General features: G+C 57.1%; 8 protein-coding genes across 9 annotated transcripts; 1 reads left to right on the top strand and 7 right to left on the bottom strand.

The window, feature by feature from the left end:
* Positions 1-27,468: 27,468 nt before the first annotated feature.
* TCIM (transcriptional and immune response regulator) lies at positions 27,469-27,880 on the bottom strand. Its single transcript, XM_079328850.1, has one exon. The coding sequence runs from the start codon at positions 27,873-27,875 to the stop codon at positions 27,588-27,590; it is 288 nt and encodes a 95-aa protein (XP_079184976.1). The 5' UTR covers positions 27,876-27,880; the 3' UTR covers positions 27,469-27,587.
* A 12,898-nt stretch (positions 27,881-40,778) lies between these two features.
* LOC306813409 (indoleamine 2,3-dioxygenase 2-like) lies at positions 40,779-47,466 on the bottom strand. The gene is made up of 10 exons (XM_079328832.1): positions 47,153-47,466; positions 46,269-46,364; positions 45,632-45,751; positions 45,361-45,479; positions 45,057-45,071; positions 44,581-44,680; positions 44,340-44,457; positions 44,212-44,263; positions 42,403-42,551; positions 40,779-41,306 (listed from the first exon to the last, which is right to left on the bottom strand). Exons 1-10 carry the CDS (start codon positions 47,249-47,251, stop codon positions 40,936-40,938), a joined length of 1,239 nt encoding a protein of 412 aa, XP_079184958.1. The 5' UTR covers positions 47,252-47,466; the 3' UTR covers positions 40,779-40,935.
* A 578-nt stretch (positions 47,467-48,044) lies between these two features.
* Positions 48,045-54,676, bottom strand: LOC306813490 (disintegrin and metalloproteinase domain-containing protein 18-like; the record flags this gene model as incomplete). The annotated part of the gene is made up of 17 exons (XM_079328956.1): positions 48,045-48,309; positions 48,461-48,611; positions 48,784-48,880; positions 49,003-49,083; positions 49,405-49,588; positions 49,845-49,953; positions 50,327-50,525; positions 50,713-50,802; positions 51,268-51,451; positions 51,821-51,957; positions 52,116-52,197; positions 52,574-52,740; positions 53,230-53,301; positions 53,529-53,594; positions 54,249-54,327; positions 54,455-54,547; positions 54,660-54,676. Coding segments are annotated over 17 exons (2,073 nt in total), but the record flags the coding sequence as incomplete, so codon positions are not given.
* A 2,846-nt stretch (positions 54,677-57,522) lies between these two features.
* On the bottom strand, positions 57,523-76,921 carry ADAM9 (ADAM metallopeptidase domain 9; the record flags this gene model as incomplete). Its single annotated transcript, XM_079328851.1, is given in 23 exon segments — positions 57,523-57,634; positions 58,554-58,681; positions 59,205-59,319; positions 59,761-59,899; positions 61,022-61,127; positions 61,592-61,672; positions 62,314-62,497; positions 62,895-63,000; positions 63,491-63,686; positions 63,886-63,978; positions 64,081-64,252; positions 64,460-64,593; positions 65,328-65,409; positions 66,042-66,211; positions 66,753-66,824; positions 67,226-67,291; positions 68,043-68,232; positions 68,834-68,910; positions 70,057-70,135; positions 71,166-71,230; positions 71,686-71,783; positions 76,715-76,721; positions 76,724-76,921. Coding segments are annotated over 23 exon segments (2,568 nt in total). The 5' UTR covers positions 76,820-76,921.
* Positions 76,922-78,274: 1,353 nt separating this feature from the next.
* On the top strand, positions 78,275-79,464 carry TM2D2 (TM2 domain containing 2). The gene is made up of 4 exons (XM_079328845.1): positions 78,275-78,544; positions 78,615-78,702; positions 78,780-78,895; positions 79,015-79,464. Exons 1-4 carry the CDS (start codon positions 78,357-78,359, stop codon positions 79,226-79,228), a joined length of 606 nt encoding a protein of 201 aa, XP_079184971.1. The 5' UTR covers positions 78,275-78,356; the 3' UTR covers positions 79,229-79,464.
* Positions 79,465-82,463: 2,999 nt separating this feature from the next.
* On the bottom strand, positions 82,464-94,324 carry PLEKHA2 (pleckstrin homology domain containing A2). Its single transcript, XM_079328831.1, is given in 14 exon segments — positions 82,464-82,479; positions 82,599-82,932; positions 83,037-83,114; positions 83,362-83,425; positions 83,957-84,027; positions 84,110-84,178; positions 84,317-84,454; positions 86,876-86,914; positions 86,916-87,023; positions 89,298-89,395; positions 89,507-89,555; positions 90,957-91,013; positions 91,349-91,512; positions 94,162-94,324. Coding segments are annotated over 12 exon segments (1,245 nt in total). The 5' UTR covers positions 91,490-91,512; positions 94,162-94,324; the 3' UTR covers positions 82,464-82,479; position 82,599.
* A 1,767-nt stretch (positions 94,325-96,091) lies between these two features.
* On the bottom strand, positions 96,092-99,151 carry LOC306813418 (uncharacterized protein). 2 transcript variants are annotated; one of them, XM_079328844.1, is made up of 3 exons: positions 98,650-99,151; positions 97,460-97,573; positions 96,092-96,944 (listed from the first exon to the last, which is right to left on the bottom strand). In XM_079328844.1, exons 1-3 carry the CDS (start codon positions 98,705-98,707, stop codon positions 96,739-96,741), a joined length of 378 nt encoding a protein of 125 aa, XP_079184970.1. In that variant the 5' UTR covers positions 98,708-99,151; the 3' UTR covers positions 96,092-96,738. The 2 variants fall into 2 exon arrangements, with proteins under 2 accessions (XP_079184970.1, XP_079184969.1); XM_079328843.1 differs by lacking the exon at positions 98,650-99,151 and having other exon boundaries at positions 97,460-98,305.
* A 1,861-nt stretch (positions 99,152-101,012) lies between these two features.
* On the bottom strand, positions 101,013-119,978 carry TACC1 (transforming acidic coiled-coil containing protein 1). Its single transcript, XM_079328809.1, has 14 exons — positions 119,707-119,978; positions 119,142-119,254; positions 113,025-113,940; positions 111,788-111,823; positions 109,771-109,828; positions 109,390-109,588; positions 107,126-107,181; positions 105,126-105,248; positions 104,809-104,885; positions 104,396-104,439; positions 104,135-104,295; positions 103,800-103,906; positions 102,524-102,644; positions 101,013-102,108 (listed from the first exon to the last, which is right to left on the bottom strand). Exons 1-14 carry the CDS (start codon positions 119,880-119,882, stop codon positions 102,040-102,042), a joined length of 2,256 nt encoding a protein of 751 aa, XP_079184935.1. The 5' UTR covers positions 119,883-119,978; the 3' UTR covers positions 101,013-102,039.
* Positions 119,979-125,963: the final 5,985 nt, after the last annotated feature.

Here is a 125,963-nt window from a genome sequence, read left to right as displayed (position 1 = left end):
AGGCTGAGCCCATCCAGGTGAGGCTGAGCCCATCCAGGTGAGGCTGAGCCCTGCCCAGGTGAGGCTGAGCCTGTCCCAGGTGAGGCTGAGCCCATCCAGGTGAGGCTGAGCCCTGCCCAGGTGAGGCTGAGCCCTGCCCAGGTGAGGCTGAGCCCATCCAGGTGAGGCTGAGCCCTGCCCAGGTGAGGCTGAGCCTCCTGTGCTGGGTGGGGCAGGTGGGAGCTGCAGCATCCCCTCCCTCCCTCCCTCCGTGGGGACTCTGAGCCTGCAGGAGCTCTGTGTGATTAATTTGTGCTCCTGCATCGATGCCTTTCATGTGTGGAGGAGAATGGGTTTTTCACAGATGAGTAAACATCTCCTTGGGTTTCATAGCTGTGGGGCAGCTCCATTTATTGTGTTTTGGGTAATAACACAAGCTGCAGTGTTCTGGGGCTGAGCTGCCTCTTTACAGAGAGAATGATTGACACAAATAGGGCACATCAGTCATCTGGGTTCAGGCCTGACTTTCCCCATGCTCCTTTCCCCATGGAACCCTCCCCAAGCAGCACCAAGGTGCTGCAGAGGCCCTTTTGTCAGGAGACAAACCCAAAATCTGTGTGCTCTAGTAATCACAAGGAGCTAATTGCAGCAAATTAATCTCAGCACAAACACAGTTTCCTTCCCCAGGCAGGTGTGGCACTGGCTCTGCAGTGAGCCCTGCTGCTGCCATCCCCCCTGCCCAGGTGAGTGGCAGCCAGGTGAGCTGCCCATCCCACCCCTGCCCCTCCAGCTCCTGCTGGACCCACAGAGCAGCACAATATTCCCAATATTGTCCAGTCAATCAGGCTTTGTCCCTAAATCCTTTTAATCTCTCGCTTTTCCTAAGTTCATTAGGCTTTCAAAGCAAGGCATAAAAAGACAAATCTGCTCATGGTAAGTCAGTGATCCCTGCAGAAGTGCTGCCAGATCTCTGGTGTCAAGCTGGGCCCAATGGCTGCAATGTGTGAGAGGGTGTATTGGAGAGCTTTGGAAATGGTTCAGTGCAGCCACTGCCTCCCCCGGGTTACTTTAAACTGAAGGGTGAAAACATTTCTGGATCTTTTCTTCATTAAAAAAATCATGAACACACTCAGCATTTTTCATGTAGAACATCTATATGTAACAATTTGATTTTGTCTGTTCTGGGCAAATGTTTTACTGGTTTAAAATTCTGTGCAAGATAATGTGTAAAGTGATTAGTCATCAGTGTGGTTGGGCTCTCCCCAGCCTCGCTGGGCAGTCAGTGGTACCTGGAGTGCAGGTGCACTGGGACAGCTGCAGATGTGGCTGCAGCTGGGGCTGGGATGGTTTGCTGTGTTCCAGTGGGGTTTGCAGCCCAGACTGGTGCAGTCTCCAGGTGCTGCTGCAGGTGCTCAGGTGTTCCAGGGCAGGACACTGATTGCAGTGCTGTTTATGCTCAGGCACAGCTCAATACAGGAAACACCTGGTTTTATCTGACTCTGTGCAGACACCAGGCTGCTGAGACACTCAGCCTCATGCAGGGATTGATCCCTCAGAGGAATGATCCTGCTGCAGAACTGCTGCTTCCTTCACTGAGCTCCCATTGCATCAGCCCCATTAGCCAGTCCTGACCTCTAGAACCACCTTCCATAACCCTCATGGTGAGAGTGCAGGTCTGGACCTTGGCCAGAGACCTGAGCAGCTGCAGCAGGAGCCTGTGCAGCCCCAGGGCTGGAGACAGGCAGGGCCTGGGGCTGGACCCTCCCTGAGGGAGCTCTGAGGACTGGAGACAGAGAGAAAATGTCCATGACCCTGCACTCCTGCTGAAGTTACTGCACCGGGCTCAAGAGTGAGGCTGAAAATGTTCTGTGGGCCACTGCTCCCTAACTGAGCCCTGTCACCCACTGCAGTCTCTGACAAAAGCCTTTGTCTAACACGTTTTTAATCAGTGTGTGCATTTCAATTTGCATATTAATAGCGAGGAGCTGTTATTTCAGCTGCCGTTGATGAGATGGTGTCAAGCCCATCTTCCCATCTGAGCAAAGAAAGGAACTCATCTATTATGTGAAGAATGACATTGGCAGAAAACACGTCTGAGGATCGTCCATTCTTTGTCTCTATCTTCCTTTATCTCTGCCTTTATTTTGCTCTTAATGGCTCATATGGATGCATTCATTAAACTTCTTTTTTCCCCTTCAAACAAGGATCATTTAACAAGAGATTGGGACAGGATTTTGTGCCTGTTGTGACAGCTCCAAGTTAAATACAACACTGTTGTTCAGTGCTTTTGACTTGAGAAGTGGCAAAAGGTGGCCCTGCTCTGGGAGCCACTTTTTGCAGCTGACCCAGAAGAGTAATTAACGTGCTGTAATTAATGAGCCATGGCTCTGCTCTGCAGGCTCCCCCAGCTCCAGAGTGGCCCTGGTGCTGCACAGGAGGAGGAACGTGGCTGCTGCTCCTCAGAGGCTGCACAGGGGCAATGGGACAGAAAAACCCTGACAGAGAACCATGGATATAGAAAATGCAGTGGGACAGGGGAGAGGAAAACCCTGACAGAGAACCATGGAAACAGAAAATGCAATGGGACAGGGGACAGAAAAACCCTGACAGAGAACCATGGAAACAGAAAATGCAATGGGACAGGGGAGAGAAAAGCCCTGATAGAGGAGAGCCATGGAAATAGAAAATGCAATGGGACAAGGGAGAGCTCATGGAATGGGCAAACCCTGATAGAGGAGAGCCATGGAAACAGAAAATGCAGTGGGACAGGGGAGAGATCAAACCCTGATAGAGGAGAGCCATGGAATAGAAAATGCAGTGGGACAAGGGAGAGCTCATGGAATGTCTCAGAGCAAACCCTGATAGAGGAGAACCATGGAAATAGAAAATACAGTGGGAAAATCTGAGCAGAAAGCAGTGCCCTCCAGCCCAGCTCACTGGCTGTCAGTGCAGTACCAGTGAGGATCCAAGGCTTTAGGATAATAAGGTTTATAGTGAAATCAGAGTATTCCATAGAGACCAGACAGGCTTTAGGGCAACAGATCCTTCTTTGGATCTGGAATAGGAACAGCAAGCTTCCACTAGATCTAGACTGGAAAAGAATTCAGCTTCAATTTAATGTTATTATGGCAACAAATTAGACAGTGTGGGGGAAAAGGGACAAAGTCCCTGTAAAATTAAGTAGTGTAAACCTAATTTGTTATTTCAAGTTTGGGAGGTTCAAATAGTGTTACAATCATCACCTAATTTCACAGGGGTTGAAATGAATGTGTTGCTTTGCATTGGACAGAAAGCTGGAGCTGCCAGTTGCCAGCTGTGATTGCACATGCTGAGGGTTGTGTCTGGGGCTGGTTCAACCTTCTGCTGCCATTCAGCATCATGCACTTGTTTGTGAAAATGCCCAACGTGGTGATTTCTGTTCTGGGAACAGGATATTTGTGTCTGTGCCAGTTCTAAAGCAAGCACAAACACAGACGTGCGTTGCAAAAGGAATGTTAAAAATAAAATATTTTAAACCGTGCTGTACAGTTGGATTAATTTGGGTTTTTGGGGATTTATTTCAGTTGTCTTTTCCCCCAGCCAAGCCCTGTTCACCTGGGGAGGCTCTGGCACTGCAGGATGCTTTGTTAGGTTACACCAGTCCTTCTCCCAGCTGCTCCCTGAGGTTTCCTTAGAGCAGGAGCCCAAATCCTCTGCCAGCCTGGGGTGGGAGTGTGGCTGTGCCCAGGGCATGGGGACAGTGCTGGGAACTGCAGAGGCAGCTCAGGAAATCATCCATCACCCGCTGAGAACTGAGAGCCCTGTGCTGACAGCACACATGGCCCTGCCTTCCTCCTTGCTCTCTATATTCATGGTGATGAGTAATAAAGTAATATTTTAAATTCAAACCCAATGGTTCAGACCCATTTCTCTGCATAGCAACACCAGGCTCTGTCCCAGGAGGAGCATTTGGAAAGGCCTCAGAGACATTTAGCAGAATTTTCTCTTGCAAGTCAATCTAGAGAACAGCTCTGGAGCCATTCCCTGTTGGTGGGCTTCAATGTGTGTGTTTTAAATAGTCAGCTGCTGTGTGAGTTTAATATAACCCACCAGTATTGTATTTAATTAAGCTGCAGCTGCAGAGGGCAAGCTCCAGTGCCCCTCTGTGTGTCACAGGGCACTGTGTCCCCTCCAGCAGTGCCAGGGGCTGATGCTGGTCCCCAGAGCAGCCCCCTCCCCTCTCCTGGGAGGGTCCCAAGGCTTGTGGGGTCCTTGGGGCCCTGGGGGGGTTTATTCCTATGCAGGGCAGGGCAGTCTGAGCTGCTCCCTCTGCTCTGCCCTGCCCCAGCCTGGGGCACTGAACCCCTCCTGGGGCTTCTCCCCACAGATTCCCCTCATTTCCCAGCCTCCTGCATGAGCTGGGGTGCCTCGTGCAGGGGAACCATTGGCCAGAGAACGAGTCCAGAGTGCAGAACGTGCTGTTTGTGACGTGCTGTCTGTGCTGCTGTTTGACCTGCTCACCCAAAAGTGGCAGCCTGGGGACAGTCAGTGTTCTGCTCACCCATCCCTGTGTCCAGCAGTTCCTGCCAGGGGCAGGGGCAGAGCAGGCTCCTGTCCTGCCCTGGGGCTTGCCTTGCCCTGCATCCCTGCACTGGGACTGCACCAGGGACATCCCAAAGCACAAGTGCTGCAGCCTCATGCACAAACCATCGTGTGAGCCCCCAGCAGCTCCTGCTTTAGAACTGTCAATGGCATTCTGCATGTTCAACACTGCACAGGAGTCCAGCCCTAAAGCACAGGAATCCAGCCCAAAGCACAGGAATCCTGCCCCAAAGCACAGCACAGGACAGGAATCCAGCCCCAAAAGCACCAGAATCCACCCCCAAAGCACAGCACAGGACAGGAATGCAGCCCAAAACACAGGAATCCAGCCCAAAGCACAGGAATCCAGCCCCAAATCACAGGAATCCAGCCCCAAAGCACAGCACAGGACAGGAATGCAGCCCAAAACACAGGAATCCAGCCCCAAATCACAGGAATCCAGCCCAAAGCACAGGAATCCAGCCCTAAAGCACGGGAATGCAGCCCAAAGCACAGGAATGCAGCCCAAAGCACAGGAATCCAGCCCCAAAGCACAGGAATCCAGCCCCAAAGCACAGGAATGCAGCCCTAAAGCACAGGAATCCAGCCCAAAGCACAGGAATCCAGCCCTAAAGCACGGGAATGCAGCCCAAAGCACAGGAATGCAGCCCAAAGCACAGGAATCCAGCCCCAAAGCACAGGAATCCAGCCCAAAGCACAGGAATCCAGCCCTAAAGCACAGGAATGCAGCCCCAAAGCACAGGAATGCAGCCCTAAAGCACAGGAATCCAGCCCCAAAGCACAGGAATGCAGCCCAAAGCACAGGAATGCAGCCCCAGAAAGTCTCCTAAAACTATGAATTGAATTCTTTCCAGCTCATGGTTTTTAGCATTGCATCTCAGAATTTCAGGTGAAACAGATCAATCTGTGAGCTCTGTCATAAACTGTGGTTCTCGTTTTGCCTCCAGCAACAGTGTGACCTCATTCTGAAAGGTCTGAATAACTTGCATTTGGCCCCTGGATATGACACAGAATCCTACTCCTTCCTCTTTATTATACCTGTGGCAATAATTATTCTTCCTCTTCAAACAGCATTTTCCTCTTCAAAAGGGCTTTTTCTCATTCTTGTTTCTGTCCTGGAAGTGCTGGTTTCTGTTCTATTTTTAATGAAAAGGCTGGAGGGCAAATGCAATTAAACCACAGTGCATGAACTGTAACTTGAAATAGATTTTTTTTAAAAAACCCAAACATTGCCTTGTCACTGGCAGAGGACTGGCTTTCTAATCTGGGCTCCAAGTCCAGATTTCAGAGCGAGTGAGACCAGACCAGAGGATTTGGGGCAGAGTGAATTGATGTGTTAATGGAGGATTTGGGGCTCAGGTACCCCAGGGCTGGAGCTGGATGCCAGGGCAGCTCTGGGATCGCTTCTGGGCTCTCTCAGGTGTCTGGTGTCCCTCACCTGCCCAGCTCTGGGATCACTTTGGGCTCTCTCAGGTGTCAGGTTTGCCTCACCTGCCCAGCTCTGGGATCCCTTCTGGGCTCTCTCAGGTGTCAGGTGTGTCTCACCTGCCCAGCTCTGGGATCACTTTGGGCTCCCTCAGGTGTCAGGTGTCCCTCACCTGCCCAGCTCCCGGCGGTGTCAGGTGCAGGTGAGAGGGTGTGTGCTCAGCAGTGCTGCTGCCTTGCTGCCGTGCAGGTGCCAGGCAGAGCTGCAGGCAGGTGATGGAGTGCCCCGTTTAGCACCCCGTTAAACAGCGATTTGAAGCTCGGCTTGGCACTCAGGGGCAGGAAACAAGGAGCAAAGGGACAGAAAACAAGGAGCAAAGGGGCAGGAAACAAGCAGCAAAGGGGCAGGAAACAAGGAGCAAAGGGGCAGAAAACCAGGAGCAAAGGGGCAGGAAACCAGGAGCAAAGGGGCAGAAAACAAGGAGCAAAGGGGCAGAAAACCAGGAGCAAAGGGACAGGAAACAAGGAGCAAAGGGGCAGAAAACAAGGAGCAAAGGGGCAGAAAACCAGGAGCAAAGGGACAGGAAACAAGGAGCAAAGGGTCAGAAAACCAGGAGCAAAGGCAGCCTGAGCAGCTGCTCCCGGCCACCCTGCAGTTGCTCACGGGTGCAGGGATGCTGATCTCCAGAACGTGGTTCCATCTGCCTGCAGCAGCTCCCTGTGCATGTTTTTCTAATGTTTGTGAGATGTTCCTGTTTGACTTAAAATTCACAGCATTTAAATAATGTGTTTGAGCAGATTAAAAATAACATGAGATGCCACCTCTCTCCAGGCTGTGGGAAAGACTCCAACTAACAGGAAAATCTCCCTCCACCCTGCTGATGCCAGACTCCCCTCCTGCTGTACTTCATGCCACTTCATTTTTTAAATTGGCAGCTTATTGAAATTAAATTATTGTGTTTGTGTATGTTGTCAGTAGTGTTTAAACCGTTCACTCCTTGGAAATCTGCTACTTCTCCATGGGGCAAGCACAGGGATAAATTCCAAATAATAGGGTAGTGAAATCGTTCCAAGAAACCTGCTTTAAAGGTAAAAAAACCCCTTAAAAGTCATCCAGAGCAGCTATGAAAACCTTAAGGGACCCACACTTATCCTGCCAGGTGGAGGAATAAATAATAGTCTCTAACTGGCAGAGCAGTTCCCCTGCAGTGTCTAATAAATGACTTCTCATTGTGGGATGCCAGTCTGTCGTTCACCATCAGAAAAATCCGGATTTGTCCCTGGCATTTCCTGTGTGCCCTCCTGAATGCACAGGAGGAGCTGTTAAAAATAAACCTCCCAGCACTGTGCAGTGCAGCCTCCTTGGGGTGTGTGCAGGGCAAGCAGCCCCACAGCCAGGGCTGTGTGTGCTGGCAGGAGGGTATTTAAAATAAACAAAAAGGGCAGGTCAGAGGCAGGGGAACCTTTTCAGTTCCATCCTGCTGTGTCCCTGCAGAGGGAGTTGGTGGGGGATGTGATGATTGTGTGACTCCAAAAGAGCCAGAGCAGGAGCAGGAGCTGCAGCTGTGGGTGTGTGAGGAGGGTCTGTGCAGGCAGAGCACCTGGGGTGGCTCAGCTCTGTGCCCTGCTGCCTCAGCATTTCTGTGAAATGTGGGGTTCAGTGTGCAGACTGCTCCAGTGGCAGCCCTGCTCACTGCTCCCTGTGAAATGTGCTTTGCACCCACTTACTCAGCTTTTATTCAGTAAGTGCCTGATGTGTTTGTGCAGGGAAACAAAGCATGAGTAGCACTCTGCTCTGCCCTTACAGAAATGAAATATGTGAGAGCTCATTGGTAACAAACTGCAGGAAATGCTAGGTGTGTGTGAGCCAGAGAGCTGCAGATCCTGCAGGCACAGCCAGGCTGGCCCAGTGTCTCCAGCACTGCTGCCCAAGGCCTTGCCTGGGATACAAACTGAGGGAGCCCTGCCCTAAGCTCAGCTTAAAGCAGCCCCAAAGCTCAGTGTCTGGCAGGGGGTGCTGACCTGGGGGGTCTCTGGGTTTTGGGGGGCTGTGTGCTGTCCCAGGCTGAACCCTGAGCTCCTGGGTTCCAGCCAGGGCTGGTGAGCTGGGACTGGGGAGGGAGCTGACCCTGTGCACGGGGCTCATTCATCCTCCAGCCCCCTCAGCCTCCCTGATGAGCCCTTCCCTCACTATCAGCCTTTCCTGCCTTGCATTATGGGCTGCAATTGGTGTCTCCTGCTGCTGCAGCTTTGCTGGAAGGGGGTCTGGGGGCTCCTCAGGGTCAGAGCTCAGCTGGGAAAAGGCTTGGAGCAAAGGATATGCTGGAAAGCACCTCACACTGTCAGGTTTGCAGTCAAACAGAATAAAACTGATATCTTCTAAAAATTAATGTTGTGTTAATGCACTCAGTCAAGTGTAATTAAATGTCAAGACTCAATGGATTCATACAAACACTCTGTGGGAGCCTGTCAATCCTCCAGGGAGACGAACCCCCAACAATCCAACAGCCCTCCAATATCCCGAGCTGTGCCTGTCCCAGGAGCAGAGCTGGGGCTCTGGAGAGGTGTCCAGGGGCATTTCAGGGGAGGTGCTGTGCCTGAGGGACAGATCCTCAGCCCTGCTGCTGTCACACCCTGTGCTGCAGCACAGACCCCAAACCATGATCAGAACCAGCTGGCAAAGCTGTGCCCCCTGTGCCCCTGTTCCCCCTGTGCCCTGTCCCTGTGCCCCTGTGCCCTGTGCCCTGTGCCCTGTGCCCTGTCCCCTGTCCCTGTCCCCTGTGCCCTGTTCCCTGTTCCCTGTTCCCTGTCCCTGTCCCCTGTCCCCTGTCCCCTGTCCCCTGTCCCCTGTCCCCTGTGCCCTGTCCCCTGTCCCTGTCCCCTGTTCCCTGTCCCTGTCCCCTGTCCCCTGTGCCCTGTCCCCTGTGCCCTGTCCCCTGTTCCCTGTTCCCTGTTCCCTGTTCCCTGTCCCTGTCCCTGTCCCCTGTCCCTGTCCCTGTGCCCAGGGCTGCTCTGCACCCTCTGCTTCCTGCACATGAACCAGGCACCTCTGCAGGTGTTTGTCCTAAACCTCATCCTGGGAATTCCTCTGTGGTCTTGAGCGGAATTGTGAAAATCATCTACAGCAAAGTGGGAAAGGGAGGATAACACAATGCTGAGATAATATTTTCCTATGTGTAAGGATTTTTTTCTCTTTCATTTTCTCAGTTGAATTCTCACCTTCTCAAAACAGTTGTTGTATATCACTGTAAACTTCATTTAATCCTTTTGTGAAGTTAAAGTAAATATGACTGAAAGACAAAATGCATGCTGTACTTGATGGAAGGCTGATGACACGTCCCCAATTATGTTGAGTGGTGAAATAGCTGTAATCAATTCAGAGAGCAGCTGTGCTGCCCAGCAGTGCTGCAGGGCTGCAGTGAGCTGGGGATGCTGCCCGTGGGATGTGGGCAGGCTCTGGCACCCTGTCCCTGCTGGGCTGCCCTGCCCTTTCCTGGAAGAGCAGGGGTTTCCTCTGTGGGCTTCACACTCAGCCGCGCACCTGAGCTGCTGTGATTTTTAATTTTTATCTTTAGCACAAAGAGTTGTTTGAGTGGGGGACCCATTTCAGCTGTTTTCCCAGGTCCCTGCAGCCCTGCTGGCCTGGCCTCAGCAGGGAACTCCCAAAACCTTCTGTGGTCTCTTGGGTTCTCACAGTGTCTAATAGAGCTGCTCAAAATAATTGCTGCAGAGGGAAAATGTGCAAATCACAGGGAGCAGCACATGGACAATGGGAGCGTTTCAGAGAGTATTTTTAGGACAGGAAAAAATCAGTCTAAATCTTCTGCTTTTTCACCATATGCCTTGAGCAGTGAAAGGGTCGAAAGGATCAGCAGTTGTGCTGGTTGGATGGGCATGGCCTGGGGCCAGCAGGGCTCAGGGCAGGAGCTGCTCTGGCTCTGCCTCTCCTTGCTGCCCTCTTGGGAAAGTCAAATGTTTATGTGTAACCTAAAAGAAAAGCTGTTCTGCTGCTGTGAGCTATTGGGCAATAAAACCAGGAAAGGCACTGCAGTCAATAAAAGTAAATTAATAACTAGAGACAGCAAACCCTGCTTCTCTGACTGGCATAAAGCAATCCTGTGCTGAAGGAAGAAAAATGTCACAGTTTATGAGGAGGCAGGTCAAGCCCAAGAGAAATGGCCACAGCACTTGGTGGGATATTTGTGATCAGGACTTTTTCTTCCTAAACCCGTGGGGTGATTTGCAGCTCAGAGCAGAGTAGAACCCCAGCCCAAGGCGTGGTGGGTGCTCCCACACCTGCCCTTGTGCTTGTGCTGCTCGTGCAGCACAAACTAGGAGGCTTAATTATTTCAATAGAGGTTAATTACATTAGTCACTACAGCAAATCTCCCGTTCACGCCATGCTTTCCACTTCATTAATTCATTACCCCTGTGACAGTAGATTTGTGCACAGAACTGCTTCTCACAGCCCATGTCCCTTCCAAGCACCATCCTCCACACTTTGTTTTTGCTCTTCTTCCCCTCAGTGTTCCTGGGCACAGACACAGGGGGTTGGGGAGAGCAGCCTGGGACGTGCTGTGCCCCAGGGCAAAGGGGTGGGAAGAGCATCACCCCTTTTTCTGCATGTACATCACACGTTTTTCTGTGTTCATCACCCCATTCTCTGTGTTCATCACCCCTTTTTCTATGTGTTCATCCCCCTTTTTCTGTGTTCATCACCCCATTCTCTGTGTTCATCACCCCTTTTTCTATGTGTTCATCCCCCTTTCTGTGTTCATCACCCCATTCTCTGTGTTCATCACCCCTTTTTCTATGTGTTCATCCCCCTTTTTCTGTGTTCATCACCCCATTCTCTGTGTTCATCACCCCTTTTTCTGTGTTCACCACCCCTTCCCTCACTGCATCCTTGCCCACAGGCAGCATTTGCAGATCTGTGTCCTCTCCCCTGCCAGGCCATGCTGTGCTGGTGCTGTCCCTGCTCCCTGCTGACTGCCCTGGTACCAGACTGCCCCTCATGGGAAAATCCAGCTGGTTGTGCACCCCTTGCAGTGATTCTGGCAGAGCCATTCCTCATCCTTTAATGTGTTTCTGTAAATGGCAGAGTAAAGTTCTTGGGTGGCATTTAATTAGTTTTACTGTGCCTTCCCTGCTCAGCAGAGATGTATCATAATAGCTGAAGGATTCATTAAAAAACATGTTTTAATCAGAAATTCAAATGAAAACCAAGACAGAACAACAAAGATCTGAAAATAAAAGCAGAATTTTTAAAACTGCCCAGATGAGACTCGGTGCCACAGGCAGTGATCTGCTCCCAGGCAGGCTGGGGCACAGCCACCCCTCTGGCCATGGGGAATTTGGGCAGGGCACTGGCCAGGCTGCTCCAAGGGCTCTCAGGAAAAGCTGCCCCAAACTGGGATGGGCTTGGTGCAAATTGCCATTTGTGTCCTCCTGGGCTGTGACCCTGCCAGGGTGAGTGGGTCACAGAGAGGGGCTTTGCCTCTGCAGCCCCCCAAACCCAGAGCCCTGTGCCTGCCCTGCTCCAGCCTGGGCTCATTGCTGCTGCCCCAGACCTGCACACAGCCTGGGGGAGGCTCTGCAGCCCCAGTGCCCAAACTGAGCCTGCAGGGGGGAGATGAGACATTTCCCACCTGCTCAGCACACTGCAGCTTGCTGGGGTAGCTCCTATTTTTAACTGGAGCTGCAGTTAAGGGAATGAACTTGTGAAGTCAAACATAAGGTAACAACCAAAGGAAGTAGTTCTTGAGCTGCAGATCTGTCTGGTTTGGTACCTGGTGAACATTTTCTTCAGCATAATGGTTTTTCTTAGGGTGCATGATAAAAACCTGCAGTAATCAACAGACTATTCTCAGCTTTCAGTCTCATCATTAGCATTTTGCTATCATTAACCTGAGCATGATAAATTGCTTATAAAACAGATATTTCTTTGTTGGGCATTAGCAGGTCTAATTGTGAGGAGAGATGTGGAATTTGGTCCACAGATTTTTGCATCATGAATATGAACTGTGTGTGGTTCTGACACTGCAGGTCAGGCCAGTGCAAATCAAGGAAATGTTTCCAGATTTTAATCTGAATTGCAATTTAGGGATTTAAAGATATTTAAACTCCCAGCCAGGTGTTTCCTTGGGCTGGGAAACAATCATCCTTGTCTGCGGGTGGAGGGTCCTTCACAGAGGTGGAAGCTGCTCTGGCTGTTGCAGGTAAGACTCTGCCCTCTCTCCTTTCTGACATTTGCTCAGGGTTTTGGTGATGCTCCCTGTGCACTTTTGGCCAGGTGTGGCTCTGGCACCCTGCTCAGAGTCTGCAGAGCCAGGACCCAGCCAGATCCTGCCTGGGATGCCAGGGGCACGCAGAGCACTTCACTGCCAGAAAATTAGACTCATTTATTTGGGAATCTGCTGTACACAAAGCACTTTAATAACCACATTCATCTAAAGGCCACATCAGGAGAAGCAGAACTGCCTGTTCCCTCTGGATGCCAGTTTGTGGGAATGCTGCTGCTAACATTTAGCAGGAGCTCCAGGTCACCTTGATACAATCCAGCTAAGACACGTTTTAATGGCTCTTTAATTAGATTTACCATGGGAAGGTGCCAGGGAAGAGGGCTGCATTTCTGCTTCCAGTGCTGGTTTAAATAAAAAATGCAGATAAGACTGTGAGTGATAAAGATGAGGAGTTTTGCACCCCTGTTCAATATAATTTTTTACCTTGAGTGACGTGTCTGCTCTTTCCCTGCACTTGCAGGGCTGGAAAATCTCACACCCCCACAGACTGATGCTGTTTTCTGCCTGCCACAAAAATTTAGCCTCTCCTCAATGTGTGATTTTCTTTTAGGTGACCTGGACTTTCAGCAGCTCACTGTAAGGCTCCCACACTCCTCAGAAGCTGCCCCTGTGTTTTAACAGGACTGAAGCAGAAGGGAAGGAATCCATCTGATTTCCAGTGGCAATATCTGAATCTCATGGCAAGCTGGTCCTTGTGTCATGGAGCAAATATCTCATGTTCATCTCACACAGTTTGGATTCCTCCAAGAGGCTGTTGGAGACCCCAAGGAGCATTTTGTGAAGTGGCCAGTGGTTCCTCCAGGAAATAAAACATTGAATCATATTGCTCTAAAGGATCTGACATCTCTCCCACTGGATTTATTAAGAAGACCGTGAGAGTAAAGAGTTATAAAACCTGACCCAGCCAGCAGCTCAAGCTGTGTAATTGATGTCCATTATTTCCACTGACTGCTCTGCAGGACTTTGCTCCCTGTAGCATCAACAGGCTCTTCCTCTGAGCTGCTGGGGCTTGGCAGAGAGCAAAGCAACAGCAAACCTGGAGTGTGACCCCAGGAGAGAGACAATTCCTCAATTTCTTCCATAAATGCACACCTTTGTCTTAATCTGCAGCTTCTCAGTCGCTGCCTTGGCACAGGGCAAGGCAGATCTGCTGTGGCTGTGCTGGAGCAGAGGCTGGGCTCTGGCTGGGTTCCACAGTGACACCATTTCTTCTCACCTGCTTCATTTCAGGCAGTTTCAGTCCCTCACAGAAATGGGGTCATGGTAAAGCATTTGCTGAAGCAAAGCAGGCAGGAAAGGGCCATCCCACCAATGCAGGTTTCTCCACACCAGGGTCAGCCCATGGGTGTGTCTATCTGTCTGTCTGTCCCCAGCGTGTGTCTGTCAGCTGCCAGGAGCAGCTCTTTGCTCCCCTGGGCTCCCTTGGGTGCTTTCAGTGTTTGCTGTGTTCAGGTGGGTTCGGAGCAGTCAGGAGGAGCTGGGATGTGCTGCAGCAGGTGCCCAGCACTGCAGGACCCCAGGAGCACCAGGCAGAGCCCCCTGCCCAGCTCAGCCCCATCCAGCCCCTTCCCCTGGCACCCAGAGCTGTCCAGGCCACTGACCCCTGCCCCTGCTCCTGCAACTCATTTGCTTTTCCAGAGGATTTGCTATTAACTTGCACTATTTCTTTATGTCTTTTTTTTCCTTTCTCCTTATCTTACCTCAAGAAGGAGAGGGATTACCTCATTTCCACTGCCTCAGAAATAAATCCTCATTATGGATTTGTACGTGGGGAGGAAGAAGCTGATTTCCACTCCCAGCCAGTTCTGGAGAGAGATTTGAAGGTAATTGTTCAGTCCAGGGACATCTCATTGTCTAAGAACCATAAAGAGCACTTTTATTGGAGCTGGGCTTGGGGTTGGGACCATTGAGGAGATATTTATGGGGCAGATACCATTTCAGAAAACTAGAATATGGAGATCAAATGTATGTTTTTACTTTAAGGTGGAGCAAAGACCTCACATGCAATGAATGTCTGGGTGCTGCTGGGGGCTCGTCCCCAGGCCAGGGGGCTGCACTGCCCTGCCAGGGGTGCAGCTGCCTCACTGGATTGCTCAGATTTCCTCAAATCACCCTCTAAGGTGGCTCAAGCCAGCAGCAGCTTTCCCTCAGGCTGCAGCTGTGGAGGCTGATGTGAGCTGGCAGGATCAGTGGTGTTTTCACTCAGCACCCACAAGGTGTGTGCAGGCTCTGCCCCCAGACTGGCTGGAGCACGAGGCTGAGATGTGTCTGCAGCCCCTGTCCTGGCTCATTGCTGCAGATGGAGCAAGGGCCACAGCAAAAGGTGGTTCTGTGCTGGATGCTGCTCTGCCAGCTGCCAGGCTGTCACACACTGGCTGTGGCAGATTTTGGGGGCTCCAGCTCGGGGCAGAACTCATTTCTCTGGACTCTGAGAGAGCTGGGGCTGAGCCCCTGGCACAGGATCAGCAGGGATGGGGTGCACACAGATGAGCAGAACTCTGAAAAGGAGGAACCAGCCCAGGAGGACTCTGAAGAGGAGGAATCTCTTGGTTCAGTTGGCAGAGTCACCCCAGGACACACCCAGGGTGGCACAGGTGTGCCCACAGGTGGTGCAGCCTGGCTCTGGCAGGGTCCTGTGGCTGTGCCCTGCCCAGCTGGGGCTGCAGGGACCCCCAGCCACTGTCAGAGCTCCCAGTGACTGTTGGATGGGTCCCAGTGGCACAGCTGGGTGCTGGGAGCTCAGGACAGGGAGTGCCCACAGCACAAGCTCTGAGCCCACCCTGGCAGACACAGGGGTTTGCTTGTGCAGCTCCTGGTCCCAGGGAAGTGGAGCAGGTGTAAATCCCACTCAGGTGCCAAGCCAAGGGCTGGAGGAGCCCTGGCCATGCTGGAGCACCCAGCAGCTGGAGACCCCGGGCTCCAGCCCTGAGAAACCCTTTCCAAGCTGAGAGCCAGGCTGGGCAGGCAGCAGCCCTGCTAATTAGCTGCTGTCTCACATGATTGATTTCAGCAGCTCTTTTCTCCTGCTGCCCGTCTTGTTGAACATTTTCTGCTCCTGCCTGATAGTCCTGGCCCAAGCAGTGATTAATGACCTGCCTGGGAGGAGCCTGAGCTGGGCTCAGGGCATCTGCAGGGTGGGCACTGCAGCTGGGCACTGTCCAGCAGAGGAGATGCAGCCACAGCAGGGCAGGAGGGGCTGCCCCTGCTCACCCAGAGCCTGCCCAGCTCCCTGTGCCTGGGGCTGGGCTCCAGCCTCTCCTCTGAACCCCTTCGAGTGGAACATGGGGTAAGAGAACAGATTCCCTCATGTTAAATCACCCCTCTAGGTCCTGCTGCCATTGGCAGCCTGAGGGATATTTCTCAGAGATGCTAAAACACATCATAAATTAGAAAAACAAGAGAGAAACCAAAGCAAAACACCATATTGTGTAAGATCACATCTATTGATACCAGAAAAGCTTCTCAGAATGAAGCACCTCCTTCATGTTTACTCTTGTTTGTTTGGGTTTTCCTTTGAGGAAATGACAAAGGTGTCATTTCTGTTTTTCCACAAATAGCTGTTGTCACTGGGGTCACCTTGCTGGCTGCCTGCAGATCAGCAGAGCTGGAGCCCTATTGCAGGTGAGCAGCCTGCTCCCTCCAAGGCCAGGGAAAGAGAAACACTTATGATCCTTAACTTGTGAAATGCAAAACTTGAGAAGTCTCACGCTGAAATCTCAGCAGCCACGGGTTAGTTTTCTTCAGGCAGCTTTGTTATTTCTCTGCTAGTTAAGGAGGGATGAATGCAGCCCATAATTACTGAATCCCAGCCTATAATTCCCTCAGGAAGCAGCAGCAGTTCCCTGGAGAGCACTCAGACTCACACTGAAGGAGAGAATTGCAGGTGTTTGCCCTTTTGGAACTGGTACAGGGGCAGGTGGGGGCTGCAGCCTCCCCAGAAAACCTGCAGGGAAACAAGGGGACATCAGCTGTGACATTGAGCACTCGGCCTGTGGAGAGCAATCAGGGGAAGGAGAACAGAGCAAAGTACAGAGAGACTCCTGGCTGTACTGATGTGCTGAAAGGAGAATAGGGAGACACAATCAGGTTTATCCAATTTCATCAGTTTTATACAAAACATCAAGGACAGGGGGGAGTGACTGTTCCTGGGCAAGGCCAGCACAGGAGAGCAGCAGCCAGGGAAGCCAGCAAAGCCAGCAGGAGCATCCAGAGTCCTGAGCAGAGCTGGAGCCTGGCTGGGGGCTGGATCCAGGCAAGGGAAAGGCTGCACCAAGCACAGACAGACACTGGGACCCCTGCAGGTCCCTGCACTCTCTGCCTGCCACTAAAGGCCACTCCTGCTGAGACCTCATTAATGGAAAAATGGCTGAGGCAAATTATAAAATTGTAAAAAATAGCGTGAGGGTACAATTAAAAGCAGCATCTCTGAGCTGGGACAGCTTTGCCATGAGCTGAACATGCCTAAACCCACTCATGGCTGAGCAGAGCTATTGCACTCAGCTTTGCATAAACCAAACACAAGAGTGCCCAGAATCTGATTTAATTTGAAAGAACACAAAATTATATTTCTGTGCTGATTTTCCATGTGGCAGGATCTGATACAGAGATTTTAGTTTTTCACCACTTTCTTTTAACTCAATTTGACAGAAATGGCTCTTGGTACAAGGCTGAATTTGCTGGGTGCTGCAGTGGGGATAATGGAAATGTTAGAGACATGGCAAAGCACAGCTGGGGCAGATGTGTCAGTTTGGGGTGCTGGCCTGGGTGAGGCAGGGGAAGGGATTTTTGTATGGCTGGAACAGGCAGGACGGGGTCAGGGGAAGGAGGGGGTGGCAGAGGCTGCAGCCACAGGGACACCCTGGAAGGAGAGGAGCAGGAGAGGAGCAGGGGCAGGAGCAGGGGCAGGGGCAGGGGCAGGGGCAGGGGCAGGGGCAGGAGCAGGGGCAGGGGCAGGGGCAGGGGCAGGGGCAGGGGCAGGAGAGGAGCAGGGGCAGGAGCAGGAGCAGGGGCAGGGGCAGGAGAGGAGCAGGAGAGGAGCAGGGGCAGGGGCAGGGGCAGGGGCAGGGGCAGGAGCAGGAGCAGGGGCAGGAGCAGGGGCAGGGGCAGGGGCAGGGGCAGGAGCAGGAGCAGGGGCAGGGGCAGGAGAGGAGCAGGAGAGGAGCAGGGGCAGGGGCAGGAGCAGGGGCAGGGGCAGGAGCAGGGGCAGGGGCAGGAGAGGAGCAGGAGAGGAGCAGGGGCAGGGGCAGGAGCAGGGGCAGGGGCAGGGGCAGGGGCAGGAGCAGGGGCAGGAGCAGGGGCAGGGGCAGGGGCAGGGGCAGGGGCAGGGGCAGGAGCAGGAGCAGGAGCAGGAATTGCCCTTCCTCGGGCTGTGCTGACTGAGGAGCTCCTTTCCTCGGCAGGTTGAGCTGGAATTCAAACATTGCTGGGCACACACTTGGGCAGGAGCACAGCTTGTTCCCAGCTGTCTCAGCACTTTGCTGTTTGCAGTTCCACCTCCAGAGCCCAGAGATGCTCCCTGAGGGCAGCAGGGGTCTGCTGGCAGTCACTGCATGAGCCCCTCTGTGTCCTGCAGCAGGGACAGGCAGGCTGGTCACTGCCACTGTCCCCTCCAGCCATTCTGCAGGCTCTAGGGAAATGGATAATAGAAAATGCCCTGTGACTTAGCAGGCAGCGTGCTTGTGACAGGCAGGTTTCTAATGACTCCTCAAACTGAGATTTTATCCCTGTAGATGCAGCTGGGTCTCAGTGTCCCCGATTAGTTTCTTGTGACAAATTCCATCTGTCTGCCTGGGAAGAGCTAAGACCTAAAAAACCTGAGCAGCAGCCATGCAGCCAACTGCTCCCGTGCTGGGCTTTGTCTGGCAGGAAATCACTTACAGGAAACTCTTCCTTGTTCCACTCAATTTCTGGGGACTATTTGCCATGAAATGTCACCTTCTCAGATGAAGGGATGGGATTTATCACAATTAAGAGAGGCTTTGACATATCCCTTTAAGTGAATTAAGGGTGTTTTAGTTCTGAGCTCACCCAGGGCTCTGTTGGTGCAGCAGCAGCAGCCCCTGCAGTTTGGGGCACTCAGAACTGTGCAGATGGGGCAGTTGTTGCTGTGGTTGTGGGTGCCAGGGCAGTTGTTTGTGGGTGCCAGGGCAGCTGTGTGTTTGTGGGGTGCCAGGGCAGTTTGGGGCAGTTGTTGCTGTAGTTGTTGGTGTGTTTCTGGGGGTGCCAGGGCAGCTGTGTGTTTGTGGGGTGCCAGGGCAGTTTGGGGCAGTTGTTGCTGTGGTTGTGGGGTACCAGGGCAGTTGTTGGGGTGTTTCTGGGGGTACCAGGCCAGCTGTGTGTTTGGGGGTGCCGAGGCCGGTGCACCCTGTCCCAGGGGCTCGTTGTCCCAGCGCTGGCTCTGGAGGTGCCCAGCAGTGCAGGCAGGATCCCCCATGGGGCTGATGGAGCAGGTTCCTGCTGTGTTTGGGGTTTAGAGGCACAGTGACTGTGTCACCCCGCTGGCTCTGTTCAGGTCCGGAGGAGCCGGAGCCAGGCGGGCTGTGCAGAGCCCGCAGCCCCCACTGGGACCCGCTGGGACCCGCTGGGACCCACTGGGACCCACTGGGACCCACTGGGAGTCGGTGGGACCCGCTGGGACCCACTGGGACCCACTGAGACCCACTGGGACCCGCTGGGACCCGCTGGGACCCACTGGGATCCACTGGGACCCACTGGGACCCGCTGGGACCCGCTGGGACCCGCTGGGACCCGCCGCTGTGTCCGGGCTGCTCGGGGCTCCTCTGCTGCTGCTGGATGCTGTCCCCTGGGGCTCCCTGACATTCCATCGGATTTCAAGCTGGTTTTGTTCCAGGAGAGCCACAGGAGGGCGGCACAGCCCGAGCTGCCAAAGGGCTGGTTACAGCTTGGCTTTGTTAGGAAAAGAAAACAAATATATTGGCACGCACATATATGCGTATGTATATTACAAAAGAAAAGATAAATCTGTTTAACAGGAAGGAAGGGGGTGCCTCCACCATTGCCCAGCCCTGCTGAGCCCTTGTGGGAATCAGCTGGAAATAGTTTTCACTTTTCAAAGCAAGATTCACCCATAAATAATTTTTTGAGTATCAAAAGAAGGTTAGACCCCCATGAAGTGATCTAGCAGAAGCACCTGGTTTCCTCTCAGAGCTGGAAACCAGCAGGACTTTTCTGGACCCTTTCCATGGTCTGAATGGGTTGCAACACTTGGACAGTGCCATAATGCACTATTCATTCACAAATCATTTACCATTTCAAATATCTGTCTTTAAAGGGCAAATATTTAATTTGGTGGCTGTTTTGATTGTGTTTGCAGTGGCTTGGGAAATAACTAAAAGAGAGGATGAGTGGAGTGCTGAGGTGGAAGGCTGAGCCCATCTCAGCAGTGGGTCTGTCTGTGGGTCTGTCTGGGCACAGCCTTTGTGGGGTCAGAAGGTTCAGGGGTGCCTGGAGCCACAGGGATGTGCTTAAAGCTCCTGCTCAGTCTCCTGCTTTACTGAACAGGGGAAAAGTTAAATAAATGATGTTGAAATGTGGAATTGCTGGAAATTCTCTGCCGTGCTGTGCAGCTCTCAGCACTGGGCTGATGTTTAACCTGAAATCCTGCTCAGGTCAATGGGATTTGTCTGTCTGGGGGGTGTGTGAGGCTAAGGCCAGGCCAGGCCAGCTGCAGATGGAGATAATTTCTGCAGCAGGGTAAGGGCATTGCCCTCCCAATGTCTGTTTGGGTGGCTGAAGTGAGATGTTTCTGAGAAAGATCCCTGCAACCACTCAAGGCTGAACAAAGAGACAAGGGACAGTGACCCAACACCTGAACCAGCCAAAGCCCAAAAAGAGAGTCCAAGATGGAATTCCTGTATTAGCTTTTCCCTGGCACTGACACCTGCAGGTTTGATGTGCAGCTGTGTGGGAGGAGCTCACACTGCCAATGCCATTCCCATCAGGTGGGACTTTGAGGGGTCAGTGTTTGAACCCGTGCTGGAGAAGGACCCAAACATGCTGACTCAACAATTGCAGAGCTCGTGTTGCAACAGACAACACGATTAGAGACCTTTGAGGAGCACTTGATCTGAAAAACAATGATTGTTTCAATGTTCTAGAAGGGAAAACCTTCTCAACACAGATGGAAGCAGGAAGGGAGGTGAGCCCAGCCTCCAGCTGGCGTGATGCAATCCAGCATTGCTAAAATATATTGGGCACTACCTCAGGGTCTGGCTGAGCTTAGTATTTTATAAAAATTAGGTTACATTATTCAAAATGAAAGGGTTTCAGAGCCACAGCAAAGCTGAATTTCACTCTGTAGCAGCCTCAGGCCATTGCTGAGTTTTGTGCCAGACCAAGGCAGGTTCTGTGAGGAGACTCTGAACTCTGCACTGCCCTGAGATGGGTGTGTGGCTACAGGAAAAGAGCAATAATTGCCCCCTAAAGGCAGGAGCAGCTTCCTCCTGTCCCCCAGCAGGGCCTGGGCTCAGGCTGGAGCGGGGGAAGGTTCCCCAGCCTGTCCACACTGCTGAGGATTAATGGGGCTCTTCATTTTGCTCAATTACTGGGTATCCACCTGTGAAACTGTAAAGGGTAGCACAGTAAATCTTACAATCAAATATTAAATTATAGCTAATTTATTTGCTTATGGTGCACTGTGAGCTCTGCAATCAAGTGTGTAAGGTTGTGGCAAGCTCTCCTGGGAGCCAGGGGACGTGCCTGGAGCCCTGGGGACACCAAGCCTGCTCCCTGCCTTTGGTAAATGTCTCTCCAGCCACATCATATGTTTTTCATGCTTTTATTGTAGCTAAAACATTCAGTGTTTAGGAAGAAGTTTATTGTTTGAACTAGGATAAAGCCAGCATGTGTTTGGCAGCACTTGCTGCATAATATATGAAAGGTTTTTTTATAAAATCCTTCAAGTCACCTAGAATTTTTCCATGGACTGCACTCTGCTCAAGGTTTCAATTTGCCTTAGAGTTGTTCATTTGTCCTTGTCCTCTCTGGCAGTGTGTGCTGCCATCCTGCAAACTGGCTCAGAAAATGGTGCCAGGGTGCAAATCAGAGCCTCCCAGGAAGTCTGGTGGAAGGAAAGGGTCTGATGGCTCCCAAGCAGATTTCTGTATGAAAAACTGTGCCTTGTACCATTCAGGAAGAGGGGGAGAAAACACCGTGTCTGGATTGGAATATTTTCAGCATTTGGGATGGCAGGTGAATTTTAAACAGAGCCCAGCTGGAATACAGCCAGTCTGGGAAGCTCAGTATGGCAGTTTTCTCTTCCCTTTCCATTATGGTCCAAGAGAAACAACAGCAGGTGGAGAAAGTACTTTTAGTCAGATTTTCCCTAATTCCTTGAGGCAATAAAGCATCTCTGCTTTGCAAAGACAAAGGAAATCCACGTTTTCATGTGCATGGGTGTTTTCAAACGGGAATTTTCTGATGATGAGGGACAGCATCAGCTTTCACCTGGGAATTCCTTGCCCGGAGGGCTTGCCAGGGCCAGTTGAGCTCTGGGTGATGGGCAGGACTGGGGGAGGCAGGGAGCAGGCAGAGAGCAGGCAGGGAACAGGCAGGGAGCAGGCAGAGAGCAGGCAGGGAACAGGCAGGGAACAGGCAGGGAGCAGTCAGAGAGCAGGCAGGGAGCAGGCAGGTAACAGGCAGGGAACAGGCAGAGAGCAGGCAGGGAGCAGGCAGGGAGCAGGCAGAGAGCAGGCAGGTAACAGGCAGAGAGCAGGCAGAGAGCAGGCAGAGAGCAGGCAGAGAGCAGGCAGGGAGCAGGCAGGGAGCAGGCAGGTAACAGGCAGAGAGCAGGCAGGGAGCAGGCAGAGAGCAGGCAGAGAGCAGGCAGGGAGCAGGCAGAGAGCAGGCAGGGAGCAGGCAGGGAGCAGGCAGGGGCTGCCTGAGCGCTGTTCCCAGGCGGATTTTGGGAAATGACAGCTGTGCAGTGAGTCAGCGGCCGGGCCGGGCCAGGGCAGCGCTCGGCGCTTTCCGCGGGGGCGGGCGCGGAGCCCGGGGCTGCCGGCGCTCACCGGGTGAGTGTCAGGAGCGTCCCATGAGTGTCATCAGCGTCCCATGAGTGTTTCATGATTGTTTCATGAGTGTCCCGGTGATGCTCTGGTGTTCTCCTACTGATGCTCTGGTGATCTCCCGCTGATCACCCCGAGCTCTCCCGGTTCTCTCCCGGTGCTCTCCCGGTGCTCTCCCGGTTCTCTCCCGGTTCTCTCCCGGTTCTCTCCCGGTGCTCTCCCGGTGCTCTCCCGGTTCTCTCCCGGTGCTCTCCCGGTGCTCTCCCTTTCTGGGCGCGCACGGAGGAGCCGCGCCCGGGAGGTGCCGCTGCCTGAGCCCTGATTCACTGCCCGGGCCCCGGCTGGGAGCCGTGAGCCCCAAATGTCACAGCTTCCCAGGGCAGAGGGTGCCCGAGCCGTGCCGTGCCGCCAGTGCAGCGGCAATAAGGGCTTCTCTCAGGGCTGTGTGTTAGGATTCTGGTCACGGCCCAACTTTTGGGTTTTAGCAAAGATAAATGGTAACTGTGCCATCTCCTATTGCCTGCAGTATTTTAGAGGCTTTTCTTCTCGTAAACAGCCCTGTCTGTCCCTTCAAAGTGACACTGGAGCATCATTGTGCTGCACGGGAGGCATCCGAGCCTTGGAACCCCAGACCAGCTCTTTTCTGTGGAAACCACGCTAACACATCCACAAAGCTCACACTTTACAGCTTGTCACTCACATTTATCTGCTTTAGAGCAGAGGTTTCCCTCGGCAGCTGCAGATGAAATATGTTCATCTGTGCCTGTTCCACAAGCCCGAGGCTCCCCGTGCCGGGGGCTCCAGGCTGCTGTGCTGGTTTGCAGAGCAGTCTGTCCCTCGGGGTGAAGCGCAGCAGAATCCCGGCTCGGGTTAATCTTTAACTGGCTGTTGCTTCATGGTGTGGAGGGGAGGCAGCCAGGGAGGTGTTGCTGTTGACTGGGGCGCTCTGTCTCCCCACACACAAACACGGGTGAGGGCTGGCCCGGCTCGGCTTTGGACTCTGCTCGTGCTTCGTGTGCTGGATTTCACCAGAAACTGAAGGTCATGGTACTGGGTGTTCAGGCTCTGGGACGATCTTCATCTCCTCCTGAACATTGTGATCAGGCTGAGCCGGACTCTTGGCTTGTTCCAACCCCGTATTTTCACGGACGGGATGGTTGCAAAAGCAACCCTGCAGTTTTTTGAGAGATGGGGATGTGTGTTTGATGACGGGACAGAGGGTAGGACCTCTGCTCTCACCGACACCCCCTTTGCTCTGGGTTTCTCTTCCCAGCCCCTTGTGAGTCCCTCCCCATCGCCCCAGTCTGTTAAGCCAGAGTTTCTGCCAAAAGCCTTCTCCTTATTTTCTGTCCTGCCGTTGTGTGGCAATGGGGAACCCCCAGGCACCCCAGCACGGCTGCCGAGCAGGGCAGACGAGCTGGATAAAATTAGCTGTCAGAGGCATGTTCGTCAGGATGGGCCAGGGGACACCCAGTACAGCCAGCCTGACTCACCCAGAAGAATTAATGGAAACGCCCGGCTCCTGGCGGGAGGAAATTCCTTGAGCAGCCTTTTCCTCTGTTTGTTGTGCGGGGACGGCGACAATGGCCCGGAGCCGCCGGGCTGGCCCCGAGCGGCGAGCGGCGAGCGGCGGCCACGGGCGCCGGGACTGCGGAGCGGGACAGAGGAAGGGCCGGGAGCGGCCAGGGGACACGGGAGGGGACAGGGGGACAGAGGGACAGGGGGACAGAGGAAGGGCCGGGAGCGGCCAGGGGACACGGGGAGGGGACAGGGGGACAGAGGGACAGGGGGACAGAGGGACAGAGGGACAGGGGGACAGAGGGACAGAGGGACAGAGGGACAGGGGGACAGAGGAAGGGCCGGGAGCGGCCGGGGGACACGGGGAGGGGACAGGGGGACAGAGGGACAGAGGGACAGAGGGACAGGGGGACAGAGGGACAGGGGGACAGAGGAAGGGCCGGGAGCGGCCGGGGGACACGGGAGGGGGCAGCGGGACAGAGGGACAGAGGGACAGGGGGACAGAGGGACAGAGGGACAGGGGGACAGGGGGACAGAGGAAGGGCCGGGAGCGGCCGGGGGACACGGGAGGGGGCAGCGGGACAGAGGGACAGAGGGACAGGGGGACAGAGGGACAGAGGGACAGGGGGACAGAGGAAGGGCCGGGAGCGGCCGGGGGACACGGGGAGGGGACAGGGGGACAGGGGGACAGGGGGACAGAGGGACAGAGGGACAGAGGAAGGGCCGGGAGCGGCCAGGGGACACGGGGAGATGTGACAGTGCTGAGGGGTGACACCAGTGAAGGGTGATAGAACAGCTGGGTGACAGCAGGGACGGGGGACAGCACTGGTGGGTGGCAGCACAGCTGGTGACAGCGCTGATGGGTGACAGCGCTGATGGGTGACAGTGCTGGTGTGACCTGTCCCCCACCCCTCCCTGCACAGACTGCTCAGCACAGCTGTGTCCCCCTCGCTGGCCGTGCCCTGCACAAACAGCACCTCACCGGGGCTGCTCCAGGTGCTCTGAGCCATCCAGGTTATCCCTGGGGATAACGGAGTGTGTGCAAGGGATGGCTGGGCATTTGTACATCAAACTCTCTTTGGCCCATGTGCCATGAGAGCTCCTGCAGTTTTTGTTGAGCCCCCTGTAAGATGTGTTCCTGGAGCACACACCTGCCAAAGCAGCAGACAGCCTACAACCAATGAAAATTGCTTTTTTTCACTGTAAATATCCAATAATCACATAACTTCTCAGTAAGTGGCCTTCATTTATCAGGGATAGCACTTGGGCTAATGATGTCAATGCGAGGAGACAAGAGGGACTGTAAAATGCCCAAGTCAGCGGATGTTATCAATCATGTTATGCAAATGTTGTGAACGGGACTGTCTGGGCAATCCCAGGACATGCCAGCAGCAGCCACTTCAGTGGGTGCTGATTTCAGCCTGCCACAAGCACGGCTTCTGCCAGATCTGCTTCCTTCCTTCTAGGAAAGGCTGCTGGCAATGACAGCCCGGCTGCCCGGGGCACTGGGGAGCTGGGTTTGGTTTGGGGGGACCAGAGAGTGGCAAGGCTCTGCCAAATGCAGCACCGGCCCTGGCACGGGGGTGCACGGTGCACCTCAGTGTCCAGGGCAGGGGAGCAGAGCCTCGGCAGCAGGGAGGAGCTGATCTGGTCCTGCAGGGCGTTCTCAGAGCTGCAGGGGCTCCCTGCCCCTCTGTGTTTGTCCCAGGATGTCTCTGGGGAGCTCCCAGCACAGCAGGAGGGGCTGTGGCATCCCCAGCACCCAGCGAGGCCAGGCCAGCAGGGCTGGGCTGTGGCAGGCACCGAGTGGCCCTTTTCCAGCAAGAGCCCATCCCAGGCAGCTTTTGTCCCTGGAGGGTTTGTGGGGCTGGGATGTGTCAGGAAGGGGTGCAGCAGCTGCAGAGTGTGGGGCACCACTCCAGAGGCTGAGTGCTGGAAAACTGGCAACTGCCTCTGGAGCAAACCTGCTCTGAGACAGATTGTTCTGAGCAAGGGCAGTTCTGAAAAGCCTTTGGAAGCTCTTTCATCAGCCTCATCCCAAAACAGTTCCTGGTCTCCCTGGGAGGGGAAATCACTGTGCATCCCACTCCAGCTGTGAATAATGATAATTGCCCATTCTGTTTGGTGACTTAAAAGATTATTTCCAGTCTCCTTGACTTATTAGCAATTTGGATTTCTTACTGTAGGCAAAAAAACCGTAGCTGAGCTATCATTCTTCCAAGCTGCTCTATCTTTGTTGTTCTAAGCAGGGTCATGGGAATGTTTTTATCTAAGCCATCAGGTTATTAGAGGACAGACTTATAAATAACCAGTCTTTGCTATTTTTGAGTACTTTCAGCATCGTCTATCATGATAGTACAGCACAACCTGCAGAAAAACAGCCAATTCTGCTGCCAAAGCTTCATAACTTACTTCTGTTTCTTTGGGTGACGAGGAGCCAAGCCCAGGCTCCTTCTCTGCTCTGCAGAAATGCCAGAGGCTGACGAGCCTTGATGACCACCCTGCCCCCAAACCATCCTTTGTCCACCCTCCTTTCCTCATTGGAGATGTTATTCACCTTTATTACAGAGGGGAATCTGGCCCTGGAGGTGATTAACAATAAATTCCCTTTCTGGGAAATGCCATGGCACCTGTGGGCCAGCCTGGTGCTGCCAGGTGGGACAGTGGGGCTGTCCTGAGAATGGGCTGTAAGTCACACCTGGGGCCTGAAGGAGAGGTGCAGGCAGTCTGCTCCTTGTCTCTATGAAATGACAAAAAAGTCTAACCCCACCACTCCAGGAGAACTGAGCATTTCAGACACGATAATTTATATTTACTTCATAATTTATTCATTTTCACATCACTGTATGCAATAAATTACTGTCGACATAATAATAACATTGTCACAAAATATTGCCATGAAGTAAGTACTCATCTAATAGTGATTGTAACCTACACAGAGAAGAACTGTAGTTGTTATATTTAGATTATTAGTGTTAGTGGTAAGTGAACACAATATTAGGAACTTCACAGTAAATTCAAGGAAATCTCTCATTATTATTGCTTCTGTGCAAATGACTTTCACTGCACACATACAGCTTGGGAAGGAAAGGCACAGTTGTGCAGAGTGTCTCTGGAGCAAATGCTGAACGTCCTGCACCCCACGGAGTGTTTGGGTGCCTTTGATGAATGCAGAGTGACCCTGACCAGCAGCTGGGGGGTCTCCAGAGCCCCCAGCCACAGCACCAGGCCCAGTTTAGGGAAACCAGGCTGAGGAGGCAAAGCCCCCGAGGGGTCAGGTCCGTGAGCACCAAGTCCAGAGCAGGGTCCCAAGAGACACCCGGGCGTGTGGGACCCCAGCTGGGCCCCACGGGGGGGCTCTGCCCTGCTGGGAGCTGCTCTCTGCCTGCCAGCCTTGGCCACCGGGCTGCTGGACTGCTGGACTGCTGGACTGCTGGCCACCGTGTGCCAGGGGCACGATCCTGGTGTCATCCCCGTGCCAGGGGCACCATCCTGGTGTCACCTGTGTGCCAGGGGCAGGATCCTGGTGTCACCCGGTGCCGTGGGCACCATCCTGGTGCCACCCCGTGCCGTGGTGCTGCTGCCGTGGCGCCGGTGCCGCCGTGGGCTGGCGGTCGCGGTGGGGCTGTGCCCTGTGCCCTGTGCCACGGGCACTGTCACCTCCCCAGGCCCACGGGGCAGCAGAGCATGCTGAGTGTGGGAGGAGGCCACAAAGTCCCGTCACAGAATGTTCTCCATTTCTGCTGCCTCCGCCAGCTCAGTGCACTTTGATGGAGTATTTCCGAAACGTCAGGAACTGGAGCAGCTTGTCTTTTCTCCTCTGCTTTAGCGCCATCAGCGCTCTCGTTTTCTCCTCCATGTCCCGGTCGGTGGCCAGGATGATCTTGGCTCTCTCCTCCGCCTTCTTGTCGCCGGAGTTTCTGAAGAGTTTCTGCAGAGCCGCCTCGCTGACGCTGTCGAAGATGTTGGGGGCGGCTTTCTTGCGCAGCGCGGTGTGGAAGCGGCAGCCGTGCCCCGAGGGGCTCACCCGCAGCGGCGCGGCCATGCCCGGGCTCCCGCTCGGTTCGGCTCCGCGCCGGGGCTGCTATTTAAAGGCAGGCGGCAGGAGCGGCCGGCCTGCTCCGGTTACACTGCTGAGATCACCGTGATGTCAACACACAGCGCTCGCAACAACTTTAACATTTAAGTTGCCAACTTTCCTGTCGTGCGGACGAGATGAAAAATTCTCTCTGCCTCTGCAACGGAAATGGCTTTTTTTTTATTATTTTTTTTTTTTTTGACCCACGACAGAACAGGCTCCAAGCTCCGCGGTGGGACGGGGCCAGCACAGCCCCAGCTCCGTTCCTGTGTGTGTACCACGTCACAAACAGGTACACTCCAGGTGAGAACTGTGCACTGCAGCCTGTGCAAACAGCCAAGGCCTTGCCTCTGTCAGCACTGCAGAGCTGCCCCTGCCAGGCCACGGGCCCCTTGCTGCTGCTTCCCAGCAGAAGCTGCTCATCTTCAGTGCACAAGGAGCTGCAGGTTCTGACAAGTGCTGTCCCGAAGGCAGGGGCTCCACCACATCCTCTGAGGCGATTTCTCTGGGTGTTCCACCCTCAGCTGCCCAACGATCTCATGGGGAGCACAAAACTCAGTTTGCTGCCCTGCTCCTGCCTCCAGCGCCCTTCTGCTTACATTTCTCATTAGTGCTGAAAGGAAAACTCACCTCTGCTCCAAAACCTGTGCTCTCCACACCACCCTTGGCCAATGACAAGCCCTTGGGCTGGGAGGACTCTGTCTTAGTCATACGGGTTAGTTTTGGCTCCTGCAAGGAGCAGGAGCTGGATTTGGTGACCTTGTGGTCCCTTCTCACTCGAGGTACGCTGTGGAGAGGGCACAGCTGCCAGCAAGGGGCTCCTGCTGGGCTTAGACACCTGGAGCTACTGAGCACAATCAAACCTGGCCCAGAATAGCTGCGGTTCAAAAGTCACTTGAGGCCAGGAGCCAGAGATAAGTGTATTTTGGTGAATGTTTTAAAGCAGCCGGATGCTGCCGAGGCTCTGTTTGGAAAACAAGCTCCTGCTTGTTTACTGTTGTTGTGACCCTGTTACTCACCCTTGCTGAAAGATTCTAGGAACAGCCTCTGTTCCTACCCCATTTAGACCAGGGGTTTCCCTTATTTACCAGAGAGCTGTGGAAATTACCTCTGACCACACTGAAGAACACAGAACACAGACACAAAGAAACATCACCCAGATGCTTTTTATCCCACATTGCCTTTAAAACTTCCGTTTGTCTGGACGGAGGGAGGGGATATGTCTGACCTACACACCCCTCTGCAGGGGTCAGTGGGAGCCAGTGGAGAGGTGAACACACCTGGAGCCCGTGTGGAGCTGTTTGTGCTGGCTCAGAAGGGAGGAGGGGTTACCTGTGAGTTCACCAGGGGAAGGTGAGCGGGGCAGGGGGCTGCCTGGGGCCCCAAGGGGCAAGCCCAGCTCCCTCTGGGCTCAGATCAACTTCCATCTGGCCAGGACCTGCCAGGCTGCCCTCCTTAGGAGAGGGAGTGTCTCATTTCAGTGTCTGGCCACTTTCCTACCTGGAAAAGGTCGGGACTCACCCGTGGGTGCTGCTGAACCAGCCCTGAGCCCTGCAGGCACCATACCCTGCCAGGACCTGGGTTTCCCCACTGCTGCCAGGACTTTGCTCTGGCATGAGCTCTCTCTGCACGTGCCATTGCTTCCTGTGGTTCTGTCCCTGTGTGAGTTACTTTTTACAAGTTTTTCACAATTTCTTTTGTATGTGCTGGATGTTCCGTGCCTCAGTGTATAAATAACAGCTTTGCAAATCCTTGGGATTCTTTCTTCCCCCAGCCAGACATGCAGCCTCTCACCTTGCCATGGTCTTGCCAAATTGCCAGCTGCCTGTTCAACATTTGCAGGGCTGATGAATCCACCCTAGAAACAGGAGGGTTCTGGTGTGGCTGGATCTCTGCCTGGGAAAGATCTCATGGTTTATAGACTCTGCTAACATGAAATGTGATGGGGAGCAGAGTGAGGCAGAGCCATACGTGCAGCCCAACCCTTCCTGCTCAGAGCTGCCCCGAGCCCAAAACGTGTGTCTGGATGAAATGCTGGAAGTGATTTCCTTCACAGGACAGATAACACAGTGCCATGGGGCAAAATCCGGTGCCAGAAGATCAGCCAAGATCTTGTGGGTGAAGAAAACAACCCCTTTTATGTGCCCTGGTCAAAAACAAGAGCTGAGGCAGGTTCACGTGGGCTTTGTTTTCACCACATGGAATCACTGCAGGTATTTGCAGAGATGTGGCTGACAGCATAAATTAACAATATCTGTGGAAGATAGGAGCTCAGAAAAGTGTCTGCCATGGAAACTGAGACCAAAGCTGATGCTTCAGGAGTAAGACATCAGCGAGCTGCCAAGATCAAGCACGCGTTCCTTGTGAGCTCATCTCGCACAGAGCAGTAACAAATGTCTTTGCCCCTTCAAGCTTCTCTGCCCACTTTGTATAAATTTAGCTGTGCTTGGCTCTGACAGAGCGATGAGGCATGCCTCGTCTGTTTTTTTCCAGTAATTTTTGTTTATATGGGTCTTTTAATACTGCTTTCCCAGTAATGCCTAGGAGGAATTATTCATGTGTTGGATTGGAGAGCAACTTCAGAGAAGATGTGATTTCTATCATCGTCCTCCTGCTATTATTGTGTAATTGCTTTGTGAGACGCAAACGCTCCATTTCCCCCGTTAATGGGAGGATTAATTCCCATCCCCACCGCCTGCAGAGGCGCAGCCACATCCCTGACTGTGCTCTGCTTCTGCGGTGGGATGGGCTCGGGGCTCGGGGGGCGCGGGGGGTCCGGGGGATTCGGGAATTTGGGGGGCTCGGGGCTCGGGGGGTTCGGGGGATTCGGGGATTCAGGGGGCTCAGGGGGCTCGGGGGGTTCGGGGGGTCCGGGGGACTGGGGGGGTTCGGGGGGCTCAGGGGGCTCGGGGGGCTCGGGGGGTCCGGGGGATTCGGGGATTCGGGGGGTTCGGGGGGTTCTGCTGCCAGGAAAGCCCCGGGGAGGAGGGGAGAGAGGCAGGGGCTGCCCTGGGTGCGGGGGCACCACAAACTCTCCGAGAGCTGGCTTTGCCTTACTGTAACCCCAGAAGGGCTCCAAAGAAGGCGATCCAGGGCTGGCAGCGCCCGGGGCATGGTTTGCACATCTTCCCTCCCCTCCTGCTCCCAAAACCTGCCCGTCCGGAGCCCCCGTTTGGGACCGGGGGATGCAGCAGCCCCGCGGAGCATCGGGGCTGCCCGGACCTTCCCAGGCAGGGACACTGAGCAACTGAGACCCAGAATATCCTGTGATACCTGTGAGATGTGATAGATGGATAGATAGATAGATAGATAGATAGATAGATAGATAGATAGATAGATAGACAGACAGACAGTTGCTTTGTCTTCAGGTCGTTCAGTGAAAACCCAAGAATGGGAGATGTCCAGAAGCCTCCAGCCATCTCTGCTCTTCCCATCCTTGCCCTGGCTTTCATGGCCTGGAGCTCTGGCTCCTCACAGCCCTCACAGCTGGGAACATCCCCAGCCCTTCTCAGGAGCCAGAAATGCCACTGTCTGCTGGGAAAGGGCTCTGTGGGAGATGGAGTGCTCTGCAGAGGCAGCCGTGGCATGGTCTAAGGTCAAGGAGGAGCTGGTTCATTGTCCTGCTCTTGGAATCCGAATTCCTGGGAGGTTTCCAGACATCCAGGTCGTGCAAATGGCAGTGCCTGCCCCGGCTCCATCCTGCCTACAGCCTCTCTCCACTGGCACTCGTGTGCCTCTGGGGCTCCACCTGAGATTGCTGTTTGTTTGGCTGTTGCTTGGGTTTTTCTGTGGTTGTTGTTTCTTCAATAGAACATCTGGGAGCACTTGTCCAAATCTCACGGCAGGATGCTGTACCCTTTGCTCACAAAAACCCCAAGAGCTTAACTTGGCCATCTGTATTCCTGTGACTCCTGCTGTGGTCAGAGACACAGCACAGGACAGGTCCTTGTCCCCAGGTCAGAGCACAGGAAGGAGGGGGTTTTGTCCCCAGGTCAGATGTTCAGGATAAGGAAAGTATTTTAAGGGTATTTCTGTTGTAGTTCAGTTGCTGGGAAGCACAGATAATGTCTCAGACAATCCTCACACAGCTCTCTGGCTGAAAACAGGGAAAACGGACTGGTTTTCAGACAACAGAAGGCATGTTTGCACAATTAAGCCAGTTAAATTCCATCTGAAAGTATTTTAACAGGGGAAAAAATAAGGAGCTGGCTAAGTGAGGGGAATGCAGCCCCAGGAGTGTGCAGGGCAGCCCTGTCCTGCTGTGGCCCAGGGAATGGCTGGAGCTGGGTGAGCTCTGCCTGAGCCAAGCATTGCTCTGTGCACAGAGACCATATAAGAGTAAAGGCTGTGGTGTTACTGATAATGAATGTCTCCTCGTTTCTCATAAATTCTCCACTAAATGCACGATCACCAAGTTAATAATGCAGTGCAGGACATAACAGATAGCCAGTTACAGTAAGTAAATCACGTCTGGGAAGAATCAGAAGAGAAGCAGAAACTTCTGTCACTTTTACCAGGCAGAGCCCCTTGGAAGAAGCAGCAAAGCAGAGCTGGGGACACATCTGGTGTGGGTGCTTGCTGCCACAGGGGTGGCAGGGCCTGGGGAGGCAAGGGCTCCCTGTGCAAGGGACCTCGGTGCTCGAGACCTCCCAAATCCATCTTGCAGGAGCAGCTCTGGCTGTGGTGCTCCCGTGGGCCACAGGAGATCATCCCTGAAATGCAGGCTGCCAGGCAGAGCCTGGTGACACAGGCACAGCCACGTCCGTGGGATGCAGGAGGGCGATGCTGGGGCGGGGCAGCGAGGGGCAGGGGGGTCAGCAGCAGGACCCCGAGCTGGCACCACCGTGTCCTGCAACCCCCAGGGGAGCCGGGGAAAGCCTTTGAATACCCTGACTTCAGCATCTTCCTCCCAGTCAGCAATGAAAGTTTGGACTTTGGAGCGCGAGGAGCCTTTTCCTTTCCCCGTTTCCTGTTGGATGTGGCGGGAGGTGCCGCGGAGCGGGGCGAGGGCAGAGCTGTCTGCAGCTGTCTCCAGCTCATTGTCTGCTGCTGCTGGGCCAGGCTGCAGGAAATCCTGCAGGGGCAGGGCCGGGGCTGGGTGGGTCACTGTCACAGCCTGGCTGCAGTGACAGCACCCGGCACACGTCCCTGCCCCAGCCCCGGGCTCTCATCGCCCCCAGCGCTTCCTCTGCTGCACAGGGGGCAGACAGGATGTGCCTGTGTGCTGCTCCTGCCCCGGGGCTCTGCTGTACCCCCCGGGGCTCTGCTGTGCCCCCCCCCGGGCTCTGCTGTGCCCCCGGGGCTCTGCTGTGCCCCCCGGGGTTCTGCTGTGCCCCCCCCGGGCTCTGCTGCTGCCCCCCCGGGCTCTGCTGTCCCCCCCGGGGCTCTGCTGTGCCCCGGGGCTCTGCTGTGCCCCCCGGGGTTCTGCTGTGCCCCCCCCGGGCTCTGCTGTGCCCCCGGGGCTCCGCTGTGCCCCCCGGGGTTCTGCTGTGCCCCCCCCGGGCTCTGCTGCTGCCCCCCCGGGCTCTGCTGTCCCCCCCGGGGCTCTGCTGTGCCCCCGGGGCTCTGCTGTGCCCCCCGGGGTTCTGCTGTGCCCCCCCCCGGGCTCTGCTGTGCCCCCGGGGCTCTGCTGTACCCCCCGGGGCTCTGCTGTGCCCCCCCCGGGCTCTGCTGTGCCCCCCGGGGCTCCCAGAGCCCCCCAGGGTCGCTGCTGGGGCAGGAGCAGGGTGGATGGCTGGGAGTGGGTGCTGAGGGTGCAGGCAGCTGCTGGCAATGCAGCACTGGGTAGCCTGAGCTCCAGGGCGTGTTCAGGGGGATTTGGGGAGCCTGGGGAGGTGCAGAGCAGATCCAGGCTGGGCAGGGGACACCAGGGCTCAGGATCATGAGCCTGTCCTGGCCAGGCACCAGGGAAAGCCTGGGTGGCCTCTGTGCAATGCTCCAGCCTGGGGAGCTTCAGAAAGAGCTGAGCCAGGCCCAAGGTCAGATGCACAGCCTTTTGAGCAGGATTTAGGTTTCAGTCCCTTAATTTTGTGTCAAAGCAAGGTGGGATGTGGCAGAGGGAGCTCCTGACCTGGCTGTGTTTTGGAGAGAAGCAGCTGAGATTTGGGGATGTGAAGCTGAGTAACAGTGGGAGTAGAAAACCAGGAAAGGAAGGAGGGAAACAGCAAATCCATGGAGATTTATCAGGGAATCAATGCCACGTTGATGGTCTGGGAGATGAGCTTGGCACTGCAGAGCTATCAGCCTTATAGCTCATTTCTCCACTAACAAAAGAGTTCCTGGGAGAGAACAGATGGTGTTTGGCTCCTACCACTGTCTCTGGTGGCCCAGAGCTTTGCTTTGTAGCTGCTAGAAAAGCAATTTCTGTGATCCCTTCCCACCCCTGAGCCACAGGGGCTGCTGGCTGCATCCAGGTGTTTGGGGGTTCTGTGCCCTGCTGCTGTAGGGGATGGATGTCACAGGTTTGTCCTGGGTGTCCCAGGTTTGTGCCTGGGCTCTGGCTGTCCCCAAGGCCACTGCCTGTGGGTCATGGCTGGTAATTGAACTTTTGCCAGTTGTTTTCGCCAGAAATCTGCATCAGCTGCACACGTCAGCCCTGCTCAAAGAGCAGCAGAGGGCTGTAAAGCCTATCTCTGGGACAAGGCAGCTCCAGGCCCAGAGCAGTGAGCCTGGCACAGGTCTGAGCTGGGCAGAACTGGAGCAGGGAGGAGCCTGGATCACCTGTGGGGCACAGAGTGATTCCCCTGGCCCTGGCCCCAGCCCAGGTGTGACCTGCACACCAGCAGCCACTGACAGCCCTGCTCTCAGGTCTGCACTCCCCAGCAATTCCTTCTGGATGATTCCCCACTGCCCCAGCCTCGCTGAGGGATGCCTTGTTCCCAGGGGAGCCTTGTCTTTGCTCTGAGCTCTGCCCTTGGCTCTGTCAGCTCTCAGTGCGGGGGCTCTGGCTGTCTGCTGGGTTATTCATGCAGCATTCAGACAAAAAATAGCCAGTTTGGAGCTGCCAGTAGGTTTCAGCTCTGTGTGGGAGAGGGGTGCTGTGTGTGTAGCAGGCAGTGCTCTGCAGTCCCTGGCAGGGTCTGGCTCAGCAGCCAAGGGCTGATGGTGAGTCTGGTCTCTCGCAGCTCCAGGGAGTCCCTGAGCCCCAGGGCTGGGAGCCCTCAGAGCCCCCAGAGCTCCAGCCACAGCCCAGCCAGCAGTCTGGGCTCTGCAGCTGCTGGCAGCTGCCTTGAGATGCCACGGAAGCAAGTCTGATCTGACTTTGTGTCTGCCTTGTGCAGAGAATCTGCCCATCACAAGGGCTGTGGGGGAGCCAGGGGCTGCAGGGTCAGGGGGCACAGGGGGAGCCCTGCTGTCACCAATCTGACAGCACAAATAGAAACCAAACAGGCCAGTAAACAGCACTGAGTGTGACATCAGCCACTGAGGGCAGTGAGCTCACGGCAGGACCCTCTGTGCAGAGAGCTGAGTCAGTTCCGGCCAGCACAGCTCTGTGCAATAGGGGAATTCTGTGGAGAAATAAACAGCTGTCTGACCCCAAACCTGCCTCTGAGCAGCTGGGGAGGAGGATGCTGCTGCAGCACAGCACATCACACCTGGGGCAGCACCAAGGTGCTCCTGGCACTGTGCTGGGCAGGCACTGGGAAACACCAGGTGTCTTGTTTGGCAAAATAACTGGGCAAGAGAAAGGGATAACAGCCTGGCCAGCTGCCCCTGGGCTGGTGGGATGGTGTCTTGCCTTGGGGGATGTGTCCCAGCTCTGAGAGTTGATATCTTGGCCTGTGGGATGTGTCCCAGCCCTCAGGGATGTGTCCCAGCTCTCAGGTTTGGTGTCCTGATGTGCCCCAGCTGCAGGGATGAGCTGTGTCCCAGGTCCCCTCAGTTTCCTCAGAGATTTCTCCCCCCCCCTCCACCCTTCTCTGGGGCTCCTCTCTGTTGAGGAAATATCTTTGATCAGTAGAAATTAAACCAGGAAAATATTTTCCATTTGTGTCAGGATAAAAATGGCTCAAGCCAGGCATGATTGATAGCTGAGAAAAAACGGGAGCAGCCCCCGTGCCGTTTGGGAAGGCTTCCCACTGTCCTTGCTTACAGTAAACACTGAATATATTTAGCTGCAGAGCCCAGCATGACACAGCCTCTTACTGCAATCCTAGCAGCGCCTTGTTTTTCCTTTTTTTCCTCTTTCCTAAGAAACGGGGCTGTCAGAGCTCCCGGCAGTGATGGCTCAGGGCTCACCTGGGGCACAGGTGAGTGTTTGCCCTGGTGGCTAACGTGGCAAATGTCGCACCAGTGAGGTGCCAGCCCTGGCCAAACCCTGCTGCAGCAGCCCGGGCAGCACAGAAATGGTGAGACCTTGTCAGGACCTGCCTGGTCCCGTTCCCACCCTTTGCCCCACACTGAGCTATTTTTGTCCTAGTGCCAATGTTTGGGTCTCTGGTTTCTCTATTTACCAACAGCTGTAATCGTGCAGTGTTTTCCAAACACTGGCCAGACACCAAGGGCTTTAGGGAAATAAAACCCCTTCCCAGAGGCTGCTCCGGGCACCCTTTGCGTGCCAGGGCAGCGCAGCACTGCCGGCCCTGTGCCATCCGCCAGCAGCGCTGGCGCCTCAGCCCGTCCCCAGTCCCTCTCCATATTAGGTGTGAATTAGCAGCTCCTCTCCTCCCCCGTGCTGCAATTAGCCCTTTTTGCCTTGAGTCACGGCCTGCAATCACATCAATCATTCAGAGCAGTCACTGCAGAGGTGCGTCCTGCCCCAGGTACCGATAAAGCTCCGGGCAGGCACAGCCCCAGCCGGGGCGAGCGGCGGCACCAGCAGAAGGTGAAGGCAATTCTCTGCTCTCCCACCCCTCCAGGGGCAGTTAGGGCAAACTGGGCTGTTGTTGATGGATTGCTCAGAGACCCGCGCCCGGGGTGAGAGGGAGTGTCCCCCAGAGGAGCCCGGGGTGGTCCCTGGTAGGGCAGGGACACGGGGGTGACAGCACCGGGGACTTGCTGCCTTCCCAAGTTGGTTCTGCAGCAGGACAGCATTTGGGATGAGCCCTGGGAGCTCCCAGGAACGCAGCAGGTCCAAAGCACATGGGGATGGAAATGAGCAGTCGTGGCACGGGCGGGAGCACAGGGAGAGGAGTCACAGCCGTGGCTCAGACTAGAACTGGCCATGGCCCCCGTGGGACCCTCACGGTGTGACAACAGCCTGGGGACCGTGAGGTGGGGCTGCAAACTCCCAGACACTTTAGGGAGGTTGATCATGAGCGAGTTTATAGCTTATGAGGAGTTTGTAAGGGAGCCAGGACCCAGATAATGGGGGATTTTAATTACTTAGATATTGATGGATATAATAAGTGTGCAGCAAACCACAGAGGGGAACCTATGGCTGGAGGGGAGAGTGAGATTGATCTATGCACAGCATGTTAAATCACTTAAATCATTCAGAGCCTCTTCTGGCCCCAGCTCCAGGAGCAGAGCCAAGTATGATAAATAAGGCCGGAATTGGGAAGTGTCTAGAATCCAAATGTTTGTATTCCTGTTCGATTTCAAATATTCACAGGGACAAAAGCAGCAGAGCCCTTGGCTGAGCGTGCTCTGGAATTCCTGTGGAGGGGCCAGCACCAGGAAAGGGCAGCCAGCACCCAGGGGCAGCTCAGGAACTTTTGCACAGATTTGTCTGAGTGGACGCTGACCTGGGTGAGACCCAGGCAGGAGGGAGCCAAAGGCAGAGGCTGGGAAGGACGGAAAGTCTGAGCCAAAGTGTGGGTGGGATGACGGGCTGGGCACGGCCCAGGGAGTGGAGGGGCCTGGCAGGCAGGGCTGGGCACCTCCTGCTCCCAGGCACTGAGGCTCTGACAGCTTCTGCATGGAAGGTGTGCCCAGGTGTGCCCAGGTGTGCCCAGGTGAGGTCTCCTCCTGGCACCTTCCCTCTCCATCACACAGGCCTGACCATCAGATACCCTGGGGAAAATCTCTGCTCAGTAAAAGCAGGGAGTCAGGTGGACACTCCAAAAGGTGGCTGGAAATGGTTGAGCTGCTGGGCAGCTCTGGGTGGCAGCTCCAGGATGGAAACTTGTGCCAGTGCTGCAGGGCCAGGGCCTGGCTCAGAGATAAGGGAGGTTTCTGTGTGGGTGGCACCAATCTGGGGCTGGAGCTGCTGCCCTGGATGTGGACAAGGGCTGTGACATCTCTCCTGGTTTCCATCCACTCCCTGGCAGGCGTCAGCCCAACTGACCCAGCAGATACTGCTGGGCTCAGGGAGTTGGTGCAAAATCCCATTCTCAGCCACGTGGCTCTAGGCAGACTGAGATCCCAGCCTGGAGATGTGCTCTGGGAGCTGAGGTCTGGGGGCAGCACCTCTGAGACTGGGAGGGGAGTCTGCTCTTGTGCTGCTTTTCCCTTGCTGAAATAGCATTAATTCTGTTACAGAGCTGCAGAAATGGCCTTATCCCAGTTCCAGAGCTCAGGGTGTCCCAGCTGGGCTCTGACAGGGAGCAGCAGAGCCTGGCCACTGCTGCCCAGGAGAGGTTGTGGGTGCTGTGTCTGGACTCACCCCACAGCTGCAGCTGTGGCACAGCTCCACTGGCAGCCAGCACATGGTTATCCTCAAACACACTGTGCCGTTTTTAGGCACAGGCATTAATTATTTAACTGCCACGTGCTTCCAGTCAGAATGCACCTGAGACCTGAGATGTCTGATCAATGTTAGACAGCAAGGGTTTGGAAACAGAGGGAAATCAAAGCTGCTTGGAGCAGCTGTGCCAGCCTGCCAGGAGAGCAGGCAGGGAGGGGAAGGGCTGAGCCTTGCTGTCCTCACTGCCTGGTGTTTCCAGAGTGGCAGGATCCTGACTGAACTCCATCCTGCAGGAGCTGCAGCTGCCTGTGGGAGCTGCCTGTGGCACAGACCTGGCAATGGGCTGTGTGGTTCTGGCTGGGAGTGCAGTGGGGCTGGCTCCTCTGCAGGTCCCTTGCCCTCCCTTGGCTCTGCAGAGCCCTCTGCTGCCTCTCTGATTTCCCCTTTTCTCCCCTGAGGTGACACAAACCCATCTTCTTGCTCCTAAGGACCTGCTCCAGGCCCAGAGGCACAGAGCAGCATGCTCAGGGAAGGGAGTGTGCAGAAGGAGGAAAATCCCACCTGCTGGGGGTGGCTGGCCCCCCCTGGCACGGCACTGCTCCTGCCCAGAGGGTTTGGGCACGGGCAGCCCTGCACAGCCCCTGTCCCTGCAGGGCCAGCCTGCCCCAGCTCCCTCCAGCCCTGCCTGTGTTTCTTATTTAGATGGAGTGATTTTTCCCCTGGTCCAAGTTTGCTGTTTTTCCTGAAATGGTCTGAAATGTAATAGACCAAGACAATCATTGGGATGAAATATTTCCTACATGAAATATGCAGCAGCTATTCAGAAATGAAGATCAAGTGGAAGGAGTGCTGCCAGGCAAAGATTTAAAGGTGCTGACATGTTCCCGTGGGTTGTTTACTAAAGTCATCTCTGAAGCCCCAGTTTTAGGAGTATATTCAAAAAAAGAGCACAAAATACAATTTAGCAAGAGTTTAATAATTCAAGCTACAGTGTTCTGAGCTTGTTTTTGCCCTTATGGGAACAACATCTCATTTCAAAGGACCTTGACTCTTTTCTGGTAGTGAGAAGGGGTGCTGCCAGGGCTATTTTTGCAGCAAGACACTGATTGGGTGTGAATCCTGCCTCTGGTGCCTGTGCCAGCAAAACCTGGGGAGGCAAAACAGAGCCATATGGCCCGATTTCCCTAAAGATACAAATTCCAAGGAGTCTGGGCGTGCTGACTTGCTAGAAAAGGGCAACATGGGCACCTGGCGTTACAAAAAAAGCTTTATCACGGCTCTCGGCACAAGGCTCTGCCCACTGAGCCCGGCTGGGAGGGGCGAGGGGAGCCCGTTCCTGCAGCCTGGGGCCGGCTGAGCCCTGGGCAGTGCCCAGCACGGGGGTGATGTGGGGCTGGCTGTGCCAGAGGAGCCTCCAGGCCGGGCTGACCTGGCACCAGGCTGCTGTTATCCTGCTGCCAGTACCTGGTGACGATCAGGGCTTTGTCAGGAGTCTTTTTCCATGCTGGCCCCTTGGGGAAGCCAGGTGTCCCCATGTGCCCGACTAGAGCACTGCATTATCACCGAGACTCAAAGCGGGGCCCGTGTGACCCCCAGTGCTGCAGCTTTGCCCCCGGGGCATCCTGAGCCCTTGAGGAGCCAGGAGGGGCGATGGAGCCGGCCATGGAGAGCAGCTCCTGTGCCCGCTGCAGCCTCCAGGACACCCCGCATGTACCCACAGCTCGGCCGTGTGCGGCTGCCAGGGGCTGAGGGTCACAGCCGGGAGCTCCTTCTCGCCCTTCGCTGTCCCCCGAGCCCCCGTGTCCCGTCCCATCCCCGCTCCCCTCAGCTCTGTCCCCCATCCCCGCTCCCGGCTCGGGCAGCGGCCGCTCCGGAGCCCGGCGCGGTTTCTGCCGCCCTCTGCTGCTGGAGAAGCGCTGCGAGCTGGGGATGGACACCGGGCCCGGCCCCGGCTGGCTCAGCAATCGCTGCTTTATTGGTCCTGTGACCCCCCCGTGTCCGTGCGAGCTGCGCCCCCCGCCCGCGGCAGGAGCGGGATAGAGCGGGATAGAGAGGGGAAGGAGCGGGATAGAACGGGGCAGGAGCGGGACAGGAGCGGGATAGAGTGGGATAGAGTGGGATAGAGAGAGGCAGGAGCGGGACAGGAGCGGGACAGAGCGGGACAGGAGGGACACAGCTCTTCCCTGGGCCGGGGCCGATGCGCTGCCGGCAGTGCCACGGGAGGACACTGTGCCCGTACCCGTGCCAGTGCCAGGGGAGGATGCCGAGGAGGCGGCGGCAGCAGCAGCAGCAGCAGCAGCAGCAGCAGCGATGTTCTCTCCCAACAGCTCCTCATGTCCCAGACATGCACGGGTGGGAAGCTGCTGCTGCTGACGGCGGGTTTTGGATCTTGGTTTGTGCCTTGCACAGACACCCAAGCCCCTCGGCCTCCTGCACCCGCTTTGGGCACCCTGGGGGCAGTCAGACACTGATCATCCCCTCCCGGGTGGTGTCCCTGATGCTCTTGAGGAAGCTGAAGATGTGGGAGCCGCCGGTCCCTTTGGCCTCCAGCGCAGCCGGGGGCCTGCCCGCAGCGGGGCCAGAGCCGGCCCCGGGCTGCGCCCGCCCGGCCCGGGCTTTGGCCGCCGCTGTGGCGATGTACTTGGTGACGATGGCGATGTGCAGGGTCCTGAAGTCGGTGAGCGCGCCCACGCAGCGGTTGAAGGCGGCGCGGAGCCGCGCGTCCCCCGCGGCCACGGCGCGCAGCTCCCGCGGCCCCGCGGCCCGCAGCGCCCGCAGGAACGCGCGGTGCGGCCGCGGCATGTAATCCCTCATCCGGAGCAGGAAGGCAGCTGCGGGACAGCGCGGGGGCGACAAGGATGGGTGAGCGGGTAAACCCGAGCCCCAGGACAGCAGCCGGCCCGGGCTGCGGGGCTCGCAGGGACCCCCGGCAGCTGCACAGCCTCCCCTGCCCTGCCCCCGATCCGCTGAGAAACAAAACCCCTATTAGGTCAGTGCTCCGTAAGGGCTGCTGCTAACCCTAAAAGGCAGGCTTCAGCCCTGCTCCCAGCATTTTGTTTGGGTTTCTTTGCTAGTAAAGTGGTTTTGCTATTTTCTGGTAAATATTTCCGTTGTGGGCTGGACTAACGTGGAGCTTGATGAATGGCCTCTCACTGGCACGGTGCCTGCACGCTCTGCTCCCTCATCTCTGGCCCCATGGAGAATCTCAGCAGAAAGCTGACATGCAAGAATCCAAATGTGTGATTTTGTGCATTTACCATGGTGAGGAAGCACCTGCCAGAGGCACATTTATAACCTTCCTGCCTGGAACTGGGCAGAGCCTGCTGCCACCAGGATGAGATGGGCACAGGGTGAGAGGGGCATAGGATGAGGTGGACACACACCCTTCTACCTGGCAGAGCTGGCACAGTCCCAGAATCTCCAGCTCATCCCCTCCCTGCTCTGCAGAGCCCAGGCTGCTGCTAACCCGTGTCCTGGCGGTGGCAGATGGTCCTGCCCTGCTGGCTCATCCCTGCCTGCCCCTCTCTGCCCCTCCCTGCCCTGCCGGCTCATCCCCTCTCTGCCCCTCCCTGCCCCTCCCTGCCCTGCTGGCTCATCCCTGCCTGCCCCTCCCTGCCCCTCCCTGCCCCTCCCTGCCCCGCCGGCTCATCCCCTCCCTGCCCCTCCCTGCCCCTCCCTGCCCTGCCGGCTCATCCCCTCCCTGCCCCTCCCTGCCCTGCCGGCTCATTCCTGCCTGCCCCTCCCTGCCCTGCCGGCTCATCCCCTCCCTGCCCCTCCCTGCCCTGCCGGCTCATCCCCTCCCTGCCCCTCCCTGCCCTGCCGGCTCATCCCCTCCCTGCCCCTCCCTGCCCCTCCCTGCCCTGCCGGCTCATCTCTGCCTGCCCCACCCTGCCCCTCCCTGCCCCGCAGGGCCCGGCTGCTGCTCACCCGTGTCCTGGCGGTGGCAGATGCTCAGCAGCTCGTCGCAGGCGTGCAGGACCGAGCTCTGGGCCGCGCTGCCCCCCGAGAAGGCCAGGGGCTCCGGGGACACCCCCTCGTAGATGAGCCCGTGGGGCATGGCAGGGTTGTCCTTCCAGCTGGGCAGGAGACACGGCAGTCAGGGCTGGGGACAGGGGCTGGGAGAGGGGACCTGGGGCTGGCAAGACTGAGCAAAACACTCCTGGCCCAGCCCATGGGTCTCCTGCTCCCACTCAGCCGTGTCAGCCTTCCTCAAACTGCAGATAAAGCTGGAGATCAGGTGCTGTGCCAAGGCACGCAGCCAGGCCGTGGGGTAAGGAGAAACCCTGAACTTCCCTTTGCCAGGAGGGTTCCCTGGGGTCCCCGTGCCCTGGTGAGCACCCTGTGCCTGCTGCTGGGACACTCTGCCCTGCCTGGCTGCCCTCCTGCTCCAGCTCAGGAAGGTTTCTCCAGCAGAGCTGCCTGAGCTGTGCAGGAGGGCAGGGGGCCCTTGTCTGGGCAATAGTGCCCTTCACATCAATTCCTTGAATGTCCAGGTAGCCACCCAAACACTCCTCTGAGCCCCTGAAGTTTGGATTTTCCATTGTTCTTGTTACTCGAGGTGATGTCTTTCAAAAAGGCATTTAAGAGATGAATAGAGGCCAGAACAGCCTGTCTCTACTTATCTCTGCAGGTAACCAGGCAAGGGTGGGATTTCCTCCCTCTGAAGCTGCAGCCTGGGCAGGTGGGGAGCCAGCACTGCTCCCTCCCACACACCCTGAGCTCAGAGCTCAGCCCCCCTTGTGCTGGAATGGAGCCTCAGTGCTCGCACCCAAATGGAGACAGAAGTTACAATTTCAGGGAGGTAAAGTGCCTGGCACAAAAATATCTGTTGCCCTTTAACAGAATGCACCATTCCAAGAGGCTTTCAGTGCTGGCTGCAGTGTCTGTTGGGCTACAGGAACAGATTTTACACAGAAATCTATTTTCTGCAGTGAAAATACATTCATTATCAAATACCAGAATATTTTTAGTTCTCCCAGGATTGTATTTATAGTAACCTCTACTAGTGGGAAGTTCTTATAAGCAGAAGGGAATTTAAAAGGCATGTTTTCCCAAGCTGATGACCATCGAGACAAAGTCAGCTTGGATAAAAAATGAGAGAAACTTAATCACGATGCATGGAGGCCCCTTACTTGGGAATGCTGAGATATGATGGAAAGAAATAAAAATAGAACCCCCCTGAGAAGCTGGGGCTGGGCCTGCAGATGCTGCAGCCCCTCAGGGGTGCTGGGGGATGGTGAATGGGCTGTGCTGGGCCCCTGGGGCCCTGGTTCTGCCTTGCCCAAACGGCATTTTCATTTTTTGGGGAGGATTTTCTTTTTTTTCAACTGACAGAATTGTAACAGAGCAGCAGCAGGAGGATTGTTATGGATGTTTCCTTAACACGCAGTGGGAAGAGCCTCTGCTCAGCTTTGCAGCTTAGTGTACACAGTGTGGAAAAAAAGAGAAATTCCTCTTCTCCTGTCAAAACTGTTTGGCCAAGAGCAGGAAAGATTAATTTGTGCACAGTTCTGGCTGTTGGGGCTGCCAGGGCATGGAGAGAAGCTGGAGGGCGGCAGACCCCAGCCCCAGGGACCCCACAGTCCGCGCCCAACTGATCCGTGACAGGAATGGCTGGGGAGGGGGTCAAGGAGCTCCAGGGGCACAGCGCCGGTCCCCACCCTGGCCGGGGAATCCAGACCCACCGGGGCTGCCCCAGGAGCACGGTGCCCCCGAGGGCAAGCCGGCTGCACTCACCCGGAGAGAAAGATCCGGATCACGGAGTAGAATATCTCCGGATCCACGTAGTCTGGAGGAGGAGGAGGATGGGTGAGGGGCGCAGGTGCGAGGCGGGCTGCAGCAGCACGGGCTGCCCCTGCTCTCACCGTGCATCCGCCGCAGCGCCTCGCCCATGGCCCCGATGGCCCCGGCCAGCTCCTGCAGGGCTCGGTGCAGGCGCTGCCCGTCCCCCCGCAGCACGGCGCCCACCGCGCCCGCGATGGCCTGGGGGAGGGGGCGGCAGGGGGCAGGGTGTCAGGGACCCGCCGGCTCTGCCCGGCCCGGCCCCGGGCAGGACACCTGTGCTGCACCTGGCAGTGCAGGTAAGCCAGGCAGAGCAGTGCCCACCTTGATGCCGGGCACAGCCGCCTTCTCCACCAGCAGCGTGACCAGGATGAAGCCCCGCAGGCTCTCTCCCCCCGGCAGCGAGATGATGGTGTCCAGGTTCCTGCACAAAGGGGCCGAGGACAGGGACTGGGGCTGCCTCAGCATTCCCTGCACACTGTGGGACCCCCTGAGCCCTTGGAACCAAACCAGAGCCTCTTACCTGCACCCTGTGCAGAGAGGAGCTGGCACAGAGGCAAAGGGGAGCAGCAGTGCTGTGCTTTGGGGGGCCCTGCCATCCCCCCGTGCCCTCCCCCTGTGCAGCCAGAGCAGCCAGGCTCTGCCACAGCCCCTCTGCTGCCATTGCCCTGGCACAGTGTCACAAGCTCTGTTCTTGTGTGCACACATCAAGAGAGGTTCAGCCCAAGCAGTGCTGGAGAGCTGAGCCAATCCAAACAAAACCAATACCGTTAGAAAACAAATGAGCATTAACTACTCACTCCATTTCCAGAGGCCTGAAGGCATTTCAGTCATGGCCAACAAGTGCATAAGGAGAGAGAGAGAGATTATAAATTGTTCTAGTGATGGTCTGTGCTCTGCAGGGAATAGAGGAGCTGCCCCCATGTCCCCACAGAGCTCCTGTGTCCAACCCCAGCAAAGGTGGCAGAACAAGGGGTTCTCAGACCTCAAGGGGTTTTGGCAGGACAGGAGCAGTTGGGGAACAGTCTGGCCCCAGCAGCTGCTCCTGGCTGCTGCCCAAGCACAGGAGCAGCTCCTTTTGCCCACTGGCATTCGCCCATTTACCCGTTGGGGTCCTTCCTCCTCCAGTTGGCCAACACAAAGTCTGCGTGGCTGAGGATGGGGGGCAGGCCCAGCGCCTGGGACACCTCCCAGTAGGGCACAGCCAGATTTCGGGGCAGGACCTGAGGGCACAGAGCACAGGGAGGGTGGATGTGGTGGGGCTGTGGGAAGGCAGGAGGGGCCGCTCCTGCCTCAGCCACAGGGAAGGGGCTACAGGAGCAGCAGCAGCTCCCAGAGCCCAGGAGCAGGTGAACCTGCTTTACCTTGCCTTTACCTGCACGGTGCCCTCCTCGCCCTCCTGCCAGACGTAGCCCATGGTGATGAAGCTGAGCACCAGGTGTGCCAGGTGCAGCTCCTCCCGCCCCTGCAGGTGCTGGGTGCTCAGCTGTGGCATCTGCCAGGGAAACCCAGGGAGCAAGGAGCAGAGCCAGCAGTGCCAAGGCCCTGTGCCAGAGGGGCTGCCCCACTCAGAGAACCCTCCTAGTGCTTCTCCCTGCCTTTAAACTCCCTTCCCACCTGCTCTGCAGGATTTGCTCCTGCTGCACTGTCGCTGCTTTGTGAGCAGGGACAGGAATCCCTGGGATTTTCCCCACAAAGGAGTCCCTCCTCCTGGTGCTGGGATGCCCGTGGGAGCAGCTGGTCCCTGTGAGCCAGCCTGGAGCTGATGGCTGGGGTGAGACATGGTTCCTGTGGCACCTGGAGGGGCCCTGCCCCAGCCCTCGCTGGCTGTGAGCGCTTGGCTCTGCCGCAGGAGCTATTTCTGTGCCAATGCTAAGGCTTTGCTGTCTCCTGGTGTCAGACCTGGCTCAGCGCACAGCCGTGCTGCTGGGCTGCTTGGGCACGTTTGACAGACGCTGCTGTGCCAGCCCAGGGTGTGAGGGAGCCCCGGGGCAGCCGGGAGAGCTGCGTACCTGGTGCACCTGCGAGCGGAGCTGGTGGCTGCAGATCAGCTGGGGCAGCTGCCGGGCGAGCTCCATCCAGGGGCCGTAGGGAGCGGGCAGCTCTGTCTGGGGAGAGCAGAGGGAGGAGGGCTGGGAGCGTGCCGGGGCTCAGCACCGCCCAGAACCCACCCAGAACCCGCCCAGCACCTGCCCAGCACCTGCCCAGCACCCGCTCAGAACCCACCCACCCAGAACCCGCCCAGAACCTGCCCAGCACCCGCTCAGAACCCACCCACCCAGAACCCGCCCAGCACCTGCCCAGCACCTACTCAGAACCCGCCCAGCACCTGCCCAGAACCCGCTCAGCACCCTCCCAGAATCCGCCCAGAACCCACCCAGCACCCACCCAGCACCCGCCCAGAACCCACCCAGCACCCGCCCAGCCTCACACACCACTGCTGGTGTGGCTGGGAGTGTGCCCAGGCTCAGCATCCTCCCAGCACCCTCCCAGCCTCACACCACTGCTGGTGTCTTGCTCTGCTCCCCCTCCTGATGCTGAGCCTGTGTTTGTAATTTATGCATGGTGAACACGATCTGTCTGTCCCCACCCACTCCCACCGTGGAGCCAGGCCAGTAACAAATAGCCCCACTTAGGGCCCAGGAGCCCTGCCCTTCTTGTGCTCCCAAAACCCTGCAGAGCCAAGGCCAGTGTGGAAATGGCAGAGCTCCTGCACCTCCTTGTGCCGCTTCCTGCAGCTGCTTCCATCCCTTTAAAGGGCAGGGGTTTGTCCTGTGAAACAGCACCTGCCTTCCTCATTGCTCTTTGTCAAGCGTTAGAGCAAAATGCTAAACCCAAGCTCCCCAGACTGCTGCTCACCAGCCCCTCTATTCTGCTGCTGAGGCAGAGCTCCTACCAGAGGGTGGGGAAGCAGGAAGCCAAACTCCTCCGAGACCTGGAAGCTGCTCAGGGCCAGGGGCAGCGGGGGCTCCTCGGTGTCCTCGCTGCTCTCCATGCTGGACCCTGCTGTGCTCTGGCCCCTGTGCTGAGCCAGCACTGCCTGGGCCCTGTCCTGGGGTCGGGCTGGGCTGCCCAATGGCCACAGGCTCTGAGCAAACACGGCTAAAGGTTGCTGATAAGGCTTTGTCTGGAGCAAACATTAAACTCTTCCCCCATGGGAAAGCCCTGGGGGACGTGTCTCTGGGGATGCAGGGGCTGTGAGCCCTGAGCCAGCCCTGCCAACAGTCCCCAGCAGCAGCAGCAGCAGCAGCACAGCCCTCAGGGATGGGCAAATCCCAGCCCGTGCCCACGGAGAAAGGGGCACAGTCCCAGCAGCTGCAGCCCCACGGCCCCCAGAGCAGGGTCAACTCTGGCAGAAAGCACAAACTACATAAAGCCACACCAGCTTTGCACAACACCTTTAATTAGTGCCCATGGTGCTGCCCCAGCGCTGGCTCTGGTGTTGGGTCCGTGGCTCTCTTCACCTCCAGCTCCAGCTCTGGCTCCACGTTTAGTTCCAGCTCTGGCTCTATCTGCAGCTCTGGCTCTGCCTCCACATTTAGTAGCAGGTATGGCTCTGGCTCTGGGTCTGTCTGCAGCTCCAGGGCCAGCTCTGGGTCTGCCTGCAGGTTTAGTTCCAGCTCTGGCTCTGGCTCTATCTGCAACTCTGGCTCTGCCTCCACATTTAGTACCAGGTATGGCTCTGGGTCTGGGACTGTCTGCAGCTCCAGGACCAGCTCTGGGTCTGCCTGCAGGTTTAGTACCACATCTGTGTCTGGGTCTGGATCTATCTGCAGCTCTTGGTCTGCCTCCAGCTCTGTGTCTGTGTCCAGGTACAGCTCCAGCTCCAGCTCTGGCTCTGTCTCCAGCTCTGGGTCTGCCTCCAGCTCTGGGTCTGCCTCCAGGTACAGCTCCAGCTCTGGCTCTGGGTCTGTCTCCAGCTCTGGGTCTGTCTCCAGCTCTGGGTCTGCCTCCAGGTACAGCTCCAGCTCTGGCTCTGGGTCTATCTGCAGCTCTGGGTCTGCCTGCAGGTTCAGCTCCAGCTCTGGCTCTGGCTCCCTGTCCATGTCCCGGCTGTGGGGGGATCACAGTGGTGCCTTGGCCCTGACCCAGGGGGTGCCTCAGCCTGAGGCCACCTCAGTCCTGGGCAGCATCCTCATGTCCCCACAACGATCACCTTGTCCTTCCCCTCTGCAGGAACCCCCCAGCCCCCAGCAGCACTCACCTGGCCGTGCCCAGCCGCTCCCCACTGCACTGGCCCAGCACCTGCTGCCGCCACAGGCCGAGCCCCAGGGCTGCTGTGAGCACCAGCAGGACCAGGCTGGAGCCCAGCACCAGCCAGGCCATGTTCCCATCCTCCAGAGCTCGCTGCAGGCCTGCCAGGACAGAGCCCAGCTGGGCACGGGCACTGCCAGGACACAGCCCAGCTGGGCACAGGCACTGCCAGGACAGAGCCCAGCTGGGCACAGACCCTGCCAGGACAGAGCCCAGCTGGGCACAGGCACTGCCAGCCCTGCCCTCGCTGTGCCCAGCACTGCCCTCACTCACCTCCCTCCAGGCCCCTGGCCCTGCTCCTCCCTCTCCTCCGGCAGTCGGGGGGCTTCCAGCCCGGGTGGCAGTGGCAGCTGCCCTTGTTGTTGCACACCTGCAAGGGGCAGGGAGGTACAGGTGTGCCCAGCCAGGTGTGCCCAGGCAGGTACAGGTGTGCCCAGGCAGGTACAGGTGTGCAGGGTGCACACTGTGTCCCCCAGCACCCACAGGACTCACGCCGTGGCCGTTGCATTTTGTTTTGCTGTCACAGCTGGATCCCAGCACCGACAGAGGGTGACACGTGCTGTTTATGCACAGCTGGAAAAAACCATGGCAGCTGCAGCCCAGCACTGCCTCAGCTACACAGTGCTCAGCACATCATTTGGGCTGTGGCCCAAAGGGAAAGGAAAACACACCATTTGAAAAGGAAAAAAAAATACAGACAAGCCACAGTTCTGCCCTGGGGCCAGGTCATGTTTAGTGCTCACACCCTACCAAACCTTTAATGCAACGTTTGCAAGTTTTCGCAGTGTTTTTAAATATCAAGCACACTGCTGCAAGGAACAAGTGTTTCTATGATCTTGTTGATATCTACAGTTTCTGTTAGCCATTTGAGATGATTCCAAAATGCCACCTTACCCTTCCAGAGCCACACTTTGTCCCTGGGGGAACCAGGAGCGGGTCCTGCCAGGCTGGTACGTTCAGGTAGTTCAGAGACACGCAGAGATCCTGGCGCACTTGGGCGTAAATCACAGCAGCAGCAGCTGAGGAGAAGGGCTTCTTGTACGGGTACGTGCAGATCAGCTTGCCACACCTGAGATCCCTGGAAAGCCACACACACACTGCCTGACGAGCACTGCAACACTGAACAGCACAGTCCGTCAGAAAACACCAGCAGGACCGGCAATGCCACGGCAGGATCTGTGACAGAAGCACAGACACCCTAACAAGAACACACACACACACAGGTATTTATTGCTTCACAAATCTCACCCTAAACTGTAGCCTTGGTACTTCTCTTGAGTGCAATCCCAATTAAACATGGATTTTAGCAGAGGCAGTGCCCCTGCCCAGCGTACCTCCAAGAACAGCGCTGCAAATTGTGTCCTCCCCTGAACCCGCAGTGCCCAAACCTGTCCTTCTGGGCATTAATCTCCTCATAGCAGCCCACGGGAGCATTCTTTGAATCTACAAGCAATAGTATTTGTTACAGTTATAAGGAACACAGAGGAACTTATTACGGTATCTAATAACTTCATTTTTCAAGATTGAATTAAAGGAAACAAACCTATCCGTGCCCAAACCCCCAGCAGTCCTGAACCTCAGAAATCAGCAAATGGGAGGTTCTCTGATTGGGTTTGCCCACAGGAGCCAATTTGCTTTTTGTTCTTTCCACGGTTACCTGTGAAGCACTGGGGGACTCTGTCGAGCAGAGCCAGAACAGAGCTCGAAACGCTTCCCTAAGGCTGTGCCGTCTCTCCAGGTGCCCCGCTCAGCCCAGACTCATTAGCCCGCTGCAAACCGAGCACCCCGCGGCCACCCCTGCCCGCGGCGCCGGTACCTCTGCCGTAGACGTGCTTGCACTGCAGCTCCGAGGAGCGGCAGCGGCCCCGGTAGCAGTAGCCGGTGCCGCGGGCGCAGTCCTGCCCGTCCTGCAGGTACAGGTCCGGCGGGCAGGCGGCGGAGGAGCCGCTGCACAGCTCGGGCAGGTCGCAGCTGCTGTCGGCGGCCGGGCGGCACGGCGAGTTCCTGCGCCTGAACTGGGAGCAGCAGCAGCTCTGCAGCCCCGAGCCGCGGCCCCAGCCCGGGGGCGCCCAGGTGAGCACACCTGTGTGGCACCGCCCGGGACAGTGTCCCACCGGCATCCCCCAGGGCTCCCGCAGCACGGGAACGTAGTATTTATAAAACAAATAATGAGTTAGTCATAGGTATAAAAATGTGCCTTACCTGACAATTCTTACAGCACAGTCCAGAGGCACATTTTGCTCTCGGCTTCAGTCTGCACCTGTCAGTGCAGCACTTGTCCTGCAGGCACTCCTGGGGACACGCGGCAAACCCATGTTACTTTTTATTTTAGACCCAAGTTATTCTATCACAGGGGAGCTGCTCCTCCCCGTCCCGCGGGCTGGCTCTACCGTGCCCTGGCTTACCTGGGCCGTGCCCTGGCTCACCTGGCCGTGCCCCGGCTCACCTGGCCGTGCCCCGAGCTCACCTGGGCCGTACCCCGGGCTCACCTGTGCCGTGCCCCGGCTCACCTGTGCCGTGTCCCTGCTCACCTGGCCGTACCCCGGGCTCACCTGTGCCGTGTCCCGGCTCACCTGGCCGTGTCCCGGCTCACCTGGCCGTGCCCTGGCTCACCTGGGCCGTGCCCGGGCTCACCTGGCCGTGTCCCTGCTCACCTGGCCGTGCCCGGGCTCACCTGGGCCGTACCCAGGGCTCACCGGGCCATACCCCGGGCTCACCTGGCCGTGCCCGGGCTCACCTCGCCGTGCCCCGGCTCACCTGGGCCGTGCCGCAGTCGCACTGCTCGCCCGGCTCCACCAGGCGGTTGCCGCAGACGCCGCTCCGGCGGCTCGGGGGCCGCAGCCGGGGGCTCTGCAGCAGGCACCCGCCTCTGCCCTGCTGCACGAAGGTCTCGAAGGCCCTGATGCTGCAGTTACTGAAGGCTTTCGCCCCGCTGAAATGCCTGGAACACAGCGGTTTCCAGGTCTATGTTACATACACGTACACGAGGATGTTACTTGTGTGTTGCACACTCACCGCCCCCCTCGCTCCCCGAAGCTCTGTGCGAGCCAAGGGCTCGCCAGACACTGGCATTATTGACAGAGAATGAAAAACATTCATTTCAGAGAGCTAAGGTTTCTTTTGTCAAATTAACCACTAAAAAAACCCTCTTTTTTTTTTCCTTCTTAGAGGAATAAAAGCAGGTATTTCTTCATTGACATAGCAGTCAGGCATTGGAATTGCTCATGGTGCACACACACCTGTCCCTGTCCCATCCCTGTCCCATCCCTGTCCCATCCCTGTCCCATCCCTGTCCCATCCCCAGACTCACAGTGCCTCGGGGCTCATGGTGCACACACGCCCAGGGCAGCTGCAGCCCTGGGGGCTGTCCAGGCTCATGCCCAGGCTGTGGCCCAGCAGCTGTGCCAGGAGGACAGAGAAGGACTCCAGGGTGACGTTCCCGTGGTACTGGAGGGACGAGAGAGACGAGTTGGCAGAGCTGTGCTCCTGGCAGAGATCCCTGCTCCGGGCACAGATGCTCCCACCCAGCCCTGCTCCTGCTGCCCAGGCTGAGCTCCCAGCCTGTGGGCAGCTGGGGGGCAGGCAGGGGACAGCTGGGAGGGTACCAGGGCCACCGTGGCAGCAGCATCTCTGTGGCACGCCTGTCCTGGAGCCGCCGCGCCCAGGGACACTCCTCGCTCCCTGTACCTGCAGCACAGGTGTGGCACTGTCCCAGGAGCCTCTGGCTGTGCTCGTGGGGTGCTGGGTCTCTGTGTGTCCTGTCCTGTGCCCCAGTGCCCTGCTGTCCCCAGGGGAGCTGGGGCAGGCTCTGTCTGGTGGGGGGCTGGTGCTGGGCAGGGGCTGGGGGCTGCCACCGTGCCCACCTGGGTGGGTGGCAGGGGATGGGCAGCACCACTGCAGCTGCTGCATTGCTGGGAGGAATGTCTTGGAATAAATACTTTAAATATTACAGATTTAGGAAATAAGGATTTTCAAAAGAGCATTTGTCCTTTATATTTCAGCTTACATTGGTGTGACTGATTGCTGCCACGTAACCTCTAACACCAATGAACCTTTATCTTACCCTAAGAGAGAAGCAATGTTGTACTCCTGTGGCTCCAGAGACAACTGTTTCCACTGTAAAAAACGCTGTAGAAGGTCGTGTATGTCCCCTGCTGTTGATATTTTATCCTCCTTTGCCCACAGCTCCAGGGAGGACAGCACAATGGTGACATTTAGGGGATTAAACATCTGAAAGTACAAGAGAGGAAACATCTGCTCTCACACCTTCCCTTCATGCAGAGTCACTACTCTGCACACAGCAAACACATGGGAAAAGTGAATTGCTGCTGTCAGTGCCTCAATGACACCTGTAGCCAAAAAGAATGAGAACATCCAAAAAATGAAGAGATACAGCAAGAGGCCAAAGTCCAATGACTTCATAAGAAGTTTTAGGGGTTTTGAGAAGAACTTTTCATTACACAGGTGAACCATAAGTCCACCAGTGGAGTAAAGAACAGGACTGGAAGTTGGTTACAAGCACCTGAGAGTAAGACATGGCCACAGGGAAAGATGTTCTTTTGTGGCAGACTGACAGGTCCAGAGGAAAAGGCTTCTCAGGAAACATGGAATTTTTTACATAACATCCTCCCAAACCTGAAAGCACTAGGAAAGAGGTGGCCACTGCTAATCTCAACATCCCCCATCCCAGTGCAGTACAAACCAGGCTTAGGAACTCACACTGTTGATTAAATTGAAGGCCTGGATTATCTTCTGTGTGGCAGCATTGGGGTCGGATCCCATGTAGTTGTACTGAAAAACAGCCCAAGAGGGCACAAGGGCAGACCAGGTGCTTACCAGGGGAATCATGACAACATGGAGCACTGCAGTGATTCCCAGCAGCGAGCCATGGAGACACGAGCTACAAATTCATGTTCCTTCTTTTCTACAAAGCCCACAGTACTTCCCAAGAGAAAACAAATCCCTGTAAAAGCTGGGAAATGTTACCATTTCCACGCTCACAGAAGTCAGTGACTCACCAAAGCCTTGTCCAACACCACGTGCACTGTGAGGAATTTGGGAGATTGTGCAGCAGCCGAGAGGGGCTGAAAGAGAAAATGGGCTTTAAAGTACAGATTGTGCATTCTGTGGTCACCTCAGTGCTGCTCCTGGCTGGGCTGCTCAAGGGTCCCTTCAACCAGAGCTTGTGTCCAGTGCACCAGAGCTGCCAGCAGCCAGAGCCCTCCCCAAGGACAGGGACAGCAGCCCTGGAGAACTCACTGCTCACCTCATGGTGGGCTCTGTCCAGCACGTCCCAGGGCAGCAGCCTGGCCTGGGGGGATCTGTGGGCAGGGGGGGCTGCCACGGGCTCGTCCCTCAGCCTGTACAGCACGTGCTGGGGCGCAGGGGGGGTCCCCAGGGGCTGGATCCCATAGCTCAGGTTCTCAAACTGCAGCAAACCCCTGCCGGGCCCCAGCACGGCCACTCAGCCCCGGGGGCAGCTGGCAAAGGCTGGCAGTGCCCTCGGGGGCTGCACAGGGCAGGGCTGGCACTGACCTGAGCCCCGAGCAGGTGCTGAGGGACACTGCAGAGCTGGGGAAGCCATCGATGTGCCCCCAGTAGTGGCAGCCTCCCTGTGACACGACAGAGCACAGGAGCCCCTGCCGTGCCTGGGGGTGATGTCCTCACCACCCCACACACAGCTGGGGCAGCTGGGCAGAGACTGGGAGCACACACAGCCCAGAGCAAGGCCAGGTTACCTCAACGTGGGCAGAAGCAGGGTGCAAAGATCCCTCCTCGCTGGACAGGTACGTCTGGAAACCATCGGAGAGAAAGGCACTGCGGGAGAGGGGCAGAGTGAGGCATCCCACAGCCCCAGCAGCCAGAGCTTCTCGAGCTTCCTGCAGCTCCTGCAGCCACCAGGGAACAGGCAGCTGCTGCCAGGGCAATGCCAGGGCCAACTCACTGCTGCTGCAGGTGGATGGTGTACAGCCTCCCCTCAATGCTCAGCACGTAGGACACTTTCTCCTTGTGCACACACAAAAGCAGAGAAGGGGAGCTGGGAGCAGGGCACAGCAGAGGGGAGCAGCCAGCGTGGGGCTGCAGCTCTGCTGTGCTGACACTCTGCAGCTGCCCCACTGCTGCATCCCCCTCCCCAGAGCCCCCAGCACCTGCTGCAGCCCTGCATGCACCCCCAGCTGCTGCGGGACCGTGACCTGGGACCAAACCCCCCCTGCCGCAGGGGACAGAGCCCCCCAGGGCTGGGCCCAGGCCCGGGGGCTGGGGGGCACGGGGGGGCCCTGCCCAGCCTCCTGCAGCAGCTCCAGCAGCAGCAGGAGCAGCAGGGCTGGCATGGCACAGAGTGGGCCCAGGGCCGGCCAGGAACGGGCCACAGGTGACAGGCCACAGGTGACTAACTGCCCACAGGTGGGTAACTGCCCACAGGTGGGTAACTGCCCATGTGTAACTAACTGCCCACGGGTAACTAACTGCCCATGGGTGGGTAACTGCCCATGTGTAACTAACTGCCCACGGGTAACTAACTGCCCACGGGTGACTAACTGCCCACGGGTGACTAACTGCCCTGGGGCTGCTGCACGCCCAGGGAAAAGCCTGGGCACTTTTCCAGTCTAACTTGCTCAGGCTCAGCCAGGGCTTTTTCCCCAAGCTAGAGACCTTTCTCTCATGTAAAGAAAAGAGAAAAAATTCTAACAGAAGATAAACAGCTGCTGGATCCGTGAGAAAGCCTGGCACAAGGGGTGTTGTTTCTCTGACCAGTAAGTGAAGTTCCTTGCCTTCCATCCTTGCCATAAATATAGGATTGAGTTTTAACAAACTGCTCTCCTTCATGCACCTTGCAGGACAGTGCATGGTCCTGTGTCCTCTGTACAGTAACTGCCCCACAGGTAACTGCCCCATAGGTAACTGCCCCTCCCTTTCCCCAAGCACAGGCTGAGGCAGACACTTGTACAAAAGTGGATCTTTATTGCTCATTGGGTCTGTACAAAGGGGTTGGGATCAGCCCTTTGTCCAGAGGCTGCAGAGGTGAGTGAACGTGGCTGTGCAGCCCCAGCCCTGCCTGGGACAGGCAGCATACACCTCACAAAACAAAGGCAGTAGTCCAGTAGGCATCCTCAGTATCCAACATCAAAATTCAGAGTTATTCCTGTCCTTGGGATGGCTTCAGGACCACATGTCCCCACCCTGAGCACCTGCACAATTCCAGCAGGGCTGGGAGAACAGAATCTCCTGGTCTTGTAAAGGCACCGTGATCAGCACAGCTGAGTTCACACACAGCACAGCCCCCTGGGTGACCCCAGCCCCTGGATCCCCTCCTCCCCTCCTCTGAGCAGGGCTGGGGCTGGGCAGACAGACAGACAGACAGACAGAGAGCCTGCTCAGGCAGAGCAGGGCACAGCAATGCAATCAGGAAGGAATTGATTATCTTGGAACAAAAAGGAGACCCCCTCGAGTACAGTTGGTGAAATTCTAGGTGACATTTTACAGATTTTAATAGTGTTATAAATCTTAGTCTAAGTTTATGGGAAACCACAGGAGTTCAAGTATTTTATTACTGCACACACTATATATATATTTATGTATGTATATACAGAGGAAAAGATTATTTTTTGGCAATATTAGGGGGATTTTACAGATTGAGCTGTGCTTGTGGCAAGCACAGAGTACAACAGCCCAGCACACTCTTCAGCATTATCTCTCTTTTAGCAAGTTTGTGCAATAGAACCTCACTTTCAGCAAGTTGTGCAATAGATTCCTATTTGTCACCAGGACATCCAGCTCCTGCCACAGGATCAGGATCTACAGCTCCCTCTCCTAGCACAGTGAGCTGCTCAGGAGTTCCTAAACCCAGTCTGGCCATGGTGCAGGAGCAGAGGGCAGTCTGTCTGACACAAGGAGCCCAGAAGCTTCCTGACACTAGAGGGGTTGGGTGTTAAAAGAGGGGTGCATCAGTCACCAGGCTCCATTCCAAGTGCTCAGAGAAGCTCTGGTGGTCCAGGCAGAGACACTTCCCAGTGTTCTGCAGGGACTGCTGCAGTCTTTAGACAGTGATTTAACACCTAGCAGCACCCCATTTTTTAAAACCAGAATATGGCCGTGTCTTCTCGTACCTTTATCTCCACTGCCCATCCATGTATTAGTGGGAATTAGTACAGGAGTCTCATTTAGCCACTGTCTAATTAAAAAGCATTAGACTCCGTGCTCCTATAGCACAGCTTCGTGTCAGTCAGCATGGAGTTAAGAATTTAAGTGCATTATTATGCATCTATAAACATATATACATGCATAAACACGTTTAAAATATATCTCTCTTCCTGAAAAAGTCCTCTGAGACCTCATTCCATTTATGCCATTAAGGTGTACATGGGAAACACTTTCCAGTCCATGCAGAATAACTGACAATCTGCCCAGGTCTCCTTGCTTTGCCAGCTCCTCACTGCACAGTCAGAGAGACAACAACAAATCGGACGATTTCCTTACCGGGGCTCGTGGCAGAAATGGGGAAACCCAGAGCCACGTGCTGCATTTCAGGAGCGTTTCCTGCAGGCTGCTGCATTTCAGGAGCGTTTCCTGCAGGCTGCTGCATTTCAGGAGCGTTTCCTGCAGGCTGCTGCATTTCAGGAGCGTTTCCTGCAGGCTGCTGCATTTCAGGAGCGTTTCCTGCAGGCTGCTGCATTTCAGGAGCGTTTCCTGCAGGCTGCTGCGTTTCAGGAGCGTTTCCTGCAGGCTGCTGCGTTTCAGGAGCGTTTCCTGCAGGCTGCTGCGTTTCAGGAGCGTTTCCTGCAGGCTGCTGCGTTTCAGGAGTGTTTCCTGCAGGCTGCTGCCCTGCTGCTGCCTGCCCGGCCGGTCAGAGCAGGGCAGGGCTGGGTGGCTCAGCCCCGGAGCTTTGGTCGAGGTATTTGGTGAGTGTCCGGCGCTGCAGGCCTGGCTGGGCAGCCCTGCCCTGCCCTGCCGTGCCAGCAGGGAGCCGCAGCTGCCCAGCCGCCGGGCCAGGGGCTGCCTGGGGGGCAGCGGCTACTTGGGGGGCAGCGGCGCCGGGCGGGAAGGGAGGAACTGTCCCTGAGGTAACCGCGGCTGAGCCGGCACTGCCCGAGGGAGGAGCTGCTGCTGCTGCGGGGGCGGCGGCCTGGGGACAGAGCAGGGGTCAGGGCAGGGGGGCACCGCCCACAGGGGCAGGGCCAGTGTCCACCATCCACAGTGCCCACCACCCACTGGGGTCAGTCCCACAGTGCCCACCACCCACAGGGGTTAGAGCCAGTGCCCACCACCCACAGGGGCAGGGCCAGGGGTCACCACCCACAGTGCCCACCACCCACAGTGCCCACCACCCACAGGGGTCAGTCCCACAGTGCCCATCATCCACAGGGGTCAGGGCCAGGGGGTCAGCCTCACAGTGCCCACCACCCACAGTCCCACAGCATGGCCACAGCCCCCCATACCCCACACCTCCCACCCTCAGCCTCCACACCAGACTCTTCCTGAACATGCCCTGCTCAGACTGTGCCTTCAATGGCCTGGAATCCTCTGGGAACCCCAGTTTGGGAAAATTTGCCTTTTCTCCCAAAATTCTCTAAAGACCCCTGGCCCAAGTGCCCCACCACCATGAGCTACAGGAGGATGTGAGTGGCACTGACTGGCTCTGTGTGTGCCACAGCACTGCATCTTACAAGCATCATTTAAAAGTAAGATGAAAAATAAAATGAAAACTTTCTGTTCAAAGTTTAGAGAAATGGTTCTTCACTTGGCCATAACATTCAGAAATCAGTACAATGGCAATTTGCTTTTAAACTGACTATTGTACCAGGGCTTTAATCCACCTGCTGGGCTGATCTGCCCCCAGAGCAGCACCCTGAGCCTCGTTCATCACCACACAGAGCAGGATGAACACTCTGCCTGTCAGGGTGAAGGGAAGGAGAAACCTCCCCGTGAGAAGTCAGCCCCACTTGCACACAACACGTGATGGACACCCCAGGGCTCCCAGAAGTGATGGCCAGGACAAGGAATCATCCCACCAGGGCCATGGGCACCTGCAGGAACCCACTGACCTGCTGGGCACCCTCTGTGGCTGCTGCACTGGGTACTGTGCTGGGGAGTAGTAGGGCTGCTGGAAAGCCTGCTGAGGGTGCTGGTTAACTGGGTAAGCTGGCACAGGAAAGGTGTTTGGATGCATGTCCTACAAAGGAAATATAAAGAAAACATTCACAAATTGCACACAGGAATTAAAATATTTGTGTCACTATATAAGTGATGTTCAAGACCACTTGCAAACCAGCCTGGCAGTGTCAGAGTTGCTCCTTCCTCTGGGAACTCAGTAGGAAGGAGCAACAGCATCCAGGAACTGCTGGGTTTTGAAAGACACAAAGGCTGATGAGGCAGCACTTGGTTTGCTCTGGCTGGCTGTGGCTTCAGAAAACAGCTGCTCTGACAAGGACAGGGGCTCTCACTGGGGTGGGTGTTCTGTCATGAGCAAAAGGGAGCAGCAAAGCACCAAACCAAGCACAGCCTGGACAATGCCACAACTGGGAAACTGAGCAGCCCCCACACAACCCTCAGGAAACAAACATTCTCTCTGCTTTTCATCCAGGAGAAACATAAATGAAGAAGTAACTTTAAACCATTCAGTAGGGCAAAAGTTACAGTAACTGCATTCATCCCCTTCCTTGAGAGTAGAGTGGGGGAAAGCAGCTGATTCCTACCATGGGTACAGGTCTCGGAGCATAAGGCACACCACGGGAGAAGCCTCTCTGCTGGCACTCCCTGCGCTCAGGCTCGGGCCGAGGAGGAGGAGGAGGAGGAGGAGACTGCAGTGACCTGGGATGGGATGGAGGGTGTGAGCACACAGCCCTGGCACTGACTGCAGCCCATGAGCACAGGCACTGGCAGCTGATTTACACTATCACAGCACACAGCAGGTGTGAGAAAGAAAACATTTACCACAAACCTAACACCAACCCTTTTTCTGATTCAGACTCTGGCAGCTTCCCTTTGCCCCTTTATGAAAAGATGGGACCCAAAATTATCAACCCCTATCCCCAGTGCACAAGAACCAACATAACAGCAAAGAGAAAACTCTCTGCTCTTTGATTTGGGGTGGATTTATCTCTCCTGTCACGGCTGGAAGCAAGCTGCATGTTCATGGGCTGCAGAAGCCTTCACCTGACATGCTGGGATGGCACCTCCTGCACACTGTGGTGCTGGCTCAAACAAACACCCATGGGCATTGGGGACAGGGGGGACAGGGGAGGCACTCACGAGTGGCAGTGGGACAGCAGCCTCCTGCAGCCCCTCTTCAGCCTGTCCCTCTTGGCAAAGGCCAGGGCAGCAGCCACCAGCAGGGGCAGCACCAGGAAGAACAACACCAGCAGCCCGTCCCGCAGAGAGGTGTCCTTGTCTGGGGACACAGCAGGGCAGAAATGAGCCTGACACAGCTAAAAACAGGGGCAGAAATGAGACTTGCACAGGGGCAAAGCAGGGGCAGAAATGAGACTGACACAGCTAAAAACGGGGCAGAAATGAGACTGACACAGCTAAAAACAGGGGGCAGAAATGAGACTGACACAGGGGCAAAGCAGGGGCAGAAATGAGACTGACACAGCTAAAAACGGGGCAGAAATGAGACTGACACAGCTAAAAACGGGGCAGAAATGAGACTGACACAGGAGCACAAACCCAAAAGAATCCAGTAAGATATATGCCCAAATAGGTCCCTTATGTTTATCTTTTAGAGCTGATACCCTGGGCTGCAACAGCACATTAAATTAGCAGATCAATTCTCATTTTTCATGACTGTATTATTTCATTACTAAAGATTTTACAGGAGAGGGAAACAGAGTTCTGCCTTTTGGTCTGATGTTAAATCTACCTCTTCTCCAGCCACTGTTTGCTGTAGACAAAGAACTTGGGTTCTTAATCTTGACATTTTTATATGCAGCAATTTCTCCCCTGCAGGCTGTACTAGAACAGCCTTTCCCTTTTTCTGCCTGATGATTTGAGGGATCTGCCTGAGCTCCAGTGTGTTTCTCCAGGCTGTTACTGCACCACAGTGCCTTAGCTTGCCCAAACCCACACCAGCTTATGAAAAACAGTCTTCAAAATCATTCTTGCAGCCCACAGAAGTTACACCAATCCCATCTTTATATACTCCACATGGACATAGCATAAGTTTTCTCCAAATTAGAGCTTGGCTCTGGCTTCCTCTTTCCCCCTGAAGCCCTCAGTAGCAAAGCAAGCTTCCCAGCTCTGGCAGTTTACTCCTTCCTCTGCAGAACTGTGCTTCCCTTCCCAGCCCTGGTACAGAGAAGCCCAAAAAGCCTTTTTGTTCCAAGGTGGCAGAAATCACCTGAACTAAACCAGATCCTTACAGATTCCTACCCCAGCATCCCAGGAGTGAAGTGCAACCCCTTGAGCAGAAAACCTCTGCCACAGCAAGCCAGTGCAGAGGCACCCAGCAAACTGAGCAGCACAGGGGCTGCTCTGGAGCCCCCAGCCCAGCCCAGCCCCCACAGCCACTTGCCATTGTATGGGGGGCCACTGTCCACGCTGCCCCCGTAGCCCCTGGACTCACAGAAAGGGGGGGCCCAGCCTGCTTCACAGTGGCAGTTCCTGTTGTTGTTGCACACCTGGATTCAAAACACAGAGCTCAGCAACTTCCATCTCTGTGCATTTAAATCTGCATGCAGCTGCCACAACCTGCTCTGCCCCTGATATTGCTCAGCCTGGAGAATTGCACCCAGTAACTGCCTGGCCAATTCCAAACAGTCCTTGGCCAGGCATCCCAAGATTTCACATGACTGAGCACACACAGCACTGCTCAGGAAGAGCTTCCAAGGATTAGCTATCCCAGCAGCTTACACACCATGGCTTTTGTTTGGTGGTTCTTTTTCTTTATGACATGCAGAGTCAAATTTCATTAGCAATACTGGAACTGGGAATTCTTCTCTGGCAGAGACTTTTGTCAGACTTTTTTGACACTGCTACAGGTTTTCTTGCCTAGAGACATTTTGTAGAGTTTTACAGTTCAAGAAGACAGAACAATAAAGCTACTGATGACCATTTTAGACCCTGCTGCCTCTCCCCCTCTCACCCCATGGCCGTGGCACTGCTTCTCCACGTCACAGTCGTAGTTCAGGACAGAGGCACTCACACACTGGAAGTGCCTGCAGATCTGGGGAGCAGAGATGCACAGAGATGAGGGATGATGGCATGTCAGTGCCCCCTGCCTGCCCACACCCCTGCTCCCAGCTCAGGCTCCACAGCCACAAGCTGTGCTTGCTGCCACAAAGCCTCACACACTCTCACTGATAATTCCAAACTCTGCAGACACTCTGCTCCACAAAAGGCCTCTCAGCATGGGGCTGAGCTGGCACTGGAGCCTTTTGTCTCCAGTCTGAATGTAAAGGAACAGCAATTAAATTGTGCCCAGTAAGGACATGTGGAATGCACATTCCTCTGCTAGGGCTAAGCTTCTGCACTCTCTAGTTTACTTGGATTTTAATTGAAAGTTGTCTTCAAGGCATTTGTGTGGGCCTGGCTCTTCCTGCTCACTGACAGAGCAAAGATTCTGGCTCTCAACAACCTCAATTTCTTTTGCTTCACCTACAAATGAAGGCTCATTAAATGTTTGATGCACATGCAGTGCAGTACTGGGCAGTGGGGGGAATCAATGGACTCATTTAGTTTCACATTAACTACAGGCACCAACAAATAATGGTCATAACTATCCATGAAACAATGCAGCTGAAAACTTTATTCCCACGAATACCCCCAATTATTACATTAGGATAAGATTTTTAAATTGTTAATTACCTTTCCATTACCACACTTGGTGCCTTCGTTCACCATGCCTGGGTCTGGGACATCAGAGCCCAGCTGGAAATCCACCCCCCAGCAGGTGGTGCCTCGGATGGGAGTCTGGATAATAGCAGGCTTGATTCCAAACACAGGCATGGCCTTCACATTCTCACACTGCAGCTTCCCACACATGGCATTCCTACAACAGCAGCACAGGCACACTGCAGTGACACTTGAGTTTATTCTGAGAACGAGACCAACATGTGATTGATGTGTTCTACTGGAAGATGACACTTGAAACAAAATTGAGGCAACTTGACAAATAAAACTGAACTAGGCTTCCCTCCAGTGCTGCAAGAGTAGTGTATCCCTTCTTTCTGTAAGCTGTTGGGATCTCTGCATTAAGGAAAACAATGATTTGCTTCTCTCCTGAACACAGGAAAAGCACAATCCTTGGCAGGAGTGTGGAACACACCCTCCTCAGCACAGCCCTGCAGCCCTCCCCTTGCACAGCATCCCACACTGACCCCACAGCACCCAAAAACAGATCCCCAGCCACGTACTCAGAACCTGCCCGTGCACCGGGCTCAACTCACCAGCTGGAACACTTCTTGTAGTCATGGCCATGGAAACCACAGTTGCCAAATCTGTCCCCCTTGGAGTTCACTTCAGCAAAGCAAATGTCAGGGGCTGCTTTGGCTTCTGCAAACAACAGCCCATCCAGAGAGTGGAGCCATGTTACCCAGGCACAGAGACATCTCACACAGGATCTCCTGGAGCCAGAGCAACCACCCTGCTACACCGAGTATTTGCCATGCAGGAGCTTAGGAACTCGAGCAAACACTAAGGAGGCTACAATGTCAGAATTACAAGGCTCCAGGTTTAAAGATGGAGAAAAACAGTTACTTAACCTGAGTCAATTCTAGCACTAGACATTTCTTCACAGCCCTATAGAGCAGAAACCCCAGTGTACCAGAAAGAAGTGCAACAAAATTATTACTTGAACCCCCAGCACAGAACTAAGTGTAACACAGGAAGGATGCATGGCCATCATGCTAAACAATTGCCACCACACCTTCAAATCCTCTGCCAAAGCCAGCTGGTCTTTGTTACAGAAAAGCAAGTAGGTGTATTTTAGATAAACACAATGTATTCTTTAGCCAGAGTCGGACCCAGCAGTGCTGTCCCTTACTGGAGCCGAAGATGTCCTGGCACTGGGCGTCGTGGTGCTGGCACAGCCCGTTGTAGCAGTATGCCTGCTGGCCATGGCAGGGGTGCCCGTTCTGCACAGTGAAGTCTGGCTGGCAGAACTGAGAGCTGCCATTGCAGAACTCGGGCAGGTCGCACTCGTTGCTGCTCGCACGACACTCGGTGCCTCCGGGAAGGAGCTGAGCAGAGACAGGGAGGGAAAACTGGTCAGGAAATGGGAAGCTGCCAGCAGAGCCTGGCACTGCTCCTGAGCCAGGACATGCCCCGAACGAGGGACTGACCTGAGCCCTTGTGGACACACGGGGCAGCTCTCTCACAGATGCACTGACTAAGCCAATGCTCTCCTCTTCTCAAATCCCAACACCACCAGACTCCTACCTGGCAGTTTTTGCAGCAGTCACCATAAGCACATTCAGCACCAGAGCGCAGCCGGCAAGTTCCTGGCTCGCAGCACGGGTCACTCTCACACTCCTGAGGACACAAGCTGTGAATGTCCCAAAATCCTCCCCTCTGCCACAAACAGAGCAAAGGGCACAAGACTGCCCTGCCCCCCAGGAAAACACAGGCACCAACCTTTGGTGAGCCACAGTCACAGTCCTCACCAGCATCCACCAGCCTGTTCCCGCAGTAGGGCACGCTGTACGTCTCGTCGGGCTTGGGCACGTTCAGCAGGCAGCTCCCACCCTTGTTCAGGGTCAGCTTCTCAAAGTCCTCTGCACTGCAGCTGCTGAAGTTCCTGGACCCCCTGCAATGGGGAAAAGGAGCTGAGCTGCCCACTAAGCCAAGCCAGTATCCCCTGTGTTTGCAGAACAAGGGGGATGTTTGCTTTCCCCATTATGAACACAACAGGACTCTCTGCAAGGGGAGTTTGAAGGTGAAGGTCATCCATAAAAACAAAGCACATGCATGGGGCATTTGGAGCCTCCCTTGCCTTCCCCTGGCCGCTACTTACGATGCTCCAGAGCTCATGATGCAGCTGCTTGCCCCACAGTGACAGACTCGCTCGTCATCGTGGTTCATGCCCAGGTTATGGCCCAGCTCGTGAGCCATGATGGATGCAAACATCTGGATGCTGATCCTCCCAAACTGCACAGTGACACACAAGGCACTCAGCAGAGAGCTTATACTGACAGACAATGTTTACTTACGTGCAAAGGAAACCCTTTTGCCATTCTGTCTTTACATTATCAGATTCTCAGACCAACAGTGCTGGATTTCCAACCAAGTGTGTGGAATTTGCTATAAGAGCCCTCAGAGAAACCTCTCTGGGACACTACCCAACAACCTCCACCTTCCAGAGCGACTGCAATGTTAACACAAAAACCAGAACTCTCCACACCAGCCCAATTCTCTCAAAATGTGCAAATTCCAGCACTTCTGTCACTGCTCCAAAGAAACCAGATTTCTGGGATTGCCATTTACCCGAGAGCAGCAGCTTGGCTCATTAAGGCCCTGTAGTTCCATGTAGAACAGTGACCCAGCACTGCTCAGGGAGCTGCAGGTCAGACAGTACAGGACACATTTGAGACCACCCAGAGCTCCCACAGGCTTATGAGGCAGAGATACTTAAAACACAGAGAAACCCTCTCTGAGAAATCCCTTTGCATGAGTACTGCACTGAGCAGAGGAAAAACTGAGCACAAGACTACAGAGAAGTTGTGATCCAGATATTGTGGAAGTGTCAGAAATTGTGGGGAACAACATAAGAGCCCCACTAAGCCACTTCAGCTCTGTTACAAAAGACTCTGTGCTTCCAGGAAGACTTTCAGAGTGCAAACTCTGACCTCAATCACATCCAGAGATCACTGAAGAAATCTCACCACATTAATGCCTCCTGCATGGCTCTTGGAGCACACTGTTCCCACATAGGCCATTCCAGCTGTGCCACCAAAACCCTTCTTCCTGCAGCCATGAAGAGAAAGGAAAGGCCATCATCTGTCTGTAGAGACCCACAGAGCCCAGAGCAGCACACCACAAATCCTGCTGCTGCAGCTTTCCAAGGCTGCCACAGGAGCACTGCCACTGACTGCAGATAAGCTTCTGCTGTCTGCTCAAGATCCTTTCACTCTGTACATTTAAGACCAGTGTTTTCAGAGGAGGACAGCCTCCTCCACAGCACCCCTCTGCATACAGAGCACAGGCTGAGTAGCAGCACAGAACAAGCTCTGGGAGCAGGGAAGGGAAGGGGCAGTGCTCACAGCTCTGGGAGCAGGGAAGGGGCAGCAGCACAGACTCTGGATCAGGAAGGGAAGGGGCAATGCTCACAGCACAGACTCTGGATCAGGAAGGGAAGGGGCAGTGCTCAGCACAGACTCTGGGATCAGGAAGGGCAGTACTCACAGCACGAGCTGCGCGCTGTCGTGCCTCCACCGCAGCAGCAGGCTCTGGGAGCAGGAAGGGGCAGTAGCAGGGAAAGGGCAGTAGCACAGGCTCTGGGAGCAGGGAAGGGGCAGTAGCACAGACTCTGGATCAGGGAGGGAAGGGCAGTGCTTACAGCACAGACTCTGGATCAGGGAGGGAAGGGCAGTACTCACAGCACGAGCTGCGCGCTGTCGTGCCTCCGCCGCAGCAGCAGGCTCTTCTCCCTCCACTGCACGAAGTTGGCCAGCACGTCCCCAGCCCCCCCATCTGTGCTGATCATGTTCTCGTGCTTCCAGATCTCCAGCCCCACCAGCACGATGCGGATGTTCAGCATAACGTACATCTGGCAGCCAGAGGAGCAGAGATGTTCATCAATATTCACACAAAAGCAAGTGGCTGGTGCTACAGATCTTATGGCGAGTATCCACCTCTTCTGTGTGGGTTGGATTTTTATTTTCCTCAGCTAGTACACAACTGGAACCACCAGAATGCATTTCCCTGTGATTTAGGCCTTCACTAGCTACAGGATCAATGCTTAAATGCCACACTGGCTACATTAAGACAATGCCCAACAGAAATTTTAAAAAAGCCTCAGTTCCGACAAATATCCTGTGAAATAGTGGAGCTATAGACATGCTTTTTCTCTAACTTTTACACAGACACAAGAATTGCAATAAATGCAACAATCTGTCCTGTTGTCATTCACTGTAGCACAGGTTGGAAGAGTTTCCTAAACTAGTTCTCAAGGTGGGCAAGTGCAGATTAATTGAGAGGTGGAAAAGCCTCCGGGGGGATGCATTCCCAGAGTGGCACCCAAACAGACCCCAAGGTGGAGGTGTACAGAAGGCAGCAGGGCTGCAGCACACAGCACTCCTGCTACTCACACTGTCCAGGAAGTTGGCCAGCTGCACCATGTGCTCTCTTACTTCTGTTTCACTCTTCCCAAAATCTTCAAACTGCAAGACAAAGAAACTCAGCCTCATGAAAAGAGAGATGGAGACAACAGTACAAAAAAAAGGAACAGAACATTTTTGCCTGGCTCCAAATCTCCAAGAAGATGCTCACCAAGACAGCAACATCTTCTCTGCTACTGCTCAGCAGCTCAGGCAGTTTTTTACCACGTGCTTTCCTCACTTAGGAGATTCCTTGCTAACAGAACCTCTCCCTGTCTGCTGGCTGACTCCTTTTCTGAGGAGGATTGCACTGCAATCCTTTATTCTCTTCTAGGCTAGCATATTTGCACAACTTGGGTAAACTGTCAAATGTTTTTCAACAACCCATTTGGGAGCAATGAAGCCTGAGAGCTTTCCAAGCCTCTCCTGAGGGGAAAGAAAAAGGAAAGCCACACAACTCCCACCTTTTCTTTATCCACAACTATGAACAGTTCCACATATCTTGTCTGGTGCAGGACCGCCCTCTTTCTCTGGGGAAAATAAAAAAAAAATGTTTTAGGCAACTTCAGATTTATTAATTTAAGTGTAAACAAAAAACCCCATCATGACATTGTCATATTTCAGTTGATACCACCAGAGGTTTGAGCCACACCCAGAGCACACAGTGCCAAACCCAAGCAGTGTAATCCAATGCAAGGACAGTGTCTGTGTTTTACACAAACTCAGCTGCACAAAGACTTCCCTTGTTTCAAAAGCAAGGCACAGGTTGCCTTGGAAAGTCAGCACACACTGTCATAAAGGGGCAGCAAGATTCTACAAGCAAATGCCAATGATCTTGAAGTGAAAGAACATTTTTCATTCTCCTGCTCTCATTTTAATCTTGCTGCTGCACAGACAGTCCTTGAAGAACATGGGGGACTTCACACCAAACTGCTCCTGTGATGGTGAGGAGGATGGAATAAACATGACAATATTCTCCTGCCTCCTGGTGTAGTACTTTCTTAACAAGCCTCTCCATGAGGGTCGTGTTCCTGCCCTTAAAAGCCCCCAAAAAGCCTAGGAATATTCTAATATTATATATGCCCTACCCTCACTGCCATGTGCAGAAGCAGGAGGAGACTGGGGCTGCTTTGGGGAAGAAACTGAGCTGTCCAGCAGTGCAGAAACCCCCCAAACTAAAAACCTTTAGGTATGTGCTAAGTCCCAGGAAATCTGATAAGCTGCTTCCATACTCTGAAATGAACTCACAAAAACCCTTATGTGGGTCTGGGGAGGACTTACCCTCAGCAGCTGGGTCATGCTGGGATGGAGATTTCCCTCTGCAGCCTCCCCCTCCTGGCCTTCAGTGCTCACTCCACACGCTGTGGGCTCTTTCTTCACATTATCCACTCGATACAAAATGTGTTCAGAGCCAGAGGAGGGATCCCTGGGCTCAATCCCATAGGTGACATTCCCTATTGTCAGCAAACCCCTGAAACAGGGCAGTGTGAGAAATCCAGCCCTGAGCTACCCACAATTGTTACAGCTTACAAGTGCAGTAAATTAAACACCTCTGTAAGGCTCTGCAATGCCCCAGGAATTACATCACATTTAAGCAGAAATGCTTTAGTTCAAATACACTGTTGCCACTCTGGTGCCTGGCATGGTCCTGCAAAGAAAATCTTTGGCACAGAATATATGGCAATTAGCCCAAAGTGGGAAACAACTGCATCAAACTTGAGGTGCATAAGGTTTAGGGCCAATTTTGTGAAATTTGGAGATTGGTGTTCAACATTTCATTTCTGCAATAGGTACAGCTGTCATGACCATCTGTGCAAGTTAAAAACTAAGCCAAATATGTGTTGAAACCAATGTACTGCACTCTGGTAACAAACTGCATTAATAACTTATGTGCTGGTACTTCAAATATCCATGAACTCCTTGAATGAAAGATGCCCCAGGACAAGAGCACCGAGGCAGCTCAGTGCAGGGGCTCTCTGGCTGGCTGAGGCACACTGAAAATCAGCAGAAGTGGGTTCTGGGCCCAGCAGCCACAGTGTGAGAGGCAGGACACAAAGGAGGAGTTGTGCTACCTGAGCCCTGAGCAAGTGCTGACAGCCACCAGGGAATCCAGGCTCCCCTCCACGAAGCCCTGGTAATGGCAGTGATCCTGGAAAACAAGGGTGCATCACACACATTTCAGACAGGCCTGCACACCCAGGGCAACCTCTGACCACCAGTGACTACAGCTCAACAACACTAAATGTATAAAGTTAAAAAAAACCAGCTGTGGTAAACTTAACTTGACCAAGGCTATCCCTCTCCTGCTCTGTCCTCCACCCTGCCTCAAATATTTCAAGGCCAGCCCCTCCCTCCAGATTTGGGCCAAATGACTCTTCTGGCAGAAAGTTCTGGCTTGTCTGTCACCTCTGAGGAGGAGGAGGGAGAAGCCCTGCAGTGCAGGCAGCTGGAGCTGCAGTGCCAGAGCCCTGAGCAGCCCCCACTGTCCAGACTGCAAAACCCCCCCGTGTGCTCTGCACATCCTCTGGAAACCACCCAAGGGGGAGCATGGGGCAAACACCCTGCACTGGCTCCCAGGGCACTCCCAGACACTGATACAGGGCCTATAATACAGAGAGAACAGATTCTGTCACCTGCTTCTCAGCAAGGAAAGCAGAAAGCACACAGGGCTTGTGCTAATTGTTCAGGGTAACAAGATTTCTGTGACCTAATGCTGAAAAAGCATTTTCCCTCTAACCAATCCCTTTAACTAGGAAGCAAACAGTCATTTGACTCAGGTGCTCTATGCTCAGGAACAAGATCCTATGAATCATGTATGAGTAACACTTCCCTCTAAAAGGAACAACACTGATCCCTGAGAGTGAAGCCATTAGAAAAGCTCTCATGCATTTTGTATCACAAATGCTCTCAGCTCTACATTTCCAAAGGAAACCTGTAAGGCAGCTGCTTGTACAGAAGAGGGCTGCAAACATGCTTTCTGTGGAATAACTCCAACACTGCACAGACCACAGCCCTCCCCAAGGTCCTTCAGACTTGATCCCATCCAGCCCTGCCAGCAGTTCCCCTGAAGCTGTTAGTCCAACACCCACTCTGCTAGCCCCTAACAGCCAGCCCCCATCCCCACCCCACAAAACACAGGACTTTTACAGTCAGATCCTCATCCCAAATCCAGGATTCTCTCTGCAAAGAGGGCAGTGGCAACTGAAGGTGGCCCAGCAGAAAATACAACAATCCTTTGGTAACCCCCAGGTGCTCCAGTCACCTCTGTGAGGGTATGAACAGCAGGAAATCCCACCTGGACATCTGGCTGTTCTAACTGCAGCTTTCCCTCCTTGTCATAGGTATAAACTGTGAAATCTTTGGGCAGCAGTTCTCTGCAATGAAAGGGGAGAAGGAATACAGAGTCATTCCATGAAATAAGGGGAATTTCATGAAAGGATTGTGACATTGGAACAGAGCAGTAAGACAGCCCTAATCAAAAAATGTGACAAATAGGTAAATTGCAATTAAATAAGGAAACATTGAAAAGGAAAAACTGCCCAAAATTAAGAAATTGTATATTTTCACAGCAAAATTCAAGAGACCAGAATAGTACTACTAATGAAATCAAACAAACTACCTCACCCCAGAGAGCAGAACAAGCAGCAAAACTCATTAAATTGTACTAAAAGCTGTTTCCAAGCAGGAAGAAAATTTCTAGCCCCCAGTCTGCTGCACATGCCCTCTCCTCCTCAGTTCAAGGAGGAAGTGCACTGGGAAAGGCTCCCATGACTGACTGCTGCACCATGCTGGTAATTCCACTGATGTGGTGCAGCTGAATTCCCACATTTCAGAGGGTCAGGGCCTTGGCAAGGGGCAGCAGGAGCTCCCCAAGGGCTTGCACAGCTCTGTCTCCATCCCAAGGGAGTTTGGAGCACAGTGCCCTGGCAAATGAGCTTGTGCTGGTGCTGCAAGGGGCCTAAAAGTGCAGGCAGACAGCATCTGCATCAGCTGTGAGGTGTCAGTGCTCAGACCTGGAGAAAAATCAGTGTCCTCATTTATTAGTGTCCTTGTGCTACTGAGACAGGAAAAACACAGAACTAAAGCAATAAACAAGACCCAGACAAAAGTGAAAATATTTACTTGAAATACAGTTCAACTTGTTTATTTTTAGCTGTGAATAGAAAGAGTCACAGATTCCCTGGGTCTCCTTGGAGTAAATCTGCAGCTTCCTGCTCTGAAGGGATTCCCCAGGGCTACAGGAATTGAAAAACATCTCTGGACTCTATTTCTTCCCATTCTGCAGAGCTGGGATGTACCTGCACTTCCCACAGATCCCCAGGAGACAAAACTCGTGTGCTACCTGCCAGCTTGTCACCTGGACAGTTTAAATCATTTCATAATTCAAAGAAATTCATCACTTACTTGTTCTTCTCTAGATGGATGGTGTATTCATTCCCCTCAATCTCAACAGCATATGACACTTTGTCCTGAATACAAAAAAGGTGCATTTTACTCAAGTTAAAGAATAAAAAAGTCTTGGAGACCAACAAAGGTAGATGAACCCGAAATTTATTTCACAACTGTCCCTGCCTCCAGGACCTGGCATCCCTTCCTGTACAGGAGAATCACATGAAGGAACTGGTTTCAAAATACAACTGTGGTTTTCTTACTCTTTCCTTCTAATGCTTCCATAGAAAGGTTCCAAGTCAGAGCCAGAAAAGGACAACACAGTTTTTTACTGAACATGATGCAAGTTTTACACCCACATCAAAAACCCACTGCAGCAACTCATGACCAGGGAGGCACCAGTGTATGAGGGGATGCTCTCTGCAAGGACAGACACTCCCCTGCTGCCAGGGGGACCCAGCAGCATCCCCTGGCATTCCAGGTCAGTTCTGGGTGGATTTGATAAACTGAAGAGGAGTCCAAGACTGCCCAGTACCTGCATGGAGGAGCTGTTGGAAGCCTCTCGTCGCTCCCTTCCCAACCTCTGGGGAGTTACAACCTCGTAGGAAGTGAGCAGGGAAATGTCCTGGAAACCTGGAAAGAACAGAAACACTGGCTAAAGGAACAGTGCACCCAAAAGGATGAGGCACAAGGATGAAAAGACTCCTTCAGGAAAAGTCCACAGCAGAAGAGCACAGAGCAAAGCTCAGAGCAAGGCACACTTGGATGGGGCCAGAGAAAACAACACACCAACAGCAGAGAAGACACCAACTTTCCTGGAAAGTTTCAAATTGAAATCTTCACAATCCAAATATTGTCTTAGCAGTACCCACCTCACACACCACCCCTCTCCATCAGCATTTAAAGCAGGTCAGCCCAGCAAGGACTCACTCGAGGACACCCAGTGTCAAAGCAAGTGTCCTGTGCTGCAGAGCTGCACAACTGCCCCATGCAGCCTCTGAGAGCTCCAGCACTCCTGTGCTCCCCCTGGCACAGCCCAGCACAGCCAAACTCCTGCCCTGAGGCTGCTGCTACCGCTCATTATGCTCTTAGAGAGCCCCCAAGGGCCCCCTCAAAACAACTGAGGTGACTCAAATCCCTGCAACAAAGCAGACACCACAGATCCCTTTGTGTATCATTTGCATATGCAACATCAGCCACATTCCCTGAACCAAACAAGTCCACAGTCCAAGCTCCCTTTATCAGCTTTTACAACCAACTGTCCCGTATTAACTATGTAAACAACACTAAATTGTGCATGCAAATGCACCACCAGTGGTGCCCTTCTGTACATCTGTCATTTCCAGGCACACACTCGCACCAGCCCCGGGCTGCTGCAGGTCCTGCTCTGCTCTGTTCCTTCCCCAGTGCCACCCATGCCCCTGGCCAGGCTCAGGAGGCTCTGGGGCACAGGTACAGAGCAGCAGGACAAGGCAGCCTTGGCACTGCCTGCACCACACGTGTGCCCAGAGAAGCCTGGGAGCAGAAACAAATCAGTGAATCACCACATGAAGCACAACTGGGAGGGATTTCTGGGAAGAGTACAACTCTAAGAGGATCCTCTTAGAGGAACAGCACTAAAAGAAGCCAATTTCCAGGTCTCTGAATGCTCTGACAGTTCTCTCCCCACTTTCTGCCCTGTGCAGCGTTTCCCACATCACCAGCAGCCCTCACAGAGGGCACAGAGCAGTCTAACTAAAATCCTCCCAGCAGAAAGGCAAGCCTGCTCCCACACCTCCCTCCTACAGAGGCCAGGTACAGTTGGGAATTGGTTTTTCAGGACTCCTAATCCTCAGGGGCTCTCTGCCCCAGCAGCTCCTGGGGCTGCACACGTCATGCTCAGACATGCCCGTGACCCATGTCCGGCCCCAGATCTTATTTCTGATCACAAAAACACAACTGCAGCCATGACCACACTTATCTCATCTCATTAAAGGCTGCCATTAATTACCAGCATTGGAGACAAGCAGGAAGATGTGAATCACCTTCCCCTCCCCACCCCAATCTGCCACAGGAATTCCATGCATGCCCCGTGTGGGAGCCACAGGAACACATCACAGCCAGAGGACTCTGCAGGCACTGAGGGAAGCTCTGGGGTGCCCAGGTGAGAGCCCAGGGGTGCCTGGCAGGTAAATCTGCGCCCAGCACAGGTCAGACTGCAGCCCCTGGCTCAGTCAGTCACAGCTACACCCACCCACACTCTCACTTCCCCTCAGTCATCGTCCTTCCTGAGCTCTGACTCCTTCCCAAGCCTGCAGAGGAAGGTCAGAGATACACTCTTTAGTGGAAGAAAAAAAAATCAAAAAGAGGAAAGTTCAGACTGTGGCCTGTTACACCACAGAACAAACTAATTTCATAAAGCAGCTCATCAGCATGTGAGCAGGCCAGCAGCTAATACCAAAACTCATTAAGTTAGCTGTGGTTATCATAGATCGATTGCAATTAACAGCTGAGGTCAGCTGCATAAGGCATTGCACACTTTGGCAGGGGATTGTCACCAGAAGTGCCAGAGCATTAGCCAGCCCAGCAGGGCCCAGGCAGGACCAGCAGCATCCCTGATCTCCATGGAGCAGCTCTTGGTGCTCCCAGCTGCTCTCTGCCCCAGACAGGGCAGACACCCACTCCCCTCTCTAGCCCCTCATCTTTACACTCCCAGTGTGCTGTCAGACTTGTGTCTCCTTTCCTGCAATCAATGTTCAGGATTTCCTTACACCTCTGCCTGTCCACAGCAGGCTGTTCTGGCCCCACTCTGCAGTCACAAACACCTGTCCCAAAAAAGCACCAGAGCAGGACACAGCAGCCATGGGGCCTCCCATCCCAAGCACACGTGCTGTGTGTGTTTATGGATCTCCACAGGCTGATCTCACCTCCAAAACAGACAGCACATGCCTCATTCACCACAGCTACTCTGACACTCATTTCCTTTCCTGCCAACATGCTTCTGCTCCCCATTTTTCACTCTCATACCTATACAGACAATTGCTTCCACCTCAGAACACTCTGCACCATCCTTTCAAAGCCTCTTATTTCTGACAGATATTTCTCTCATGCTCAAATCTGAGATTGCTACCCCAGCCTTTATGGGGCCTGACTCCCATCTGACTGGGAGGCACCAGCTGCCAGCTCAATCTGCACTCTCCATATCCTATTTTCAGAATCATACAGGAGTTTGCCAAGCAGTGTCTGAGCAGAAACTTTGACCTGGCTTACTTACACGTGTCCTTCAAAACAGCACAACTGCTGCTGCTGGATTTCCCAGCAATGACACACCAGGAAAAGCATTTTTTGGGTGCACTTGACTCTTGCACTAAGGTCACAGCTGAAGTAGGATTTACTGTTTGGACTACTGCAAGTAAAAACCTCCTTCACTTTCACTATGCAAATATTATCCAAGTCCACTTAAAAATGTTTAGAGGTTTATACAAAACACAAAGATAAGTCTTTTTCTAAATGCAGGAATGTTTTCTGTGGAGCCAGCAGTTCCAGCTCCTCCCATACCTCAAAGACTACAGAGTGACTCAGTGGTGCTTCATCTTCAAAACACCTGGGAACATCTGGCCAGCTCTTCTTCTACAGGCAGCACTCCTGGGGATTTTTCTTTCCATCTCTCCCTCCCCTGCTCTCAGTCTTCAGCCCTGCTGGGTCTCCTGCTGTGCCAGGAAGAGATAACCAACTATCATGGCAAGAGAAGCAATGTATCTGTATGCACTGCTCACCTGGAATATTTGTATAACACTAAACCTGGCCAGAGCAGCTCATGAAGTTTCTTTTGGTATTTCCCAAAGGATGCTGGACATTGATCAGGTTACAGAGCTCTTCCACAGAAACATTTCCTAGAAAATTCTTACACCCTTTGCTGAAACCCAGAGCTATGCTGTCAGTGTTTCCTGTCTAGACTCTCCCCATTCCTAAAGCCTAATTTGCCTGCAAGACAGCAGCTCCCCTTGTCCACAGAGAGGACTGTCAGCCGTGTCCCTGGTGTGACACGGCACGCTCTGCAGCTGGTCCCAGGAGCAGCAGGCAAAGCCAGGCTCTGCCCTGCACAAGGTGAGCCCTGCTGGGGGTCCCTGCAGCCCCTCCTTGCAGCCAGGGCTGCGTGCCCAGGGCCAGCAGCTGAGCAGGCTGAGCCCACTCATTTCCTGCCAGCCCCAGCTGAGGCTCAGCTCTGCTTTCCCAGCTCAGCCCGTGGGAACCTTCTCTTGGGGACATCGCTGGCTTTACATGCGGCCACCACGGGGAACTGTGAAATGCACATTCTTACCTTTTTTTTAATTTTAGCTTGAGAAATAATAATGATCAAGACATGCAGAAGTTCTAAAGTCATGATGCAAACTTCCTTCTTCCAAAAGCAAAGCACAAGAAGAGGCAACGTTAGCTACACTGAAATATCTTTCCTCTCTTTCCTTTTCACACGGAAGAAATAACCACAAACCTGCTCTTTGCTGAATGATGGTCCCAGATTTGTTGCAATATGGGTAAGGCAGTGTTGTGTTTTCTGTGATATGAACAGAAGAATTATCCTAACCAAACACCCTATCTCCCCAGAAATTTAAACCCAAGCATTTAGACACATCAAGAACTGTGGCCAAGCCTGGCTGGAACACCCTCGTGTGTGAATGACACCATGTATTAAGAAAGAGATGGAGTAGCACAAAACAGTCGTTGCCTGTGAATTTTTTAATTCATACAGTCAAATCTTGAAGGCTCATATGGACATGAACAGGACAGGAAAAGCCACACACACAGATCCCTTAAACCTATATGATTATGGTCATTCAGGAATTTTCAAATAATAGTTTCTGGTAACACTCCACTTCTGCCTTACATCCCTATGTGTGTCAAAAGCACTCATAATATAACCCCAGACTGGGGGTTTCTACCCTCTCCTTCATGCTTGTACCTCAGGCAAGGGAGTTCACTGTATCCATGGCAGGTTTTGGCATTAATAGCTGGGACAGGGAGTTCCAAAGGCAGAGAGGAACACCACCATCCATCACCAGGAACTGGCACCAGCGTTCCTTTCCTACAGGAACTAAAATCCTATTCCTCAAAACACCAAGCACCCCACAGGAAGCACAAGCACCGGTAGCTCAGAGATGCAGAATTTCAGACAGCTCCCAATGTCCTGTGCCGGGGCACGGCCGCACCTGCACGGCAGGATGGAGGAGCACGGGGCCCGAGGGACACCTGCGAGCCCGGCAGGTCTGCGGGACCGGGGGCACGGGGGGTGCCGCACCCCGGAGCCTCCCGCGGGGCCCGGCGACCCCCGGCGACACCCGGAGCCTCCCGCGGGGCCCCGGCGACCCCCGGAGCCTCCCGCGGGGCACACGGGCCCGGCCCCGCTCGGGCCAAGCCGGGGGCTCTCTGCCCCAGGGCCCCGCTCCGAGGGCGGGGAGGGACAGCCAGAGCCCCCCGGGGAGGGGTGACAAGGGGGACCGGACCCTGCGGAGGGCACGAGGAAGGGGGAACGGCGCTGACCGGGGAAGGGAACGGGCGGCAGGCCCGGCCCGGCCCCCACACTACACCCGCGGGCTGCCCGGCGCGGCCGGCGGCGGCAGGAGGAAGATGAGGAAGAGGAGAAGGCGACAGAGGCAGTTCCAGGCCCGGGCCATGGCACCCCCTGCCCACATCGCCCCTCCCGTGGGGCGCTGAGTCCGGCCGGCGGCCCCGCGGCCTTATGGAGCCGGGCCGGGGCCTGCGCTGCGCCGCCCCGGGGCGGAGCCGCCCGCCCGCCCGCCTGCCGCGGGCCCGACCGACCGACCGAGCACGGCCCCGACCGACCGACCGACCGACCGCCCGCCTGCCGCGGGCCCGACCGACCGACCGACCGAGCACGGCACCGACCGACCGACCGACCGTGGCACCGGGCCCGACCGACCGACCGACCGAGCACGGCCCCGACCGACCGAGCACGGCCCCGACCGACCGACCGAGCACGGCCCCGACCGACCGAGCGCCCGCCACGGGCCCGACCGACCGCGGCACGGCCCTGCACCGCCCGGCACCCGGCACAGACCGGGGCACCGGCCGGGCCCGGCCCGGATCGGGAAGAGCCTCAACCTTTCCAGTGCTTTTTTGCACTGAAAGCTCCCAGGTACCAGAAGCGCTGGTACCTCCCGCAGAGGGAGCTGGTGTCAGCACAGACCAAGCGCGGCTCTGCTGGCCTGTGCTGCCGAAACCTGCGCTGCGCGCCGCTGAGTACTGTACAAATAATGCACAAACGCCAATCAGCCTGTGGTTCCTGCCTGAGGGGCATGGGAGTCCCAGGTTCCCATCTCCCTTGGCTTCTCCTGTCACTCGGTAAAACCAACCAATACATCCTGGAGGTATGCAATGTCTGAAGCCACAAATGCGACCCCGGAACAGAGCACTGGCTTAGGGATGTTCGCTGGCTCCAGCACGGACTTTGCAGCTAGAATAAAGCACAGTGAGAAAACCCATTGCACTGAGATTTCCTGACATCAGAGCACAGACATTTTGTCCCTTCCATGGCTGAGACAGGAACGACTCTCCCTTAAAACAACACGAAGGGCAGACACGGAGAATGGCTCGATGGAGTCAATTTACTACGGAAAAGAGCACAAATGCACTCGAACTCAGGCTGCCTCTCATTCCCACAGAGCGGGGTGACACTGAGCCGCGCACCCAACGGCCAGCTCGGACAGAATGAACCGCTGCTGCGGCCGCCGCGCCGCCCCGCTGCCCGTTACCGGCAACAAAGACCCTCAAGGGCCCTTCTCCGGCGCTAAGGGCGTCTGCTCTTCGGGAGAGCGCGGGGGGCAGCGCCCAAGGGAGGGGTCCCTAACCCGGGAGGGGTCCCTATTCCGGGAGAGGTTCCCGAGGAGGGGAGGGGTCCCTATTCCGGGAGGAGCTCCCGAGCCCCGGCCGGACCCGAATGCGACTGAGGGCGGCGCACCCTGAAGATCTCGCGCGCCGCACGAGCGCCGCGCCCCTCGCCTTCGCCCATTGGCCGCCAGCCCTCCCCGACAGCCAATCATCTCCCCGTCCGGCGCGCACTCCCTCCGCTGCCGCTTCCGCAGCTTTTTCCGCCTTCGCTCCCACTGGCAACGGGCGGCCATTGGCTGCGGGCGGCGCGGCGAGGCGGCGGCGGGCTCCCATTGGCTGCGGGCGGCGCGGCCCGGGGCCGAGCGGCGCGGCGGTGCCGCCATGGCGCCGCCCGTGGGGTACGCGCTGCTGTGCGGGCAGGCCGCGCTCCTGCTCGGGAACCTGCTGCTGCTGCACGGCCGCGGCCTCCCGGACAACGACACCGAGCCCCGCGAGCTGCCGCCGGCGCCGCCCGCCGCCAGCTGGGCTTACAGCGATCCGCGGGCGCCGCTCGTCCTGTGCACCTACCTGTGAGCGCCGGGCCGGGCGGGCGGGCAGCGCGGCCGCCGCGCCGCCCTCACCGCCCGTCCTTGCCCGCAGCCCCGATGAGTTCGTGGAGTGCGAGGAGCCGGTGGATCACGGCGGGAACGCCACGGCGCAGCAGGAGCTGGGGCACGGCTGCGTGAAGGTGAGGGCGGGGCGGGTCGGGGGTCCGGCGGCGGCCCCGGGCCCGGCCCGCGGGCGCTGAGCGCTGCCCCGGCGCAGTTCGGCGGGCAGGCGCACGGCGAGGTGGATCACACGCGGGTGCAGTGCCGGGCGCTGGACGGCATCGAGTGCGCCGAGCCGCGGAGCTTCCTGCGGGGCAGCCGGCCCTGCGTCAAGTAGGAGAGTCCCTGTGCCCCGCACACCCCGGACCGGACCGGACCGGACCCCGGGGCCGGGCCGGGCCGGCGGGAGCGCCCGCGCTCCCTGACCCGCCGCCTCGCCCCTTGTCTCGCAGGTACACGGGACACTACTTCATCACCACTCTGCTCTACTCCTTCTTCCTGGGCTGCTTCGGCGTGGACCGGTTCTGCCTGGGCCACACCGGCACGGCCGTGGGGAAGCTGCTGACCCTGGGGGGCCTGGGCATCTGGTGGTTCGTGGATCTGATTCTGCTGATCACCGGAGGGCTGATGCCCAGTGACGGCAGCAACTGGTGCACCGTGTACTGAGGAGGGGCAGGGCTGCAGCCCCCTGCCCCTGCTCTGCCTGGCACTTACAGAACTGCAACTCAGGGTTCACAGCGCATGCCGTGATAATGACTCTGCCAGCCCTGGACACAAAGGTGTTAAGTATATATTTTGCTTGTTTAAAATGGCTTCCCGCTGCAAATAGCGACAGCTTGAGAAATCAGAGTCTGCAAACACCGAGGGTCGAACCAAAATTAATAAAATCTGGAAGAAGCTGACTCCAGGTACTTTGAGGATTAGCAGAGTCACAGCCACACAGAGATGAAATCAATGGGGTCATGGTCTAGCCCTGAGCCTCCCCAGCCATCCCATTAATCCAGAGTCCTGAGCCCTGGTTACCTTGGGGTCATGGGCAGCCTGACATCTGGGAGAGTCAGGGAGCTGGGAAAGGGCCAGAGCAGCTCCTGTCTGTGCCTGGCAGCCCTCGGGCTGCAGCCCCAGCACGGGGCACCTGCAGCACCCAAAGGGTGCAAGAACCCCACACCCAAAAGAGGAACCCCAGCAGCTGCAGGTTAAAAACTTACCAAGCTGAATAAAAATGGGAAAAGGAAGCTGCAACAAGTCCCAGCCAGAGCCAGACACAAAATCTGTGTATGCAAATGTCCAGTCACATTTGAGATAAAACAGCAAACACACACTCCCAAGTTTGGCAGCTTCAGCTGGGGGGTGGGGGGCAGCTTTGTCCTGAAAATGCCATTCCTCAGCAGAACAACAGGCTGGAAAGTCCATGGAGGGGAAAAAATTCTGCAGTGACCCAGAAAGAAAAAAGAAATCCCATGTGCTGTCGTTAACAGCTCCTGTGTCTCCAGCCCCCCACTGACAGCTCTCAGCAGGACCTTAATCCAGCAGCTTCCCTCCCCAAGGAGCATCTGGGACCTTGGGCCAGGAGGAGTTGTGATGTCCCTGCCCTCACCTTGCAGTGTCCCCCAGCCCAGAGCCCCTCCCTGTGCAGGGCAGCAGCATGGGGAGCACCCACCCCTGTGGGGACAGCATTCAGCCCCAAAGTGCACAGTGCAGATGGACAGCTTGGGAAAGTGATTGGGATTTCCTTCTTTATTTAAAAACACGGGGGGAAAGGGCCTTGCAGCATTTACAGGCGAGGGGAGGGAGGCAGGCAGCCCCCACCCCAGGAGCACTGCCCACAGGAGGGCCCCAGCCCTAAGAGCACTTGAAATCCCCAGGCAGCACTTCCAGAAACATCTGGAACCACGTGGGAATAGCAAACCCCAGCACTCTGTCCCCACAGGGCACCCCCAGCACGAGCTTCAGGGGGGAGCAGCTCGGGGATGTGTCCATCCCACACCTGAGCCAGAGTCAATACAGAGCTGAGGGGAAACCAGCTTTAAAATAACCCCAAAGCTCCAGCAAGGGCTGGGCCCTTTGGAAATCCCTCCCTCCCACACCTCCTGTGCTATGGAGCTGAGCTCCAGATTTGTTTGAGCCTCACCTCCAGCCCTCACACTGTCCTGGGGATGCAGGAGGGTGGCAATGAGCAGGAGCAATGTGGCAACAGTGCTGGAGCCACTGGTAGTTTCTGCTCCTGGATAATTAACCTTAATTGTGCAACAAGCCTCTGCTTTACCTTCCCAGGCCTGAGGAAACTGTGCAATTATCAAGCACCAGGAATACTCAGGAGTCTGTGGTTCCAAGGCCTTGCACAAAAGAACCATCACCCCTCTGCATTCCTGCTCTCCAAAACCGAGATCAGCACGCTGGTACTGAACACTCTGAATGATGGATGGGCTTACCAAACTACTAAAACATTCCCAAACAGTGTTAGGAGCCAAACAGCAAGTCAGCCTAGAAAAATGAAAGTTTCAAACTCTAGTGCAAATAAAGCAAAAAGGAGAAGAAAAAGGAACAACAACAGGATCTATGTAACTACAATTAAATAATATTAACACTCACCCTGTACCCTTTGTGATGATTCCCACTCATTTTCATGGTCTCTGTGCCCTCCAGCACCTCCACACAATCCCCTTTTTTGAGACCCTCTTCCCCCTGAATTTGGGGGACCCCATTCCTGCCTCCCCCAGCTGCACAAAGGCACCTCTGTGCCATCCTGCAGCAGCCCCACGGGTCCCACAGGGACCGAGGCAGGAAGGTACAGCTGGAATCACATTAAGGTCGGGCAGGCTAACCAAGGCTTGGGCTGAGGCACAGCTGGCAAACAGCTGGAGGCCCCAGAAGGGCTGGGACAAACCAGATGTTCTGCTCCTGGGGAGCACTTTGGGCTGAGCAGAGCAGAGCAAAGCCAGGGAAGTGAAAGGGGAGCCGAGTTCTCACTCAGCACCCAGGGATTGCACACACCTGGGGTGAAGGTATCAGATGATCTCTCTGCCCAGGGAACACCTGGATTTTCTACACACTATTCATCACACCTACAGGAGCTCATTTGGTTATGGAAATGACGATTCACATTGCTCTAGAAACTCCTGCTGGTTTCCATCTTGGCAGGCAGGGGCTAAGTTGGCCGGACAAGTCTGCCCAGTTCCATCGGGTGCTCAGAATTCATTGCTTTTTACTGAAAGCCCTTCAGCACCTGGCACGGCTGTCTGTGCCCAGGTGTGTGCAGTGCAAAACCAACACCACACCTGAGGATGCTCCCCTGTCGCTCCTGCTGCCTGCCCTGGCTCGTGCTCAGGAAGTACCAAAAGCCTTTGGAGGCTGTTGAGCACCTGCCCAGGCTGGGGTTCAACAGGAGCCACAAGTATAAAAAACATAGTTAAAAGCCAGCAGATTGCTGATAAACCCTTGTGTGGGCCGGAGGGAACAAGTCACTGTAAGAGGAAGCTGCAGTGAGTCCCCTGTGTGGGCAGATGCAGGCTGGTGTCTCCCAGCTCTGAATCTGAGCAGCATCAAAGGGGAGAGAAACATTTGACAAACACAAGAAAGGCCACACTCCCCTTCATGCCTCCAAGACTTTCAGCTACTTCCTCCAGACCTGGTTTGTGGGGAAAGGATGCAATTGCAGATGCTCCTTCATGCAGGTCCCCGGCATCTCCTGCCCTGCACAGCGAGTGCCTTCCCAAACATGGAACCACAGGGGCCAAGGCTGGGCAGGAGCAGGCAGGGACCCCACTCCCTGCGGGGCAGGGCTCCAGCTGTGCTCCAGCTGTGCTCCAGACGGATCCTGCAGCACAGGGAAGGGACCCCGAGTACCCAAACCAGCACAGGGTCCCCAGCAGGGAGGGAGGCCGGGGCCGGCTCGGTTCTGGGGCCGGCTCGGTGCCAGGGTTCAGTTCTGGGGCCGGCTCGGTTCCGGGGCTCGGTTCTGGGGCCGGCTCAGTGCTGGGGCCAGTTCGGTACCAGGGCTCGGTGCCGGGGCCGGCTCGGTGCCGGCTCGGTGCCCGTCACACGTCCGAGGTGCGGATGCTCTCATCGTCCAGGTCGAAGGCGAGCGGCTTTTCGCGGAGCTGCTGCGGCTCCGAGCGGTGCCGCAGGCGCGCTCCGGGCGCGGGCCGGCCCTGGCTGTCCCGGGGCACGGCCAGCGGGTCCCCGAGCGGGGCCGGCAGCTCCCCCGGCGCCGCCCGCTGCCCCTCCGCCCGCGGCACCGGCGTCCAGGGCTGCCAGGAGGACGCGCAGGGCGCTCTGCCCCCCGCTCGCCGCTCCTCCGCCGGCGGCCGCGGCGGCACCGAGGGGCCCCCGGGCCTGGCCAGCGAGCCGGACCTCGCGAAGGACATCTCCTGCAGGGACAGGGCAGAGCGAGGCTGGGAGACCCCCGCCAAACCAATCCCTTGTGCACGGGCATCGCCCCCGTGACAGCGAGCGTGAAACGCACGGGACCTACCCTGGGGCGCGTCCGCAGCGCCTGTGCCGCCGCGGCGATGGCCCGGATCCAGCTGTGCATGTCCTCGGGGCTGTCTGCCTGCAAACACAGAGCCCGGCGGGGCTGGCCTGGCTGCCGGGGGTCGGCCCTGCCTCCCCCCTGCTCACAGACAGCCCCTGCCACGCGTAATCCCGAGGGAGAGCTGAACCCCCCCCGCACTTCTCCCTCACACTAGAGCCTTGCAGCCCCAGCTGCTGGTGTTCCCTGCTGAGGGGCTGTGGGGAACAGTCCACTTCTCCAGAGCTGAGCCTTCTGCCCCAAAAGGATCCTGGCCTCAGCTGCTCACCTGGATGTAGAAGGTCCTGGAGCTCGTTATGATTTCAAAGAGGTTGTCTCGCATCAGGAGGTCACTAGAAACAGTGAGGAAGAGACAGTCACACCCCAGCAGCCATGGTGGACAGAAAAACCTGAGTTTATCATCATCTCTGGAATGTGCTGGGGAGGATGTATTGAAGGCAAACCTTGGATCTCACTGGGGTTCTGAGAAGAGTCCAGATCTCCAGAGAGCTCCAGCCACAAACCCCCAGCTCTGCTACCAGCCAGCAAACCCCTGCCCTCCCCCACCATAATCCACTGCATTCCCAGCTCATTTTAAATATCAGCATGCCGTTACTTATTAGGAATAAACTGTTCAGAGACACCTTAAATCATTATGTTTTTACTGTAGCTGAAGAGGTTTGTTTTCTGAGGTTATTTTTCATTGCAAATCTTTAGGTTACTTTGATTTTATCAGTGTTTACTGCAATAACTTGTTTCCGAGACACTGCAGCCTGGGCTAGTTTGAGGCTGACACCTCGAGTGACACTTCCCACGAGCAGCTGGAGCAGGAGCAGCTCTGGCCTGAACCAGCCACAGCAGGGAAACACGGGTGGGAGCATTACCCAGACTTGACCAGGCACTCGTGGGTCTTGCAAACATCCTTGAGGAGAATGGAACGCAAAGGCTCCTTGTCCTGCAGGGGGAGAGGAGACAGCGGTGGGCTTGGCCTGCCCAGGGCTGCTGCTGTGCCAGAGCCCTGCTCAGGTCCTGCTCACCTGCTCACACTTGTAGTAGCTGATGGAAAACTCATCCAGGACAAAGAACCGCCGCTTCCAGCTCTTCCTCTGGAAAGGAGAAGGAAATTCTCAGTGCTCAGCCCTGCCACTCTCTGTCCAGGTCCTGCACCCAGAGCATCACTCACTCACCAAGATCCTGCACTCACCATGATCCCTCCACTCACTCACCACAAGCCCTGCACTCACCACGTTCCCCTGCTTGACACAGAAGCCACTCTTGAGCACGGGGGGCCCTGCGGGAGGCTTGGTGGCCGAGGGGGGGATGTAGCTCTGCGAGCGCCGCAGCAGAGGGTGTGCAGCCACCTCACTGCCCTCCCCAGCATCCTGCAGCCAAGAGAACAGAGCCAGTGAGCACCCAGGGCACCCTGCTGCAGGACATCCCATCCCTGCTGCAGGCAGGACATCCCTGCTGCAGGACATCCCATCCCTGCTGCAGGACATCCATCCCTGCTGCAGGGCATCCCATCCCTGCTGCAGGGCATCCATCCCTGCTGCAGGACATCCCATCCCTGCTGCAGGACATCCCATCCCTGCTGCAGGGCATCCATCCCTGCTGCAGGACATCCCATCCCTGCTGCAGGACATCCCATCCCTGCTGCAGGACATCCCATCCCTGCTGCAGGCATCCCATCCCTGCTGCAGGGCATCCATCCCTGCTGCAGGACATCCCATCCCTGCTGCAGGGCATCCCATCCCTGCTGCAGGACATCCCATCCCTGCTGCAGGACATCCCATCCCTGCTGCAGGACATCCCATCCCTGCTGCAGGCATCCCATCCCTGCTGCAGGGCATCCATCCCTGCTGCAGGACATCCCATCCCTGCTGCAGGGCATCCCATCCCTGCTGCAGGACATCCCATCCCTGCTGCAGGCAGGACATCCCTGCTGCAGGGCATCCCATCCCTGCTGCAGGCAGGACATCCCTGCTGCAGGGCATCTCATCCCTGCTGCAGGACATCCCATCCCTGCTGCAGGACATCCATCCCTGCTGCAGGCAGGACATCCCTGCTGCAGGCCATCCATCCCTGCTGCAGGACATCCCATCCCTGCTGCAGGACATCCCATCCCTGCTGCAGGCAGGACATCCCTGCTGCAGGCCATCCATCCCTGCTGCAGGCATCCCATCCCTGCTGCAGGCAGGACATCCCTGCTGCAGGCATCCCATCCCTGCTGCAGGGCATCCATCCCTGCTGCAGGACATCCCATCCCTGCTGCAGGCAGGACATCCCTGCTGCAGGCCATCCATCCCTGCTGCAGGCATCCCATCCCTGCTGCAGGCAGGACATCCCTGCTGCAGGCATCCCATCCCTGCTGCAGGGCATCCATCCCTGCTGCAGGACATCCCATCCCTGCTGCAGGACATCCCATCCCTGCTGCAGGCAGGACATCCCTGCTGCAGGCCATCCATCCCTGCTGCAGGCATCCCATCCCTGCTGCAGGGCATCCATCCCTGCTGCAGGACATCCCATCCCTGCTGCAGGACATCCCATCCCTGCTGCAGGCAGGACATCCCTGCTGCAGGCATCCCATCCCTGCTGCAGGGCATCCATCCCTGCTGCAGGACATCCCATCCCTGCTGCAGGACATCCCATCCCTGCTGCAGGACATCCCATCCCTGCTGCAGGACATCCATCCCTGCTGCAGGACATCCCATCCCTGCTGCAGGACATCCCATCCCTGCTGCAGGGAAAAGCCACCCAACAAAAGCCCCAAGTGAGCCAAGGGCTCAGGGCTGAACAGGGGCAGGGAACGAGCCAGAGCCCAGAGCTGATGTTCTCTCATTGTCTGCAGCTTTCTGGGCTGCTGCTCTGGTACTTGTTCACCCTTTTGGCAACCATGTGTTAAAAACAAGAAATTAGAAGGGCTACAGAAAAGCAGTTTGAGGGCTGAAGGTGGCATCTGATGGGGATGCCACCCACACCCCGAGCTCTGCTGGGCACTACAGGTGTGGTGTCCAGAGGCAGAGGTGAGGGCACTCCTGGAAATGCCCATGGCCAGGAGCTGGGGGGATGCTCCTGCTGCTCTGGGGTGCAGCCAGAGCGTGGGACTCCCCAGTGCACTGCTGGAGCAGCACGGGCTGGGGCACAGCCAGGAAACCACAGACCCGCCCAGGAAGCTTCAGCAGGGCAATGGCCATTTCACACGGGGGAAGCAGCAAGAGCACGGAAATATTCTGACAGCTGATGCACCACCTCCAAAAAACCCCTCTGCACCCCACAGCCCTCTGTACACCTCTGCATCATGATGAACCCTGTGGCCAGGGAAGTGTTAAAAGCATCTGCCAGAAGAAATTGCTGCAATGATCTAATTCTCTACCCTATTTTTAGTGCTGCCACTGATAAGAGCTGAAGTGAGACCCAGAACTGGACAAGAACCCAAACGTGGGAGACGCTGATGGTCACGTGCACCCCCAGCTGTGTGCCCGGGAGGGGACACAGAGCCATGGCAAGTGGCAGCCACCACCCTGGGACAGTCCCTGTGGCTGCTGTGGGGCCCCAGACACGAGGCTCCTCTGCCCTGGGTACCTAAAGGGGGGATTTGCACCCAGGACACGTGGGTGGATGGCCACGGTCAGGAAACCAAGCAGATTCGTGACCTCCTCCTCCTCCTCACACCCCTTGGTCTCATCACACTTCAGAGTGAGACAGAGCAGGGCTGTGCAGGGTGCCCAAGCAGCCCATAATACCTGCAGGGGAAGGGTTTGCAGGCACACTGCTTCCAGAAATGGAAGAGCAGCCCAGCTCACCTGGTTGATGGAGATGGGCGTGTGGACCACCACCCCCCCCAACAATCTCAGTTTTGTAGGCCACCTGGGACTTCCTCTCCTGGGCCTGGGCCACCACTGGAGGCTTGGTGATTTCTGTGGCCGGTGAGACGCTGCCGCCCTTTGGCACCTGTGGGAGAAAGGAAGGGATGAGGGGCACAGGGTGGCACCCCCACACCTGCACTGGGCACCCCATCTCTGTCCAATGCAGAAACATCCCTTTAAAACCCAACCCCAGCGAGGGAGGGCGTGGAGCCCCTGGGTGACAGGAGACACCCAGAGATGACAGGAGTCAGTGATTAAACTTCCCTTCACAGGCTGTGATTCGCCTCTGCAGCTCAGTGAGTTTGTGGGACACTCGCTCCTCTCATTGTCCCTGCTCCACTCACAGCCAGGCTTAACGAGAGCAGGGTCTGGCTAACGAGAGCAGGGTCTGGCTAACGAGGAGCAGGGTCTGGCTAACGAGGAGCAGGGTCTGGCTAACGAGGAGCAGGGTCTGGCTAATGAGAGCAGGGTCTGGCTAACGAGGAGCAGGGTCTGGCTAACAGGAGCAGGGTCTGGCTAATGAGAGCAGGGACTGGCTAACGAGGAGCAGGGTCTGGCTAACGAGGAGCAGGGTCTGGCTAACGAGGAGCAGGGTCTGGCTAACGAGAGCAGGGTCTGGCTAACAGGAGCAGGGTCTGGCTAATGAGAGCAGGGTCTGGCTAACGAGGAGCAGGGTCTGGCTAATGAGAGCAGGGTCTGGCTAACGAGAGCAGGGTCTGGCTAACAGGAGCAGGGTCTGGCTAACGAGAGCAGGGTGTGACTAACGAGGAGCAGGGTCTGGCTAACAGGAGCAGGGTCTGGCTAATGAGAGCAGGGTCTGGCTAACGAGAGCAGGGTCTGGCTAACGAGGAGCAGGGTCTGGCTAATGAGAGCAGGGTCTGGCTAACGAGAGCAGGGTCTGGCTAACAGGAGCAGGGTGTGACTAACAAGAGCAGGGTCTGGCTAACGAGAGCAGGGTCTGGCTAACGAGAGCAGGGTGTGACTAACGAGGAGCAGGGTCTGGCTAACAGGAGCAGGGTCTGGCTAACAGGAGCAGGGTCTGGCTAATGAGAGCAGGGTCTGGCTAACAGGAGCAGGCGTGCCCCCAGCGCTGGCCGTGTCCCTGTGAGTGCCCCACACCCCTGGGCAGAGGCTGGGCTGCAGCAGCACAGATCCCACAGATCCTCCCCTTCCCTCCCCGCCCTCCCCAGCCCCTTCCCCTGGCACCTGGCTCTGGGCAGTTCCCGAGTTTCCCTTGCCAGCCCCGCACTCGGCTGCCCCAAGCCAAGCCCAAGAGCGGGGCAGCGCGGCAGCATCGCCCCCAGCCCCCAGCCCGGGCTCTGCCAGGCTCCTCCCTGCAGGGCTGGATGAGCCGGTCCAGCTGGGGCAGCCAGAGCCGGGAAGGGCTAGCCCAAATCAGGGCATGGAAATCACCAGGGTTCCTGCAGAAGCACAGGCTGCGTCTCCTTCTGCTGTCAGCCCAGCTGCCCCCCTGCCAGGATCCCCCTGCCCAGAGAGAGACCCTGGAGGAGGCTGTGGCAGCACAGCCAGCACGGGGCCAGGCAGGCCCTGCCTCAGCTCTGCAGGTGGAGCCCGTGGCCAGGGTCAGCCAGACCCAGGAAGGAAAGCACCAGCCAGAGCAGTCTGGCAGCTGCAAGTGCAAAGGTTGTCACAATTACTGTGTGTGCAGAGACAGAAAGAAAATGGGAGCTAGGTCTGCTCTTGCAGATGAGTTTCCCACAACAGCTACAACACGGCACCCCAGGGATTTTAAATAAAAAACTCATGGACAGGCTCCAATCAAACTGCTCGCACGATTTTTCCTTACATTCAGTTTACATACCATGAACAACACGCATCAGTGCACGGCCCAGTAAAGCTCTGCTCACGTTGTGCATTGGCCACACTGCTCGGTGCAGCTCGGCAGAAGCCCCCAGCCCTTTCCCAGGGACCCCCACCCAGGCAGGAGCCCCCGAGCCCCCGGGGCAGGCGCTGGCAGCTGAGTGTCACCCCAGGGCTGCCAGGGAGGGAGCAGAGCTGTCCCTGGGGCAGTGCAGAGCACAGACTGAGAGCTGCTGGGTCAGTGAGCATCAGCTCACGGCTCTGTGGGCACACAGCACAGACAGGAGCTGGCAGATGAGCCCCTCTGGATGCAGGCACAGCCTGCAGAGCGGGGCATTGGCTGCTGTTCCAGGGAGAATAAAAACTGAATAAACCAGTTACTGGAGCACAATAAAGCCACCCTTTGACAGCCTCAGTGAGGAGCTGGCTGGGCCAGATCCCAGGCAGCAGGAGCACAGGAGCATGAGGGGATGTGGACCAGCCATAAGGATCCCTGGGGATGGTGGAAGAGCATTGAGAAGAGCATTGAGTGACCCACCGTGATCTTACTGGCCCTGTTCAGTGCCTCCACCCAGTCCTGCAGGTCCTTTTGGTCACTGGCTTGCAAGAAATAGCGCTGGGACAGAGCGTTGATGACTGCCAGGGAGGGAAGGACAAGGGCAGCTGGCAGCAGCACCAGGATTTGAGGGGCAGCCTCCTGTGGCAGGGGGTCCCCCAGAACAGCCCACCAGGACCCCACTCACTCACCAAAGCAGAAGGGAGTTTTAGGCTTCTGTTTGGGGGTGGCAATGCTGACCTGTGACAGAGCAAATCAGGGAAAAATTAGAGATAACAGCACATGCCAGCAGCGGGTACAAGAGCTGAAGTTTCCACCCACCCACCCTGCTCCCTGCCTGGGCTCTGGCCCCTGGACACGGCCCCTGAGCACAGCCCCACAGCTGAGGAGAAGCGGAGCCCAGCTGTGGCACTGCAGGGAGCTGGCCCGTGCCACAGCCCCCAGCACAGGGGCAGGGTCACAACAGAGCCAGGACATCCATCCCTGCATCCCCCGCAGCACAGGACAGAAAGCTTTCAAAGGACCTGAAAACATCCATTCTTCTGGATTAACACTGTCACTCTCATCAGCAATTAAGAGAATTGAGGGAAAATAGTGGTGGTTTTTCCCTGAAGAGTAGGAATCGTTTATATAAGAATAATATTCCTTGAGGCTCCACAAACAGCATTCATGGAGTATTTATTCTGACAGTCCTCCTTCTTCAAAGCCAGTCCATAATGCTTTAAATATGTTTTCCCAAGCAAACCTCCATTTTTCTGGTATATTTACTGTTGGTAGTTCCAGCCACTGACAGAACCCAACCCCGCAGTTTGGGACCAAATGCTGTCCTGCAGCAATTTTCATTTAAACTAAAACCTATATAATTTGTGAGGCTCTTTCCAAAATGGGGAAGGCTCAGCCTCCCAGCATTGCTTCATCTGCGCTTAATTTATAAATCATGATTCAGCAGGAACAGAAAGATCTGTCCAATGCTAAATCCAGCTCCAGGATGAATCTGAGCTGTGCCTGGCGTGGCAGCCACGAGCCCCCAGACCCCAGGGCAGCTGAGGGGCTCTGGCAGGAGGAGCACGGGGCCAGCTCCACTCTCCAGACCCAGCCACAGCTCCACTGCCTCAGTCCCTGGCCCTGCAGCACTTGCTGCTTGTTGCCCTGTTCCTGCCTTCCCAAGGAGGAGGGATAACACCCTCAGCGTGGATAACACCCTTGGGACACAGGAGGGGCTTTCCAGGAGCTCCCATCCTTCAGGGCACTGCCCTGTGAGCACAGGCACAGCTCCTGTTCAGTGCTTAGCTGGGTGCCAGCTCTGTGCCCAGCTCACACCAACTCCACTCAGTTCTGGTCACCCCATATCCTTCCTCACAGCAGAGCAGTTCCTCTTCCTCCTGCACCCCAGCCCTGCACCCCAACCTGTGCCTCTGCACGGGTGAGGATGAGCACGGTCTCAGCACCAGGATCCTCGTGCTGTGGGGTCCCTCCCTGCTCCCCACAGCCCCACTCAGGCTCCATCCCAGGGAGGAGGTCACTGGCTCAGGCAGGACCTTGGTCGCTCCCAGGCCAAGCCATCGCCTCTCCCGGGAATGCTGCAAGGACAGGGGGAAAACAGGGAGCACTCAGCTTCCCTCTGCCCCACCCCAGCATTACCTTGGAGATGTAGGTCAGCTGCAGAGATCCCACAGCACCTGCTCCAATGGCCAGGTTCTGCAACACACACAATGAGCAGTGGGAGGTAAATGACAGGGAGAAGGTGGCGGGGGCAATCCAGCCTGTGCTTTGTGCCCTTGGGGTCAGGCAGCAGCTGCCACCTCCCTGTGCTGCACCTGGCACAGCTCAGAGCCCTCAGCAGCGGGACCAGCCCTGCTGTGCTCCCTGGGACAGTCCTGGAGAGCACAGGGGCCACAGAAGGGCTGGAGCCTGGGTGCTCTGGCACTGCAGACAGGGCCTGGCAGACCCGGAGGAGTCCTGCCCCAGGGAGGGTGGGATGTGCCCACAGACTCCCTGACAGCCTCACAGACACGCCTGGCTCCTGTGCCCACCTGAGGATTGTCCATGTACCACAGCAGGTGGTTGGCCTGGGTGTCCAGGATGAAATACCTCCGCAGAAACTTCCCACAGGTCTCATTTTCCTCGATGTCCAGGAAGCCGCAGATACGGTTCTGGCGGTCCAGGTACGGCATGCCGGGCTCCTTCTGGCATCACCCTGGGGTGGGGACAGGCTCAGGCACTGCGGGGTGCTCTGCTCCCCAGGGAGCTGCTCCTGCACCCACGGCACCCAGCCCAGGTGCTCAGGAGCCCAGCCAGAGCCCAGCTCTCCAGGGGGAGAGGAAGGGACAGCCCACCAACCCACCCCTGCAGCCCCAAGAGCCACCAAATGAGGTTGGACAAAGCAGCCACAAAGGATCTGACATGAGACACCAGATCCCTGAGAACTGTGGCGAAAAATAATCCCAAAGCAGCGTGCTGGAGAGAGCCTGAGCACACTCCCAGGAAACGGGGAACAATCTGCAACTCCAGCAGAAAATCTGTGCGGCCAGGATGTCGAGTCAGCAGGGAAAACAATGACCCACCACAGCAGGGCCACGCTGCGTCCCCAGGTCTGCCCAGGCACGGCCCCCCAGCACTGCCCCCACCCGGGAACACTGTCACCATGCTGTGTCCCCTGTGGGCAGCAGACACGGGGCAGGACAGCCCCAGTGCCCGCAGAGCCCTCTCCCCATGGCACAGGGCAGGGATGGGGCAGCCGTTACCCAAAGGATGTGAGTGAACCCAGTGTGGTTTGTCTGGCAGGAGTGTGGTGATCACGCAGGTGCCAGAAGCAGAGCTACACAAATAAAAGAACTCATGCGGAAAAGGAGGAAATACTATTTTTGAGCGGCAGTGGAGTGGGGCCCGGGGAGGCGAGGGTTGTGCAAGAGCTGGGGTGCAGCTGCAAAGGTAGAGGAGGCAGAAACAAGTCAACCTGCTGTCAGGATCTGAGTTTATCACCAACGTGTCAGAGATGGGTATCGGGTGGTTCGTGGGGACTGTGCTGCTGCAGGGGCAGAGGGTGTTTTAGACCATGACAGTGCCCTGGCACAGGGGTTTCTGAGGGCACTCCATGTCTCACTGCTTTTTTGTGGGGTTATTTTTGTGATGGAGAAGCACATGGAAAGCCAACCCCTTGGTATTTTCAACCATACCAACAGGTTCAGACCAAACCTCTTAAACCCTTCCTTCTGCTGAAAACAAAGATCTAGAGATTTCTACTTAGGAGATGGATGAGGAGGAAGCACAATGTGCCACAGGCAGCCCAGAGATGAGCCCCCAGCCCCTTGGGAGTCTCCATGTCCCACCACCACCATCCTTCCTTACCACATGCTCATCTGGAGACCACAAACCAGCCCAGCCCTTCTGTGCACACTGACCTCAGGCTGCACCTGGCAATGCACAAGCCTCTGGGCAGAGAAGGTTTGGGATTGTCCCACACTCTGCACCAAGCCAGCCAGGTTCCTGTCCTCTCACTTCCCACAGGACACAAATGGTCTCTCTTTGGAGCCACCAAGAACTGCACTATTCCATAAGAAAATTATAAAAGTAGCATCTCCAGCCCTGCTAACACGTGGGGCACCCAGAGGAAATCCAGCAGGGCCAGAAAATTCTCAGTTTTCTAGTGAAGCGTATCAGAGACTTCCAGGACTCTTTCCTACCTCTGGAGCAACTCACTTGCCAGCTTTTTCAGTCACAATCCCATCAAAAAAGTCACGCCTCTCCTGACTCGGCGAATGACATGGCAAGCAACTGGACTACAGAAGAAGATTTACAGCAAAACCACCCCCTTGCCAGCCTGAGCTAAAGGGAAGTGCTCCCCAGGGAGAGGCAGGAGGTGCAGGGCACTGTCCCCTGTGCAGCCAGGGGTGGCTCAGAGGCCTCGTGTGCAGTCACACAGCAGAATTTCCAGGAAGCACCTCGGGATGCGGCCGCGCTGTCCAGCTGCCTGTGCCCCGCTCTGTCCCGGCAGGACACAGGAGCAGCCCGGGAGCTGCAGCAGAAAATCCCGCGGCAAAGGGAGGCCCGAGCTCTGGAGCATCACGCTGCGAACCGCCCTCCGCAGCGCCCATCGCAGCCGCGGGCAGCGCCAGCATCCTCCTCTCTCTCAGCCCGAGCTGTCCTGGGTGCAGGGTGACAGCAGGGCCGGGACCGGCGGGGCCTCAGCTCCGCTTCCTCTCACCTGCGGCTGCAGAGCAGCTCCCGGAGCTCCCCGAGCCGCGGGGCAGACGGGGCAGGCAGCGCCCAGCAACTCGCTGCTACTGATTCCAGATATTTGCCTTAATGGAACGATCAGCCTGTCGGAGCTGGGTACGGCTCTTCATCTGCCACGGAGCCCGAGAACACAGAATAGCTGCAAACGCTCATCCCCGCCACTCGCCTGCCTCCATCCCCCGACTTTGGGCGAGAATTGCGCCCGCCGCGTTTCCGGGGCTCCCACGGGGACCCCTGGGCTCGGGCAGAGCCCCCTCGCTGCCCCCGCTCCCTGCCCGCCACACTCCTCAGGAGCCGTCGGGCAGGAGCCGCACGGCACGGCACGGCACGGCACGGCACGGCACGGCACGGCACGGCACGGCACGGCACGGCACGGCACGGCTCGGCACGGCACGGCACGGCACGGCACGGCACGGCACGGCTGATGCAGCTGCAGGAACCGGGGCCTCCGCCAGGGACAGGGGACAGCTCTGGGGCCGCGTCCCCGGGGGCTCGGGCGATCGGAGCTCGGGACAGGGAGGATGGGGGCGGGCGGCGAGGGCTCTCGAGAGCCAGCGCTGCCTGCGGGCGGCCCCGCGTGTCCCCGTGTCCCTGTGTCCCCCGCACTTACCCCGCGGTGTCCCTGGGCTCATGGCGAGGGGCCGGGGCGAGCCGGAGCTGCGGGCGCTCCGCACGCCGGGCAGCGCTGGGAGACAGACGGACGGACGGACAGGCGGACTGGCGGCGGAGGGGGTGTGCCCCTGGCTCCGCCGTCGCTTCTTTCCGGGTTAATTACGTCTGTCATTAGCAAACCCGGCCCCGGATGTGAGTGCGGGGCGCGGGGCGGCTCCGCGGGGCGGGGGGTCGGTGTCCGTCGCTCCGTCCCATCGCCGTCCGTCCGTCCGTCCGTGTCCGTCCCGCGCACCTGCCGCGGGCCCGGCCGCCGCCGCGGGGGCTGCAGGGGCAGGGACAGCCCGGTGCGGGTCCAGGGACAGCCCGGTGCGGGTCCAGGGACAGCCCGGTGCGGGGGATCAGCCCGGTGCCGGGGGATCAGCCCGGTGCGGGGGATCAGCCCGGTGCGGGTCCAGGGACAGCCCGGTGCGGGGCAGGGACAGCCCGGTGCGGGTCCAGGGACAGCCCGGTGCGGGGGATCAGCCCGGTGCCGGGGGATCAGCCCGGTGCGGGGGATCAGCCCGGTGCGGGTCCAGGGACAGCCCGGTGCGGGTCCAGGGACAGCCCGGTGCGGGGGATCAGCCCGGTGCGGGGGATCAGCCCGGTGCGGGTCCAGGGACAGCCCGGTGCGGGGCAGGGACAGCCCGGTGCGGGTCCAGGGACAGCCCGGTGCGGGGGATCAGCCCGGTGCCGGGGGATCAGCCCGGTGCGGGGCAGGGACAGCCCGGTGCGGGTCCAGGGACAGCCCGGTGCGGGTCCAGGGACAGCCCGGTGCGGGTCCAGGGACAGCCCGGTGCGGGGGATCAGCCCGGTGCCGGGGGATCAGCCCGGTGCGGGGGATCAGCCCGGTGCGGGGGATCAGCCCGGTGCGGGTCCAGGGACAGCCCGGTGCCGGGGGGATAGCCCGGTGCGCTCTGCTCCCCCAGGGCTGCCCAGTCCCAGGCTCGGCGCCCTCCCGGTGAATCCCCCCAGACCCGACACAAAACCGCTCAGGTTTTTGAGGCTGACACTGACGGGAATGAACCGCCCAGTTCGGGTCGCAGTTTCTGCAAGAGCATCTCTTGGGAAAGCTGCTTTGGAGTGAGCTCAGGGCGGATTTGGGAGCAGGAAACACCCGCTGCCCCCGCCGTGCCGCCCAGGGGAAGCCCCACTTTCTCTCCGAAACTCCATCTGGCCCCGGAGCACTTTCTCCCTGCGCGGGTGAAACCGATCCTGGCGCCGCCGCCGCCGAGGGTCCGCAGGGATGCGTCTCACGGACAAGCCGTGTATGTCCCATTCCAGTCCGCTCCTTCCACTGCTGGCTGCTGCTCCCGGCACCCCGGAGGTCTCGAGCCCTGCCCCGCCGCCGCTGCCTCCCCCTCTCCCCTCCCTGCCCTTGCAAAGACTAAACTGTTCCACGGGGTATTTTTATACCGAGGCATCTCTCGCAGTCCCCGTGACCCGCCGGAGCCCGGGCAGCGCTGCTCTCCCCTCGTTCCCAGAGCCTGGCAGCTCTCCTGGATTTCCCAATGCGTTTTTCTGCTATAACCTGTGGGGGGGTACAAGCAGCCCCTGGAACTCACCCAGACACCCCATGAGGGGCATGAGGGAAGTCCCGGGGCAGGGCACGTCTCTGCCCCAGGACCTTCGGAGACAGCATCCAGAGCCCCCTTCAGGAGAATACCCTTCGTGGGCCCTGAGGAAGGAGCAGAATCCACAGCAGACAGGGAATAATCTGCTTTCCAGATGCTCTCCTACAGCGGCAGCAGCCCAGCGACTCTCTAGGCTTGTTAACTTCCACAAGACCATGTCCGTACTCTGCAGGACCTTCCGACCCTCTCACCCTCCAGCACTCACCGAGTGCTCTGCTCCAGCAGAACCCTCCAGCTGGAGTTCCACGGCTGGATCCGCACGTGCTCAATTACTTCTTTTCTTCTGTTCAAACTCGCTCTTTTCAGTTTCAGTACCTGTTCCCCTTTTCCTCATGTGCTGACTGGGGCAGACTCCAGCAGACGGCGGCTGTTTGCTGCTCATTACAGTTCTTGCGGTCAAATTCTCCAGTTCTCATCGTCCCAGCCATCCTTCACTCCCTCCATCATTCCCCTTTCTATGCTCACTCTGTTTACTCACTTTTATCATTCTCCCTCACGAAACCAAGGCTCACCGACCACTCCTGGGGGTCTTTCTAGCAGAGCTTTGAGCTGTGGGACCACCTGCAGCCCCAGATCTCCCCCATGTCTTCTCAGTCACAGAAACCGCTCTGAGCCGAGCCTCAGGCTGCAGAAAGCAGCCACAAAGGTTCTCTGTCGGACCGACGGGGAGGGGGCGAATCTGCACTGGGGTCCCGGGCTCTGCCCGGCAATCTGCGGGGTTTGGCACCAGAAGCGAAACCGGCTCGATTCGTTCTCTCGCGGTTTTGGTTTCCCTGGCAATGAGAGGCTGCGAGCGCGGTTCCGAACGGCAGCGTTTATTGGACTGGCGGGGATGGGTCCCACAGAGCCCCCCGGCCGCGTCCCTAGGCTAGAGCAGCTACCCCCGACCAGCCACAATCCAACTCTCAGAGCCAGCCCAGCAGCAGCGTCCCGGCCAGCGCGGTGGCCAGCAGGGCCAGCGGCGGCGGGCTGGCTCCCCCGCCGTTCCGGTAGCCCCGAGCCGGCCCGTTGCAGTCGTCGCCGAAGCAGCAGCGCACGGTGGCCCCGCCGGAGCCGCCGCGACGAGCCTGGTCACAGAAGGACTTGTAGGAGCAGGACTTAATGACGCTGTCTGCAAGGAAAGGCAGCGCGACACGGGGTCAGGCAAAACCGGGACCCCGACATGGGGATCAGACACTCCCGGGACCGCGACACCGGGATCAGGGTCACCCGGGACCCGAGACACCGGGGTCAGGCACTCCCGGGACCTGAGACACGGGGTCGGGCACTCCCGGGACCGCGACACACCGGGGTCGGGCACTCCCGGGACCCGAGACACCGGGGTCGGGCACTCCCGGGACCCGAGACACGGTGTCAGGCACTCCCGGGACCCGAGACACCGGGGTCGGGCACTCCCGGGACCCGGGGATCACTGGCAGAGGAGATGAAACTCCCCAGTCCCAGCAGAGAGCGATGCGGGCGCGAATAAAAGGATCTCTCTCCTGCCCACGAGAAGAAGCCACCTCCTGCTCCACCTCGGCAGGTCCCCTGCTCCTCCTCACCCTCCGGTCCCGTCCAAGACCCTACGGTCCTGCCCCCCTTCCCCCGGAGCCCCCAGTGCCCCCAGCACCCCGGCCAAGGACTCACTGGGTGCAGTGATCGTGGAGCAGGCGTCGGCGTACTGGGGGCAGCTGTGCGATCCCTGCTTGTTGCAGTCGTTCTCGTTGGATGCGACACATTTGTAGCATTTCAGAGCTTTACCTGGGTGAGGATGAGGAGGGGGAGTGAGTGGCCGTCCCAGCGCCCCGACAGGCGGTGGGGCAGCCAGCCCCTCTCTCCTGTGCGTCAGAGCCGAAAGTGGTGCAAGAGCTGTGTGACCCCTCACAGCATACACACACCCCAGAAAAACCCAAATCTGCTCCCGCCTGAAATGACGAATCCCTGATTTTGACGGGGCTGGATAAGCCAGCGCCGGGGCTGGAAGGGAAGCTGGTCGCTGCTTTGCTGCCGAGCAGAGCCCTCTCGCGGCAGCGGGGCCGGCTCCAGCCCGGAGTTCCACCTTCATCGCAGCCGGAGGAAGCTCGGCAACGGGGGAAATTGGGATTTCGTGGACTCAGAGGACAGTAAGCGCCTTCCCTTAACCCACAGTGACCCGGCTGCCGCTGCTGGGCTGTGTTGTGTCTCCTCTGCTGCTCCTCACAGCATGGGACAGCCTTTCATCCGCCCCGAGCTGAAAACACAGTCACGGTCATCGTGCCTTGGTCCAGAGATCCTGAAACTGTCCAGAGCTGCCCCCACTCCATGTCATTGCTGTGGGCAGTGCAGCCACTCCCTGTCTTTTACAACGGCTTTTTGTGGTTATGCCTTGGAGGAACCGAGTTTTAGCAGGGAAACACAGCTCAGAGTCTGGCTCAGCAGCCTCCATCAGAGCTGGAGACCAGAGACTCCGTGGTCCCTGCTGGGCACTGCACACCTGGGCAGAGAGGCAAGGACAGGGGGCTCAAAGGAGAAAACCAACCTCCCCCCAAAACATCATTTTCCTGCAGGGGTGGGAGCAGCACGGGGCGGGGTGAGGTGGGCAAGGGGCAGGGTGAGGTGGGCACGGGGCAGGGGTGAGGTGGGCAAGGGGCAGGGTGAGGTGGGCAAGGGGCAGGGGTGAGGTGGGCAAGGGGCAGGGTGAGGTGGGCACGGGGCAGGGGTGAGGTGGGCACGGGGCAGGGGCACGGTGGGCACGGGGCAGCCCGCAGGCAGGTGCCAGGGATGGGGCAGCAGCAGGCACAGGAGCAGCTCCAGCCATTTACCCGACCTTGTGCTGCCTGGGGCCAAGCGACACTTACTTTCTCCAGCCAGGGAGGTGACGATGGCCAGGGCCAGGAGGGTCTTCAGGGCAGGCATTGTCAGCAGTGTGCAGCGTGGGGTGTGTAGCTGCTGTTTTGTCTTAAGGTCTTACAGCTAATCTGCTTGGATGACTGCCTCGGGGGCTGGGATAATGCCATCTTAGCTGGGGGGACAGGACACAGCTCCCCAAGGACATGGGCTGGGCAATGGCAGTGGGGCAAGGCACCAACGGTGCTGGTGGATGGGCTGGGCTCTGCTCCAGACCCTGCTCTGGAAACCATCTCTGGGCACAGAGCCTTGTGCTGGCTTTCAAAGACCTTGATCGAGCCCACCCGCTCCATCCAAAGAAAAACCCTTCTTGTCATGAGTAGCAGCCAAGCTGAGGAAATTCCCTCCAGATTCTCCAACCCAAAAAAAGAGAAGTCTGAGAGAACAACTGAAAACCCCGACAGGGCTGGAGCCCGTGGAACCAACCCTGCACCCCCAGGGCTCCATCCTCGCAGAAGGATTTTCCCAGGGCCACAGAGGCTGCCAGGCTCAGTGCAGGGATCAGGCCGAGGATTCTCCTGCCTGACATCCCTCTGCTGCCTCAGCTCCTGCTGCTGTCTGAGCATCACAGCGTGGTGGGAGTCACAGGGCCAGAAGAGTCATCCCAGGTCTGATTTCAGAGCTCGGAAATGCAGATTTCAGGAACAGATGATAAATGTACTTATTTGAAAGCAACTGCCATGTAAACCACATTAATAAAGACAAGGAAGAACACGGCCCATCCTGGAAAGTAAAGCCAACTTCTCCGAAAACTCATCACCAACCTCACAAACACCAAGGAAGCTTTCAAGAGTGATAAACACAGTTTTTACTCAGGCAATGAAACATGGAAAAAATATATTAGTAATCATTATAATAATCTCGTTTGTGTGAGTATAACTCTTACAAATATTTACCTGACATATAAAAGGGAAATTATGGTACATATAAAACGGATGGAGATGCAGTTACACACAGGGCTGGAAGCAGAGGGGCAGGAGGCAATGCAGAGGAAGCTCCTGCCTGGGGAGGCCACGCTGGAGGGACAGGGCAGAGATCAGTAGTTGGGGGTTACTGGTTGGCACTTGGTCACAGACAGACCTGCTGGCAAACACACACTGCAAACAGCAGCACGGCAGCAGGGGCAGGGCCTGCCTCTGCCAGGAGGGGCATGAAAGTCTGCTGCAAGGAGCAGAGAGCAAACACAGCCAGCTGTGACACTGCCAGCTGTGACACCAGCTGTGACACTGCCAGCTGTGACACTGCCAGGAGCAGAGAGCAAACACAGCCAGCTGTGACACTGCCAGCTGTGACACTGCCAGGTGTGACACTGCCAGGTGTGACACTGCCAGCTGTGACACCACCAGCTGTGACACCAGCTGTGACACTGCCAGCTGTGACACTGCCAGCTCTAACACCGAGCACAGGCAGCAGCCTCTCCGTGCCAGCTGTGACACCAGCAGCAGCACACGAGGTGCACACACACCTGCTATTGTATACAGCTATAGCCACCGTGTATTCATAGATATGTAACTATAACCATATCATAGTAAATCATTCCGTAGGAATCTTCTTTGCCCAGGCTGGGGTGCGTGCGGCAGGCACAGGAACGCGACAGCACCGAGAGGGAGGGGACAGGGAGAAGCGGGGAGGGGACACGGCAGGACAAGGTGAGGGGAGGGGACACGGCAGGACCCGGCGTGGGGAGGTGACACACAAGGTGACGCTGGGAGCAGGGACAGCAGGGACACAGGGCTGCGCTCCCGGTTATCACAGTGCAGCCAGACTTTGCAGACAGCCCAGGGGAAAGGGCAGCAGTGGCTGCTGCAGGCAGGTCGGGGCTCTGGGGAAGTGCCAGGGGTGAAATCAAACTTCTGCCGTGATCCATCAGCTCCGAGGGCAGGACAGTGCCCCAAACCAGACACCAGCCCTGAACCAGCCTGGCAGCAGCTCTCAGAGCTGATGCAATGCTGCTCTGCTTCCTCAAGAGAAAAAGCAACTGCCCACGAAATCTCTGGGTTTGCTTCACCTGCACAGACTCCCACAGGGGAACAGAAATTGTCCCTGTTGATCATATAATTGAAGATTTTTCACCAGCCCACAAGGGGGGACATGTGGGGAGGTCAAGGCAGTTAAAAAGAGAGGAGAAAGAAGGATTTTTCTGTCAACTGGGCAAAGGCTGAACATCCAGCAGAAGCAACACGTACATTGCTTTGGGTGGTGTCAGCCAGTGGCTTCTGTGACCAGTCCACCACTGGGATAACCTGGGGAGTGGAGAACAGCTTGGGCAGCTGTGTGCTGACAGGGGCAGGCTCCTGACACCTTTGCTGAAGTGTAGAATAAACTCTCTATATATTATTTAACTAATAAAATATAATCAAGTGTATGGCTCTGGCTTAAACAGGTGTTTGCTCTGCATGCTCAACACAGGGAATTAGAAAATAGAAGGAAAAGAGCTCAATTCTGTTACAAAAAGGTAGCAGCAAAAAGGTTTGTGAAAGTGTTCAACAGGCTGGGCAGGAACAATCCAAACTGCAAAAATTTCCCTTTTTTACACCTATCAAGGCAGAGAATCCTTCACTGCTGCAGCTACTGCAGAACCCACGAGGCAGCTCAGGGTTCATTTCCTTCCTCCTGCAGCCTCTGATGAGGGGCCCTGATCTCAGCATGGCACAGGGAGTGAAGAGCAGCAGCCCTGGCTTTGCACGTGCCCCAGCAGGTCACCCAGAGCTGCTGTGACCGTGTCAGTGCCCTGGGGACACGTCCTGCCTGATGGAAGCAGAGAGCAGAGAGCCCAAGTGCCCATGAATGCTCATAAAGTGCAGCAATGCAGAGCTGTCAGCTCCCTTCCCCTGAAGCTGGCACAGCCAGGGACAGGGAGATGCTGTGCTGTGCTTCACCCACCAACCAGAGACCGCCCAGAGCCAGCTCCCCTTCCCCAGAGCAAGGGCCAGCAGGGCCCCCTGCCACCAGCCAGCTGCCAGGGCAGGGCCCACACGGGGCTGGAGCTGCTCTGCTGAGCACAGAGTGACAGAGAGCGAGGTGGGGACACAGCACGAGCAAGGGGACAGAGCCCAGCGTGTCACCTCCCACCTGAGAGGGGCCACGGGCGCAGAGGGACAGTGTGGCAGGCCCTGGGACAGGCCAGGCTGAGCACAGCATCCCCAGGGATGCAGGGATCCCAGCCCCAGGGTGTGGCAGGCAGGCAGGGCAGGGAGGGGAGTGGTTCTGCTCAGGAGCCACAGGTCCAGCAGCCAAGCTGGACACGAGAGCTTTCTGCAGGGACTCCAGGGTAAGGCAAGGTGCTCAAGGTCACGAGGAAAGCAGCCAAGTGCAGAGTGCAGGGCGAGGGGGGCTGAGGCTCAGCCTGACTTTCCCAGTTTCGCTATCAGCTCGTCGCAGATCTTGGTCAGCTCCTCAATCTCCTGGTTCTGGAAGAAAAGCAGATCTTGGGGTCCCCTGTGGTGGCACAGGGGGGATAACAGTCCATTTTCCATCAAGCACAGGTGGGACAGGGCAGCCAGCACCTCCACCTGGCCCTGGCACATCTCCTCCAGGCACCCAGGCACTGTGAGCAGCCCTGAGCCCACCCTGCTGATCCCATCAGAGCCGCAGGGATCTGCAGCAGCCCAGCCCCCATCTCTGCAAACAGGCTCAGGGAAGCCAGCAATGCCCTTTGTGCCCAAAAAAAATCCAAACCAACCCCTGAAAACACAAAAAAACCCCAACCAAACAAAAAAATACCCCCAAAACCAAACCCACAAAACACCTCTGCACCAACAATCTGCAGCAGGGCGCTAGGGCAGCAGCAGAGCTGCTGGCAGGGGCAGGGGGCGGGTGCGGTACCTTCTGCTGCAGGCTCCTCTCCAGGGACTCCACCTTCATCTGCTCCCGGCGCAGCCCCGCCTGCAGCGCCGCGCCCTCCGCCCGCGCCCGCGCCCGCACCTGCGCGATCTCCTCGTTAGCCCTGGGGACAACGGGGCAGACCGGGTCAGGCACGGGGCAGGCACGGGCACGGCACCGGGGCACGGCATTGGGACACGGCACCGGGGCACGGCATCGGGGCACGGCATCGGGGCACGGCATCGGGGCACGGCACGGGCACGGCACCGGGGCACGGCACCGGAGCACGGCACCGGGGCACGGCACGGGCACGGCACCGGCACGGCACCGGGGCACGGCACCGGAGCACGGCACCGGGGCACGGCACCGGGGCACGGCACGGGCACGGCACCGGAGCACGCAGTGAGGGCAGGGAACAGCCTGAGCCATGCAGGTACAGCCTGAGCCATGTAGCGAGGGCAGGGAACAGCCTGAGCCATGCAGCAAGGGCAGGGAACAGCCTGAGCCATGCAGTGAGGGCAGGGAACAGCCTGAGCCATGCAGGGAACAGCCTGAGCCATGCAGGTACAGCCTGAGCCATGTAGCGAGGGCAGGGAACAGCCTGAGCCATGCAGGGAACAGCCTGAGCCATGCAGGTACAGCCTGAGCCATGCAGTGAGGGCAGGGAACAGCCTGAGCCATGCAGGTACAGCCTGAGCCATGCAGCAAGGGCAGGTACAGCCTGAGCCATGCAGGGAACAGCCTGAGCCATGCAGTGAGGGTAGAGAACAGGCTGAGCCATGCAGGCACAGCCTGAGACCGTGCAGAGCCCGACCCTGCTGGCCTGGGTACAACAGAGGGGTTTGCTCCTGTGGCAATGGGGTGAAACTGGGTGAATTCAGCTCCTCCCAGCCCTGCACACAGCTCTGCCCTTTCAGGGCCAAGCTGAACCCGTTCACCACCCGCTGCACTCGGGCTCCATGTGCTGATGAGCTGCTGCTCCCCAGCTCAGCCCCAGGGCTGCACGGCCCTTCATGTACACCAGCACTCCAAAAGATGGGAACTAGGTAAGTGACCATAAATAGACCCTGAATCTCGATTCTCCATTAAAAAAAAAATAAGCAGAGATCACAGAATGCATTCAGGGATTTGCTCTGCCTTGCTAGAGGCACTGGAGCCCGAGGCTGTAAAATGCAGCTTTTCACATCATTCAGCTCCTGCCTTCCAGCCTCTGGAAAGCAAATGAAGCTGCTTCCCTACAAGGTCTGGAAGCACCCAGCAATCTCATGCATGTCCTTACTTGTCTAATTTTTCTTCTGCATGGACTTTCAGGGCCTGATACCGCTGCTCTTCCTGCTTGACACGGGTTAGATAATCTTGAGCACATTTCTTCAGAGCTTCTTCATTCTGGGAAAGAAAGCACATCCATCTGCATTGGGACTGGGCACAAAGACATTGCTCTGACAGCATGATAGATACTGTTCTGAGTGTAACAAAAAAAGGGTTTTAAAAAAAACAACTTCTGCTTTATGCTGGAGCCCCCTTATCCAGCTCAGCAGCTGGAGTGTGACTGCACAGGAACCCTGAGTCCAGGGAGCAGAGCTGCAGGGAGACAGGGAAAACCAGGGTAAGGACCTTCTTAAATCCTTCCAGGACGCCCTTCAGGTTTTCATATCTCCTGAACAGATCTGACAGGGACCTCTCCACCGAGTTCAGGTCTGCCAGAGCCTGGTCCTTTTCCATCGTGAGCTGCTGCAGGTTCTTCTGAGATGTCATGTTTGTCCTCTGCTCATCCTCTGGGGTGGAGAACAAACAGCAGGGACAGGGTGACTGAGTGGGGACAGCTGTGGCAGCTGCACCCTGCCCTGCACACCTGGCCAGGTGACAGCACCTTACCTATCATCTGGGCAATGGTCTTTTCATATTCAGCCACGATTTTCCTAGAAGGAAGAGAGAAAAAACAGGTGAGAGGCCACTGATTTTGGGGACATGCACCTCCAGCTGTGCTGGCAGCAATCTGCCCCACTGGCCCCTGATGGGCCAAGCCCTGTGACCACTACAGCCCCACAGGAGCAGAGTCACGGGGCCCAGATGTTGGGGCTGCAGCCCAGATGTTGGGGCTGCACCACCCAGCAGTGCTGCTCCAGGGGCCACTGGGGCTGGCACAGCTCGTGGGATTTCATTTCTGCAGCAAAGGAAGGCTTGACACAGCAGCAGCACTGAGAGAACATCTCTGCCAAGACCCCCCAGGTCACCCCTCAGACCCTGCCCAGCCTCCCCTGCCCACACTGCCAGGGCTCAGCCCCCACCTCATCTCCAGCACTTCCTGACGGCTCTCCTCGTATTTCCTCTTCCACTCCTTGGCCTCCATCTCCTTGGTGATTATCTGGGTTGTAGCAGACACACAAGGGACCCTTGGGGTGTGCTCTGAGGGGTCTCCCCTCTCTGTCCCACACAGGGGATCAGATCCCCCCTCCCAGGCAGAGCAGAGCTGCTGGGGTGAGGTCCAGCCCCAGGGACAGGGACAGACAGGGACAGGGCTGTTACCGCTCTCCAATGAGCAGGGACAGGGATAGACAGGGACAGACAGGGACAGACAGGGACAGGGACAGGACAGGGCTGTTACCTCCTCTCTGATGAGGGTGAGCACTGCTGCCTTCTCAGGCTCACTGAGGCAGATTCCAGCCAGGGGACTCTCACTCCTGCTCACACTGGGACACTTGTCCAGGGATCCCAGCCCGGGCTTGTCCTGGGGGAATCACCCAGCTTTTGGGATGTTGTTTCTTTTCACCCACCTCCCCTGTCTGGAGTGCTCTTCCCTATTTTGTCAGCATCTGGATTTCCCTTTCTGCACACCCAGAGCCCAGAGCCTGCACCTGACACCTGGCAGAGCCTGTGTGAGGTTTCAGTGCCTTCCCTTGCCAGGAGCCAGGAGCAGGGGCTGCCCCAGGGACATCCCAAATATCCCAAAGGGGAGACAGGCTCACATCCAACTTCCCTTATCCCATGGCAGGTTTAAAAATACCCCCAGCCCAGAGGGTCTGTGCTCTGAGCCACAGGTGGGGTGGTCTGCAGGCTCTGGGCTGTCTCCAGCACTGCAGCTGACGTGCTCAGATTGCTGCTGGCAGCTGCAGGGACATTTCCTGGGCCCTGCTGGTCACCCAACAGCCCAAGGAAGCTGTGGGGGAAGCAAACTTCACCCCTCTGCAGAGCAGAGGTCCAAGGGACAGCCCCACTCACCCCTGGAGCTCCAGGGGCCCAGAGGAGCTCTGAGATAGAGACCCTGCTGCCATTTTGGTGTCTGCAAGGACTGGGCTGGCTGTGCCCCCACTGTTCACTTCTCCTGTCCCAAATCCCAGCTCCTGAGCAGCAGACACAGCCTGGGGCAGGGCTCAGCCCCAGGGTGCAGGTGCTGCTCTGCCTGTTCCTCCTTCCACAGCCCAGACAAGCGACAGCCAGGCAGCATCTCCCTGAGAAGGGCTGCCAGCCCAGAAACAGAGAAGTGCTGGCAGGAAGGAGGCAGCCTGCTCCCCTTGCTGTGGAACTGAGAGCACTGCAGCACTTCTCCTCTCCCTCCCCTCCTCCCCAGAGCTCCAGCTGCTGCTCAGGTCCAGCTCCCCGAGCCCCTCGTGGCTCTCACGGCCATGGCCCAGGTGGAGCCACCCCCAGGGCAGGTTTGGGGGGCACCCCCACACTGCTGTGGCTTGGCAGGAGCCCCCCACAGTATCTCCAAAAGCAGGGGCACACCTGAGCACTGCAGGTACCCTTGGGGGGACACCAGCCTGCAGGACCAGAGCCTGCCCAGGGGTGCCTGGGCACAAACTGAAGGTTCACTTTGCCCCACGTCCTTGTGGGGCTCAGCACTGTTAAATCCCTCAGAGAAGTTGCTTTTGCTGATGCTGTTAATCCCATTGTCATCTGCTTGTCAACTCAAGCAGCTTTGGCCAGGGGCTGCTAAGCTGGCACGGGGTGTCCCCACAGCAGAGAGGTCTTGGGGGCAAGCCAGGGGTGCCCCAGCACAGGCTGCTGCTGCTGGGGTGCCAGGGTCAGTGTGGCTGCAGAGCCAGGGCTGTTTTACTCCTCCTGTAATTCTGCTGTCAGCTCCTGCCTGAGAGCAGGGTGCAGGATCCCTTGTGGGAGGCACTGGGCCACCAGAGCCAGCCCTGGGCTCTCCACCTGAGACACAGCCCGTGCCCAGCAGCTTGTCCCCTGCCCAGATCCCCTCCTCAGGATCCCCTCCCCATGTCCCCTGCCCAGATCCCCTCCTCAGGATCCCCTCCCCATGTCCCCTCCCCAGTCCCCTCCCCATGTCCCCTGCCCAGGATCCCCTCCCCATGTCCCCTCCCCATGTCCCCTGCCCAGTCCCCTCCCCAGTCCCCTCCCCATGTCCCCTCCCCAGTCCCCTCTCCCTCTCCAGAGCAGCCCTGGCTCTGCCCTGCTCCTGCTCTGTCCCCATTGTCCCCCCCTCCCTCCCCACAGCCCACCCAGGAGGATCAGCCTCTGCCAGCCTCCTCCAGGCCTGCTGGGAAATCTCTGCTATTTTTATCAAGTCCCTGCGTGGGCTTGTCAAGAATTTTACCTCCCCAAGAAACTCATTTCAGAGAGGAGAAAGCGAGAGGCACTCACAGGGAAGATGCCAGGCCCTCCCTTTTCCATCTGCTTGCAGATCTCCTTTTCAAAACCTGAAGACAATGAGACACAACCTGTTATTGGTTTGGAAACAGCAGGTGCAGATTTTCTGGGACACAGGAAGGTACCTCTGAGCCTCTCACCCCCTGAGCTCCCCCTCCCAAGGCGTCTCTGCCCCCAGCTCTTGCCCTTGCATGGAGTCATTTTGCTGGAAAAGCTCTCCAGGACCCAGCAGTGCCGAGGGCACCATTCCCCCTGTCCCCAGGTGCCACAGTGTGCCCCTGCCAGCCTCCAGTACAGCCAACACTCCCCTCTGCTGGCAGCCCAGCCTGTGCCCGTGTCCCCAGGGCTGCCACCCGCAGGGAGGTGCCCAGGGTGTTCTGCAGGGTGCAGGGACAGAGCAGCGCTCACACCACCCTGAGCAACAGCAGCCCGTGCCAGCAGCCTGCAAAGGACCTGCCACATGTCCCCTGTGCTCTGAACAGCAGAGAGGGGACAAAAACCACCTGCCCAGTCTGCCAGGAGTGGGACACCCTGAGCTGGGACACACCCTGAGCTGGGGGACACACCCTCAGCTGTGGGAGGGACACCCTGAGCTGGGACACACCCTGAGCTGGGGGACACCCTGGGCTGTGGGACACACCCTGAGCTGTGGGACACACCCTGAGCTGTGGGAGGGACACCCTGAGCTGGGGACACCCTGGGCTGTGGGACACACCCTGAGCTGTGGGACACACCCTGAGCTGTGGGACACCCTGGGCTGTGGGACACACCCTGAGCTGTGGGACACACCCTGAGCTGTGGGACACACCCTGAGCTGGGGACACCCTGGGCTGTGGGACACACCCTGAGCTGTGGGACACACCCTGAGCTGTGGGACACACCCTGAGCTGGGGACACCCTGGGCTGTGGGACACACCCTGAGCTGTGGGACACACCCTGAGCTGTGGGACACACCCTGAGCTGGGGACACCCTGGGCTGTGGGACACACCCTGAGCTGGGGACACCCTGGGCTGTGGGACACACCCTGGGCTGTGGGACACACCCTGAGCTGTGGGGGACACCCTGTGCTGTGGGACACACCCTGAGCTGTGGGACACACCCTGAGCTGTGGGACACACCCTGAGCTGGGGACACCCTGGGCTGTGGGACACACCCTGGGCTGTGGGACACACCCTGTGCTGTGGGACACACCCTGTGCTGTGGGAGGGACACCCTGAGCTGGGGACACCCTGAGCTCTGGGACACACCCTGAGCTGGGGGACACCCTGGGCTGGGGGGGACTCTGCTGCCTCACACAGCAGCAGGGGGGATTTCTGGGCTGCACTCACACAACTGCAGACATGATTCATGAGCTAAGCAGGCAGAGAACAGGGCATTCAGAGAGCTCAGCTTGGGGAAGAGGAGGCACTGCAACACTGGGGACTGCAGATTCCCCATTTAGCCCAGTGCCTGCAGCTGTACCCTCAGCTCCCCCCCAAAACTGCAGAGCACAGAGCCCACACACCTGCCTGGCCTCTGAGACCAGCACTAGAAATAAACCCTGCCAGCCTCTCCCTTGGCTGGGATTCTCCTCCCCTGAGGACAAAGGACCTTTCTCCCTGGAGCTGGCAGCCCAGCACAGCCATCAGGAGAAATGATTAATGGGTCCCTGCAGAGGGGAGGGCTGCAACCCCCCCGTGGTGATCCCTCCTGCTTGCACCTAGCACTTGGCTATTGATTAAATGTCATGTTGCCTGGCTTTTAATTATTTTGTAATGGCTTGGTCAGAGAGGCTAATTACGTGGGAAACTGACAGCAGAACTCCACCAGGAGCAATAACTGGGATCGCTGCAGGCATTGCTGAGATCTCCATCAACCACAGCCTGTGCTGGACACCACGTCCTGGCAGCCTGCTCCAGGCAGGATGAGCAGGAGCCTGCAGCCCAGCCAGGATGCTCTGGAGATTGCTCTGCTCTGGGCTCAGCACTGAGCACTGGAGCCAGGGAGCACCAGGGGAGGGAACCCTGTGCCTGAGCCACATCCCACTGCAGCACTGTGGGGAGTGCTCTGTACCCAAAGCCTCAATAAGCACAGCCTGGAGCACTGTTTGCTACAGTGGAAATGGTGCAGGAAAGCAATGGCAGCTTCCATGAGACCCTGCAGCAGCCCCCAGCCTGCCAGTGCCCATGAACTGCCCCAACAGCTCCAGCTCCCTGCTGGAGGCTGCAGAGGCTCCCTGGCACCTTCCCAGAGCTGGGGGCAGCCAGCATTTCCTCACCTGACTCTGCCCTGTGCTTCCCTGCAGGCACAGGGACGTTGGAGCACTCAAAGTACTCCAGCTCATCTTCTGGCTCAGCCTTCTTCTCCAGCCCAGCTGCTTTCTGTGTGCAGGTGGTGGAGGCCAACTTCTCCTCATCAGTGGCACGTCCATCCTGACTGGTAAGAGCTGGGACTTCTGACATCAACACTCCTTCATCCTGCAGGGCCACAGCAAGACCAGGTTAAGCAAGATCTGCAGGGATCAGGCCACAGCTGAGTGCTGGACACTCCAAACCCACTGTGCTGCTCCACCAGCCCTCCTCCCTCCCTTCCCATGCCCACAGGGAAGGTGCCAGGCTGAGGCTCAGTCCCCCCAGCCCTGGGGATGAGCCCCCCTTACCTGAGTGCTGTCCAGGGCCAGGGGCTGTGCCTCGTGCTGCTTCACCTTGCAGCCACTCCTGCAGGAGAGAGAGCAGCAGCTGAGCTGAGGGCAGGGCAGGGCAGGGGATGCAGGGTGCAGCCCAAGCAGGGGAGGCAGTCCCAGCAGCAGCACTGCACCCACAGCGTGCCAGAGCCACTCACCAGGGACCAGCCAGGCACAGCCAGCTCTGGAAGGAACAGAGCAACAGGCAAACAAAAGACACAACTGCACACAGGTGGGTTTGTCTGTGAGTGTTTATTCCTGAGGAAGGTGAGGGCAGAGCAAGGGCCCCCAGAGGAGGATGGTGACAGAGGCAGTGCCAAGGAGCTGCCAGGAGCATCCCCCTCCTCCCTGTGAGCCCTGCACAGGGCACTGAGCCCCAGCCAGTGCCTGCTGACCTCCTGCAGCAGGAGCCACGTCCAGGCTGCCCCATGCCCTGTCCCTGCAGCTGCAGCTTTGTCTGGGACTGCACAGCATCCACATCTCCCCCGTGAGTCAGGGCAAGGTGCTGAACAAACTCTGCCCAGAAAGGCTGGCCCAAGCAGAGGGGCCTGGGGTGGCAAGCTTGGCCCAAGCAGGTCTTGCAGGTGCTCCCCTGCCCTTCAGTGAGGAGGCTGCCCCTGGAACTCCATCCCACGCTCCTGAACTCACCCATCAGAGGCCATCAGTGCAGGCACAGCCACACCCCACACTTGGCACCAGGGACAGCAGCCAGTCCCAGGGGCAGTGCACACAGGGTGGGGCAGCACCAGCTTTTCTCCAGCATCTCCCCCCTCACACTCACACTCAGGGCTCTCCTGACCCCCAGGAGACACTTGCTGAGCTGAACAGCCACTGAGGGACTGGGGAGGGGTCCCAGCCCCCAGACAGGGCTCTCCCCACCACAGGGACACAGGCAAGGCTGGAGCAGGGCTGCAGTGAGCTGCTGCCAGGTGTGTGGGGCTGCCCCACCCAGTGCCCCCTGCAGCCCCCATCCCATCCCATCCCATCCCATCCCATCCCATCCCATCCCATCCCATCCCATCCCATCCCATCCCATCCCATCCCATCCCATCCCATCCCATGCCATGCCATCCCACAGCCCACACGAGCAGCACAGAACAGAGCTGGCTCTGCTCTGCTCTGCTCCCTCACACCCTGCCTGCCATGTCCTCACCCTCCTCTCTTCCACACCCTCTCCTGTGCCAGGGCCAGCCCATCACCTGGCAGCTGGTTTGAGTCCCCCCAACACCAAGACAACAGCTCTGGACTGCACAAAAACCTGCTGCCCCATTAGCTGAAGGTTCTGAGCATTGTCCCCCATCAGAAGATGCTGCAGGCACTGACTGTGAGCACAAGCACAGGCAGTACCTCCAGCTCAGCTCAGCCCAGCTCAGCTCAGCCCAGCTCAGCTCAGACCAGCCCAGCTCAGACCACCTCAGCCCAGCTCAGCTCAGCCCAGCTCAGCCCAGTTCAGCCCAGTTCAGCTCAGCCCAGCTCAGCTCAGCCCAGCCCAGCTCAGCTCAGCCCAGCCCAGCTCAGCTCAGCTCAGCTCAGCCCAGCCCAGTTCAGCCCAGCCCAGTTCAGCCCAGTTCAGCCCAGCCCAGCCCAGTTCAGCCCAGCTCAGCCCAGCTCAGCTCAGCTCAGCTCAGCTCAGCTCAGCTCAGCTCAGCTCAGCTCAGCCCAGCCCAGCTCAGCCCAGCCCAGCCCAGCTCAGCCCAGCCCAGCTCAGCCCAGCCCAGTTCAGCCCATCCCAGTTCAGCTCAGCTCAGCTCAGCCCAGCCCAGTTCAGCCCAGTTCAGCCCAGCCCAGCTCTCCTCCTCACTCCCAGCACTCACCAGGCCAGGCCACCCTGGGGACCCTGCCAAGGGCTGCAGGACACAAACCAGAGAGCAGAGAGCACAAGTCAAAGGGCAGAAGGAGCCAGCATGCCATGGAGACGAGTGGGGCAGCACACACCCCCAGAGAGGACAGAAACAGCATAGGAGAAGAAAAGAATACAGCAGAGAGTACTTACAACAGAAAACAGAGAAATTTCACTTGCTCAGTAGTCCTGATGCATCAAAGCACGGACAGGGAGAGAGACAGACAGATGGAGAGAAGAAGAGTGTGTGAAAAGACCTGGCTGTTAAGTGAGCTCTGGAGAAGCACAGGGAGCTGCCTAGCTCGGCCTTTGGGAAGGCACAAACACACACTGGGGGTGCTCTGATCCTGCCTTTGCTGCCCACAGCAGAGGGGTGAGATCCAAACACAGCCCTGAGTGCCAGGGCAGCATCTCTGCTGCTCCCAGAGAGCAAACACAGAATTCCTGCTGCCTCCCCTCCCCACTGCTCACCCACAGCCACACATGGCAGCACCAGCTCTTAAAAACTGTGTATTTACTCTCTGTAAAGTATTTCCTAGACAGAAACACCCAACACAGCTTGATTTTTGCCTGTGAGGTTTTCTCTCTGTAAAAATCCACTATCTCATTTTCTCACTGGAGAATCAGACAGCAGAGTGACACTGTCCAACCTGTTCTCTTTCTCTGACACGAAACACAAATTCAGTGGCAGCTCACAAATGCCTCAGCTACATTTGACCAACCACACCTGCATCCACCAGCTCCTGCACATCCCTGCACAGGCCCAGCAAACACATCAGCTCCACTCTGGGCTTCCTCTGACTCCACATCTACACCCTGACCCAGCAGCTGGGCTGATCCTGCAAGCAGGTCCCAGGGCAGCCCCCCTGCTCTGCCTGACACTCAGCACACTGCAGTGCCCCACAACAGCCATCCCTCCCCTGCCATCAGTGCACTGACAGGCACAGGGCAGCTGCCAACAGCTGGGACAGCAGGCAGGCACAGCTGGGGCACCAGCAGCACCTGAGGGGCAGGGAGCTCACTCAGGAGGCACCAGGCAGGAGCTCTCCCACCACCACCACCATCACCATCATCATCACCTCCATCACCTCCATCATCACCATCATCATCATCACCATCATTATGACCTACATCATCACCTCCATCACCTCCATCATCACCATCATCATCACCATCATCATCACCTCCATCACCTCCATCACCATCATCACCTCCACCATCATCATCACCTCCATCACCTCCATCACCATCATCACCTCCACCATTATCATCACCTCCATCACCTCCACCACCTCCATCAGCTCCACCACCTCCATCAGCTCCATGACAGCAGCAGCCCTGCTGCCTGCAGGGAGGACACAGGGGCTGCAGCCTGGCCCTGCACACTCACGTTATCAGGCGTGACTTGGGCTTCCTGGGGGAGTCTTTCAGCTGCTCCTGCCCCTCCAGGGTGTGAGACTCGAGGATTTCATTGAGGCTGTTCTCTGCCGTGGAGCAGGAGTCGGCGTGGCTGCTGTCAAGGCTCTTGGTGGGCTTGAATGGATCCACAAAGTTCTCGGGGTCAAACTGGTGTGAGCCCTTGGGGACAGCTGCTGAGCTCTGCATTGCTGAGCTGCCACTGCAGGGGGGTCCCGGCTGGGAGGAGCCCCGAGGCTCTGGGGGCCCCCTCTCCCCATCCTCAGCTGCTCTCCTGGGGGACTCTCTGTGTCTCCTGGGTGTCAGCTTGCTGGCTGGGATCCTGCTGCCCCTCCTGGGTGAAGCTGGCTTGGCCTCCCCGCTCTCTCCAGCCTCTGTAAAACCAGCTCCAGGTTTTGGGACCTGCCCTGGGGCCTCCAGAGCCGGGTCCCCCCCCAGCTCAGTGGGATGGGGAAGGTGTTGGGGAAGGCTCTGCAGCTGGCAGGTCTCGGCCACAGTGGGGGTCACACTCCTGTCATGCTGCTCGGGGTCAGGCTGGTGGGATGCTTGGGTCTCCTCTGGGTTTTCATCTGTTTTTCTCCCCAGCGAAGGCGTTTTCCCTTTCCCGAGCTGCTCCTGGGCCAGGGCAGCAGCCCTCGGCCCCACCAGCCCGGTGCCAGTGTCCCCTGTGTCCCCTGCTGTCACAGGCAGCTCCCAGGGGGCTGGCTGCACAGGGGGGTGCCCAGCCAGAGGCTGCATCAGGGCTGAGTGCTCGGGGTCAGGCTCCCCTTTAGCACCCAAACTGCCTTTAGGGGCTCCAGTCTCTGGCTCAGCCTCATCTCTGGGGGGCTTCCCAGACGAGCTGTCCCCGTGGGATTCCCCTACCAGCAGGTCACCATGGCCACCTGGCTCTGAAAGACAAAAGGGGATGGTTAAACCCTGCCCTGCAGTGCACTCCCTGCCACTGGGATTTGTGTTCCCTCCTCACAGCTGCTCCAGGGTTGGATTTTATGGGGGATCCGCTGCCCCACAGCTCAGCTTCCCTGCTGGCAGGGGACAGGGAGTCACTGCTCTCTGGGCAGAGCTCAGATTAGTGACAACAGCTCAGGGACACACGAGACAGCACCACAAGAAGTGAACAAGCAGGCCCCAGGGAGAAGGGGAATGGGAAGGGGTGCTCAGTGCAGGAGCAGAATCAGGGACCTGGGGGTGTCCCAGTGCTGGGGCTGCAGAGCTGGACCTGCACAGGCAGAAGTGCCCAACACCAGCAGAAACCCTGCTGCAGCCTCAGCAGGCTCCCCACACTGCTGCCAGCATCTTCTAATGACAATCCTGATCCACCACTTAATCACCATTACTCCAATCCCTTCCCCTCAATCCTTTTACTCTTTAATCTTTTCTTTGAAACCAAGGGATGGAGAAGATCCTTTATCTGCTGGGCACTCTGAAAGCTGCACTCACTGAGCACCCAGAGCTGCCTGTCCCTGCCCCAGCCCTGCCCTGGGCCAGAGGTGACAGAGTCCCCTCGAGCAGCCCCCGTTTGGCAGGGGGACACCAACCCCCTGCTCCCACACACCCCCTCCCCAGCAGCCAGGAGAGGTTTTCCATCACCAGGCTCTGCAATCAGCTCATGTGTGCTGGTAACAGAGCGAGTCACAGGCTGGCAGAGGAAAAGGGAACCAGGCAAATATCTGGTCCCAGGACTAATCCAGGACGTGGAGCCAACAATCCTGACTCAGTGGATGGCTCGTGGTTAGCATAATTGATCCCCAGGATGCTACAAGCCATGAAAATGAATCATGAGGGTCTGTGTCCTCCCTGAGACTGCAAAAATGCTTCCTCTGACTGCAAAAAAAAATTTCCCTCCAAGTAGACGTTGCCTTGATGCCCCAGAAAATGCATCAGTAAACACAAATGCAGTGGATGAGTACTTGGAGTGCAGCCAGGAAACAGTCTGAGGCAGAGCCTGGCAGGCCTCCCCATCATTAGGAACCAGGAAAACCTCCTTAACAGACCCCAAAGAAAACTTTATTACACTTGCTGTGTTGCTCAGCTGTTTGAAGCCTTCCTGAGACAGCCCTGAATAGAAGAACAGACTTCAAAGTCAGGGCAAAAGGACTGTTTAAGTGCATTTTGTGTTCCCAGCGGAAGGTTTGGCAGCTGCTGTTCTCACAGACGTGAGCCCATCCTGCTTTCTAACCCAAGCAATGAGTAATTACTCCTTGAATAACAAGCAGTCTGCACACAAACCACCTCTCCATGCTGTGCTGGCTGCAGGGTGGGGAGGAAAGGAGAAGTGGCCACAGCTCAGAATCATTTTCCCACTAAAATCAGAAGAACCCAGCTCTGTGATTCCCTCATTTTCTGCACAAGAGTGCTCAGCTACTGAGCCCCTCCTGCAGCACAGCCCAACCCCCAGCCAGGCTGAGAGCTAAGGGACTGGGATGCACTGGGATGCACTGGGATGTTCTGGGATGCACTGGGATGGACTGGGATGCACTGGGATGCACTGGGATGCACTGGGATGCACTGGGATGCACTGGGATGCACTGGAATGCACTGGGATGTACTGGGATGCACTGGGATGCACTGGGAGGCAGGAGGCACAGGCAAAGCACTGCTCAGCTGCTCGCCCATGGTCTGGAAACCTTTTGCAGCAGCACTGTCCCTCCTGCAGGCTCAGGGGGGGTTCCCCTGCGTCCTCCCCCTCTACATTTCTTCTTCCTCCAATGCAGCGTGGCAGGAGTGTGTGTTCCTGTGGGAACAACTGTACAGGATGCAGAAAACAGCAGCCTGAAGGGCTTGGGGTGCACAGGAAGGGCTGAGCTCTCTGCCCCAACCCCTGCAGCCACCCAGCCCTGGCTCCCCCCTGGAGCCCTCCCCAGTGCTGCACCTCTCCCTGCAGCTCTCCCTGCAGCTCTCCTGCAGCTCTCCTGCAGCTCTCCTGCTCCTCCCAGCCCTGCAGCTCTCCCTGCAGCTCTCCTGCAGCTCTCCTGCAGCTCTCCTGCTCCTCCCCAGCCCTGCAGCCCCAGGCAGTCACTGTGAGCAGCAGTGCTGGCTCTGCTCTGCACGGCTCCTGCCAGAGAAACCAGCCTGTCTCCCCTCCTGCAGCTGTCCCCCAGCCCTCTCAGTGCTCCTGCTCTCACACCCTCCTCCTGGGCCAGATCTGTGCTGGACAGCCCAGGAGAAGGCAGGCTGGTAGCCACGGGCCAGAGGCAGCTCTGCCCCCAGACCAGCCCTTCCTGCAGTGAGGTAAAACACTGCAGCATCCTGAAAGGTGACCCCCAGCTCCCCCGTTCCACCTCTGGCACTGCGCCCTGCGGAGGGGACAGTTTATCCTGGCATGAAAAGGGACACTGCCAGTCCCACACACACACCCAGCACAGGGCTGGATCTCAGGAACACCCACCCAGGCTGCAAACCTGCTCCACATCCAGGTGAGCACCTGCAGGGGATGCTACAAAGCGAAAACAGAGATTTTTTACTTTCTAAAGAAAAACAGACAGGACAGTCTGGCACCACAGTAATAGACACTTTGTGCCTCTGCATTATAATTGCTTTGCTTGTCTTCCTCGGGCTGAAATTAAACACAAGCACCGACTTAAACAGCTTTCCAACGTGCCAGCCCTCAAACCAACCAGGAGCACCTGGCAGGGCAGCAAGGAAAGGCTCAGAGCCCCTCCCACCCCCAGGAGAGCCGGGAGAAGCAGCAGCGACCCCGACCCCGACCCCGACCCCGACCCCGACCCCGACCCCGACCCCGACCCCTGCCCGGCCCAGATCCTGATCCAAATCCTGATCCCTGCCTGATCCTGACCCCTGCCTGATCCTGATCCCTGCCTGATCCTGATCCTGATCCAAATCCTGATCCCTGCCTGATCCTGATCCTGATCCTGATCCTGATCCTGATCCAAATCCTGATCCCTGCCTGATCCTGATCCCTGCCTGGCACAGATCCTGATCCAAATCCTGATCCCTGCCTGATCCTGATCCCTGCCTGATCCTGATCCCTACCTGGCCCTGATCCCGATCCAAATCCTAATCCCTGCCTGGCCCAGATCCCGATCCAAATCCTGATCCCTGCATGGCCCTGATCCCGATCCTGATCCCTGCCTGATTCTGATCCCTGCCTGGCCCTGATCCTGATCCCAATCCCTGATCCCCATCCCTGCCTGGCCCCCGTGCCCAGCACAGGCAGAGCAGCCCCTCAGCTCAGGGCAGGGCTCCTGTGACTCACACACATCTCTGTCTCAGCACAGGATATCTGCCCAGCTCAGTCCCACACAACGACTCTTTTCCTCTTTTGGCTTTCCGCTGTGTTTAGCAGCCGTTGATCTATTTTTAAATCTATTCTGTTAAGAATTAGCATCCCAGCTAACGATGCTGCTGAGGCACCGGAAAACACGTGTCCTGCATCAGCCTGCTCCCAGCACCCATGGCTGCAGCTCTGCTGCTTCTGCTCACTTCCTCATGCAAAACACCTACAGATGGCTGGAGATAACTCCAGCAAGAATGGGGCAGGATGAGTCCCACCATCCAGACAGCAAGAGGGAACTGAGTGATCCTGAGTGGGCACAAATCCTCACAGCAGCCCCCTCCAGGGCTGAGTTTTTGTCCCCAAGGACAGGGTTTAACACACCCATCACCTCTGTGCCTGGAGCCCTGGAGTCAGAGCTTGTCATTCCTCACCCCATTTATTCCCCAGGCAGGATGAGACTGCAACTGCAGAGCAGGGAGTCCCTGCAGGCAGTGCCTGCTGCTCGCTGTGCCCCAGGGCCAGGGTGCTGTGCCTGCCTCAGGCCCAGCTCTGGCACTGCCCCCACACCCCAGCACAGCCAGCACTTCCCCAGGCACGCAGGGCAGCAGCTCTGCTGCAGCTGGCACAGCTGTGACACTGCACAGGTAATGCAGTGTACCAAGCAATCCAACCCACCACTGCACCAGACCCATGGATGTGCCTGGACACAGGGATTACACTGGTACAGAGGTGTAACAGCCCAGGGTGCCTCTGCACCCACCCTGCAAACCCATCCCCACGCAGGCAATCCTGCCTCTCCACCCTTCCACACAAACTGAGAGGACACAGCCAGAGACATGGGCAGGGGAGGGCTGGAGCCAAGTGTGGTGGCACCGCAGGTTGGCTCTGCCAGCTCCAACATCCCACTCCCTGCCAGCCAGCACAGAAAAACAGCTTTTGCTGGAGATCATGCCCTTGTCTGCAGAACACTGAGAGCTTTGTGTGCAGGAGCAGCAACTCCCTCACTGCTGAGCAGGAGCTGCTCATCCCAGGACGAGGGGCACAGGCACTCACGGGAACAGTGACACCCTGGAATCCAAAGCAATGCACTTCCCCAAACTGTGTTAGAAATTAACCTCCTACCTGCTGGGAAAGCCTTTTCCTATCCCATTTTCCTGCTCCCCTCCCCTGGCACTATCCCCAAAATAAAGATGTCTCTATCACTACCTCTTAAAAGGATTATTCCAAGAGCTGTGATTGCTGGAAGCATGAACAGAGCACTCCCTCCATCACAGCAAACTAACACGAGTTTTCCACGGGGAGGGATGAGCACCCAGACCACCCCAACAGCAAAACAACACCACAGGAGATGGAGAAGCACAGCTCCTGTTACTGACACGGTCTGCACTGCCTGGGCTTCTGCACAGAAGGACCCACGGTCTGGATGGAGCCCTGTGCTCTGAAACCAGCCCTGCAAAAAGTTCCCAGCTGCTGTGAGCAGCCAAGGGAAGCACAACACTGCACATGACACACACCAGGGCCGGCACAGGGAGGGGCAGGAGAGGGCAGGGAGTGCCCAGACCCACCACACACTGCCCGTGCCTCGGGAGCCTGCTCTCCTGCAGACCACCGGGGGCTGACCAGCAGCCTGGCCCTGCCCCACCCTGCCCTGCCCTGCCGGACGGGGAGGTCACCAACCCTCACAGCCCTTTGTGCAGCGCCCAGCCCAGCCCTGGCATTTCAACTGTCCAGGCCATTAACCACCAGAAGTGTGCCAGGCATTACTCAAAGTCAGAGAATTCTACTCCCTGACCCCACCCTGCCTTTCTGCCAAAGCAGCAGAGCACCAAGACAAGGTGCACGCTGGCTCTTTACCTTGGGTCCCGGCCTCAGACTCGGGTGGTCCTGGTGGCTCGCAGAACTCCTTGAGTGGCGAGCAGGTTGGTGTTTCTGCTTCAGGGGTCTCAAAATTATCAGTGGAGTCCGAGCTGCCATGGGGGGGGGGAAAGAGTGAGGAATTACTGCTTTCAAGGCTACCCCTGAAATGCTCCACACCGCCCACACCAGCCAGGCCACGGGCTGGCCGTGGACATCCGCGGCGGCCACTCGCTCCTGTGCCGCGGGCCGTGCCAGCAAACGGGACCGGGGCAGCAGGTGACCATCACCGTGAGCACCCCCGGTGCCCCCCAGCCCTGCGGCAGGGCTCGTCCCGAGCTGAGCGCACACACAGCGCGGGCTCCAAGGACACGCAGCATCTCCCGCGGGCTCCGGAGGCGCTGCGGAACCAGCCGGGCTGCCCGGCCCTGCGCTCCGCAGCATCCTCAGCAGCACAGGCGGCCCCGGGCGGAGCGGAGCGGGATCCCCGGCAGGCAGGCGGGCAGCGAGCGGGCAGCGAGCGGGGGGCGGCAGGGCGCGGGGCGGGCGGGGGAAGGTGACTTGCCTGAAGCCGAGGGACGAGCCCCCCGCCGGCGGGTCCCGCTCGTCCTCCTCATCCTCCTCCTCGGCAGCCCCGGCGCCGCCGCCCCCCTCCTCGGGGCTGCCCCCGCCCCGCACCGCCGACCAGGTCCAGCGGGCCCACTGCACGGGCGAGAGGATCTGCCAGGCGCTGAACGCCATCGGCCCGGCCCGGCCCGGCTCGGCCCCGCTCCGCTGCGCTCCCCGCCGGGCTCAGCGCGGCCCCGCCGCCCGCATCGCGCCCGCTCGGGCCGCCCCCGCACCCGCTGCTGCCGGCGGGAGCGCCCGCCCCCGGCACCGCCCGCCGGGAGGGCGGCCCGAGCCCCGCACCGGGCCGCGGGGATGGGCGCGGGGACCCCCGGATCGCCGCCCCTCCCGGCCCGAGCTGACAGCCGCCGCTCTTTCCCTGCGCGCACTCCCGAATTCTCCTGTTTCTGCCCAAAGGCGGGGCCGGGGCACATCGCTGTCACCCCTCGCCACGCCCTGCCATCACCCCCGCCACAGGAGCCCCCTGGTGAGAGGGGACAGTGAAACCAGATCCCCCCGGGTTGTCCCGCACTGATTTGGTTGCACCTGTGCTGTCACAGAGCACACAGATTCTTTCCACTCTGGACGTGCCGGAGGAGACCCCGGGCGGGCGGGGGGCAGGCAGCTCCCGGGAACCCTCACTGCGCCCGGGAACGCTCGGTCCCACCGGGAATGTTCACTCACCCCTTGGGGAGCCTTGCCCAGGGAAGGGATTTCCCAGAGCCGAGCAGCCGGACGCAGGGGCAGGGGCAGAGGGGAGGGAAACACCTGTCCTTTCCTTTTCCAAGGAAACACCGGCCTCAGCAGCCCCGGCTGATGCTATATCCTTCCGCGGCAGCAAGTTTATTTATTTAATAAACTATTGTTGTTTAAAAATAACAGCCAGCAGTTCCCATAGAAATCAACCTTGCTGGCCTCCCTCAGGAGCTTTCCCTCAGGAACTTTTCCCCTAACGAGGGCTCCCACTCCCAAATTCATCACCTCCCACACGCTTGCTAGAGAGAGGAGGGTAACATTACTGACACCAAGGCTCCTGACACCGTGCAGCCCCTGGGGAATGTCCAGGGCTCTGCAGCAGAAGTGTCACGGGCAGAGGCGCTGCTGGCAGCTCCCTGGAGCCCTGACTGGTTTATGCCAGTCCCGGGGGTGGCCTGGGAGGTGGCATCTGTCCTGCTGTGGGACAAGCCCGGCCCTGCACAGAGAGCTGCTGGCCCTTGCTGGCCACACCAAGAGCTGCCGTGGCTGAGCCCAGACCTGAGTCACTGAGTCATCAGGCAGCTCCAGAGCTGGGAATGCCTGTGCACGGGCAGAGGGGCCCCTGGGCCACAGCAGACCCGTCCATCTGGTCTGGCTGCCTCTGACACCAGCCTCTGTCAGAGGCTTCAAAGGGCTCATTCCTCACCCTGAGCATCTCAAATAACCTCCCTGCAGGGATCCTTTCTCCCAAGCTTCCCTCTCTTGGTGTCCTTATTAGATATTTGCGTCATTCCTGTGTGCCTTTACTGCCCATCCTCTCAAAAAGAAAATCTCTTACCCCCTTCCGCAATACTTCTAAACTTCCCTGAAGATTTTTGTGGGTGAGCCAAAGCCAAGGTGCTGCCAGTTCCCACCACAGCTCACAGGCCCCAGGGACCAGCCCTGCACCATGCCCAGCCACGCTGGCCCCCATGTCCCCAGGGCCAGGGGGACAAGGCCAGCACACAGAGCACACTGAGCAAGAGGGCACTGCGTGACTCTCACTGAAGCTTAACCAAAACCCACGAGTCTGAAGCAAAAGCAGAAGCTCAACATCCTGTTGTCCCTGGCTGCCATGAGCAGAGCACAACCCACTTCCCCACTCCAAAGCTGATTTCTGCAGATGAATTTTACATAAGATCCTCAGCAGGAGCCGCGCTGCAGCAGCCTGACCTCATCCTCCTCCTCCTGCTCCCGCTTCCCCTTCCCACCTCCCACTGAACCCAAGCACCAGCAGCAGTGACGGCATCGCCACACTGTGAGCAGCTGAGGAGCCCTGCCAGGGACAGGGAAACCTCCCTGGGGACAGAGGGACGGCACAGGGGACAAAGGAACCTCCCAGGGGACAGAGGGACGGCACAGGGGACAGAGGAACCTGCCAGGGCACAGAGGATCCCGAGTGCAGCAGCAGCAGCAGGAATGAGCTGCCGCTGCAGAGGGGAAGGCGCTGTGTGAGCACTGAGTGTGAGCGCTGCCGCCTGCAGCCCCAGCTGCTGGGTGAGGGAACTGGGGCACAGGAAATCCTCAGGACATTTGCACAGGCTGCACACACACACTGCATCCAGCAGGGACCCCCGCTCCACCCAGCACAGGGGCAGGGGCAGGGGCAGGAGCAGGGTCAGGGGCAGGGAATGGGGCAGGGGCAGGAGCAGGGGCAGGGACAGGGACAGGAGCAGGGGCAGGGGCAGGGGCAGGGGCAGGGAATGGGGCAGGGGCAGGGGCAGGGAATGGGGCAGGGGCAGGGGCAGGGGCAGGGACAGGGACAGGGACAGGGGCAGGGACAGGGGCAGGGGCAGGGGCAGGGGCAGGGGCAGGGACAGGGGCAGGGGCAGGGACAGGGGCAGGGACAGGGGCAGGGGCAGGGGCAGGGGCAGGGGCAGCAGGACTGAACCACACAGAGCCCTGGGGCAGGCAGATACCAGAGCAGCACAGGGGCAGAGCCTGCTTCCACCTGCTGCTCCCAATGGGCAATTAAGAAAATGCCTCGAGTGGCATTTTCCAGCTTGGCTCCTGCCGCAGCAGCACTGGCTGCAGATCACCACCGAGGAGATAACATGGCTTTGTCAGACACACCGAGGGCTCTGCCTGCCCAACACGCCCGGCACAGTCAGCAAGCACATCTCTGCAGAGCAGCGAGGCTGCTGAGCTGTTCCAAGCACCTGCCAGCAGTTTTTCCATGCACAGTGAGATGCAGCCCACGCAGCAGCAGCTGGACGGGCTGTCCCTGCAGCGCTGGCACCTCCCCCGTGCTGTCACTGCCCTCGCTGTGCCCAGCCCTGCAGGGACAGGGCAGCACAGCCCCGGGGTCTCTGCTGTGCTGAACTATCCAGAAACCCACCCTCGGTTCACTCACTGCCTGGGCTTTCCAGGAGGGGGAGAGCAGCAGCCCCAAATCTCTTGGAACGTGACAGCTCCCATGGCTACACATTCCATCAAAACAGCTCTGCGGGAATAGAAAGAAAGGACACAACTGTCACCCAGGAGCCTGGACACCAGCAGCCAGCCCCGGGCTCCAGCTGCTTTCCCCTCAGACTGCCAGCACATGGATAAATACAGACGCTTGTGGTTGCACTGAAAAAGACCGATGGGATAATGAATGCTCTGCTATTCCTGCATTTTAAAAATGCCAACCACAGCTTAATCTCGCTGATGCACTCATGTGGGTGCAAGCTCATTTCAAAAGGACAGGCTCCAGCCCCATTTCCACACTGATGCTGCATGAACCAGCAGCTGCCTTCATCATGCAGCTTATTGACTCTCCCTTCGACTGCTTTGCTCCGTTGGCTAAAAATATCTGTGCTATGTGGCAGGAATGCTTTTATCAGGTGTTTGTCAGGCCTTAGATCCCCGAGTTTACTCCAGACTCTGACATTTTGGGAAATGGCAGCTCCTTAACCTGGGGGCAGGAATGGGGACAGAAAAGAGCGAGGACAACAGCCAGGACAGGGGACAGGACCAGGAAGGTGACAAAGAGCGGGAGGAACAAAACAAAATTTGCTCAAGGTGGAGCAAACAGGTGGGAAGGAGAAACGTCTGAGTACAACGGGGCAGAAAGGAGCAACTGCAGCCACGTAGGGAACACTGGGATGGATTTTCACCTCAGAACACCTCTAATGTCTAGGTAGGAAATAAAGGCAGCACAGAGCAGTTCCAAGGGCAGAATGCACTTGTTTTCCTTGTCTGACCCCACTGGCTGCAAACAAACAGCCTTACAGGGTCCCCACTTCAAGAAAACATGTCTGTTGTTTCCCCTTTCCTTCTGATCCCAGCAAGGAACTTTCACCCAGTAAATTAAATGCCACTCTCGGGTTTCCCTCTCCATCGAAACCAGCCTGGCCCGGCCCCAGGGCGGCGCGGGGGGACCCGGACCGAGCCGGGGAATCGGGAGCGCTGCATCCGGCACAGTGCCGCCCCCTTGGGGCACAGCCCGGTACTGCAGCCCCCTCCCCACAATAGTGCCGCCCCCTTGGGGCACAGCCCGGTACTGCAGCCCCCTCCCCACAATAGTGCCGCCCCCTTGGGGCACAGCCCGGTACTGCAGCCCCCTCCCCACAATAGTGCCGCCCCCTTGGGGAACAGCCCGGTACTGCAGCCCCCTCCCCACAATGGTGCCGCCCCCTTGGGGCACAGCCCGGTACTGCAGCCCCCTCCCCACAATAGTGCCGCCCCCTTGGGGAACATTCCGGTACTGCAGCCCCCTCCCCACAATAGTGCCGCCCCCTTGGGGAACAGCCCGGTACTGCAGCCCCCTCCCCTCAATAGTGCCGCCCCCTTGGGGAACAGCCCGGTACTGCAGCCCCCTCCCCACAATAGTGCCGCCCCCTTGGGGAACATTCCGGTACTGCAGCCCCCTCCCCTCAATGGTGCCGCCCCCTTGGGGAACAGCCCGGTACTGCAGCCCCCTCCCCACAATAGTGCCGCCCCCTTGGGGCACAGCCCGGTACTGCAGTCCCTTCCCCCCCAAACCAAGCAAAAAAATCCCCAAAGTGGATTTTTGACGTGAATCCCCAAATCCAGGGAGATTTTGAACCCAAATCCTCGATTTCAGCTAAAACCACCTCATCCCTTTTTAAAGCACTCCCAAACACCACCCCCCCCAAAAAACTTCTAAAAGCCCTCAAAACCACCCCAAAAAACCAAAATATTCTCCAAAATCCCAGAAAAACTAAAAAAAACTCCAAAAAACTTTTTAAAACTCCTTTAAAATTCCCTAAAACAACCTTAAACCCTCCAAAGCACCCCAAAACCTCTTTAAAAACCACAAAAAAAACCCCTGAACTAAAAAAAAAAAACTAAAAAAAACCCCCAAACTAAAGAAAAAAAAATCAACCCTAAAAAACCTGAAAAATCCTCCAAAAATCCCCAAAAGTCCTGCCTGGCGATTTATCAGTCTGTGCTCGACTGTGCATGCTGGATCAGCAGGCATTAGAGATCGAGCCCACAGCAATCGATCGGCAGGCAGAATTTTGGGGTTTTTTTGGAGGGTTTTTCAGGTTTTTTAGGATTATTTTTAGCGATTTTCAAAATTTTTAGGGGGATTTTCTTAGGTTTTTTTGTCATTTTTGGAGGATTTTTTAATTTATGGGGGAAGTTTTTGTGGGTTTTTAGAAGTTGGGGTTTTTTTATTTTGGGGGATTTTTGGTGGGTTTTGGGGGTGTTTTAAATTGGAATTGTGGGGCTTTTTTTTTTCAGTTTTTCTTTAGTTCGGGTTTTTTTGTGGTTTTTAAAGTGGTTTTGGGGTGCTTTGGAGGGTTTTAAGGTTGTTTTAGGGTATTTTTAAGGAATTTTTAAAAGATTCTTGGGGTTTTTTTTTTTGTTTGTTTTTCTGGGAAGATATTTTGATTTTTGGGGGGGGGGGGTTTTGAGGGTTTTTGAGGATTTGAGTGGGTTGGTTTTGGGGGGGGTTTCTAGGTTTTTTTAGGATTTTGGTGGAGGTGGGGGGTTTTTGGAGGGTTTTGTTTTTTGGGGGGATTTTGCGGGTGCTTTCGGGTTTGTCCAGCCCACGGAATCGCTCAGGTTGGGAAAACCCCCCTGAAACCATCGAGCCGACATTAGCCCAGCACTGCCCCAGGTGTGTCCCCAGGTGCCACATCTACCTGTGCGTTCCGTCCCTCCAGTCACGGCGATTTCAGCCCGTGCGGCGCTCGCACAACTCTTGGCGCGGGCTGGGGCGGGGGCTGGCAGCGACCCCGGCCCCGCCGCTCCTGCAGGGGGAGCGCAAGCAGCGGCTGCGAGCCCGGGAGAAGAGAAAAGAGCTGCTGCTTCCCCAGAGGAGAGAAAACCCCGCTGCACGGGGAATCCCCCTCGCAAACCAAACGCGCGCTCTGTTCCCCCGGCAGAGTCCGGTCCGTGCCCCGTGCCCTGTGCCCCGTGCCCCGTGCTCTGTGCACTGTGCCCCGTGCTCTGTGCCCTGTGCCCTGTGCCCCGTGCCCTGTGCCCTGTGCCCCGTGCCCTGTGCTCTGTGCACTGTGCCCCGTGCTC

Source organism: Erithacus rubecula (genome assembly GCF_903797595.1).
Source record: "Erithacus rubecula genome assembly, chromosome: 29".
Lineage (NCBI taxonomy): Eukaryota > Metazoa > Chordata > Aves > Passeriformes > Muscicapidae > Erithacus > Erithacus rubecula.
Note: the sequence above shows the minus strand (reverse complement) of the source record. Positions and strands in the feature narration are given on the sequence as shown.

Bases quoted from the DNA above. Each gene is read 5' to 3' on its own strand.
- TCIM (XM_079328850.1), bottom strand. From the start codon at position 27,875: ATGGCCGCGCCGCTGCGGGTGAGCCCCTCGGGGCACGGCTGCCGCTTC.
- LOC306813409 (XM_079328832.1), bottom strand. From the start codon at position 47,251: ATGGAGAGCAGCGAGGACACCGAGGAGCCCCCGCTGCCCCTGGCCCTG. The intron at 44,458-44,580 runs GTGGGCACTGCT...CCCCTCCCCCAG, and splicing joins CGGCTGTGCCCGGCATCAAG to GCCATCGCGGGCGCGGTGGG. The intron at 41,307-42,402 runs GTGAGCAGCAGC...GCTGTCCCGCAG, and splicing joins CTGCCACCGCCAGGACACGG to CTGCCTTCCTGCTCCGGATG.
- TM2D2 (XM_079328845.1), top strand. From the start codon at position 78,357: ATGGCGCCGCCCGTGGGGTACGCGCTGCTGTGCGGGCAGGCCGCGCTC. The intron at 78,545-78,614 runs GTGAGCGCCGGG...CCTTGCCCGCAG, and splicing joins CTCGTCCTGTGCACCTACCT to CCCCGATGAGTTCGTGGAGT. The intron at 78,703-78,779 runs GTGAGGGCGGGG...GCCCCGGCGCAG, and splicing joins TGGGGCACGGCTGCGTGAAG to TTCGGCGGGCAGGCGCACGG.
- LOC306813418 (XM_079328843.1), bottom strand. From the start codon at position 97,877: ATGAAGGTGGAACTCCGGGCTGGAGCCGGCCCCGCTGCCGCGAGAGGG. The intron at 96,945-97,459 runs GTGAGTCCTTGG...CTTTCCTTGCAG, and splicing joins CTCCACGATCACTGCACCCA to ACAGCGTCATTAAGTCCTGC.
- TACC1 (XM_079328809.1), bottom strand. From the start codon at position 119,882: ATGGCGTTCAGCGCCTGGCAGATCCTCTCGCCCGTGCAGTGGGCCCGC. The intron at 105,249-107,125 runs GTGAGTGCCTCT...TGATTCCCCCAG, and splicing joins GAGGGCCTGGCATCTTCCCT to GACAAGCCCGGGCTGGGATC. The intron at 104,440-104,808 runs GTGGGGGCTGAG...TCTTCCTTCTAG, and splicing joins CAGGAAGTGCTGGAGATGAG to GAAAATCGTGGCTGAATATG.